We start from the raw sequence: 144,179 nt of genomic DNA, 5'->3' as shown, positions 1-144,179 counted from the left end.
AGGACCTTTTTGCTTTGCTCCAGAGACCGGCAGGACAGCTAATTTCACATTACCTGTCCGCCCTACACCTAGGAGGCACGGTGGCACCCCTTAGGGCATGCTAGATTCCCTATAAACCACCTCAAGCCACCAGTCATACGGGTATGTCCTCTCATATAAGGGGGACAGAGAGAAAGACAGAACATCTACAACAGTTGTGAGGACCTTATGAGAAGCTTAGCAGTCAGGGACTACAACACCACGGCGCTAGAGGAAGGCTTTTTTTTCCACCTGGACAAAGGGACTTGCCTCCAAACTGGCCGGACTCTGTCTGCCCTGTGATCTGGTGCCCTGGATTGTGGATGCTGAAGTATTCGGTAAAGGTAAAGAGACTGCAACCTTGTGTCCTCGTTCTTCTCTGCACCATTCACCATATGACCATCTATACACCGGGAAGCCCTGGGGATATACTTCACCTGTGGGAAGGTATACCATCTAGCTGCCATAACATCACCCCAGTGGACCCCTTAAAGCAGCGTCGGTCATCCTGACTGAATACCACAGGTGGCGTCATGAACACAAACTTTATCCCTTTAAAGATCTTTTCCTTTTACATGGACGTCCCAGGGCCACGGACTGGATCAGCCACCATGACATTCCCCTGTGAACCGCAGGACCCGGTACCGAGTACCCCACAGCCCCATGGGGGCGAACAAACTTTGGCATCTCGAACTGGATCTACTAAACCCCATAAATCGGGTCATGTGCGCCTAAAAGACTGTGCCTAACTGATTTGTGCTAAAAGACTGTGACTAATGAACCGTGATTTTCCGCCAAAAATTGCTGCCAAAGCCGCCACCATTACAGCGCCACGAGGAGCGCTGGAGAAGAACGTCATGTCATCATGGGAGGAAACTACCCAAGTGGCGCCAAAAGTGATGAACGCCCCCTCCAACTGCTGCTATGTGAGGGGGATGTGCCCATCAGCCAGGGGGGGTCCGCCTCCTGATTTGCAATGGCGGGAACAAGGAGAAGAAGGAGCCCAGCCCCCAGAAAATGGAGGAGCAGCATGTGTGTGCGGCCGCAGATCCAGAAGCAGGGATGGCGACCAGTGGGTACCTGAACGAAGTGACCAAGGACCATCACCAGTGACCAGAGGAGGACCCGAACGCGCCACTGCTGGAACATCCGAACTTCTTGGAAACGCAGGTGGAGGAGCTGAGCCACCAACTCCTGGATGCAGAACTGACCGCGGTGAAGAAATGGAAGTCGGCCCTATGCAGGAAGATCGCACTGGAATAATCGCGGTCCAGGCAGCAGCGGACTCTAGCGTCCTCGTCAGCGGAGCAGACCGGCATCGGTGGAACCACATCAGATGCAGGTACAGAAAACGCCCCTGCCATGGTGACCGATCCCGCTCCAGCGACCGCTCTCTCCCCAGCCATTGATCCCGCTTCAGTGACCATCCCTCTCCCAGACTACGACCGGACCCCAGCCTTCGCTCTGGCTCCAGTGACTCCCCACACCACTGACGAGACACTACTCCCACTCCTAGCGTCCGTGGGCATACCGCTGGACTTGAGATCTGAGGGGGTGATCTTCCGATGGGATGCTCCGGGAGCTAAGTTGAATGGGTCCATAGGAGAGGCCCAAAAGGGAGAATCCAATATCGGAGCCCTCACCTGGGAGGAATATAGACAATGCTTGATCTTACAGTGGAAAGAAAGAAAGGAACAGGAAGCCCAAGGTAAAGCGCAGAACCATAAAGCCAAACGATGTAACAGGAGTCCAGCGAAGCGGGGAATAGTAGTAGCCTTTCACCCGAGAAGGGGTTGGGGCTTCATTCAGGAATCGGGACTGCTGGCAGATGTCTATGTCACCAGCTGTGACGTGGAATCCCTTCTCCGGGAAGGACATCCTGACCGAGATTTGTGTCGAGGGGATCATGTGACCTACACCCGCCACTGGAGCGAGAAAGGATGGTACGCCAGGAACATTAATTGATGTGCACCTGTCAGGGCGCCACCTGGTGCCAAAACTAAGACCTCCAGCGAGATCACTCCAGTCTCTCAAACAGCAACTCCTTAAACCAACACTACTACAACCGTGTGCATAATCACCACCACTGAAACTGCCGCTGTGGCAAATGGTATAGCTGACATCCGTACTAAGGCAGCTAATGACTTGACCATACATGAGAGGCAAACCGATGAAGTTGATATAGCATCAGATGAGGACTAGGATACAAACCTTCCCAGGCCAAGAAGTGTTTGTTACCGGCTGATGCCTTGCAAACTACTATAAGAGAACAACACAAATCTTGAAATAACTGTAAATAGTTACATGTTCATCTTTGCTGCTACCTTTCCAAGTTTATTGAACCCAGCCAGGGTTTTCACTTAAAGGGGTCACCTGTTTAAAGGGATCCATTGTTTACAAAGTTGGCTTTTCTTTTGCCTTAAAGAACATTAGAATCATGGACGGTGAATGATTCACAAACTTTAGCTGTAAATAGTTTGCACCTTCTTAAAGGTGCTTCCTACTGGTTTTACCAAAGAAGCTTTTACAGAGAATGCTTCTAAAAGAGACTGTTTCTAATCTTGTTGTGAGAACTGCTTTGTTTTACAGAGACCTGAAGAAAAACCGATGGTGTGGCAGAATTCCGGGTCAGGATACACGCCTTGTAGCCCGCCCAAGACCAACATTGAGGGTTAATAACGGGTCACTCGCTTCGTTTCTGCTGTTACAACATTATTAACTGACTTGAGTATTGATACTTTGTACTACCTCAAAAGGAAAAGGACTTGAATATAGTTTGCGCCATTAAAGGGGAAGTCTATTTGTTGCACTTTCTTAAAGTGGTAATGTTTTATATAGCCGTTAGTTAGATAATCTGATATGGTAATGCACCTTGAATAAAATGAAGAGAAAATATAGTGAGCCCCTGGGGGTTGATATGAAGTCCTGCACTTGAATAAAGAATGTAATTGTTTTAGAAAGTGTTGGGTGCAGATAGTGAATATAATGGAAGTTCTACACTCTGAAGTTCTAAGATAGTATACCCTTGCGGGTAATCGTATTTCACAGTTAGTAAATTGCTGCACTGTTCCATTAAATTCTTTTATGTCCAACAGTGAATTCACAATGAAAATATGTTTTGTTATGCAACGTTCAAGAGACCTCACCTCCAATAAAGGGAAGTATCAGTTATATTAATTTGTTTCATAGCACTTCAAAAATTTGTATGTCTTTTGCTAACCTGTAACTGTTGCTTTCTTTTCCCAGTCCCGGAGTACTGGACTTAACGGGGGGGGGGGGGAATGTTGTGAGTGCGGTGCCCCAGGGACCTGGTCGTCGCAGTGGTATTGCTTTCCTCTCAGGGAGGGTGATGCTGCGTTTGGAGGCAAAGAAGGATGACTGCATCCAGGTATCAGGGGGAGCTTCTGCTCCAATTTATTAGGTCACTCCCCACATAGGCAAAACTGGTCTCCTGTAGGGAAAGTTAGTGAGTTGCTCCCTGAGCTCAGCTCAGTTAGTTGGTCCCTGACATTGGTGGGATCCTGTCAGTGAACGAAGGAGAAAGGACACGGAGCTGTGCATGCTCTCAGAGCTGCAGCTCCCAGAAAGAGACATCGAAGGCAGAATTGTATTGCAGCGAGCGTGCAAGGAAGTCGTAGCAAAAGGAGAGGATACCAGAAGGGGACCAGCCCTACACAGGTGCCCTGGACTGTGAATGCTGAAATCTTCAGTAAAGGACCTTGTGTCCTCATTCTTCTCTGCGCCTCTCACCATATCACCATCTACACACCGGGAAGCTCTGGGGACATACTTCACCTGTGGGAAGGTATACCATCTAGCTGCCATAACATCACCCCAGCAGATCCCTTAAAGCAGCGTCGGTTATCCTGACAGAATACCACAGGTGGCGTCACGAACACAAACTTTATCCCTTTAAAGACCTTTCCCTTTTACACGGACGTCCCAGGGCCACGGACCGGGTCAGCCACCGTGACATCCCCCTGTGAACCGCAGGACCCAGTACCGAGTACCCCACGGCCCCATGGGGGCGAACCATTTACATATTTTTGGCAAATAGGTCCTCTTAAAAAGTACTATAACATGCTGAAAGAGTAAAGTCTGTCCCATAGAGCTGAGAGTCATGGTCTCCCTGCCCCATTCAGGAGGAAATACAACTATATGTACAGGAACTTAGGGGGAGTTATTATTATGTGTGGGGAACTCTGGACTATATTATGATACATGGCTATTCGTAATATCGGTTTTGGTCTTTTTTATGGTGATTTATTTTCAGTAACAGCGCGGTCATTTGCTTAGGTTCCCCTATGCCCACTATTAGGCCGGTTTCCCACTTCCTGATTTTTCTGTTACCGGAAAAAACGGTAGCGGAGAAGTTAGTGTTGGTGTGTGTAGTACTTGTGGCACAAGTGTGGCAACCATGTGTGCCGCATTAGTACCACAGGTACTGACGTCAGGGAAGCAGCGGTACAGTTAGAGCTGTTCCATGGCGTCGGATGCTGATGGCCGCTCTCATCATTCTCTCCTGCTCTGCCTGCTATCAGCGTGAACAGTGGAGAATACTGAGAGTTGTATTCAAGTGATAAAAATTACAGCAGGTGACGGCTGATGGGTCTATTACTCCCATCAACCTACACATGCTGCCGTTAATAACAGTGAGAGCGGGTGGCAGATGAAGGGAGTATTCATCAGCCGACACCTGCGCTATAAATGAATAAATGTGAGCGCAGTGTCAGTGACCGGCGGTGACATCATTGAGGTAACTGCCAGTACCTAAGGCTATGTTTCCATCCGGGCTGAACTGCGCTGACCTCAGCACCGTGGGAAAAAGTCAGTGATCACCGCAGTTCAAGCTCAGTTAGTTCACAACAGATTACTGTGAGAAATTCTCACGGTGATCTGCTGTGAAGTCACTGAGCTGAACTGCAATGATCTCAGTGACAGTTTGCCACAGTGCTGAGATCACGGCAGTTCAGCCCGGCTGGGAACTCAGCCTCATTGACTGGCGGTAACCTTGCTGATGTCACCGTCGGTTACTGATGCTGTGCTCACAGCAGCTCACTTACCAGTAGATCTCAGCCTGGAAGGTCACATCTTGGCACCATCCAGGTTGAAAACTATTTATCCCCCAGACATGGATTACGGTGTGGGACAGGAGATGAGGACATTTATGGTATATGCATAGACCGTGGGCCTTTTTTTGCCTTGCGCTGCTAACAGTAGTTTTTATTGGTAACATTTTGGGGCATGAGGGACTTTTTGATCACTTTTAATTTAGCATTGTTTTGGTTGGGGTGCGGAGATGAAGTGAACAAACAGCAATTCTGACATTATATTATGTTTCTTTTCAGCGTAATATTTTTTTAATACTTCTTTTTCCAAATACTTTATTGATATTTATTTTAGCCCTCTTTTACTCCCTGTATGGGACATCACTGAGAATTTGTTTGGTCACTTGATTTCTGTATTGCTGTGTATTTTGACTGTAAATTTAAAGGGAACCTGTCAAGTCCTCCCAAACAATTAGCTGTCATAAGGTTCATTTGGCCCATTACTAATTTACTACAAAGTTTATTGTTTCTTTATTGTAAAAAAAAAAACAACTTTAAAAGCGCAGCTAATAAGTTTTGCCTAGTACAGGAGGACTTTACTTCCGCTACTTCTTCCAGCATGACGCAACGTCTGCTCCGAACATCCCTTCCTGAGCATCCCTTCCGATTTTGTGTCTGAGCAGGAGGACATAGTGATGTTGTCCTGAAGTGGCCTACACGGCAGGGAAAGATGTCAATCATGCCCAGAGGGATGATATTACAGGAACGGAGGCCAGACGAATCTGGGGCAAATGATGATCCCCAAGACTGGTCCTAGCTAATTAGCATAAGACGAGCTATATGTTCAGAAACACTTGTGTGCGACATCAGAGACTTTGTTGTCTGACTTAATGTTGGCAGTTGGAGAAGCTAGGGAGATAGGTAAAGCGAACTGCCATGTCCTGATTCTGCTCTCCTCCGAGAAGACAGAAGTAGCTTACTACCGCTACTGTCTTCTCTATTGTAGGTACATAGCCCATAATGGGCTAGGAGAAAATAAAGGACGTACCGTAGGTCGGTTTCAATTATTTTAGTCACAGTCACTATAGTTAAAGGGGATCTCATCTTTATGAATGTCAGTAGGCTGCCTTGAAGATAGACAGGTCACAAAGTCTCCCCTTCTGGAAGCAGAGATCAGTTGCAGTCTATGGGGAAATATAGCAGTAATTGTTCGGTTTCCCTGCAGCGCCACCACAGGGGAAATTAAAATGACAACATGCCCACTCAAATCAATAGATGATGCAAATAAGGACAGGTCCTGCAGAGCCAGAGACGCTCTTTGTCCACTATGTTTCTCTTCTTTGTCCATGATACCAGGATTCAGAATAGAGGAATCCCACAATGGTCACATTCACACGTCAGCATTTAAACACATACACGAAAAAATGGTATCGGTGTCATAGGGTTTGCATCAGTGTGTCATCTGTGTTACCATTTTTACCATCATTGTGTCATCTGTATTTTTCACGGATAGATAAAAAGATAAATTACAAATTTGCTGTATTTCTTTTTAATAGACCTATTGACCCTTGTCATCTGTGCTGCCAGAAAAAAAAACGCACGTGTGTCCCTATTTTTTTTAACTGGACAATTCTCTTAAAGACGTGTTATTTGCTCCAAAAAATGCAGCTAAATGCCTTATAAAAATCCTAAAGCTCCCCTGATTTTGTCGCCCTTTTTTTCCCTTTGTTCTGCTTCACTCTATTACAGAGATATTCACATTTGTTAGAGATTTTTGGAGAACAATATGTGAAATCTCGGCTTGTTGTGTAACTGGGCATCTCTTATCAGTTTTCTCTGGGTACGTGTACTTTCACCTCTCCCTCCAAGATGCTGGAAATTACAACTCTGATTGGTAGCATCTGGGAGGGGTGAAAACACATGCCCCCAGAGAACACTGAGAAGAAATGCCCAGTTAGTCTGCAAGCAAAGATTTCTCATACTGTGCTCCAGAAGCTACAAATGTGAATATCTTTGCAATGGAATGACACAGCACAAAATGGAAAAGAGAGGCAGAATCTGGAGAGCACGGGAATTTTTACAAGCTGTTTAACTCAATTTTTTTGAGCAAGTAACAGCTACTCTTTAAGCCTTGGTGGAAGAATATACCTACTTTTGTACCACTTTCTGGTGAAAGACATGCTGATGACATGTAAGACCCTGAAGTATACGGCATAAGTCAGTTCCATCTGAAAAGGAGCTAGTATTTGCTAATGCTTTTGGTTAATGAAAAGGCAATTGATTATGGAAGCAATCCAATTGGTGTCTCTATGGCACATGGGGTATGACAAAGAATAGCTAAAAGGGTTATTAAGTTATTTACATGTCACCAATTATCTAAGCAAATATATTTCTAAAGGTGCTAATGACACAAAATTGTCACCCATCCAAAATTGGCTGTGTGTTTGGAATCATTGTCTCTCATTTCATCTTCATCATCCTGATAGATGGCAGCAGATTTTTACCAAGAATGTCTCGGTACATTTGTCCATTCATCCTTCCTTCAATCATATGAAATTTGTGCTGTATGCTGAAAAACAGCCCGACGCCATAGTGTTCCCACCTCCAAACTTAACTGTTAGTATGGTGTTTTTGGGTGATATGCAGTGCCTTTTTGCCTCCGTATATGACATTCAAAGAGTTCAAATTTGGTCTCATCTGACTACACTATATTCTCCCAGTATTTCACAGGCTTGTCTAAATGTTGTTGAGCAAACTTTAAACGCGCTGGAACATGCTTTTTGTTCAGCAAAGGAGCCTTCCGTCATGAGAACAATTGCACCTGCTGATTCCAGGAGAATCAAGGACGAGCTGACCAATCGTGATATCCCTACATCACTGGACAACCTTGTGTCCGTGGCTCCTCAGATCGACATCAGATTTCAGGAGCGCTCCAAGGAGGTGACACGTGAGCTAAGATCTATGCACTTGACCCCTATTTTCCAAAGGCTAATCATGCCACAGGCCCTAGCTTCAACCCCCTCCACTGAATCAATGCAAATCGAGAGGAACAAGCATTGTCATCATTGTGCTGAGGGAATTTCTTAATTTGCTGCAGTCCTGAACATCTAATTGGTTCCTCTCCTGAAAAACTGGGAAACTTCAGTGTCTAGGGTCTGATGGAGAGGCTACCCTGGGCGAGGACTACTCCTCTCCATTGATTCTGTCGGTAGACGTATCCTGTTGTAACATCCATTTATTTTTTCAACAAGGTGTTGTGGGGCGGTATCAGATCCCGATCCAACCTCTAAAGGACCCGTTCGTGGTGTCGTCTGTGGATGGGATACCTCTATCTGAGGCCGTTGTTTTAGTTTCTGAACCAGTGGAACTTCGGGTATGAATGTTGCACTCTGAGGGGATCTCTCTTTACGTACTTTCTAGTGTGTTGAATCCCCTGCTTCTGGGCCTGCCATGGCTACGTAAATAAGAGCCTGCTTTGGACTGGATATCTGGAAAAGTACTGTAGGGCCGGCATCCCTGCAGCCTGACCCTCTTCCCCGGCAGGGACGTTAGCTCACTCCCAGCCGCCGCCTCCGTCCAGCACTTCCTCCTCCTTTCTTGTAAATGGCTGCCTGCCTTACATGCACGGCACACAGATCCCTGGCCACTGTGCATAGGTCATGCACGCGCCCCTCCCTCTTAAAGGTACCATGCGTGCTGTTCCTGCGAATAGCTGGGAGACACTTACCATTTAAGGCACCCTCCTGCATTTAGGTGCCTGAGCAATGTGGTTAGTAAGTCATATGCACGCTTGCTAGATTTCAGGCCCCCAGTACCACCAGTCAGTTACCTGTTCTGTACCTATCAGTCCGTACTTGTCTTTTGTCTGTATTGCAACCGTTCCAGCTGGCAAATTCCTGTGCCCTTCTGTATACCAGCCGTATCAGCCGGCATCTGACTGTGCCCTCCTGTATTAAAGCCATACCAGCCTGCCCCTTCCTGTGCCTTCTGTATACCAATTCTACCTGCCGGTACCAGCTGTGCTCTCTTACTGGGCCGTTCACGCTACATGTCCCTTGGGGGTCAGCTGCCATGCGTCTGAGGTCTGCCCTGGTGTAGCACCTTGTGTCCATCAGGAGCCAAGTTTAACCCCACCATCAGGGGATCTAGTGAAGAGCTAGGTGTTCAAATAGTTATACCCCTCCATGACCTCCTCGGACCACAGCACAGTAGTTCCACCACTCCTGTTAGAAGTACTCGATTGGGGCCAGGTCTGTCATGAGATATATCTTGTCCCCATTCGACCTGCCTGACCTCCAGCTACTCCGTCAAATCTACCTGGCTTGCCTCCCACTTATTAGACTTACGTGGATGTCTTCCATGAAAAGGAGGTGGAGACATTGCCACCAGACAGGCCACACGATTGCCCTATTGATCTTCTTCCTGGCTTTACTCCTCCTTGAGGCTGAATCAACTCTTGGTCCCATGCTGGGACCTGAGCCATGTCAGAATATATCAAATAGAATCTGGATAGAGGATTTAGCCAGAAGTCATCCTCCTTGGCTGTAGCAGGGTTCTTCTTTGTAAAGAAAAAGGACAGCTCCCTCCATCCCTGTATAGACTACGGAGGTCTCAATCAGATTACTGTCAAAAATAAGTATCCAATGCCTCTTATATCTGAGCTGTTCAAATGGCTCAAAGGTTCCAGAGTTTTCAGTAAACGCGGAGTGTATAACTTGAAACCAAATACGCCAGGGGGAAGAATGGAAGACTGCCTTTAACACCCAAGTTGGTCATTATGAGTATTGAGTAATGCCCTTTCAACTCTGTAATGCCCCAGCAGTCTTCCAAGAACTGGCATGCAATATTTTCATGGACCTTCTCTACTCATGTGTGGTTGTTTACCTAGACGATATATTAGTTTTCTCACTCAATCCACCCACACACAGGAGAGATGTTCTCCAGGTTCTGCAGAGACTGAGGAAGAGGACCGTTTATGTGCCAAGTTTGAAAAATGTGGCTACGAGCAAATCACTCTTCTGTTCCTCGGTTACATAATTTCTGAGACGGGACTAAGGATCGATCCTGAGAAGGTATCCGCTGTCCTAAAGTGGCCTCGTCCTCACTTTCGGAAGGAGATCCAGCGGTTCCTCTGAGTCACTAACTACTACCGCCAGTTCATTTCACACTTATCCTCTCATACCACTCCAATTTCTGCCTTGACCTGCAAATGAGGTAACCCCAGGGTTTGGAATCCTGAGGCGGAAAATGCCTTTGTCTCCTTAAAACAGGCCTTCGCCTTTGCTCCCGTACTGCACTGATCAGACAACAATAAGCAATTCTTCTTGGAGTTGGATTTCTCTTTCTCCGGTGCCAGAGCGGTCCTCACTCACAAGCCTCTTACTGGTTATATTGCAACCTGCAGATTCTTCTCCATAGCCTTCTCTGCTCCAGAAGGCAACTACTCAATAGGTGATTGGGAACTGTTGATGATAAAACTGGCTCTGGAGGAGTGGTGCTCTTTGCTAGATGGAGCAATGCATTGATTAATTATCTACACTGATCACAAGAACCAAGCCTATATGCAATCTGCACAGTGACTAAATCCGCGTCAAGCCAGGTGGTCACTGTTCTTTGCCCGTTTTGATTTTAATCTTCATTTGCGGCCAATGGTCAAGAATATCAAGGCGGATGCACTCTCTAGGTCTTTTCTGTCTTCTGACCAGGAGGAAGAGCCTCAGCAGATCATTGAGTCCTCGAAAATGGTTACTGTCTACTACTAACGTCTACTGGACATCTCTTCAGCCTATCACCTGCAATCAAATGGCATTTGCGGCATTTTGTCAATGCTCACCATAATAATTGGGCCAAACTCCTGCCTTAGATTGAATTCTCGTATAACAATCATATGAGTGAATACTCAGCCAAGTCCCATTTTTTATGTGTACGGTTAACGGCAGCTGAAACTCTTCTCAAAGGCTTCTCAAAGATCTGGGAAGACACTAAGATCTCTTTAGCGATATCTTCGGAATGGATAAATAGAGACGCGGACAATAGATGTCAGGACCTGCCTCTTTTTCATCCTAGTGATAAAGTTTGGCTTTCTTCAAAGTATGTCCATCTCAAGATCCCATCGTATAAATTAGTTGCTCTCTTCATCGGCTGTTGGGGATCAGCTACCGTGTATCCGAGGTCAATCATGGTGTAGCACCTAGTTAGGGCCTTCCAGGAACTAGTCAGATCGAGTCACGGTGGTTCCACCACTCCCGTTCCAGTGGTAAGATTGCTTTCTAATTACTGATAGATTTCATCTGGTATCATGACTCTCCATGGCTTTTTGCACCACTCTTCCTTCATGTGTTCCATACTACTCCTGTGGCATTTCTCAAAATTACACATAACTTTATTTATGGACATCTATGATTTGATTTCTTTGCCTGTGTGAAATGGATGGGTTGTTATAGACATCTGGTTAGAATTTCATATCCATAGCACCTTTAGACCTCTGACCTCCGATAGTCCACGAGGTCTCTCCTTTTTCCCCGGAGCTTCCCCGACATTCCGAGAGAGTTGGCAACTATGATTTATAACCAAAGGAGCTATATCAAGAAGGAAAGGCTTGTAAAGAACCCAGTCTTTCAAAGAATGATTGTGTCATGGCTGTTCAACAACTTGATCCATCCAAGAGGTTGTGAAGAACCACTTGGGTATCTTGAAGGGAGTCACTGGCTCAGCTTTCTCCATCCACTTGGGTGAATTTCATGTCCATAGCACCTTTAGAGACATATTTACTTGGAAAACTGGTGACGTGTTCAATATTTATTTCACCCGGTATATATATATAGATATCAATATCTATATACATATATTTTTAATATTATATTAAATTAATATTTGCTCCAGCGAGTAGTGCTGATCCACGTGCATTGTTTTTATACATTTATCCCAATAAGCGCCATTTTTGCAGTAGTGTTATTCAAGCATACCACAGCCATACTTGTAAACCTTCCCTCTTGCAGCAAGTGATTTTGCATTTTTAACGCTGCCTATATATAAGCAATTCCTTCCAATGTAGAGTTGATCAATATTGAAAAAAAATGGGACTTTGCTTTGAACAACAACTAACAGAAACCGAGCTTTAAATCTTGAGGTTTACGGGTGAAATACAGAGATTTGTACTCATGGTGGTAAAATATGGCGCTGGTTTAATTTCTGCTTGTGATTTTGTTTTTAATTCCTCCGATCTGCTTTAATTTATGAATAAATTCCTCCCGTCCCTTCTCTCACATACGCCTCAGCTTCCCCCCAAATTAGTCGCTCGCTGCCCAGTTAGTTGGACAGTTCAGGCTGTTTAAATTGGAAATTATTTGTATTGCTGGCTGTAAATAATAGATGAGGAAGTGAAGCCGAGTTTCTGTCCCTTTCCATAAACTCCTCCTCACTTTAATTAGTAGAGAAACAGCCTGGTGAGAGAGGGAGACTGCCTTGATGCTGGTAATTAAAACTGCATCCATTGCAAGGCTTCTCTATTTTTATCAAAGCGGCTGGTAGGAGCGGAGAGTCTACGGAAGACCACTCTGCAGTAAAGAGCGATAATGAACGTGTGAATGCCCCGGGGCGAGGGCTAGTGGTGGCACAGACGGATCTCACAACCAAGCGAAACGCAAGACCAATTAGAAATGGCTGTAGAGAAGCTGGGCACAAATTGGTCACTGGCACCTTTGTAAGGTGGACTGGTGACATTTATTTTCCGGGTTAAATAGGCAAGACTATGAGAAGTATTCATTCAATATTCCATCTTCTTATGCCACAAAAAGAAGTCACTCGTGTCCATACAGGTGGGCACATGCCAGGACCTCTACTCTACTTTGGGATCTGCCTCACCCTCCCTGCCCGGCCATCCATACATCCATTTATCCACCCATCCATTCATCTCCTTTTACACGAATTTGGATGAATCCATTTATAAAATACTTGGAAATTTTTATTATCATAAACACGACCCATTTTTTTTCGACCATGCCCTTCAACACCCCTTTTCTGCCTCTTAAAAGTGCGTCTGGACGAGTGGCTGAATCTCATGAACCAGTATTTGGCATCCCAGCAAAGGAAACGTTGGGACAGCATCACTTTGACACAAGGGTGTGCACCACCCTAGTGGTAGGATTGCTTTCTAATTACTGATAGATTTCATCTGGTATCATGACTCTCCATGGCTTTTTGCGCCACTCTTCCTTCATGTGTTCCATACTTTTTTCCTGTGGCATTTCTCAAAATTACACATAACTTTATTTATGGACATCTATGGTTTGATTTATTTGCCGGTGTGAAATGGATGGGTTGTTACAGACATCTGGTGAGAATTTCATATCCATAGCACCTTTAGACCTCTGACCTCCGATAGTCCACGAGGTCTCTCCTTTTTCTAGGAGCTTCCCCAACATTCCGAGTGAGTTGGCAACTATGATTTATGACCAAAGGAGCTATATCAAGAAGGAAAGGCTTGTAAAGAACCCATTCTTTCAAAGAATGATTGTGTCAACAACTTGATCCATCCAAGAGGTTGTGAAGAAACACTTGTGTATCATGAAGGCAGTCACTGGCTCAGCTTTCTCCATCCACTTGGGTGACCACCTTTCCTATATGTGGCTGTTGTTGATCCTGTTCAAATAGGATCTGGGCTAGAGATAAAGTTAGGGTGGTATACAAGGAGGCAGGAAAAGGAGCTGTTGAAAGAGACCTGATCTAAAAGCATGCTGCATGGACAACAGTCTAGTTGAAGACCACCCGATTTGAAGGTTACTTTGTAGCACTAGGTTCCATTGACCACTAGAGCTTCTTTTAGGATGGTTTGCCACCAACCAATTTGCCTTGTATCCATCTGCAGCATTGACTATCAGCTCTATATTTGGAGACTTGCTTGTTGGGCCAATATTTGCAGGTGACGAAATCGTGAATTTCACAAAACGTGCCTGACTTTTGCAAGGCACTGTTCTCCTGCCTGGCAGGTAACCCACTGCACAGCTATAATTGGCATTATGGCTTGATATGCTCTAATAAATAAGGCTTTTCAATTATTAAAATGAAAATTTCAACATTATTAAAAATTAACCAACGTAAATGATCACACAGCAAATAGTTTGGAGGCCACAGAAGACATCTGGGGAGAAGTGTAGGTATTAGAATCAACTCCTGTTTTTGCATCGTCTGGGGATACAATGTCTAGCACTGAAGAGGTTAATAGACAAAATGGCTCCCCGGATAGTTGTGCTATATTTGCTGGCGATGGTGTAAGTTGTTGAGCCAGCGGATAAAGGGGTTATGAATGGTTTACACTCTCCAAGCAGGGAGCTTTCAGTGAATTGATTTTGTTTATAGGCAAAAATGCTACAACTGGGCTGGTGTCCCGTAATGCGCCATTTTCCACATTCATAATAGATAAGGATGGAGGGTGATTCATCAAGCTATATTAGTGCTTCGGTTATGCTAGCGGTTAGAGAAATTACTAAGCGGAACAATCTTTCTGTGGTTAGAAAATATTCAGAGACAGTGTTTTTTGAACTTTTTTTTCAATCACACTCTGTGCCATCTTGCGTTTCCAAAGTTCATATTTTATAGATTGTCAGACTTTAATAAATATCTGCCTGTATGTATCCGAGGATCACTGACTTAAAATTATCTTTGTATCTAGATAAACTAGGTGACTTCCAACCAGTAGCAGCTGGGTCCTAGAGTTACACACCTGGACCGGGGTGCTCATAACTCCCAGCTTGCTGCTGGAAGTTGCGGGTGATATTTCCATTTCCAGTTCCCTGTTGAGGCTTGTAGCTGTAGCAGTCGGCTATCTTCCTCTTTGGTGTTTGGAGGACGTCTGTGTTTTTCTCTGAGTCTTCTCAAGCTAAATGTTTCCCTTGTTTGTGTATCCCATCTGTATTTCATGGTAGTGGGGATTGACTAGTGTGCATCCTGTCCTTCCCTATGCAGGGCTTATCGCCAGGGTCAGGCAGAGGTTAGGTATCCTGCTTGGCGATAGGTGTGGAACCTATATAGGGATGCTTATAGACGGCAATAGATAAATATATACATTTAGGATACGTGATCCATTTCTTTTTCTACAAATATTCCTATTAATTGGTCTGTCCCCCTCTCTTTATTTTTTTGGTCTGAGAGCTTCTTCCATTTGGCTCAGGTGTTTTTAAATTAGCAAGAGATGTTTTGCCTATTTTGCGCTCAGCTTTCTGTCTGAGACCAAGTAGAAGGTGAGTTTTTAGCACTATGGCACCTATTATATTTGATTAAATAATAGTTTAATTATAATAATTGCATTTAATCTATTTCATAAACATTATTACGTTATTTTTAAAAATTTTGCAAAACTTTATTTCATTGTTGTTGATTTTCTTGCAATCTTATGGGTCATGAAAAAGGCATCTGAAATCTCTTAGGTTGTGCCTAGAAACCGTCACCTCCAGCAATTACTATTAGTAGGACTGACTATGGTTGGACAACTGAAAATCTCCTCCCTTGCAGTGATGCGATCATTATTGATTCCTACATTTTAATGGTTAATCGTAAGGGATCGGTATTTTCTTTAATACTGGGCAATGTTCACTGTAGAGGGGCGGTTGTCAATGATACTGGGTGATCATATGAACAAACAGCAACCAATTTAATCACAGTGTAATGCTTCACTTGATTAGGAGGATCCTTGATGCCCTTGGTCTGGATGAATAGTTGTGATGCGGCATGGACACATGACTTTGGTGCCGCAGGAAGATCTGGATGAACTATGGAAGTTGTGGGGGCAGAATGGCAACAGGAGGAGCAAATGCGAATACTTGGATCTGATGAAACAGGGAAGCTTCAAGAATGAGGACCATAATAAGCAGAGCCAAGTTGCGCAACACTATGGTAGAGATGAAATAGCAGAGTTGAGTTTGTCACAGAGTCCCAAACAAACCAGGAAGCAGCTATCGTGATTCAGAGGAGAAAACCCGAGAAGTGGACCCACTGGGTCACAGCTTCAGAGCCTCCGAGGATGAGCAGACCAGATGGAGCCACCCCCCGTACAGTGAGTGTTGGAATAGGTCCAAGAAGGATGAAACCGCAACTGCCGGAGTCAAAGGGGTGACTAAGGGCTAGGCCAAAGGAGAAGAGATGACAGGGTGAAGACAGGACCACTGAGGTGACAGAAACAGCAGAGACTCAGGGCTGGCAGGAATGACAGAGACACAGAGCTAGCAGGAACGGCAGAGAACACAGGGCAGGCTGGAACGGCAGAGACACAGGACTGGCAGGGACGGCAGAGAACACAGGGCAGGCTGGAACGGCAAGGACACAGGACTGACCGGAATGGCAAAGACACAGGACTAGCAGGAACGACAGTGACACAGGGCAGGCAGGAACGGCAGTGACACAGGGCAGGCAGGAACGGCAGAGCCACAGGGCAGACAGGGATGGCAGTGAACATGGAGCTGAAAAGAATGGCAAAGACAAATAAGAATGGAGCAAGGCAGAGTCACAGCGAAGGAAACAGAGACAGGGAGCCAGAGGAACCTAAAGAAACACCAGCAAGAAAGCCAGCGACAACAATAGACACTAAGGGGTCTTACCTGAGTAGACGCAGGGAAGAAATACTCTGTAGGCGCCACCATATTGGGGCGGAGCCACTGGGTCACAAACTCCCAGAATCCCCAGCGGTGAAAGGAGTGCATCTACGCATGCGCGGACCGCTGAAGTGACGAGCGCCAGTGAACCCGAACGGAGGAGAGTGAAGAGGAGAGTCGGGAGCACGCCGGCCGGAGAGGTAGTTATTAAGGCGGCATAACAGCAGCACAGCAGCATTGACCCAGAGATATTGTAGAGCATTTTTACTTACAGTGACTAATTCAGAGAAGGCAGTGGTATGGCAGGGTAGACTCAGTGATATAGCAGAGCTGAGTTCGTCACATAGTCTCAATCATAGCTGACAGCAATATGGCAGAGTTGACTCAGCGATAAAAAAGAGCTGAGTTTGCCACAGAGTCCAACACAAAGCTGGCAGCAATATAGTAGAGCAGCACTGGCAGGAGAATGGGCTCAATAATATAGCAGAGCTTAGTTTGTCACAAAGTCTCAAGTAGACCTGGCAGCAGTATAGCAGAGTTGAGTCAGCAGTATAGCAGTACTGACTTTGTTACATGTCAAGTAGTATCAAGAGCACTAACTATCTGAATATTCAAGTGGTGACCTGCTACCTAAGCCAGCCTACAAGGCCAGGAATGAATTATCATTTTTGCAATTCAATCCCATCAAAAAATGTGCGCAGTCTTGCTTTGAAAGGCTTTTTGTTTCAACTTTGATGTCGTCTGTGGACATAAATCAGCTGAGGAGCTCCAATAAAGACAGAAAAGAGACGCAAACTCTCTCATTGGACCTCAGAACATGTTCACTGATGGATTCTAAGTTAACTCATTCTGCAGACAGTGCAGTACAGAGGCTATAGAAGGGAAACAGTGCCATATTTTTAATGAAAAATTATAAAAATGCTTCTGGGTAAGTTCGCAATGCATCTCTGGGAACGGAAGATGGCGGCCGGCGCGAGCGGCTCGGCGGAGTACGGAGGGTGAGTATAGCAGGTTTTTTGTTTTTTTATTATTTTTAACATTACATCTTTTTACTATTGATGCTGCATAGGCAGCATCAATAGTAAAAACTTGGTCACACAGGGTTAATAGCAGCAGATATGGAGTGCGTTACCCGCGGCATAACGCGGTCCGTTACTGCTGGCATTAACCCTGTGTGAGCGGTGACTGGAGAGGATTATGGAGTGAGCACTGACTGCGGGGAGTATGGAGCGGGCGCCGGGGACACTGACTGCAGGGGGAAAGGAGCGGAGTGCCGGGGACACTGACTGCGGGGAGTATGGAGTGGGCGTCGGGGACACTGACTGCGGGGAGCGGGGAGTATGGAGCGGAGCGCCGGGGACACTGACTGCGGGGAGTATGGAGCGGAGCGCCGGGGACACTGACTGCGGGGAGTATGGAGCGGAGCGCCGGGGACACTGACTGCGGTGAGCGGGGAGTATGGAGCGGTGCGCCGGGGACACTGACTGCGGTGAGCGGGGAGTATGGAGCGGAGCGCCGGGGACACTGACTGCGAGGAGCGGGGAGTATGGAGCGGGGCGCACGGGAATCTGACTGCGGGGAGTATGGAGCGGAGCAAGGGGGACACTGACTGCGGGGAGTATGGAGCGGAGCGCTGGGGACACTGACTGCGGGGAGTATGGAGCGGAGCATCGGGGACACTGACTGCGCGGAGTATGGAGCGGAGCACCGGGGACACTGACTGCATGGAGTATGGAGCGGAGCGCCGGGGACACTGACTGCGGGGAGTATGGAGTGGGCGTCGGGGACACTGACTGCGGGGAGCGGGGAGTATGGAGCGGAGCGCCGGGGACACTGACTGCGGGGAGTATGGAGCGGAGCGCCGGGGACACTGACTGCGGGGAGTATGGAGCGGAGCGCCGGGGACACTGAATGCGGTGAGCGGGGAGTATGGAGCGGTGCGCCAGGGACACTGACTGCGGTGAGCGGGGAGTATGGAGCGGAGCGCCGGGGACACTGACTGCAAGGAGCGGGGAGTACGGAGCGGAGCGCCAGGGACTCTGACTGCGGGGAGTATGGAGCGGAGCACCGGGGACACTGACTGCGGGGAGTATGGAGCGGAGCGCCGGGGACACTGACTGCGGGGAGTATGGAGCGGAGCGCAGGGGACACTGACTGCGGGGAGTATGGAGCGGAGCATCGGGGACACTGACTGCGCGGAGTATGGAGCGGAGCGCCGGGGACACTGACTGCATGGAGTATGGAGCGGAGCACCGGGGACACTGACTGCGGGGAGTATGGAGCGGAGCGCCGGGGACACTGACTGCGGGGAGTATGGAGCAGAGCACCGGGGACACTGACTGCGGGGAGTACGGAGCGGAGCACCGGGGACACTGACTGCGGGGAGTATGGAGCGGAGCGCCGGGGACACTGACTGCGGGGAGTATGGAGCGGAGCGCCGGGGACACTGACTGCGGGGAGTATGGAGCGGAGCACCGGGGACACTGACTGCGGGGAGTATGGAGCGGAGCGCCGGGGACACTGACTGCGGGGAGTATGGAGCGGAGCGCCGGGGACACTGACTGCGGGGAGTATGGAGCGGAGCGCCGGGGACACTGACTGCGGGGAGTATGGAGCGGAGCGTCGGGGACACTGCGGGAAGTATGGAGCGGAGCGCCGGGGACACTGACTGTGGGGAATATGGAGCAGAGCGCCGGGGACACTGACTGCGGGGAGTATGGAGCGGAGCACCGGGGACACTGACTGCGGGGAGTATGGAGCGGAGCGCCGGGGACACTGACTGCGGGGAGTATGGAGCGGAGCGCCGGGGACACTGACTGCGGGGAGTATGGAGCGGAGCGCCGGGGACACTGACTGCGGGGAGTATGGAGCGGAGCACCGAGGACACTGACTGCGGGGAGTATGGAGCGGAGCGCCGGGGACACTGCGGGAAGTATGGAGCGGAGCGCCGGGGACACTGACTGCGGGGAGTATGGAACGGGTGGACTGTGCCCGTCGCTGATTGGTCGCGGCAGCCATGTCAAGCAGCTGCCGAGACCAATCAGCGATGCGGGATTTCCATTACGGAAGTTGAGGACAGAAAGACAGAAGTACCCCTTAGACAATTATATATATAGATCATGGAAGACAAAAAGTAAACAATGAATTAATTAGAAAAATATTATTATTATTTTCTAAGGAGAAAAGTTAAAAATAATGTAAAACCTGTTTCGATTCATGTTCTCTCGTTTTTTTTTCCCAGTGACTGGCTTAATTAAATTACACATTCTAATGAACACAATACATAGACAGAAATATATTCAAAGATCTGACAGCAAAAAATGAAAGTATTTACTCTCTCATCCAGTTTCCTTAGTGACACGTTGTCTCTTTTTTGGAGTGTGTGGTTCGAGGTGTGGATCATAAATTCTCCAATAATCTCTGCTGTGCCGCGTATCACGCTGTGTATATTATTAATGCGCAAGTAAAGATATTCATAGGACGGCTTTAAAGGATGGAGAATCTGTCACAACTTCAGGATATGGACCGGCTCTCATTCATACAGAGTTAATTAAAAAGTGACAGCCTTAAATTAGCATCTCGCTATATTATTTCAAATAAGCTCACTTTTTCACCCAAATGAAAGCTTTCATTTCTCTAGCTGCCATTCTTCCCTGTTGAATAAAACTTTATCTTTAACCTTCTGGTGAAACCTCTTTTCTCTATCTATGTTGTAAAAAAAAAAAAAAAAAACGAAACCTGAATGCAATATGTCCAAAATATGTCAAGAAATGTATTCGAGTTCATTGGAAATAGGTGAGAAATTTCTAGTCATAAAATTTAACATAATGGTATAACTGAAGAATAGAGAAACACTTAAAAGGGAATGTACCAAGTTTGGAAGTTATTCCTCATCCTTATGTCAATGATTATTGGGGGCGCGGGTACACCCTACATCCTCTATAAACCCGTCCCCCGTGATCGGAAACCGAACACTGCCGGCGGGAATAAAGTTCATATACTCCCCCTTAGTGTGGGTGCTGGGCAGGTTAATAACACTATTAAGGTTAATAATGTTTTTTTCTGGTGACAGGTTCCCTTTAAATAGCAAACCCAGATTCCCTTTAGGAATCTATAGTCTTCAGTCATTTTGACTATTAGCACCCCACCCCCCCTCATACATCATTCATACCATAAAGTTTAACTTAAAGAGTAATTGTCATTTACAAATTTTTTTTATATATAATCCTGGTGATGCTTTGTGCTGCCAATTGGTGAAATCAGGGTCCCGAGACCCCCAGTCAAAAGACCGCTCTGAGGTGCACAGCTTGTTTATGAACAATGAGCAGTGTACAGACACATGCAGTTACTATTAAGTTTGTATAGGAGCTGTGCACTTCATGGTGGTGTTGTAACCAATTCGTAAGGGGCACAGAACCCGGACCCCACCAATAGGCAGCACATCACAGCTCCAATAATATATGTATTGCCATGCTCCTGAGTTCGATCTTGTGAATATGGTCAGCTTCTCTTTCCGTTGAGCCACAACAAACACACCTTTTCTCCGGGTATTTAGGTTATTATTATTATTATTATTATTATTATTTATTATTATAGCGCCATTTATTCCATGGTGCTTTACATGTGAGGAGGGGTATACATAATAAAAACAAGTACAATAATCTTGAACAGTGCAAGTCACAACTGGTACGGAGGAGAGAGGACCCTGCCCGTGAGGTCTCACAATCTACAAGGGATGGGTGAGGATAGAGCTGGTTGTGCAGTGGTTTGGTCGATCGGTGGTTGCTGCAGATTGTAGGCTTGCCGTAAGAGGTAGGTCTTCAGGTTCTTTTTGAAGATTTCGATGGTAGGTGAGAGTCTGATATATTGGGGTAGAGAGTTCCAGAGTAGGGGTGATGCGCAAGAGAAATCTTTCCTGCGATTGTGGGAAGAGGAGATAAGAGGGGAGTAGAGAAGGAGATCTTGTGAGGATCGGAGGTTGCGGGCAGGAAAGTACCGGGAGACGAGGTCACAGATGTATGGAGGAGACAGGTTGTGGATGACTTTGTATGTCATGGTTAGGCTTTTGTACTGGAGTCTTTGGGTAATGGGGAGCCAGTGAAGCGATTAACAGAGGGGAGAGGCCTGGGAATTGCAGAGGGGAAAGGTGGATTAGTCGGGCAGCTGAGTTTAGAATAGATTGGAGAGGTGCGAGAGTGTTAGAGGGGAGGCCACAGAGCAGGAGGTTACAGTAGTTGAGGAGGGAGATGATGAGGGCATGAACTAGGGTTTTAGCAGATTCTTGGTTTAGGAATGTATGGATTCGTGAAATATTTTTGAGTTGAAGGCGGCAGGAAGTGGAAAGGGCTTGGATATGCAGTTTGAAGGAGAGATCAGTGTCAAGGATTACCCCGAGACAGCGAGCTTTTGGGACTGGGGAGAGGGGGCAGCCATTTACTGTAATAGATAGGTTCATTGGGGGGTTGTGTGAGATGGGGGAAAGACGATGAATTCTGTTTTGTCCATGTTAAGATTTAGAAATCTAGCGGAGAAGAAGGATGAAATAGCGGATAGACATTGAGGGATTCTGGTTAGTAGGGTGGTGATATCTGGTCCAGATAAGTAGATCTGTGTGTCGTCAGCATGGAGATGATACTGAAAACCGTGAGATTCTATGAGCTGTCCCAGGCCAAAAGTGTAAATGGAGAAGAGCAGGGGCCCAGTAACTGAGCCTTGCAGGACTTTGATAGGTGGCAATGTGAGGAGGTAGTGTGTGAGTGGGAGATGCTGAATGTCCGGTCAGTTAGGTATGATGAGATCCAGGATAGGGCCAAGTCTGTGATGCCAAGGGATGAGAGGGTCCGCAGCAACAGGCAATGGTTCACTGTGTCAAAGGCAGAGGACAGGCCCAGGAGGAGGAGGATGGAGTAGTGTCACTGGCTCTTGGCAGTTAATAGGTCATTGGTGACCTTAGTTAGTTTGAGTGGAGTGGTGTGACCAGAAGCCTGAGTGTAAGTGGTCGAAGAGGGAGCAGGAAGATAGATGGGAGGACAGTTCAAGATGGACCAGTTGTTCCAGTAGTTTTGAGGCATAGGGGAGAAGTGATATAGGGCGATAGCTAGATACAGATGATGGGTCAAGAGAGGGCTTTTTGAGGATCAGTGTGATTGAGGCATGTTTAAAGCTTGAGGGGAAAACCAGTTGTTAGTGATAGGTTGAAGAGATGGGTTAGGGTTGGGATGAAGACTGTGGTGAGGTTTGGGATAAAGTGGGAACGGATCGGGTCAAGTGTACAGGTGGTGAGATGCGATCTTGAGAGTAGAGTGGAGAGTCGATCTTCTGTAATGGTGGAGAAGTTGATTTTGGAGGTGGAGGGCTAGGTAGTTGGGAGGAAGGGCTCTGGGGGTTGTCGACTAAAACTGTCTCTGATGTTCTCAATCTTCTGCTTGAAGAATGAGGCAAAGTCTTCAGCTGAGATGAGTGGGGAAGGGAGGAGGTGCTGGGGGACGGAGGAGAGAGTTGAAGGTGTTGAATAACTGTTTAGGGTTGTGAGACAGGGAGGATATGAGAGATGAGAAGTAGGTTTGTTTTGCTGTGGCGAGTGTGGTCTTGAAAGTAGTGAGGGACTGTTTGAATGCGATGAAGTGCTCGTTGGAGTGGGATCTTCTCCGCTCAGCAGCCCTGGAAGCTCACCTCAGTTCTTTGGTCAGGCTGGTGTGCCAGGGCTGTCTGTTGATTTTGCAAGCTTTGGTATATGTGAGAGGGGCAAGAGATTACAAAGCTGCAGCTATTGTGGTGTTATATAGAGCTGCAGTGTCATCCGTATTGTGTAGGGAACTTATGTCTGTGAGAGGGAGGAGGGATTCAGAAAGTGAGTGTAGATCGAGGTGTTTAAGATTTCTGCATGGGTGTGCAAGTTTGTGGGGTGGGGATTGTAGACAAGGAGTGGAGAGGGAAGAGAATGTGAGTAGATTGTGGTCATAAAGAGGAAGAGGTGAGTTAGAGAGATTAGATAGGGAGCAGAGGCGGGTGAAGATGAGGTCCAGTGTGTGACCGTCTTTGTGAGTGGCTGCAGAAGACCATTGAGTGAGGCTGAAGGAGGAGGTGAGAGATAGAAGTTTAGTGGCAGCTGAGAGGGAAGTGTCAATGGGTATGTTTAAGTCGCCCATGATGATAGTGGGGATGTCCGCAGAAAGGAAATGAAGTAGCCAGGTGGTGAAGTGGTCAAAGAAGGTGGTGGCTGGCCCTGGGGGGCGGTAAAATGACAGCCGGTTGGAGGGGGAGTAGATGCACACAGAGTGCACCTCAAAGGAGGGGAGGGTAACAGAGGGTGGCAGTAGGATTGGGGTGAAGGAGCAGTAATCTGACAGGAGAAAACCAACACCTCCGCCATGCTTGCTGCTGGGGCGGGGTGTGTGAGATAGGTGGAAGCCACCATACGAAAGTGCAGCAGAAGAGGCTGTCTGTCAGAAGGGGTGAGCCAGGTTTCGGTGATGGCGAGGAAGGAAAGTTTGTGAGTAATAAAAAGATCATAGATGTAGGAAAGCTTGTTGCAAACAGAGCGAGCGTTCCACAGAGCTCCTGTTAGTGGGACAGGGGAAGTGGGGGCTGGCTGAATGGGTATAAGGTTAGAGAGGTTATGGAAATTTGTGATAGAGCGTGGATGGGAGGTAGAAATGACTGTGGGGATGTGGTGAGGAGGACCAGGATTTGAAGAGATATCACCAGCAGGGAGAAGGAGCAGAGAAAGTGTTAGCAGGTGGGAGCAGGAGAGGGCATGAGGTGGCTGTCTGTGCTTGGAGACAGAGGATTGTATGTTGAGGAACAGTTCTGAGGAGGTGGTGAGATGGATAGGGAGGATTGAAGAAGAGATGAACAGTTCCTTACTAGGTGTAGGGATTACGGGAGTTAGCATAAAGTGAAGAATTATAGGGGTGAAAGTGAAAACAAACATAAACATTGTTTACAGTGACTGTGTCCAGTTACCTTCAGTTCCCTTCTGGTTCAATTCTGGTTTTAATTCTACATAATCTTCACACTTCTAGGACACACTTATAGGAATCACACTGCAGACTAAAGTCATTGCAGACTTGTGCTATGCAATATATGTACAACTAAGTGCATTCAGTTGTGAATCAGAGAGGAGTGGTCTCTGTTCATCTTGGTCAGAGAATTAAGAGTGGACCAGATGCATACAATCAAGCCAAAGTAAACAAGGTCATAAATAACACTGGGGTAAGCTGGGGTTAGCTGAAAGGCATACCATGTGAATGCTAGGAGCAGAGGAAAGTCTGTGTGGAAAGTTGGGTGATGAGCTATATACACTTCATAGACAGACAAGGCAGGAGAGCAGGCTGGAGAGCTGGGCGCATGAATATACCTGTAGGAAGAATAGACATGCTGGTTAGAGTGTGATGGTGGCAGATAGCAGGGCACAGTCTGTATACATCCTTCTGGTTTTAATTCTACATAATCTTCACACTTCTAGGACACACTTATAGGAATCACACTGCAGACTACTATTCTGGCTGCAGTCTGTTTAGCATAACACAGATGTTTTCATTTGTCTGCTCTATCACCTTTTGGGTGCGGCTTTATATGCTGCTGATTAGGGTTGAGCGACCTTTACTTTTATAGGATCGGGTCGGGTTTCACGAAACCCGACTTTTTCAATAGTCGGGTCGAGTGAAATCGGCCGATCCTATAAAAAAGTCGGGGTCGGGGTCGGCCGAAACTCGAAACCCAATGCACTGCATTGGGTTTCCATGGTTCCCAGGGTCTGAAGGAGCGGAAACTCTCCTTCAGGCCCTGCGATCCATATTTTAGTGTAAAATAAAGAATTAAAATAAAAAATATCGCAATACTTACCCTCTTCCTATTAGGTATATACTCACCCTCGGACGCGCCCTGCTTCTTTCCGGCAGCCTTCCTTCCTAAGAATCAGCCCTTCCAGGACCTTCGGTGACGTCGCGGTGACGTCGCGGCTTGTGATTGGTCGCGCGAGCGGTCACATGGGCGGCCGCGCGGCCAATCACAAGCCGCGACGTCACAGCGACGTCACCGCAAGGTCCTGGAAGGCTGATTCTAAGGAAGGAAGGTTCCCGGTTAGTACCAGGGCGCGTCAGAGGGTAAGTATTGCGATATTTTTTATTTTAATTCTTTATTTTACACTCAAATCTGAATTCCAATACCAATTCCCAATATAAACATATCGGGAATCGGCATCGGAATTCCGATTCTAGATTCAAAAGATCGCCGACTTCATGGCCGACCCCACACAGGGGTCGGGTCGGGTTTCATGAAACCCGACCTTGCCAAAAGTCGTCGACTTTTGAAAATTTTCGACCCGTTTCGCTCAACCCTACTGCTGATAACTTCATTTGGATATTTAGACATTCTGTGGTCGTTTAAAACCAGTCAGTGAAATTCCAGCTAAGGTTTTTCTTTTTGCTGTTTCTGTACTTTATTCTCCACCTATCTTCTGTTACTGTTTAGAAAGTAGGCAGCATATAATCTAACAGCACATGCTTAATACTTTATTTTGTATTTCCAGGTTTATTTTACTCACTCTGGGATCTTTCCTTTTCTCAGCACTTTTTCCCTTTTGTAGGTAATTCACACTCTGCTCTGCCCTCCGGTTCTTTAGGAGGAATGTGAAGCAACTCAACGGCCTTTCCGACAGTATGGGTCCAAGTTAACATATTCTAGTCTCTGGCTAGGGCTATCTCTGCTCACGCAAGAACCACTAGGGACTGCGGGAACAGGATGTTTAGTCTATACAGGAACCGGAAGGGTCAGTTTCAGTTTTTAGCTTTGCCTATTATTCCGAGTGAGTTGCTACACTACGATAACATTTATATAAATAATTGTAGTTACCTTTAAATATAGGTTCCTTTAGAAATAACAATTCTGTTCTTAGCCCTGTTTCTCTTTTATACCTCTTGCAAATATATGAGTAAATTGACAAGTGGGTGTTGTCCTTATTCTTTTCTGTTAGGTGTATAATTACACACTGTGAGCATCAAATGGACAGTGTCAGGCTATGTAGATAGACACCTCATTGATAAGAGCTGGGGGACACCCAATAGTCATTTTATACATACATTTAAAGGAAGAATAACAGAGTAAAGACCAAGCACAGTGCTCTGTGAAAAGAATTGTTATTTTATATGGAATGCAAGTAATCAGAAAAAAACAACATATCTATTATGGATGGTGCTCAAATAACTGTGCCTAAGGTTGACCAAATAATATTCCATAAAGGTACCTAAATAGTAACGTCAGACAATGATGCGTCACACAATGTAAAAATAGCAGCGCGATATACTGGCTGAATAAATAACACCATACAGTACTCAAATAACCGCTTCATATCCCATATCCAAATAATAGTGCTCAACAATTAATATTTAAGGACCACTCCTCCTTCCATCAAAACTTATACCCTCTTAATATATTGCAGTCATCATATTATACAGCACTGTGTATTTACAATTGCTCATTTTGCCCTTTTACCCAGCTAATTCTTCTCTTTTCCATTAGGTCTATAACATCTCGGTATTAATAACTGACCAGCTGAATCCTTTCAAGCTCCATGTAGAAACATTCTCTGTATGACTCATCAGTCACTGCAAAAGACCCCGGCAGGGGGGACGATTTATTTATTTTCTTTAATAAGCATATTTTGTTAAGCATCAGTAAATGTCCACTATATCAAAATATAAAATTAATTAATCTATATGGTAAATGCTAAAAATAAACATTTAAGCCCTTCAAGACGCAACCCTTTTTAGTTTTTGCGTTTTCGTTTTACGCTCCCCTCCTTCCCAGAGCCATACATTTTTTATTTTTCCGTCAATATGGCCATGTGAGGGCCTATTTTTTGTGGGATGAATTGTACTTTTGAACTACACCATTGGTTTTAGCATGTCTTGTACTAGAAAATGGGAAAAAAAATTCCAAGTGTGGTGAAATTGCAAAAAAAGTGCAATCCCACACTGGTTTTTTGTTTGACTTTTCTGCTAGGTTCACTAAATGCTAAAACTGACCTGCCATTATGATTTTCCAGGTCATTACGAGTTCATAGACACCAAACATGTCTAGGTTATTTGTTATCTAAGTGGTGAAAAAAAATTCAAAACTTTGCTAAAGAAAACAACTAATTGCGCCATTTTCCGATACCCGTAGGGTCTCCATTTTTCGTGGTCTGGGGTCGGGTACGGGCTTATTTTTTGCGTGCCTAGCTGACATTTTTATTGATACCACTTTTGTGCAGATACGTTCTTTTGATCGGCCGTTATTGCATTTTATTGTAATGTCGCGGCGACCTAAAAAACATAATTCTGGCGTTTCAAATTTTTTTCTCACTACGCTGTTTAGCGATCAGGTTATTGCTTTTTTTATTGATAGATTGGGCGATTCTGAACTTGGCGATACCAAATATGTGTAGGATTGATTTTTTTATCGTTTTATTTTGGATGGGTCAAAAGGGGGGTGATTTAAACTTTTATATATTTTTATTTTTATCATATTTTTTAAAACTTTTTTAAACTTTTGCCATGCTTCAATAGCCTCCATGGGAGGCTAGAAGCTGGCATAGCCTGATCGGCTCTGCTACATAGCAGCGATCATCAGATCGCTCCTATGTAGCTGAATCTCAGGCTTGCTATGAGCGCCGACCAGAGGGTGGCGCTCACAGCAAGCTAGCATCAGTAACAATAGAGGTCTCAAGGAGACCTCTGGTTACTGTTCTGAAGCATCCCTGACCCCCGATCATGTGACGGGGGTCGGCGATGCGCACAATTCCGGCCGCGCGACCAAAAGCGCCAGATAAATGCCGCTGTCAGCGTTTGACAGCGGCATTTAACTAGTTAATAGTGGAGGTGGATCGCGATTCCACCTGCCGCTATTGCGCGCACATGTCAGCTGTACAAAACAGCTGACATGTCGTGACTTTGATGTGGGCTCACCACCGGAGCCCACATCAAAGGGGGAGACACGACATGCGCCGTACTAGTATGGGGCATGTCGTGAAGGGGTTAATAGAAAAATGCTAAATTGCTAATTTTTTGGTTACTGCAACTCCCCAACCCCACAACATTTAAATAAAACGCAATCAAAATATGTTATGATATACCTACTCTAAAATGATACCAATAAAGACTACAGCCTGCCCACAAAAGACAAACCCTCACACAGCTCAATGGACAGAAAAATAAAAAAGATACAGGTCTAACATCACAAACAAATTTTTGATTATTAAGTTTTAAATTTTTTATTTTAATTTTTAATTTATATTATGCACAGGAAAGGCAGCAGCTGTTAGTAGTTGCAGTAGGTAAAAAGATGTTTCTGAGCCAGAGATCTATAGAGATAAACTTTAGATGAATATGACTGACAAACACTGACCCAGGAGGAAGAAGGAAAAAGGGAGGGGTAACTTACTACAGAGCTGGACTAAAGGGAGAGAGACATGACAAACTTCAAAATGAGGCAAACCTTATTATATAGAAGAATAACACATACAATGATAATATTATACTGTACGGTTATGTTGTTATTTAAAACTACAAATCGTCGTGCAAAAAAAAAATCCTCATATGGGTACCTCAATAGAAAAATAAAACAGTTATGGCTGTTAGAAGAAGCAACAGCACATGTGAAAAAGACTTGGGTATACTAATAGATCACAGACTACACATGAGTCAACAGTGTGATGCAGCAAAAAAGACAAACCCAGTTTTAGGATGTATTCAGAGAAGCATAGAGTCCAGATCACATGAAGTAATTATCCCCCTCTACTCCTCCTTCGTCAGGCCTCATCTGGAGTACTGTGTCCAACTCAGGGCGCCACATCTAAAACAGACATTGAAAAACTGGAGCAAGTTCAGAGAAGAGCTACCAGGATAGTAAGCAGACTGCAAAGTACGTCCTACGAGATACCTTTAAAGGATCTGGGAATGTTTAGCTTGCAAAAAAGCTTGCAAAAAAAGAAGGCTTTGATAAGACTTAATAGATGTCTACAAATATCTGAAGGACTGTCACAGTGTAGCAGGATCATCATTATTCTCTTTTGCACTTGGAAACACGAAAAGCAATGGAATGAAACTGAAAGGGAGAAGATACAGATTAGATAATAGAAAAAACTTTTTGAACATGCTGCCACGAGAGGTGGTGAGTTCTCCTTCAATGGAAGTCTTCAAACAGAAGATGGACAGACATCTGTCTAAGATGGGTTAGTGAATCCTGCATTGAGCAGGGGGTTGGACACGATGACCCTGCATGTCCCTTTCAACTCTAACATTATAGGGTTCTATGATTCTAAGGAAAAAACAAAAGCACACAAAATTAAAATTGGCTCACATGGTAATGCATCTTTTGTCCTGTGGGGGAGTTGCAGGAGACTTTACTGTTTACTGACAGATTCTGGGAAAGTTTGATCAGTGATTGTCCCTGCATATGGTCATCCTGTGATCAGCTTATTTTCTGGGGACCAAAGATGACAACCCCTTAAATACTTGCACCTCTCAACAAAACATTAGAGATTTTTTTGCATTTGACAATGACCTTTTTTTTTTATCTGGTGCTTGCATGCAACTCGTCCACGGAAATGAAACTGTGACATTGGATTTTCAGCTGTAATTAAATAACAAACCATACTCGGCTCTTTGTTTCATGTAGTGTTGAGCTCAAAATCCGAATACAGGAACTACACAAATTAATATTGTCAATAGAATGGATTGCAGACAATTGCCAGAAACCAGAGTGTGCCGAGTCAGTGCTTTAGCACAGTTTGCGGCTCTCATGTTATTCCCAGAGACAAAACAGTACAACGGTTAGCTGTCAGCCCGCTAATGTCATCATTCCAAGGACCCTGTCACTCTTCTGTATAAAAAATGAAATTGGAGATGTCTTTTAACAATGGAACGGAGGCAGCGGCTGCTCCAGTGGAGAGATTTAGTAATCCATAAGGAAATAAAGTAGAATAGATGACATGCTGCTTTCAATAAAATAATGAAAACTCCGTTATCTGAAACAGTTGATCTCACCTAAAGCAATTATTTTTGTTTAGCCCTAGGTATGGATCTGACTAGGAAAAAAAGCCATAGTCCAATAACAGATTTGTATAAATTCCCACCGATACAATACGTCAGGATTTCTGTAAACACACCAAGCACGCGTTCAGACGTTTGATGAAATCACTGATAAAAATACACTAGACCTGTACCTTTTGGTCTAAAAAAGCCCTTAATTAGGCAAAATGAAAAAAAAATTGCCTTATAATAGGTTAGTAGAAAAGTCGACTAGCTAGGTACAGTATGATATGGGGACCCGGATGTCCTAGATGTTTGGTATTAGCTGGAAAAGGATCATAAGTAGTGTTGAGCATTCCGATACCGCAAGTATCGGGTATCGGCCGATACTTGCGATATCGGAATTCCGATACCGACATCCGATACTTTTGTGGTATCGGGTATCGGGTATCGGCATCGGATCAATAGGGATGTGTAAAATAAAGAATTAAAATAAAAAATATTGATATGCTCACCTCTCCGGCGGCCCCTGGACATCACGCTGGTAACCGGCCGGCTTCTTTGTTTAAAATGAGCGCCTTTAGGACCTGCGAATGACGTCGCGGCTTCTGATTGGTCGCGTGCTGCCCATGTGACCGGCACGCGACCAATCAGAAGCCGCGACATCATTCTCATTCACAAAACTCCTAATTCTAGGAATTAAGGACCTGCGAATGACGTCGCGGCTTCTGATTAGTCGCGTGCCGGTCACATGGGCGGCACGCGACCAATCAGAAGCCGCGACGTCATTCGCAGGTCCTAAAGGCGCTCATTTTAAACAAAGAAGCCGGCCGGTTACCAGCGTGATGTCCAGGGGCCGCCGGAGAGGTGATCATATCAATATTTTTTATTTTAATTCTTTATTTTACACCTCACTATGGATCCCAGGGCCTGAAGGAGAGTTTCCTCTCCTTCAGACCCTGGGAACCATCAGGATACATTCCGATACTTGATGTCCCATTGACTTGTATTGGTATCGGATATCGGTATCGGCGATATCCGATATTTTTCGGGTATCGGCCGATACTATCCGATACCGATACTTTCAAGTATCGGACGGTATCGCTCAACACTAATCATAAGACGATGGTGTAAGATGTGTGGATTGGACTATTGTGTTCCCACCCCTGAAGACACCAATCACGTCATGTGTATTGTATAATGTAAATAGTGTCTTGCGTCTTTTTGTATATATTGTGTGATGTTTGCCTATGTAATATGTAGTATTGTATAATGTAGAATGTAATGTTGGTTGTGTACAGTATAGGATAGCATAGGGTAAGACATAGGTTAGGATTTAGGACAGAATGTAGGTAATATACAGTTGGGCTCAATAGGTTACATACCCTGGAAGAATTTTTGCTTTCTTGTCCTTTTTTCAGAGAATATGAATGTTAACACCAAAACTTTTCCTCCACTCATGGTTAGCGGTTGGGTGAAGCCATTTATTGTCAAACTACTGTGGTTTCTCTTTTTAAATCATAATGACAACCCAAAGCATCCAAATAACCCTGATCAAAATTTTACATACCCTGGTGATTTTGGCCTGATAACATGCACATAAGTTGACACAAATGGGTTTGAATGACTACTAAAGGTATCATCCTCACCTATGACCTGTTTGCTTGTAATCAGTGTGTGTGCATAAAAACTGAGTGAGTTTCAGGGATCCAGACAGACTCTTGCATCTTTCATCTAGCCACTGACGTTTCTGGATTGTGAATCATGGGGAAAGCAAAAGAATTGTCAACGGATCTACGGGAAAAGGTAGTTGAACTGTATTAAACAGGAAAGGGATACAAAAAGATATCCAAGGAATTGATAACGCCAGTCAGCAGCATTCAAACTGTGATTAACATATGGAAAATTAGGGGCTCTGTAAAAACAAAACCATGGTCAGGTAGACCAACAAAAATGTCGTTCTTCAAACACTAACCATGAGTAGGGAAAAAGTTTTGGTGTTACCATTCATATTCTCTGAAAAAAAGGACAGGAAAGCAAAAATTCTGCTGGGGTATGTAAACTTTTGAGTTCAGGTAGGAAGTGTGTGTGAGCAGTGCTAACTTTGGGGGAATTACAGCAAAAGAGACTAAGGGACAATGGAGTAGCATGACTTTGATGTGACTGAAAAGACAGAGTGGCCTTCTACCTTAAAGGAGTCCTTGGAAAGCATGGTGTGTCACGAGAATCAATGAGCTCGCAGAAGGTGACGGCTCTAAACGGGACTGAATTTTTGGGTCTAGTGGGGATCCAGAGCAGTAGATACGGGATGCCAGTAGTGGAAGAAATAGGATGGAAAACTGCTGAGCAGGTAGAGAGTCTTGCTAAATAGGACTGTGGCGACAGCTAAGCTGTGAAAAAGTAGGACAAAACTGTGCTTCACCGGCCCTGGAGTAGACTACAATGGAAGGATATTGTGTGTGAAATGCTTTACTAGGAGACAAGCTGCAAACTGCGGTATAGTCATGGAAAGGAACAACAGACCAGATAAATCTATGGTTGTAGCCAATGAACATCCAACCAGACATGGTCGTGCTGGATAATGGGCATAACATGATGGCGGCTGTGAACCTAGGCAAACTCACATACGTACCATGATTGGCCCAATTTGGTAGTTCAGTGGTTTCTGAAAACCTACCCAGATTTTCCAGAGCTTCTGGTCAAGGTAGCTCCCATTTTTGCAAGTATGTTGCAGTTGCTGCTGCTCTGGCAGTGCTGCAGCAGCGCATGCAATTGCCAGCTCACCAACTGATGTGCGACGTGATCATGCTCTGTGTTGTGAGTTCTGTTTTTGGGCTCCCTCTGGTGGTTACTGATGGTACTGGGTGATTTGTGTTCTGCTGTCTCTGGTGTCCACCTGTTCTATTAGGATTTGGGAGTTTCCTATTTAACCAGGCTTTCTTGTCATTTCCCCGCCGGCTATCAAGGTTATCAGAGTGTTTTGTTACCTCAGCTTCTGGCTTCAGTAATCTTCAGGACAAGCTAAGTTTTGATTTTCTTGTTCCACGTTTTGCTTTATTTTTGTCTTGTCCAGCTTGCATATAATTGTCTCTTTGCTGCTGGTTGCTTTAGTGGGCTGTAATTGCTCCTCATGTTCCATGAGTTGGAACATGAGTTCAAGTAATTACAGGATGGTTTTTTGAAGGGTTTTTTGCTGACCGCGCAGTTTACTTTTGTATCCTCTGCTATCTAGTTTTAGCGGGCCTCATTTTGCTGAATCTGTTTTCATACTGTGTATGTGCCTTCCTCTCATTTCACCGTCATTATATGTGGGGGGCTGCTATTTCTGTGGGGTATTTCTCTGGAGGCAAGAGAGGTCTGTGTTTCTTCTAATAGGGGAAGTTAGATCTTCGGCTGGTGCGAGACGTCTAGGATCAACGTAGGCACGTTCCCCGGCTATTGTTATTTGTGTGTTCAGGTTTAGGGTCGCGGTCAGCTCAGGTTCCATCACCCTAGAGCTCGTTGGTGCTTGTCCTTTTGTGATTCCCTGCCATTGGAATCATGACAGTATAGCCGGCCAAAATGTTTGGGCTGAAGTAGGAGGAAAAGTAGTCTGAGGAAGTTTTTTTTTTTTCTCTCCTCTGAGGTTGCTGCCTAGCCTTAATTGCAGCCAGGCTGATTTTTTTTTTTTTTCCTCCTCTTAATCCTTGAATGGCTCTGACCTTAGCTGTTTATCATGGACGTCCAGAGTTTAGCTTCCAGCTTGAATAATCTTGCTGCTAAGGTTCAAAATATACAAGATCTTGTTGTACATGCTCCTATGTCTGAACCTAGAATTCCTATTCCAGAGTTCTTTGCTGGAGATAGATCTAGTTTTCTGAATTTTAGGAACAATTGCAAGCTGTTCCTTTCTTTGAAATCTCGCTCTTCTGGAGACCCTGCTCAGCAGGTTAAGATTATTATATCTTTCCTGCGGGGTGACCCTCAAAATTGGGCATTTGCATTGGCACCAGGGGATCCTGCGTTGCTTAATGTGGATGCGTTTTTTCTGGCATTGGGTTTGCTCTATGAGGAACCAAACCAGGAGATTCAGGCTGAAAAAGCTTTATTAGCTCTCTCTCAGGGGCAAGATGAAGCAGAAATATATTGTCAAAAATTTCGGAAATGGTCAGTGCTTACTCAGTGGAATGAGTGCGCCCTGGCTGCAAAGTTCAGAAATGGCCTTTCTGAGGCCATTAAAGATGTTATGGTGGGGTTCCCTGCGCCTACGGGTCTGAATGAGTCTATGACTATGGCTATTCAGATTGATCGGCGTTTACGGGAGCGCAAACCTGTGCACCATTTGGCGGTGTCTTCTGAACAGGCACTTGAGACAATGCAATGTGATAGAGTTCAGTCTAGAAGTGAACGGCAAAACTATAGGTGGAAAAATGGGTTGTGCTTTTATTGTGGTGATTCAGCTCATGTTATATCAGCATGCTCTAAACGCACAAAAAAGGTTGATAAGTCTGTTGCCATTAGTACGTTACAGTCTAAGTTCATTCTGTCTGTGACTCTGATTTGCTTATTATCATCCATTTCCGTCGATGCCTATGTAGATTCAGGCGCTGCCCTGAGTCTTATGGATTGGTCATTTGCCAAGCGATGTGGGTTTAGTCTTGAGCCTCTGGAAGTCCCTATTCCTTTGAAGGGAATTGACTCTACACCTTTAGCTATGAATAAACCTCAGTACTGGACACAAGTGACCATGCGTATGACTCCCGTTCATCAGGAGGTGATTCGATTCCTGGTATTGTATAATTTACATGATGTTCTAGTACTTGGTCTGCCATGGTTACAAACTCATAATCCAGTCCTTGACTGGAAAACAATGTCTGTGTTAAGCTGGGGATGTCAGGGGGTTCATGATGATGCACCTCCGATTTCTATCGTTTCATCTACTCCTTCTGAGGTTCCTGTATTTTTGTCTGATTATCGGGATGTTTTTGAGGAGCCTAAGCTCAGTTCGCTTCCTCCTCACAGGGATTGCGATTGTGCTATAGATTTAATTCCTGGTAGTAAATTTCCTAAAGGTCGTTTGTTCAATCTGTCAGTGCCAGAGCATACTGCTATGCGGGATTATGTTAAGGAGTCCTTGGAAAAGGGACATATCCGTCCATCTTCGTCCCCTTTGGGAGCAGGTTTTTTTTTCGTGGCCAAAAAAGATGGGTCCTTGAGGCCTTGTATAGATTATCGTCTTTTGAATAAGATTACCGTAAAATATCAGTATCCTTTGCCTTTGTTGACTGATTTGTTTGCTCGCATTAAGGGGGCTAAATAGTTCACTAAGATTGATCTTCGGGGTGCGTATAATCTTATACGAATAAAGCAAGGTGATGAGTGGAAAACCGCATTTAATACGCCTGAGGGCCATTTTGAGTATTTGGTAATGCCTTTCGGACTTTCTAATGCTCCTTCAGTCTTCCAGTCCTTTATGCACGATATTTTCCGTGAATATCTGGATAAATTTATGATTGTGTATTTGGATGATATTTTGGTTTTTTCTGATGACTGGGAGTCTCATGTTCAGCAGGTCAGGAAGGTGTTTCAGGTCCTGCGGGCTAATTCCTTGTTTGTAAAGGGCTCAAAGTGTCTCTTTGGAGTCCAGAAGATTTCTTTCTTGGGGTATATTTTTTCCCCTTCTACTATTGAGATGGATCCCGTCAAGGTTCGGGCTATTTGTGACTGGACGCAGCCTGCATCTCTTAAGAGTCTGCAGAAGTTCTTAGGCTTTGCTAATTTCTATCGTCGTTTTATAACTAATTTTTCTAGTGTTGTTAAGCCTTTGACGGATTTGACTAAGAAGGGTGCTGATGTTGCTGATTGGTCTCCTGCGGCTGTGGAGGCCTTTCGGGAACTTAAACGCCGGTTTTCTTCTGCTCCTGTGTTGCGTCAGCCTGATGTTTCGCTTCCTTTCCAAGTTGAGGTTGATGCTTCCGAGATTGGAGCGCGGGCGGTTTTGTCACAGAGAAGCTCCGATTGCTCGGTGATGAAACCATGTGCGTTCTTTTCTAGAAAATTTTCGCCCGCTGAGCGGAATTATGATGTGGGTAATTGGGAACATTTGGCCATGAAGTGGGCATTTGAGGAGTGGCGTCATTGGCTGGAGGGTGCTAGACATCGTGTGGTGGTCTTGACTGATCACAAAAATCTGATTTACCTTGAGTCTTCCAAGCGTCTGAATCCTAGACAGGCTCATTGGTCACTGTTTTTCTCTCGTTTCAATTTTGTGGTTTCATACCTGCCAGGTTCAAAGAATGTGAAGGCGGATGCTCTTTCTAGGAGTTTTGTGCCTGACTCCCCTGGAAATTCTGAGCCCACTGGTATCCTTAGGGATGGGGTGATTTTGTCGGCCGTCTTCCCAGACTTGCGACGTGCTTTGCAGGAGTTTCAGGCGGGTAAACCTGATCGTTGTCCGCCTGAGAGACTGTTTGTTCCGGATAGTTGGACCAGTAGAGTCATCTCCGAGGTCCATTCTTCTGCGTTGGCAGGTCATCCTGGAATATTTGGTACTAGAGACTTGGTGGCCAGGTCTTTTTGGTGGCCTTCCTTGTCGAGGGATGTGCGTTCTTTTGTGCAGTCTTGTGAGGTTTGTGCTCGGGCTAAGCCTTGCTGTTCTCGAGCCAGTGGATTGTTGTCACCTTTGCCTATCCCGAAGAGGCCTTGGACGCACATTTCCATGGACTTTATTTCGGATCTCCCTGTCTCTCAAAAAATGTCTGTCATCTGGGTTGTGTGTGACCGCTTTTCTAAAATGGTTCATCTTGTACCCTTGCCTAAGTTGCCTTCCTCCTCTGAGTTGGTCCCTCTGTTTTTCCAGAACGTGGTTCGTTTGCATGGGATTCCGGAGAACATCGTTTCTGACAGGGGATCCCAGTTTGTGTCTAGATTTTGGCAGACGTTCTGTGCTAAGATGGGCATTGATTTGTCCTTTTCATCTGCATTCCATCCTCAGACGAATGGCCAGACGGAACGAACTAATCAGACCTTGGAAACTTATTTGAGGTGTTTTGTTTCTGCTAATCAGGATGACTGGGTTACCTTTTTGCCGCTGGCCGAGTTTGCCCTTAATAATCGGGCTAGTTCTGCTACCTTGGTTTCTCCTTTCTTTTGTAATTCGGGGTTTCATCCTCGTTTTTCCTCTGGTCAGGTGGAGCCTTCTGATTATCCTGGAGTGGACATGGTGGTGGATGGGTTGCATCGGATTTGGAGTCATGTGGTGGACAATTTGAAGTTGTCCCAGGAGAAGGCTCAGCAGTTTGCTAATCGCCGTCGCCGCGTGGGTCCTCGACTTCGTGTTGGGGACTTGGTGTGGTTGTCTTCTCGTTTTGTTCCTATGAAGGTCTCTTCTCCTAAGTTCAAGCCTCGGTTCATCGGTCCTTATAGGATCTTGGAAATTCTTAACCCTGTGTCGTTTCGTTTGGATCTCCCGGCATCATTTGCTATTCATAATGTGTTCCATCGGTCGTTGTTGCGGAGGTATGAGGTACCTGTTGTTCCTTCGCTTGAGCCTCCTGCTCCGGTGCTGGTGGAGGGAGAATTGGAGTATGTTGTGGAGAAGATCTTGGATTCTCGTGTTTCCAGACGGAAACTCCAATATTTGGTCAAGTGGAAGGGTTATGGTCAGGAGGATAATTCCTGGGTGGTTGCCTCTGATGTTCATGCTGATGATTTGGTCCGCGCTTTTCATAGGTCTCATCCTGGTCGCCCTGGTGGTTCTCGTGAGGGTTCGGTGACCCCTCCTCAAGGGGGGGTACTGTTGTGAGTTCTGTTTTTGGGCTCCCTCTGGTGGTTACTGATGGTACTGGGTGATTTGTGTTCTGCTGTCTCTGGTGTCCACCTGTTCTATTAGGATTTGGGAGTTTCCTATTTAACCGGGCTTTCTTGTCATTTCCCCGCCGGCTATCAAGGTTATCAGAGTGTTTTGTTACCTCAGCTTCTGGCTTCAGTAATCTTCAGGACAAGCTAAGTTTTGATTTTCTTGTTCCACGTTTTGCTTTATTTTTGTCTTGTCCAGCTTGCATATAATTGTCTCTTTGCTGCTGGTTGCTTTAGTGGGCTGTAATTGCTCATCATGTTCCATGAGTTGGAACATGAGTTCAAGTAATTACAGGATGGTTTTTTTGAAGGGTTTTTTGCTGACCGCGCAGTTTACTTTTGTATCCTCTGCTATCTAGTTTTAGCGGGCCTCATTTTGCTGAATCTGTTTTCATACTGTGTATGTGCCTTCCTCTCATTTCACCGTCATTATATGTGGGGGGCTACTATTTCTGTGGGGTATTTCTCTGGAGGCAAGAGAGGTCTGTGTTTCTTCTAATAGGGGAAGTTAGATCTTCGGCTGGTGCGAGACGTCTAGGATCAACGTAGGCACGTTCCCCGGCTATTGTTATTTGTGTGTTCAGGTTTAGGGTCGTGGTCAGCTCAGGTTCCATCACCCTAGAGCTCGTTGGTGCTTGTCCTTTTGTGATTCCCTGCCATTGGAATCATGACAGCTCTGGAACTCTACACTGCACATCCTGGCAAGGTTTTGTGAGTAGCAGAGACCGCTTGTCGAATACCAGATTCAACACGCCTGTCTGTATTCTGGGCAGCCTCTGAACATAACAACTGAAGAGTCGGCATGGATGTCTGACATTTGTGTGGTTCTCCAAGACTTTGAGGACTCCACAAACATGGTCAAGCAATACCTGTCCGACAAAACCAGCGTACTCCATAATTCCTCTGCGACCTTCAACTATTGGGTCTCAGAGCTGGGCACCTGGCATGAGCTGTCACTCTATGCCTTGGAGGCGATGTGCTGCCCTGCTGCTAGTGTCTTGTCTTTAGTGCCGCCAATGAGGTCATAACACGCGATTTTGCATGTCAATGGAAAATGCTGACAGGCTCACTCTAATAACAATGATCAAAGCCTGGATTAGCCACAACTTTTCCACACCATCAGATGACAGCAGCACATAAAGTGTTTTTAAACTTCAATATTTGAATGAGGCCCACCAGTTGTTTTCTTCAAGGGACTGTGGATGACTGGATGACCCTCCTTATAATTTTTTCCTGATTTTGAACTTTGTGCAAAGCTTTTATGAATGTAGGAGTACATCAGCTACATTTTGTTAATTTTTTTATGAAGCACTTCACTTTATGCCTTCAAGGGTGTATGGATGACTCTGCTTGTAATTTTTAGCAGGCTTTGCACTGTATAAAATGCATTGCCTTTTTGAATCTAGGAGTACCTTTACATGACAATTTGAACATAATGTGTATGAAGCCCTCTTTTATGTCTAATACAGTGTGCATCTAAGTCCCTCTTTCATCTAATTTTTGGCAGTTCTTGCTTCCTTCATAAATTATACTGAAATTTCCAAATTTTTAATTAAAAAAAATATAAAAATTTAAAAAATTACATTTTGGTTAACTTAAATTATTATTTTTTATATCCTTTTTAAAATTTACCAATGTTTCTAAACATTGTTTTTCTTGTAAACTTGTAGATCTTGAATGTTTTGATGTCAGTCCTTAGAGTGTAGTGAAAGTGTGAGAACAGCGAGTTCTGGGAGTTAGAGATGCTTCCAGAAGTGTTCCTTGTTCTGTTCTCCTTCCATACAGCATTTTTTCTATCCATTTCAAGATTTTTACTGCCCCCAGACCTCCTTGTAGGGTCTGCCAGAAAAATGCTCGGATTTCTTATTGACTCCCATCGTAGTTGTTACTCAAAATGATCGTCAAGCATTAGGAATTGTTTGGTTTGAGTAACGAGCATACAAGTATTTTTCTACTCGCTGATCCCTAGTACTTGCCCTGTGAACAGACCTTGACCGGAGGCAGCTAACTTATGAGTCAATGCCCTCTCTCTTAATGGACTTTGACTAGAGATAGCTACCCTATGAGTCAATGTCTTCCCCCTGAAAAGACCGGGAGGTAGTTAATCTATGAGTAATATTGCTGGAGTAGTACTGGAAGTAGTTAATCTATCCTCTCTCGTATTGGACATTGAATGGAGGTAGTTACCCTATGAATCAATGTGTTTTCCCCAAACAGGCCTTGACTAAACGTAGCTAACCATTGAGTCAATGTACTCTCTCTCAGTGGATATTAATTGGAGGTAGTGCCCCATGAATCAATGTCTTCCCTCCTAATGAACTTTAACTGGGGATAGCTACCCTATGTGTTAATCTACACTCTTCTAATGGACCTTGATTGTAGGTAGCTACCCTATGTGTCAATGTTTTCCACCTAACAGACCTTTGACTAGAGGTAGCCACCTTATGAGTTAGAGGTAGCCACCTTATGAGTCACTGTCCTCACCCCTAATGGACCATGGCAAATGACTTAGGATGTTAAGCCACACCAGAGTTTTCTCCAAAAGGAAAAGAAATCCATCTGCACAAAGTTGTATTGGGGGCTTTTACACCTTGTTAGAGCATAGTAGTGTACAGGTCATCAGGGTGGGGTAAAATAGTACAACCAGTTGAAGGCATATCACCTAAACAAACAGTATCTCGACGAGGCAACTGAACGGCTGTCAAGATGTCTAAATTCCATTTTTTCTATTCTTTCAATGGTGCCTAATGGACCTGATTCACTATAATCACATTTTTAATTTTGCTATTTTTTTTATTAATTATTTTTTATTTTGCAGAATTTGCAAAAAAGAAAAAATTCTTAGTCAAAACAATAGTCTTATCTGCATTGCACATGGGTGAGTTTCAACTGTCCCAGATTCAAAATGTGCACAAATCCTGGTCATTGGAGTCTTTCATGGATTAGGTTTCCATGGCTGAGCAGCTGATCACATGTAATCACCATATAGAATACTTAGTGTTGGCTGCAGTATAGTGAAGCATTTCACCACTGGACCATGAAGCAGTAGAAATACATTTCCTGAAGTCGCCATCTGGCAGTCTTATGGACTAATTGGCAGATGCCAGGTCAGCTCTTTCTTGGTAGAACATGTATAACCACCTAAAAAGCTTGATAGAGAAGTAATGTTATTTTTTTTAAGGCATCAGATTTGTCTCTTCAGGTCTGGTAAATGGAGGTCTTATTACCATGGCATAATTGTTCCTCGAATTTTGTGACAAAATTTCATTGTAATTGTCCTTTCTCGTTTCAGTAGCATAGTGCTTCAATTTGGAAAGTAGGGTCCATAAAAATCGTAACTTTGGCGACCAAAAAACTGATTCGTCCTGTAAAGAGCTTTGACCTCACTCCCATCAAACATCTTTGGAAAAACTTGGAACATAGTAATTATAGAACACAATCCAGCTCATTCAGTTGCTTGCATCGAAACCAGAGAGCCGGGACATTCATCTATGCAAGATGATGAGCAGTATCAAGGAATAGAAAAACAGTGTTGTCCAGCTTCATCCAAAAATTAAAAATATTTTATTGAATTTTAAATAAACTCCATAGTAAATAAAAAATGAAAACCAAAGCGACCTGCTGTTAGGGCTAGCGGAACGCACCAAATAATAAGACAGATAGTGTATGGTGCGTTCGCAGCCCGGGGTCCACCGTGCAGAGATGGAACCTGCTGCTAAGTAATGACGGACTATATGGCGGTACTCATAAGTATACACACGTGGGTTAAACTTCACCCAGCGTGAAGGAAGCGATCCTGTTGCGTCACAGGATCGCGGTACCGCACATAGAAGGCGAGCAAGTAGTCAGCGAACTCAACCCCAACTAGGATTGAAGTCCGATTAGACCCTTGCTGGCACAACACCGCAACTGGGTGTGTAAGGAAGCAGAATAACAATATTAGGGCACAAGAGTGCATGTGGTGCCGCACTGACGAACGCCACTAACCACCCAGGCTTGGGTAAGGAAAGCACAGAGGAAGTGCACGGCGCCGTACTGGCGGTCACAGCAACTGGACGCTGTAACGTGTGATTAGTGCTGTAGGATAAGTCGGGCGCTAGATAGCAACCATACACCTTCCGCGAACAGACATTCAATAGGGAAGGGGTATCCAAGGACGACTTGCACTCACAACAAACACACGTAAGCAAATGTACACTAGCGCATGGCCGTGCGGTCATGCGCAGTTTATATAGTTGGAGCACAGGAAGTGGCCACAGAAACTTTGCCCTTCCAAGACCTGCCAAGAGGACCAATGGAATGTGCTGCAGAGCCTGAGCACATGACCCTCGATCTCCAACGGGAGATCTTGCCCTGGGCATGCTCAGTGTGTGCAGACAAGGACTTAGTCCCAGAGAAGTCTGCTCACTGCTGACCAGCACTGGCTTTAATGGCAGAAGCTGAAGAAGCAGTAGTAACTCTCTGTACAGAGTGAGACTGAGCAAGACGCTGGGACCGACGTCCCTGCTGAGCAGACTCCACTGCGGCTGGATAGGAATGGGAGACCGCAGCGGAGATGGCCCGAGATTCCCCCTGTGCAGAAGCGGGAACTCGAGACCTAACATTACCCCCCCTCCTTGGGCCTCGCTACGCTCGAAGGCAGCAATGAGCTGTGGGGCCCGAATGTTTTCAGCAGGCTCCCATGACCTGTCCTCTGGGCCATAACCCTTCCAATCCACCAGATAGAACTTTTTGCCGCGTACCACCTTGCACCCCAAAATAGCGTTCACCTCGTAATCGTCCGTAGACGAACCCGATGTCCCGGCAGTTGACTCGAAAAACCGGGACATGTATACGGGTTTCAAGAGGGACACATGAAAGGTGTCGGTGATACCCAAGCGTGGAGGAAGAGCCAAACGGTAGACCACAGGATTAACCTGTTCGAGAACCTTGAAGGGACCCAAGTAGCGAGGAGCAAACTTAGTGGACTCAACTCGCAGCCTGATGTTACGGGCGGAGAGCCACACCAAGTCGCCAGGAGCAAAGGTCGGAGCGGGGCGCCGATGAACATCGGCGGAGGACCTCATTCTCTCCTTGGAGGCCCGAATGGCATCCTGCGTGCGGTCCCAAATGTCCCGTGCCTCCACAGCCCAGTCTGCCACCCTGGAGTCAGCAGAAGACACAGGCATGGGTACAGGAACACGCGGATGCTGGCCGTAATTTAGGAGGAATGGAGTCTGACCGGTGGAGTCGGCTACGGCATTGTTAAGTGCAAACTCTGCCCACGGTAGCAAGGATGCCCAGTCATCCTGCCTGGCAGAAACAAAATGTCGTAAATATGTGACCAAGGTCTGGTTGGCCCTCTCTACCAACCCATTCGTCTCGGGATGATATGCCGAAGAGAGATTCAACTCAATACTGAGTAGACGACAAAGCTCTCTCCAGAATCAAGACGCAAACTGGGGACCCCGGTCACTAACAATTTTGTCTGGCATACCGTGTAGGCGAAAGATATGCTTGACGAACAAGACAGCCAACGCCCGTGCAGAAGGTAGCCGTGGAAGAGGCACCAAGTGCACCATTTTGGAAAAATGGTCGGTGATCACCCAGATAATGGTGCAGTTACGAGACTTGGGTAAGCCCACCACAAAGTCCATCCCGACCATCTCCCAGGGCCTGTCCGCCACTGGCAGAGGAAAAAGCAAACCAGCTGGCCGTTGCCGAGGAGTCTTGTTCTTGGCGCAAGAGACACACACCCGAACATACTCTGCGACATCACGAGCCATATGCGGCCACCAGTACGTCCTCGCCAGTAACTCAGATGTCCTTTTGGTACCAAAATGTCCACCCACCCTGGACGAGTGTGCCCAAGAGAGAACCTCCGGTCGCAAATTGGATGGAACAAAAGTCTTGCCCGGGGGCACAGACTCTAGCGAAACCGGGGCCACAGTTCTCAAGCTCTCGGTGGGAACAATAAGCCGAGGCTCCTCCTCCGCAGATGACACAACGGAGCGAGAGAGAGCGTCGGCCCGAATGTTCTTCTCCCCAGAAAGAAAATGGAGGGTGAAATGAAACCGGGAGAAGAATAAGGACCATCTGGCCTGGCGAGAATTCAACCGCTGGGCTGTCTGCAGGTACACCAAATTTTTATGGTCTGTGAAGACTTGGAAGGGTGCTCCCTCCAAGAGATGTCTCCACTCCGAGAAAGCCAACTTCATGGCTAGCAACTCCCTGTCCCCGATGGAATAATTCCTCTCTGCTGGTGAGAAGGTCTTGGAGAAAAAGAAGCAAGGATGCTTCCGACCTTGAGCATCCTTTTGGAAGAGGACTGCTCCAGCACCAACAGAAGAGGCATCCACCTCCATGATAAATGGCTTATCAACATCGGGGCGATGTAGGATGGGAGCGCTAGCGAAGTGTGACTTTATAGAGTTAAAGGCCTTGGAGACCTCCTCAGACCACAATTTGGGATTCGCCCCCTTCTTGGTGAGGGCAACCAAGGGAGCTACCAAAGTTGAGAAGTGCGCAATGAACTGGCGATAATAATTAATGAACCCCATAAAGCGCTGCACCGCTTTAAGAGAATGGGGTTCCTGACAGTCCATCACAGCCTGTAGTTTGGCAGGATCCATAGCCAATCCCTGGGCAGAGATGATGTAGCCTAGGAAAGGTAGGGACTCCTGCTCAAACATACACTTCTCCAACTTGGCATAGAGGGAGTTTGCCCGTAGGAGGTCGAAGACTTTGCAAACATCTCTCCGGTGGGAGTCAATATCTGGAGAGTAGATGAGAATATCATCCAGATAGACTACGACCGAGGTGGAAAGCATATCCCGGAAGATATCGTTCACAAAGTCTTGGAAAACGGCTGGGGCATTACAAAGCCCGAAGGGCATCACCAGATATTCATAGTGCCCATCCCTGGTGTTAAAAGCCGTCTTCCATTCGTCTCCCTCACGGATGAGAATCAGGTTGTAAGCACCCCGCAGATCTAGTTTAGTAAATACCCTTGCTCCCCGAAGCCTATCAAAGAGCTCAGATATCAAGGGCAAAGGATACTTATTTTTAACGGTGATAGCGTTAAGACCCCTGTAGTCTATGCATGGACGCAATTCCCCATTCTTCTTCTGCACGAAGAAGAACCCTGCCCCAGCAGGTGACACTGACTTCCTAATGAATCCTCTTGCCAGATTTTCCTGGATGTACTGTGACATTGCCTCCGTCTCCGGGAGAGATAGCGGATAGACTCGACCCCGGGGAGGCTCAGCACCAGGCAAGAGATCAATAGGACAGTCATAGGGGCGATGGGGCGGAAGGATCTCCGCCGCCTTTTTGGAGAACACGTCTGCATAAGACCAATACTGCTTGGGGAGAGAGGAAAGATCTGCTGGTACCTCTGTAGTAGCAACCTGAACGCACTCCCTCTGCCACCTGCCCCCACAAGATTCACCCCATCCCAGGATTCTGCCAGAGGACCACTCGATATGAGGAGAGTGGTACCGTAGCCAAGTTATTCCCAACAGGACCTCATCAATTCCCTCTGGAATGACAAGCAGAGATATAATCTCCTGATGAGATGGCGACATGGACAGAGTAAAAGGGATGGTCTGGTGTGTTATCTGTGAGGGCAGTGTCGACCCATTCACCACTCGTACCGTTACTGGTTGAGCTAGCATAACCAGGGGTATTGCGTGACGTTGGGCGAAGGCAGAAGACATAAAATTGCCCTCCGCCTCAGAATCCACGCAGAGCTCTACCGAGTGGGAGAATGAGCCTATAGTAATTGTCCCCTTAAAGGACAATTTAGAGGCAAACGTCGCCGTGTCTAGTGTACCTCCACCTACTACCACTAGACGCTGACGTTTCCTCGACCGCTGAGAACATCTGGTGGCTAGATGTCCTGACTGCTGGCAAACATGACAGACCTTGAGTGCACAAGCGGTCCGAGACTTAGATCCCGCTTGTGACACTTCCCTGGCCTCATGTGACTCAGGAACCAGGACCGGAGATTCCAGAGGTTTGGCGAAGGTAGGAGCCAGCCGAAACCTCTGCCTTCACTGGGCTCGCTCTAACCTCCGCTCGTTAAAACGTAGGTCAATTCGAGTGGAGACAGTTATTAACTCCTCCAGTGTGGCAGGAATCTTCCTAGTGGCCAGAGCGTCCTTAACGTGGTCAGCCAGGCCCCTCCAAAATATGGGGATAAGAGCTTTATCCGACCAATCCAGCTCAGAAGCTAAAGTGCGGAATTGGACGGCAAAATGACTGACCAAGGACTCACCCTGAGTTAATGCCAGCAGTTGGAGCGCAGTATCATGGGTGACTTGAGGTCCTAAAAAGACCTGTTTCAGAGTGCTCAGAAACAGCGGAGCACTCTGCACCACATGATCACCACGCTCCCACAGCGGCGTAGCCCATTCCAACGCCCTGTCCGACAAGAGAGACACTATAAATCCCACCTTAGCCCGCTCTGTGTGAAAACGTGCAGCCAGGAGCTCGAGGTGAATAGAGCACTGACTCACAAATCCCCTACAAAACTTGCTATCACCAGAAAATTTTTCTGGCAGCGGGAGGCGAGAAAATGTCGGAGCAGGGGTGGCAATGGACAGGGTTGGGCAGATAGCCCAAGAGGAGTGGTGGAACTCCCCAGTCTTGTAGACACAAGAGAACAATTATAGAAACAGCAACACATGGGCTACTTGCACAGTGAACAAGTCTGTATGATCATGTTCACACACCACCAAGAAACCTGAAGACACAAAAGAGAATAGTAAAACCAAAGTGGATGCTTTCCTGAAACGGAAAGTACTTGCAAGCAGCATAATACAAAGAATAGCAGGTTTACCCAGAATCCTTTGCAGTAGGCAGAGCTATGCAAATCATCTCTTTCCACCCCTGTCTAATCCACAGCGCTTGGAATCGCCAAGCGTGCAATGCTGCGGATTAGTTTCTAAATTTACACAGCCAACCAATTCCTGCTTACACAGCCAGGAATTGGTTGGCTGTGTAAATTTAGAAACTAATCCGCAGCATTGCACGCTTGGCGATTCCAAGCGCTGTGGATTAGACAGGGGTGGAAAGAGATGATTTGCATAGCTCTGCCTACTGCAAAGGATTCTGGGTAAACCTGCTATTCTTTGTATTATGCTGCTTGCAAGTACTTTCCGTTTCAGGAAAGCATCCACTATGTATTTCCTTTAAGTAGAGGGCTTTTCGGTCTCTTTCGTCCCGCTACATTTAGCCCAACTTGGGTCTCTCCCTAAGGTGGCTAGCATGTATGTAGTAAAACCAAAAACACTCAGTTTGAAAAAATGTTGCAGTAATCCGCAAGTGCTAGTAAAAGATGTAAAAAACAGGGTATTTGGTTGATACGTTTTTTGCAAAAAATGTATACTAAGCTGCTCTACCAATCTTCACGGTATACCCTTATCAGAGCAGTCCTAACTAATGTATGCAATCCCTATCTGATGTATTTAAAAACCTGATCATCTGTATATAACCTGTGTGAACAGGGTTCAGAGAGGAAAAATCCATGTGTGCATACAGGGTAGAACAGCTTATGTGCAGATAGCCCAAGAGGAGTGGTGGAACTCCCCAGTCTTGTAGACACAAGAGAACAATTATGGAAACAGGAACACATGGGCTACTTGCACAGTGAACAAGTCTGTATGATCATGTTCACACACCACCAAGAAACCTGAAGACACAAAAGAGAATAGTAAAACCAAAAACACTCAGTTTGAAAAAATGTTGCAGTAATCCGCAAGTGCTAGTAAAAGATGTAAAAAACAGGGTATTTGGTTGATACGTTTCTGGATCTCCGCCGCCTTTTTGGAGAACACGTCTGCATAAGACCAATACTGCTTGGGGAGAGAGGAAAGATCTGCTGGTACCTCTGTAGTAGCAACCTGAACGCACTCCCTCTGCCACCTGCCCCCACAAGATTCACCCCATCCCAGGATTCTGCCAGAGGACCACTCGATATGAGGAGAGTGGTACCGTAGCCAAGTTATTCCCAACAGGACCTCATCAATTCCCTCTGGAATGACAAGCAGAGATATAATCTCCTGATGAGATGGCGACATGGACAGAGTAAAAGGGATGGTCTGGTGTGTTATCTGTGAGGGCAGTGTCGACCCATTCACCACTCGTACCGTTACTGGTTGAGCTAGCATAACCAGGGGTATTGCGTGACGTTGGGCGAAGGCAGAAGACATAAAATTGCCCTCCGCCTCAGAATCCACGCAGAGCTCTACCGAGTGGGAGAATGAGCCTATAGTAATTGTCCCCTTAAAGGACAATTTAGAGGCAAACGTCGCCGTGTCTAGTGTACCTCCACCTACTACCACTAGACGCTGACGTTTCCTCGACCGCTGAGAACATCTGGTGGCTAGATGTCCTGACTGCTGGCAAACATGACAGACCTTGAGTGCACAAGCGGTCCGAGACTTAGATCCCGCTTGTGACACTTCCCTGGCCTCATGTGACTCAGGAACCAGGACCGGAGATTCCAGAGGTTTGGCGAAGGTAGGAGCCAGCCGAAACCTCTGCCTACACTGGGCTCGCTCTAACCTCCGCTCGTTAAAACGGAGGTCAATTCGAGTGGAGACAGTTATTAACTCCTCCAGTGTGGCAGGAATCTTCCTAGTGGCCAGAGCGTCCTTAACGTGGTCAGCCAGGCCCCTCCAAAATATGGGGATAAGAGCTTTATCCGACCAATCCAGCTCAGAAGCTAAAGTGCGGAATTGGACGGCAAAATGACTGACCAAGGACTCACCCTGAGTTAATGCCAGCAGTTGGAGCGCAGTATCATGGGTGACTTGAGGTCCTAAAAAGACCTGTTTCAGAGTGCTCAGAAACAGCGGAGCACTCTGCACCACATGATCACCACGCTCCCACAGCGGCATAGCCCATTCCAACGCCCTTTCCGACAAGAGAGACACTATAAATCCCACCTTAGCCCGCTCTGTGGGAAAACGTGCAGCCAGGAGCTCGAGGTGAATAGAGCACTGACTCACAAATCCCCTACAAAACTTGCTATCACCAGAAAATTTTTCTGGCAGCGGGAGGTGAGAAAATGTCGGAGCAGGGGTGGCAATGGACAGGGTTGCTGCAGCCACGCTAGCAGCCTGTACAGCAACTGCGGCAACATCCACAGCTGAGGTTGCGCTCTCAAGAGCCGCCAACCTACCCTCCAGCTGCTGGATATACCGCAAGGATTGCTGTTTGTCCGTCATTACTAGCCAGACCCTGGCGCTAGTGTAATGTTAGGGCTAGCGGAACGCACCAAATAATAAGACAGATAGTGTATGGTGCGTTCGCAGCCCGGGGTCCACCGTGCAGAGATGGAACCTGCTGCTAAGTAATGACAGACTATATGGCGGTACTCATAAGTATACACACGTGGGTTAAACTTCACCCAGCGTGAAGGAAGCGATCCTGTTGCATCACAGGATCGCGGTACCGCACATAGAAGGCGAGCAAGTAGTCAGCGAACTCAACCCCAACTAGGATTGAAGTCCGATTAGACCCTTGCTGGCACAACACCGCAACTGGGTGTGTAAGGAAGCAGAATAACAATATTAGGGCACAAGAGTGCATGCGGTGCCGCACTGACGAACGCCACTAACCACCCAGGCTTGGGTAAGGAAAGCACAGAGGAAGTGCACGGCGCCGTACTGGCAGACACAGCAACTAGACGCTGTAACGTGTGATTAGTGCTGTAGGATAAGTCGGGCGCTAGATAGCAACCATACACCTTCCGCGAACAGACATTCAATAGGGAAGGGGTATCCAAGGACGACTTGCACTCACAACAAACACACGTAAGCAAATGTACACTAGCGCATGGCCGTGCGGTCATGCGCAGTTTATATAGTTGGAGCACAGGAAGTGGCCACAGAAACTTTGCCCTTCCAAGACCTGCCAAGAGGACCAATGGAATGTGCTGCAGAGCCTGAGCACATGACCCTCGATCTCCAACGGGAGATCTTGCCCTGGGCATGCTCAGTGTGTGCAGACAAGGACTTAGTCCCAGAGAAGTCTGCTCACTGCTGACCAGCACTGGCTTTAATGGCAGAAGCTGAGGAAGCAGCAGTAACTCTCTGTACAGAGTGAGACTGAGCAAGACGCTGGGACCGACGTCCCTGCTGAGCAGACTCCACTGCGGCTGGATAGGAATGGGAGACCGCAGCGGAGATGGCCCGAGATTCCCCCTGTGCAGAAGTGGGAACTCGAGACCTAACACCTGCCTTCTCAATTCTGGTGCAATACCAGGACTAAGAACATGGGTCACATTCAAAATGCGTAAGTTTTCATCAAAGGCTTGAAATGGCTATTACGAACAATATTTATCCCACCACATCAGTTCCCAACTTCACTATTGTCTTTGAGGCTGAATGGATGCAAATCACTGCAGTCGTGTTTCAAAATCTAATAAAAGGGTTTTACTGAAAGCCTGAACTATATATCAATACCGTTGCTCAACGGGGTGTGATCTGAGGTTGTTGAATTCTGACAATGATTTGTATGAATATTTCTGTGTTTTCAAAGATATCTGATATAAGCTCTTACTCAAAGAAGTTGACTTCCTGGGTTGCAATGGACTTGGTTTGAGCTACGTTGACAAGTGGGGAACCTTGAGACCTTCTGTGGTTTTCACACCTTAACCTTCGTCAGGCTGCATAATTTTACAACGTTAACAGGCTGCAGAGGTACAATTGTACCTTCATATATATTTTATTGAAATTTGGCCAATATATTCTGGACCAAAACTGCAGAGATGTCACGAAATTTCAGCCCTCTACGGCTTTTCGAAAAAAAAAGTTTTTGCAATTTTAAAACGGAATAGTTACAATTGTACCTACTCAGCCGGACGAAGGTTAAATAACACCTTAACCCATGTATAGGGTGCTCGAATTTACTGTAGGCTTTCCAAGTACACAATCTCAGAGTTGTCACCATTAGCAAAAGCTGATGGTGGAGAACTTGTTACTTAAGGCACCTCCACCTGTTGGGAGGTACCTGAGCAACATTCTCTTTCAGTGTGTGTGCTACTGCTGAGTTGCCAGGTCATGTCCTGTTTCTGATCTTGCCTGAAACTGTTTCCCTGGGTCTGCATGCCCAGGCCTATACCTTTACTAGAATATGTATCTGTATCTGATCTTTCCTGTTTCTGCTACCCTGGGGGGCTGAATATGCAAGCCTGAACCCTGAACCTGTACCTGTATCTGTCCTTGTCTGAATTAGGACCTACCCCTGAACCTGTTTGTATCTAAGTCTGGATTTGTCCCTAGCCCTTCTGTGTCTGTATCAGTACCTATCTCTAAAACCTGCAGTGTCTGAACCTATACCTATAAGTCTGGTCCGTGGCACAGTGGGTCCATGAACCATGTGTGCCACCTGCTTGTGTAACAGAGGTCAAACAGAAAATCAGGAAAGGCAGCAGACAAGGCCAGGGTTGAAATTGGATCAGAAACTGGAAAAACACACTGAAGAAAATCCTAACAAGGACATGGACCTTATTACACAGGCATGAAGCTTTACATAACAAAGGTCCAGTGACTTGGTCAAGGAAGAAGGGTCAGGAGACAGCACCTGAGGCCCTAGAGGTAGCACCAGATATGCTTGCCAGAAAAGGATGGTAGCAGCCACAAGACTTGAGCAAGATTTCCAGAAGAGAGTGGTGGAGCAAGTGACCACCCAAAATTGGGTGATCTCCAGTAACATGAAAACGTTGATATTTTGATCATTTCTTTGTAATGTCCAAGCAGTCTTCTATGGTGTTTTGTGCCAAAGTCAGTTTATATCCTGAATATTTTAGCATACAGAAAAGTGATGAAGTGAGGAAGTAAAAAACTGTGGTGGAGAAATGCGCACACATGGAGCAATATCTCCTTGTAGAGATAGTGAAAGGCTGGACTATACCCTCCCCAGGCAGTGTTGTTTGAAGACATAATACCTGTAGATTTGCATAATGGCTGCTGTGGCCCTGTGGCTGGAGGAGAAAAGCTTCTTCCAGATGTATAATAGTAGAGGAGGAAGATATAGTGCGGGCTGCGTTGTGATAAATGGGAAGCCTTTTTTGTTCCAAAATGGTCTTTTATTGGACCAACGCGTTTCGGCACCATCATCAACGTAAAAAAATCAAGAAAATAAAAAATACAGAGTATGTGTACAGGATAGCTTTATAAAGGTAATATGGTGCCAAAGACACTATGATACACATCTGGGAGGGAAAATGGAGTGAGTAGGCGCCTTAGCTCATTACTGTCGTCAATAGGCACCAGAATGGGATATGGACGTTATAGTGAGGATATCCCACATTGTGGACCTTCCAGGTCTACGAAATGCTGAAGATCAGCTACTCTCCATATGTCGGATCCATACTTGTATTACATGGACAATCAGTTACTTTAATTATCACTGCTACAAAATCATGGGGTTGGCTATATTTCTAAATAAGGGTTATCATGGTAAGACAAAGCATTTTAAAAGGCGTTGCCCCACTTGGACTACTGCATTTGGCTAAGGTGGAATTTTCCCTTTTATTGACCCCACACAATAAGGACAGGGCTGTACTGAACTTTCGGTATAGGTATAGGAATCTGTACAACGCATAATCCTGCCAGATACACACTGCGGTCACACTCTATACAGAAATAGACAGACATGTATTTTCTAGTTGACAAAACACATGGAGAAATCTGTCATAATGAGTATTTGCACTTTCCTCTTTTTAATTGTTGACAGTATAACTGCTGCTGTTTCTATCTATAGAAGCCATTTTCTTGGCTTTTACATTGGTATATGATTGGAAATAAAAATCCCTTTAAAACTTATAATCTGCTGTTCTGTGTTGACTTAACATTTGATTTAACCATACATAGTATTAGCAATTCTCTGGGGGGTGAGGTAGGAGGAAAAGTGTCCTTAAAGGGAATATGCCACTTTCTTTTTTTGCTATGCAACCTCAGAGTAGCACGATGTAGAGGCAGAGATCCCGGTACCAGCGATGTGTCACTTACTAGGCTGCTTGTTGTAGTTTTAATAAAAGCACTATTTTCTCTGCTGCATATCTAGCAGTGCTTAGAATGCTGAGCTCTGCATAACCCCGCCCACACCACCGATTGGCAGGATTTCTGTTTATACTGTGCATAGGCAGAAAGCTGCCAATCAATAGTGGGGGCTGGGTTACACAGAGCAGGGGGACTAGGAAGCATGAGACAACTAGCCCTCTTACGATAATCTCCTGCTGATAAAACTAATTTTATTGAAACCACAACGAGGAATCCAGTAAGTGACACATCACTAGAATCAGGCTCTCTGCCCCTATATCATGCTGCTCTCGGATTACATAGTACAAATCTGCTGACAGATTCCCTTTAATAACAAAAAGACAAGGGAGAGGACCTCATAGTAGGACAAGGAGATCTATCAGAAGACAACCTCAGAACTTGAACTCCCCTGTAGGAGGCATGTATGAAGATTCCAGAAGAAGGATTATTTTACAGCTGAACTCTTGAAGATACGCACACACATACAGCGGGTAAAAAGACTTTTCGGAAACAGGGCTACAAACACACGAGCTTCTAAGATGGCTGAAACACAGTCGATGAGGAAGAAGGGAGGGGTTACTGACAACAGAGCCACAGCAGAGAGAGGCAGGGAGAGAGGAAGGACAAATTTGTAAGAGAGCAAACTTTATTAAATAACAACGAAACATCACAATATAACAACACAATCATAATACAATACCGTCACTACGATTCCCAAATTAGAGGGCATGACAGTCTTTATTTTGTTAGGAAGCTAGAAGTTAAAAATGTAGCACCAATTTTAATTTTTTTTAAAAACGTGTTTTAGAGACCTATTCAATTTTGAAGTTTTTGAAGTGACTATTGGGGGACGACCAATTTATAGGACCCTTAAATACATACCATTTTAAAAACAACACCCCTCAAACTATTCAAAACTGCTGTTAGGTAGTTTGTTAACCGTTCAGGTGCTTCACTGGACAAAGTGGAATGAATGGAATAGAAAGGTAGACCCATAGTAAAGAATAAAATTGGATCCTTCCCTCCTGGAACAGGAGGCTTGGGAAATGGGCGGGGAATAGAGCTGGAGTGACAGAGACTTCCGATCTACCATAGCCTTTAAGCCTCATTTACATATCAATTCAAACACCAATTTCTCAGTATCAGAGGAACAGACCGTCCATAGAAGGGTATTGCTGGACTTGTCTTTGAATGTGCTACAAGGCCACATAAATAGTTTGGGGTGTGAAATATTGCTGACGGATTCCTTTTAAGTGTTTTTTTTAACTTCTAAAATAAACGACCTTCTTCCCATCTTTCAAGTGTAACTTATCCAAACCGTTCGATGTAACAATTACAGATCGAATCAGGTAAGTAACGTTGTCCCATCAAGAATGAAAAATACAATTTCAGCACTTGACCTTGAAGATACCGAATGACCTCTATCGCTAGTCGTCCCCTATTAACTTTGGAATTCTAGGAATCCATGTTTCTTTTTTCCCTCCTCTCCGCCACATAATAATTTAGAAATGCCTACATGAATTTCGAGATTACACCCCTGAGGTGTCTGAACAAGTGCCTGTGAAGTGTAATTGTAATGAATTATGGAAAGTAAAGTCATTACGCACATTCTGTTTAGTCGTCGTCCCGACTTTAATGATTAAAAGCTTCTTATCAAATACGGACTGATAACGTAGGGTAAAGGACATTTTTCAAAAAAAAAAAAAAAAAAAATCACTATGTAAATCTTATAGGTCCAAAACACAAAACGGGGATTAATATCCTGACATTGTTTTGCCTATAAAATTACACTGTGTATCATGCTATATTTCATAATGAAATAAAATAAAAGGTCAGATGGAATCTCGGTGATATTTATTCATAACGCATAATGAGTGGAAACACCAGTCTCCTTTTGGCAAGGTACTGCGCCGCAATAAAAAAAGAGGACCCTGCGAGCGCTCATTCTCCGCGCATCTTACACAGTATAATTATCCATCATCATTTAGGACATGTTTAATGGCTTTTGAATTTTAAACCTGTACATTACACAGTGACAAAAATAGCATGTTGCTGGAAAAAAAAAAGGACTATCTATAAAGCTGGTGTCAGGAGCCGCGACGTATCAAAGGAAGCCGTAATGATTCCTGTAATATACAGATTAAGGTCGGATAATGAAGCCTTCGGCGGCACAGGGAAGGAAATAAAATACAGCCGAGTTAATGTTAAGTGTCACCGAGTATTTTATTCCACTGACCAATGAGAATCTCTTTGATATTTTTATTTTTGGATTTACTGTACAAGTTTACGCCTAAGGCTAGGTTCACACTAGGAGGTTTTTTTTATGCTTCCTTTATGCTATTTTACAGTACCAACAAAGCCTATGAGATCTCAGAAGTCTCATGCACCCACATTGGTGTTTTTTGTCATTAGTATTTTGTGGACATAGAGCACGTCACTTCTTTCAGCGTTTTTTCACCATTTTTCTCCCGTTGACTTGAACGGGTGGTTAAAAATCGGCATAAGAAAGAGAACTTCTCTTCTACAAGAGCAGCTATAGCTTTGGTGGACTCCACGCTCTAGGTTATACATTAATCATATCCATTGGCTTCCAGTCACTTGATGACTGTCCAAAGTTCGGTTCGCGGAACCTGAACCCAAACCACATTGAAAACAATGGGGACGTGAACTTTGGAGCTGGTAAATTCTCTCTCTTTGTCTCTCTCTTACATTAATCATATCCATTGGCTTCCAGTCACCTGATGACTGTCCAAAGTTCGGTTCGCGGAACCTGAACCCAAACCACATTGAAAACAATGGGGACGTGAACTTTGGAGCTGGTAAATTCTCTCTCTTTGTCTCTCTCTTACATTAATCATATCCATTGGCTTCCAGTCACTTGATGACTGTCCAAAGTTCGGTTCGCGGAACCTGAACCCAAACCACATTGAAAACAATGGGGACGTGAACTTTGGAGCTGGTAAATTCTCTCTCTTTGTCTCTCTCTTACAGACTTCCACCGGAACTCCTAACATTAAAACAGACTTCTGGGGGAAGTTCAGAGTTTAGCACCCGGTACGAACCCCAAACGTTTATGTTCCAATTCACTCATCTCTAGTTATTTTCCACAAAACTGTGAACAAACTGTTGGAGAATACAACAGCTGCAGACTTATGCTGTAAAGGAGCTGTGTTGAGTAGACCACAGATGGCGCTGTGTTCAATGTTGGCGTTTGTTAATACCGTAATGCATGATCTCTTTGTTTTTTTTTATTGTAATCCTCCATGATGATGATAATGAAAATATTGGTGTTATAATATCAAATGAATCAGCTAATTCATCCAAAGTCTGAATGTTTAAAGCGTTTCCTCAATTTCTAGAGCACAGACAACCCCTTTAAGCTGTCCATACACATAGAAAAAATATTGGCAAAGTCAGATTTTTATGAGATCAGCCAACAAAATTATGTATAAGGAGTCTTGGAGTTATCGTGGGAAAGAGGGATCAGGCATGTTTAAATCCAGCATGACCTATCCTTTGTCCCACCGGCGAGGTCAGGCACTAATTTACTCCTGTCTCCTAGACTTCAACAACAAGATTTGCCAGTAGATTTGCACACCATCCCCTACTTAGTGGAATTCCCGACCCCTTTTTTAATTAGTAGGTCCAGCTCAACTTTATGCATGCATCATGGCACAATGATGACGTAGCCCCGTTTCTACTAATTAGGAGGGATGCCAAGAAGAAAGAGAAGGCCGCAGGTTTCCCGACTGCCAATGTGTTGACTTCAGTAGGGAGATAGTAGAGTTGAGCGAAGAGATTTGCAGAACCCTTGTGCAGTTCAAGGGTTCTACAAATCTCTTCGCTCAACTCTACCATCTTCCCACTGAAGTCAACATCTACATTTATCCGAGCCGAGGCTGCACTTTTATGGAGGAAGTTGGAGAGGAGGTGAATGACAGTTATCTGGTTTATAGCTAAAAATTAATTTTGTAGGGAAAAAATACTCAAACAATAAATTAAAACTTGCTCTTTCACAACAAAATGTCCAGATGGAAAGTCGCCAGTGTACCCAAACATAAGATGGATGGGATTTCTACCGTAACCAACGATCCTACACATTTTCAGACAAGAACAGTAGCAGATAGTATGAGGCTTGCGAGCTGTCCAGTCCATAAGTGTAATGTGAACACAAGGACCAGATTGAACATTAAAGCCTCAGTCGATACATCCGAGTCTTGAGTGACACACTAATGTTAGGAATAAAGAGCGGTGCAATGACGCTCCACCCGTCCATTCTCAGCAAGATCTATTATAGTTACATGAACCATTACGATTTGAACTTGAGCTTTTTTCTGCAAACCCTTTTTCAAATAAAAATATGCTTCTTGTTTGGGGTCTGACAGCTGCTCACCACTGCACGTAGGGCTGACAGAGTTTTATGGTTCAGTGGTGCTAAAACTATGTTATTTTACCACCTTCTTGTCTCCAGAGATTTATGGTCCACATGTAAATCCACTTAATGCAACAGGACTGCAGTAAAAAGTAAACACCTGTTCATTGCGTCAATCAATTTAAAGTCCACTTTTTCAATCGCTGATGTATGACAGGCTTTTATGAGTTAAGTCTCCTTTTTCAGAGTTGTCTATGTGGTTTACAATAAAAAAAAGTTTTAAACCATAGCCTATGTCCTGGGCCACTGAGTAACTTTCAACTTGTGGAACCATACCATGAATATAAGGTTATGGATTTTTTTAGAAGTTGTTGGAGCAGAAACTCTCCCAAAAGTTCTCAAAATATGAGTTTCTGCTTCTTTTCTGCTTTGGAAACTCAGAAAAGAGACTGTGCGTATTCATAGGATACCATTAAAGGAATTCTGACACCTACTTTTTCATATATAAGCTGCGGCCACCGCCATCAGGGGCTTATCTACAGCATTCTGCAATGCTGTAGATAAGCCCCCCCCGATGTAACCTGAAAGATAAGAAAAACAAGTTAGATTATACTCACCCACGGGCTGTCCCGGTGCCGTCCGGTATGATGGGCGTCGCAGTCCTGGTCCGGCGCCTCCCATCTTCATGCGATGACGTCCTCTTCCTTGCTTCCTGTCATGGCTCCTGTGCAGGCGTACTTTATCTGCCCTGTTAAGGGCAGAGCAAAGTACTGCAGTGCGCAGGCACTGGGAAAGGTCAGAGAAGCCCAGCGACTGTGCACTGCAGTACTTTACGCTGCCCTCAACAGTATGTAGCTTCTCCAACTAATAAGTTGTTAGGTTCCCTGGTCCTAGCATGGCCAGTGTCCTGATCCTGCACCCCTGGTCCTTGCGTGGCCAGTCTGAACTTCATTCTCCAGTCCGTGTGCGGCCAGTGACAGTACCAATATCTGAGAACATTTGTGTGTCTGAACTTGTGCCTATCTAAGTATTCCATGTATCCGGACTGCTAAAACCAGTCTCCAAATCAGCTCAATCTGAACGTAGCCCTAGTCCGTGTCCCAACCTGACTCCTGTGGTTAGCAGCTGCAGTCCCAGGGACTGCCTGGGAGTGGTATCTGGTGGCTACCTGCAGTCCAGCCTGGGTTCACCATCAGGAGCGCCAGTAAACACCAGGTTGACGCTTAGCTACACCTCTTCCTAGGCAGTCCTGGTCCTGTGTCACAGTGTGTATACAAACCACGTGCGCTACCCTTCAGGCATCACACACTAAGTTTCTTTGGCCGACTGTTAGATTTACGGAACCAGGCCCATTTCTTGGTGTCCTCAATGCTGAAAAATACAGGCAGATACTTACATATCAGGTTATACTTTCAGAGAAGCATCTAGTTGGCTCCAAATTTATTCTGCAGCAGGACAACGACCCCAAACATACAGCCAATGTCATTGGGAACGATATTCAGCATAAAGAAGGAGAAGTGATGATGTGGCCCCACAGAGCCCTGATTTCAACATCAGTGAGTCTGTCTGGGATTACATGAAACAATAGAAGAATTTCTACAAGCCTACACCCATAGAGGATCTGTCGTTAGTTCTCCAAGATATTTGGAGCAACCTACCTGCCGAGTATCATCAAAAACTATGTGCAAGTGACCGAGAAGAATAGATGCTCTTTGGAAGGCAAGGATTGGTCACACCAAATATTGATATGTAAATTGCCTCTTCAGAGAAAAAGAGGACTTGAACCAATTATTGATGTAATTTAGATTTTTCTTTTGTTCATTCACTTTGAATTTTATTAATTGATAAAAATAAACAATGTTTCTATTTTTGAAAGCATTTATTCCACACCGGCCCAAAGCTTTTGCACATACATATACAATTTTCAACTTCAACCAATGCTTGCTTGGTAGTGGTAGCTGATTATACATGGATGGAAAATCGATAATTATGGAGACATTCTAATTTGACTTCTATGTAAGAAGATCACACACTTCACACAATGCTGTATTGAGACTTAGACTGGGGGCATGGTTGTGGGAAACCCTGGGCAGATTACAATACAAGGTGTTGATAATCAGGTTGTTTGTCTGAAGCTTGTGAGGTGAAAACGGGCTGATGAGAGGGAAAGGCCAGTTGATTGATTTTAAAAAGCTGTTACACTTTCAGTAGAGTGGAAAACCTGAAGGTTGAGGAGAGTACTAGCCCATGAAATATCTCCCCTTCCTCTTCCTGCTTGTGGAAAAGCAAGGCGTCCAGATCAAAGTAGATTGTCACTGCCCTGACCACAGCCAGGCGATTTACGAGCATCAAGGGCATGAACCCATTAACAGTCACGGTAATTCATTCCTTGGGCAGCAAGAGATGTTGAGTCTCATTTTCTCAAACATCCTCATTTACCTAAACATCCCCAAATCAACAGAAGTTAATAACCAGCCCACCTGAGGAAATGTGAGAAAGGATGTGATTAGCAATGGTGCCTAAGCAAAGGAAAGGTGAAAAATGGAAGAGAATTAACCAAGCAAGCATATCACACAATGTTCTACCTGCTCTCCTATCTGCCTTTGTGGTCAACATTAATACATGTAATGGAAGAAATACATTAATTCAGGTTTGTTGGGATTAGTAATTGACATTTAAAATTTTTACTTTGGGAGACTAGTCATCGATATACCATCGAAAAGAGTTACACTTACCTTAGTGTCTTTTACTGGCAAGGTTCCTCTCCTCTCCAGATGATTCCAACTCAAGTTGCCTCCACGTGATGTCCTACATGTTTCTACAAAAAGCACAAATTAGATCTGCTAGATTTCCATCCAATGCCCATGACATCTTCATGTTCTCAGGCCCTACCTTTCCTTGGAGCTTAGCGGCATACAGTAATTGCAAGGAAATGTTTCAACATATTGAAAAGATCTTCTTGTGCATTGATGATATCTTCTGATGGACAGTATTTCATAGCTCCTTATACAGTGGGGCAAAAAAGTATTTAGTCAGTCAGCAATAGTGCAAGTTCCACCACTTAAAAAGATGAGAGGCGTCTGTAATTTACATCATAGGTAGACCTCAACTATGGGAGACAAACTGAGAGAAAAAAAATCCAGAAAATCACATTGTCTGTTTTTTTAACAATTTATTTGCATATTATGGTGGAAAATAAGTATTTGGTCAGAAACAAAATTTCATCTCAATACTTTGTAATATATCCTTTGTTGGCAATGACAGAGGTCAAATGTTTTCTGTAAGTCTTCACAAGGTTGCCACACACTGTTGTTGGTATGTTGGCCCATTCCTCCATGCAGATCTCCTCTAGAGCAGTGATGTTTTTGGCTTTTCGCTTGGCAACACAGACTTTCAACTCCCTCCAAAGGTTTTCTATAGGGTTGAGATCTGGAGACTGGCTAGGCCACTCCAGGACCTTGAAATGCTTCTTACGAAACCACTCCTTCGTTGCCCTGGCGGTGTGCTTTGGATCATTGTCATGTTGAAAGACCCAGCCACGTTTCATCTTCAATGCCCTTCCTGATGGAAGGAGGTTTGCATTCAAAATCTCATGATACATGGCCCCATTCATTCTTTCATGTACCCGGATCAGTCGTCTTGGCCCCTTTGCAGAGAAACAGCCCCAAAGCATGATGTTTCCACCAACATGCTTTACAGTAGGTATGGTGTTTGATGGATGCAACTCAGTATTATTTTTCCTCCAAACACGACAAGTTGTGTTTCTACCAAACAGTTCCAGTTTGGTTTCATCAGACCATAGGACATTCTCCCAAAACTCCTCTGGATCATCCAAATGCTCTCTAGCAAACTTCAGACGGGCCCGGACATGTACTGGCTTAAGCAGTGGGACACGTCTGGCACTGCAGGATCTGAGTCCATGGTGGCGTAGTGTGTTACTTATGGTAGGCCTTGTTACATTGGTCCCAGCTCTCTGCAGTTCATTCACTAGGTCCCCCCGCGTGGTTCTGGGATTTCGTTCTTGTGATCATTCTGACCCCACAGGGTGGGATTTTGCGTGGAGCCCCAGATCGAGGGAGATTATCAGTGGTCTTGTATGTCTTCCATTTTCTAATTATTGCTCCCACTGTTGATTTCTTCACTCCAAGCTGGTTGGCTATTGCAGATTCAGTCTTCCCAGCCTGGTGCAGGGCTACAATTTTTTTCTGGTGTCCTTTGATAGCTCTTTGGTCTTCACCATAGTGGAGTTTGGAGTCAGACTGTTTGAGGGTGTGCACAGGTGTCTTTTTATACTGATAACAAGTTTAAACAGGTGCCATTACTACAGGTAATGAGTGGAGGAAAGAGGAGACTCTTAAAGAAGAAGTTACAGGTCTGTGAGAGCCAGAAATCTTGATTGTTTGTTTCTGACCAAATACTTATTTTCCACCATAATATGCAAATAAATTGTTAAAAAAACAGACAATGTGATTTTCTGGATTTTTTTTTCTCAGTTTGTCTCCCATAGCTGAGGTCTACCTATGATGTAAATTACAGACGCCTCTCATCTTTTTAAGTGGTGGAACTTGCACTATTGCTGACTGACTAAATACTTTTTTGCCCCACTGTACATGGTAAATAGATAGAAGGTACTTCAGTTAGAAAAATACAAAAAAGAGCAAAGCTGATAATGGGCATGGATCTTCTTCTTAGTTATGAGAAAAAAATGGAATGATTGGATTTATTTAGTCTAAGATTTACACTGACCAAAAATGACTGCTAAACAACTGCCGATCAGAGGTCACCAAAAAGCTTGTTTAGATCGGTCGACTAGACCTCCAGGCACACAGCATAATCATTAATATGACCAATCTGTACATATAGAATATCATTGCTCTTGGCATTACCGTGTTCTACCAAAAATGATGATTTTTTTTTTTAAAGACTACCTGATAAAAGTCAAAAGCGGAAAGTTTTTTATCCTATTTTATTCTCTCCACTCCCATAAATAGTACTGTAGGAGGCGCTCGCTATGAAGCCGACCTTAGTTACCAGCTTTATCAGAAAACGTTAATGGCTTCTAGGAAGTTTTAAAGGATTTTATTTTGTCTTCTGTTGGATCAATTATGGGAAACAAAATTCTAAAATTTACTCTTACCTCTTCCTTTCATCCCTCAATTAACTTGATGGACATGTGTCTTTTTCAGTCATAACACAGCCATCTATAGTATGTCCAAAAATTCTTGGCTCTAGGTCTACAGGCTTGAAAACTTCTAAAAGGATTGTCAGACTTTTTTTTTAAAGGCATGGAATGTTATATATCAATGAAAGACACACACTGAGTTTTTCATCCAGAAATTCTCCAAAATCTTTCTAAAAAAAACTGAAGTTTCTGCTCAGTTTCCATTCGCAAAACTCGGCACAAAGACTCAGCACGAACACACCCTTACCAATTCGGCTACAAAAACTGCCTGAAAAAGCACTAACTAAATGTTGTAGAAAATGAACATATTCATTTCTATGTAAAAATTACTTGTTCTTCATTTGTTCAGCCTTTTGAGCTTCTTTTAACCACTTCAGGTTTCCGAAAACGCCAAGCCGTTAAAAGAAGTGATCTGACTATTCTTCAGGTGGCTTTAGGTCTGAAGATGCTTTATATTTTAAAATACAAGTTAATTGGAGGGGTCAAAAGATGCCCGGACATGCTTTTGAGTATTTTGCCAGCATCATCATTGTTAAAAAGAGTTAAAAAAAACAGCCTAGTAAAAACACCTGTAAAATGTTGGAAAAACTCTAAAAAAAAAACCATGCCAATGGTCAAAAATGTTGAAAAAGCTCCGAGGAAACGTCCAAAAAAGCGTTAAAAAAATACTTCAGGAAATAAATGCATCTTTCTCTTGAAAAACTAGTCATGTTTGCGCATGTTAAAAAAACGTGTGCACATACCGCATCTGCCGGTATGGGAAGTAACGATGCTCTGTTATTCAGTCAATTGACTACCAGGACCTGTAATTGGCTGCAGCAGCCAAGTGAATGTCATAATCTGTGCATTAGATAAGTCTCTGATCCAGACACCTGAACGCTGCAGCCAATCACTAGTTCGGGTTAATCAAAGAATGGGTCATCATTAATTCCTATCTTTACGGGAACTGGTGAGTTTGTCTTGTTTTATTATTATTATTATTATTATTATTATTTTTTACATTCCATGTATTTACTTAAAAAAACTGTCTGATGGCTTTTTTGAGGCTCATCAAGTTTCATGCGTAGCTTTGTGCGAGTTCTATTCAACTCTCTCTAATTCAATCCCATATCTGCAAAAAAAAATACCGATAGACCATGCATCTCAGAACATCGATAATTCTCATAGACAAAAGTGCGGGTTAAAAAAATGTCAAAAAGAAAACATCTGGTGAGATTATACTGGTTAATGAGAATCCTATTAATCTTTTAAAGTTACGTCAATTTGCAAATTGTCTGAATCCATTTTTTACGAATTCTGTCAACCCGAGTTTAACTATACCCTTTCAGTTTACAAATCTCTGATAGCTAGTTACAATAATTAGCCATTTAGAAACCCCTCTCCATGATTCCCTCTCATCAAACCAGGTTATTCTGTAACTGCCTCTATGAGGAATCTGGTAATGAGGTGAGGCGTTTGGTATCACTCTACTGCTTTTTTCAATCACCCTCTGAATTCATCTGTCTGGAACCTAGACGACTGGTTAACCTTTACCGGGCGAGGAGCCGGGCTTCTCGGGGTAGGCTTAAGACGAGGCTCTTAGTGCATTCTGACACAGGCATCAGTGCAGATCAGTGAAGTACGAGAGGTCATTTATCCTGACATTACCAAATGTTCTTCGGGATCCTGCTTTTCATCCTGCTAATCGGAAAAATCAAAATCCAAGCTGATTGAAATCACAAGCGTACTGCCAAATGATTAGCTGTGTGATTAGCAAGTATCTCAGGTGTGTAATACATTTGCATTTCATGGGGTCAGCCATCCGAATGACATTGTTCTCATTAGAAACATTTGAAAAACTTCTAATATTTGCCTTTCTTTCAGCTTCTGATGGTTCTTAGACGTGTACAATGGATATTTCCTAGAATTTGAGTATTTTTTGGTTTGAGGATTGCTGAGGACCAAACAGTAGAGGATTCCACTTTTCAACATATTAAGGCCTCGTTCTCACAATGAGCTTTTGGAGCATTTTTAGCGCTGCATATTTTTACATCTTACCGTTCCAGCAAAGTGGCATTAATTACGCATGTAATCCACACCTAACGATTTCAATAAAGTTTTGTCAAAGATAAATACCAGGAAGTATCCAAAACAAAGCAGCTTTATTTAAAGCATGAGGTACCAAAAAGACAAGAAACGCAGCGTCAAAGACGCAATAAAAAGGCTCGTTAAAAAATCACGCACAAAAATGCAATAAAAAAACGCAAGTAACCTAATTTAACTAATAGGTGCAGAAATTCTGCAGCATCAAAAACTCAACAAAAGCTTATCATGGGAACATAGCCTAAATAAAATATCCCTAGAAGTTGAGAAATAAGGTATAATTTTGGAAGGTGTAAGCTCAGCCTATAGCCCTAATTTTTTTGAAGGTGTGTTTTGGGGCTCGCTCACACTAGTGTATAAGAACGGCCGCGTTCACACAGTCAATATTTTGCATCAGTATTTGTAAACCAAAACCAGTAATGGGTAAAAAATACAGAAGTGATGACGTGTTTCTATTATACTTTTCTTCTGATTGTTCCACTCCTGATTTTGGCTTGCAAATACTGATGTAAAATACTGACTAAATACTCAACGTGTGAACATGGCCTAAAAATTGGACAATTGCTATCCAATGTTTTATCAGATACCTCTCGGACTAATGTTATACTATGGGGCAATGCAGATCTGCTATTTTTTCTGTGGGTGAGTGTGAAACATCAGACTGTACCTTGATGACATCGGAGTGCAGTCCAACATCTACGGACACATACAATGGAAAAGCTGGAGAAATTAAGTTATTCGTCTTCTTCGCACCTGTGGTACGATTCTTTCATGCAAGAGAATCTGATCACACTAAGATGACAGTCTGAACAAACTCTAACAAAGCATGAGAAGAGTGCCATTAGCATAATCAAGCCGGTTTTCCTTCATGAGAGAATCGTTACTCGCGTGACTCTGGCCTTAGAGTAAGAGTAGCATATGGTAACACATGGTTCTCCACTCATGAACACTTTAACTAGCTATACACATTAGGGTTATGTCGGCCCAACCTGTCAACATCAATGGTTTTGGCCAAAGGTCTAATGTTTATGGTGGCACTGGCCAAATGATGGTCAGGAGAAATGTCCAGGCATGTCCGATTTCAGACTGCCAATCGCATTGCCCTCCATGAAACAAGCCGCCAACCAACATGTCAGTCAGTGGTTTTCCCCTAGGGAACATAGGAGCGCTGAGCCAAACAAGCCCTCCTGTGTATGGGAGAGTCAGCTGAGATGGCTGTCAGCCGATCAACCAGCCAACACCCATCTAATGTGTACTAGGCTACGTTCACTCAACCGTATATTTGGTCTGAGTGCTGCTGAAAAAACTGACGGCATTTGGACCAATGTTATTCAACTGAGTTGTTCAGATAATCTTTTTTTTTTCACAGACCAAATGTTGGCAAATTTTTTTAACAAAATCTACTTTTGGTGGAAAATTCAGCAAAGTCAGTGAATTCAAATATCAAAAGGTCTGCTCATCTCTAGTATTAACACTAACGGGGGAATAAAAGCAGACCATTTTTTTACTTGAATGGTGTTGGAGCTGCTGCCTCTTTTTCCGTGGACTTATGGATATTTGGATGATTGTCTTGGGGCTTCCACCTCCATTTTTTTTCCCACAGTGCTGCTTTAATTCAATGTTAGAAAGATACAAAGGATAGGTAGATAGATGGATAGAGAACAGATAGATAGATAATAAATAGATAGATAGATAGATAGATAAAAAATAGTCTTATATTTTCCTTTTGCTTCTTTTTTTGTTATTAAGCCCTTCCTCGTGATAATTGCTACTGTATATATAAAACCTACAAGAGAAAAATGAGCAAAAACCCTGCTGTAAATAAGTAAAAAGCAAAAAGTAAAGCTCCGCCAGGCTGGTGTTCTACTGGTTGGGCCCAGTCCTGTTATATGCCCTTATTCACACTGAGGTCAACATTGACACATGGTAAGGTTTTAATATTAGACAGTGTAGGACTGTCCGGATCAGAGTTACCTTGACGTGGTGGGATGGCTTTTATGCTATTTGTGATCAAAAACAGTATTATTAAAAACACTGTGTTATTAAGATGCCCTTTTTACTTATTTACAGCAGGGTTTTTGCTCATTTTTTCTCTTGTAAGATTAAAATATATATTTTGTGGCCAATGTGAACATGCATTTATGTGCTGCATGTTTACCAACTTAAGTCAAGCTCAATTTTTGTGTTTTTTCTTTGTATTATTGCATTCTGTGCAAGCGGGGTGTGGCCACCCTTTTCTGAGCTGGAGATTGTATATAAGCTCCCCCAGGCTGGTGTTCTACTGGTTGAGCCCAGTCCTGTTGTCTGCCCTTTTTCACACTGTCAACACATGGTAATGGAACGCCCGCAAGGGCCGTGGGGTACTTGGTACTGAGTCCGGTACTTAAAGGGATGTGTCACAGCGGCGGTGACCCAGTCCATGGCCCTGTGTGCCCATGTTAGAGGAAAAGTATTTAAAGGGGTTTATGAAATAAGAAATGTTCGTGATGCCACCTGTGGTATTCGGTCAGGGATGACCGACGCTGCTTGAATGGGTCCACTGGGGTGATGTTATGGCAGCTGGGATGGTATAGCTTTCCACTGGTGAAGCCCCCAGGGCTCCCGATGTAGTAGTAGATGAAGATGGTGTAGTAAGAAACAGAGGACACAAGGTTGCAGTCTCTTTACCTTTTTACTGTAGAATTCAGGCAGCCACAGCCCAAGGCACCGGATCACGGGTGCTGGTGTGGTCTAGCCGGCTTGGAAGCGACTCAAGAACTTCCTTAGCCAGGTGGAGTTGGAAGCCTTCCACTATGTGCTGTGTTGTAGTCTCTTGCTGCCTTAGGCCTCACACAAGGTCCTCATGTTCTCTCTGTCCCCCTTGTTGATAGGACACTACCCACATGACAGGCAACTCGAGCCTTTTTACAGGGTCTCTCAGATGACTCCAGGCTCTACTGTGTCCTTGGGTTTTAATGGTGGACAGGTGACTTGAAATCTAGCTGTCTGCCGGTTTCTGCCATGGGGCATGAAGTTACCCCCCCACAACCCCCCACAACCTCGGTCTTCCGGCTACAGGTATCTGCACCTCAGCGTGTAGGAAGCTCAGTCGCAGCTTCTCTCCCCAGCTCTTCACTTTGCCTTTGCTTCTCTTCATCCTTCACTGTCTCTACAACTGTTCCATTCCTTTCTCTCTTTTCCAGGAGCTGCAGCGCCTCGTAGCTGCACGGCCCCAACTTTACTTACTCCTCTCCTCTCACATACTCTCTCTGTCTGCTTCCTCTCACTGACTCTCCTCCTCTCACCAACTGACTAACTCCTCCTCCAGACCAGAATATATATTACCTAGGGAAGCTCCCCTGAAACTGGGTTCAGAGCTCCCCCTTCTGGGCTAGGGTCAGAACATGTTGCATGTGTGTGAGTACCTGTCAAAGGAATCCTTCCTCACTTCTAAGCATGACATCACTCTCCCCGTGAGGAAAGCAATGCCACTGTAACAACCGGTTACCTGGGGTGTTACAGTAAGGTTTTTAATATTAGACAGTGTAGGACTATCCCGATCAGAGTTACCTTGATGTGGTGGGATGGCTTTTATGCTATTTTTTTTTATCAAAAACAGTATTACTAAAAACTGTATTATTTAGATGCACTTTTTGCTTTTTACTTTTTTACTTATTTACAGCAGGTGTTTTACTCATTTTATCTCTTGTAGGTTTTATATGTTTTGTGGCCAATGTGAACATGCATTAATGTGCTGCATGTGTACCAACTTAAGTCAAGCTCAATTTTTGTGTTTTTTTTAATTGCTATATGTGTAAGTATGACTTAGGTTGGTGTAGATGCTTCCCTATAGTTCAGAACACCATACTGTATATTCTATAGATAATTTCTTTAGTATACATAAGCAATGAGAATCATCTGTATAAAAATCTAAATTACACACTTAAACCATATTGAAAAATAGATTTTTTTTTCATGTAATGAAATCTGCAGAGGTCATAGGAGAAGATTATTGACATTTGCTTCTATCATATCACATTAACTGCAAACCTTATTTCCACCATCAAATACAGTGAATCTCATATTCCTAAGCACACAATATTGAAATGATGGCAGTGTGGTTTTTAATAAAAATCCAGAGTACTATTCACTGCAGTTTTATGGTTGTTTAATCAGTCATGCAGAGCCCAGAACATTCATTTTTTTCCAAATATCGCAGTCAATGTAAATGATTGTGACAAGCATCAAAGTGGACGTCAAACAGCAATGAAGAGCTGCTCTACAGAAACATACATTTTCATGGGAAGTCCACTTCTGCACACCATATTGATGGCAGTCTAGATAAAACTCGTATAAAAAAAAACCGTAATGGCAGAATCATTTATTTTTGTTCACTTTGACTTAAAAAATTGTGATAAAACGAAATGAGAAAGTTGTGTGGACCCCAAAATGCACAAATTACAAAAAACTAAAGTCTGTATATAGGCTAAGACCGGTCAGCAATAGTGATAGGGAGAAAAAGCCCCAACACATTGGACAGATATTCCAGACAGTAATGTGTTCTACAACTGCTGTAGTGAAGAAGATGAGAGTAGTATTCGCGAGCAACACAGTTAGTCAATTGATAGTGGGGAGAGAGATAGGAAAATTTGTAGCAGTGGTGCCAGTGCGAATTAGCAGTGCTATAAAGTAGCTTAGCTCTCATCTTGTCCTGCTGCATTTAGCCTTAAATTTTCATGCACTAGAAAGTAGCAAGCCAGCACAATATTTTTCAAGGAATGATAAAATCTGCACTCACTATCAGTCAGAGAAAGAGTGTTTGTCACAAGAAAGTGACTGTACTGAGTCTTTTTACTTACTTGTTTATGTTTTAAAGATGCAAAAGAAAATGAACCAAACACCAGACGTTTTACTGTGACCGGCCGCCTACCGCGCAAAGTGGTGTCCGTGTCACAAACAATTTTCTTTTGTACGCTAGTTTCAGCTTGTTGTAGTTGCTTTTTGGACATGTAACCCCTTATCTTGCATGTCTTGTTATGTCCTTTTTGGAAAGGAGGGGTTATGATTTGCTTACCAAAAAAAAATCGCTAAAAAGTGTCGAAAAAAATGCAACCCGTTAACTTTCCATGCACAAATTTTTTTTAATGATCGAATTTGACACCCATACACCCCACATCATCTCAGCGGTGTGTGGCCACATTTGGTTTTCTGGGTCTGTACCTATTTATCCACCAAGCATTTCTTGTTATGTCCTTTTCTTCCTTAGGCCGGTTTCACGCTAGCGTTTCTGTACACAGCGTATGCCTGCGTACAGAAACGCACGTGTCTTGCGTACCTATGTTTAACATTGTGTACGCAGGGACATGCGTTGTATGCGTATGCGCCCTCGTGCATCATCTTGACGCGCTCGTCAAAACGGCGGGCACGTCAAAACGACTCAAGGGAACACATCTGCATGCAACGCATGTCCCTGCGTACACTTGCGTACACAATGTTAAACATAGGTATGCAAGACACATGCGGATCTATTCAAACAATCTATAGATTACCAGGGAGGCACAACACAGGAATAGATTATAAAATGCCTTTACTTAATTTTAATGGCAAAAAAAAAACAGCAAATGTCTGTGCGCATAACAGGACTAAGAATAACACATATAGTTGTTTCACAGCTTAAATAGTACTGGCTGACCCAATTTATATATGAATAAATCCCTCAAAAGTGAAAATTGTGCAAAAATAACAAAGCAACAGTAAAAAAACATATATATATATATATATATATATATATATATATATATATATATCCAAAAAGTGCAATGTGCAAAGCAGCAATTCACACCCAAAACTGGTGTAAACATATAACTATATACTCAGATTATATTATCCAAAGTGTAATGTGCAGAGCAGCAATTCATATGTCAAAACCTAGTCACACAGCAAGTGTACCAATAAACTGAAAATGCTATGTACAGGCAGAGGGATAACAAGTACTCAATATCTACCTTGAGAAGTCGTCATGTCCTGTATTAGCGCACCCCGACGCGCGTTTCGGAAGTTATCCTGACGAAACAACTATATGTGTTGTTCCTAGTCCTGCTATGCACACAGAGATTTACTGTTTTATTTTGCCATCAAAATTAAATAACGGCATTTTATAATCTATTCCAGTGTGGTGCCTCCCTGGTAATCTATAGATTGGTTGTTTGAGCTGTTCTTTCTGGTTTGGTGGTTTCCACCTTTTTTTCATAGAGAACTGGATTATTGTATCTGTATTCTTACACATTTTTTATATTGTTTGATATATTTTATTGTAAAAAGGTTAAATCATTTATTAACCTTACATAAGCTAGTAATATATGTGGTGTGGCAAGATGGCATCTAGATCCTGGAACTACACCCTGGAATCCTTGGAATGTGAGGTGAATACACTGAAGACCATATATGGAACAGACCTAACATGGACCTATCACAGACTGACACGATGGCTGCTGAGAAGCTGTGCAATACCTCTTCCTGCCTGCTACATGATGTTTTGCTTGTGCTAATAAAGTGAAGTTCTGAACCAGCTCTTGCCAAGAGAAGAGCGCACATCTGACCCTGTGTCCGATGTCTTTCTTCTATGCATGTACTTGGCTCATATTTATTTGGTCAGGGAATCACTAAGATCTCACCTTAAGAGACCACCCCAACACCTAACACACATGGAAAAACTGTTGGCACCCTTCTGTTAAAGTAAGAAAAAACCACAATGGTCACTAAAATAACTTGAAACTGACAACAGTAATTTTCAGTCCTTCTCATTAACAATTTTTTCCACAATGAAGAAAATTTGAAGCAAAAGTAGGCACATACCCCATCCAATCTCCAAAGTTAGATCTACTTAATTTGAGGCAATCCACTGCCTTCCAAGATGATCACATATCCAGAGGGCACTGTTTCCATCAAAACAAAGGACGCCTTGGAGGAACTCAATGGACTCCATTATAAGTCAATGAGATCCATTGGTGCCACCTGGCTTCAGTTATACCCAAAAGCCAAAACGCTGATTTGGACAGAGCTTTAGGCCATGTTCGCATGATGCGATCCTGCTGCGTTTGTTCCACAGTGCTATAAAGAAGAGTTGATTTTTTTAAATTTTTTTAACATTTTGGCAAAAAATACAAAAAACATATTGTGCGGTTCATGAAATATCTACTTGGTTCTTCACTATTAATTGACGATCTTGCTTTATTTTGACACATTTTCCGTAATCCTGTGTAATCACATGATGGCCTACATAATGATGGATGGGACTCTTGTAGCCAATATACCACCGCAGATAGACTATTTATTTAAAGTGTTGTTACCGCATATTAGTATGATGAGGGTAATTGTGCCAACGGAGTCATTAATTGCAGCTACATGCCCAGCGAATGATTTATGTATCACATTTATCAGGACTAATCGTTTGACAGCAACTCTGATCCAACGATCCACTCTATTGATTATTTTGCGAGATGTGAGGTATTTCATCTAAGTATCAGGATAAATTATGAAATCAGCCAACATTTTGGGAAAAAAATAGTCTATATTTATCCTTATGTAATGTCATACGTTTTTATTATCAGGCCTTCAGTAGTTTCTATTTTTTTCGCGTACAAGTAGTTTTCTCAAGCTTTTCCTATCAAACAAATGCCATGCCCTGTCCACATCATCCGTGTCTTGTCTGATTTTTTTCACGGACCCATAGATTTGCATTTGATCCATGACTTCTTTCAAAATCGGAAACGTTCCGTGTTGTGGTGGGAACCACTCCATCCGCAAAAAAATGCACATGTGAACAATCCCAAGGACTATAATGGCTACGTGCTCTATACATTAAAAACAAATAAAACTCGTAAGGGAAAACTGATGTCTGAATGAGCCCATGGAAGAGGAAAAAAAATAACTTAATATTTAAATTCTACTTTTACAGTGACCACTTTACTGTGTAGACTGTGACATTATACAAACAAAGTAGACATTTGCATTTGTATTGTATATTTCCCAAATCGAAAAGCCGGCAACAGAGCGCACTGTTAGTGCGAATTGAAAAGCAGAGAGCAGGTGTGTGCAGAGAGCAGAAGCCAGCCCAGCCCCTGAAATGTATGTCACCATCCTGAAACAGGGCATCGGCAGTGACATCGGTTTCAGGAGCTTGGCTGATCTCTGTTCTCCCTACTTGGCGTATTCTTTCCTTTCCAATGCAAACTGACAATGCGCTCTTTTGCCAGCTCATCATTTTTCTTTACTCACGGTGAGGGAGTGCAAATTTAAAGGAATATAACACAGTGAGCAGGGATGCATACTGAGCATGTGTCATTACTGTTAATCGGCACATGCTCAGTAGAAGAGGAACTAGCCCAGCCCCTGAAACAGAAGAGTGGTGACAGATGTTGGAGCAGTGACTGCAGCGCCAGACCCCTGATGACTTATTTGAGAATCACCAGTGCATGCTGGGATACTTAAATAAAACTTCATTGGAAATTTAAAAAAAAAACCCAGCACACATGGACAAGAAGTTACAGTAGAGAGGGAACAGTAGGGAATTATTAATCGATGTACATTAGATTATTTAATCAAATAGTTAGACATTTAGTATGAAATTAACTGTTGGCTTCAGACAACCACTTTAAGTTGCCCTTTAACTTCCATTTATTGTAGCTTCCATAAAGGTAAATCAGAAGTTATAGAACCCGACAAAGTTTGGCAATCATGCTTCTTTTACTTAAGACTATATTGGTATTCTACTAGTCAGCGGCCATTTTTGAAGGAACAGGAAGTACAGAAAAATCGGTTGCCATGTCATTATTTGCTCCAAAAATCAGATATTACAAAAAAACAAAACAGATAGTAAAACCATTACTTTGTTATTGATAGAATAAGCTGAAAGAATAAAATGCTATCAGTTTTCAAGATGCTAAGTCACAGATCGTAACCGATACGGCTGCATTTCCTGTTGTCACTTTGATCAAATGACCGAGACCACAAAGCAGAAAAAATCCAATGTCTCTATAAGTAAAAAAAAAAGCAAACATATAAAGTTATGGTTTACTATTTTTTTAACAATTTTTGTTTAGGATAAAAATCACCTGTAATTATTTTATTATGAAGACTTTTTACGTATTCACCTTTCTATAGCTTACATTATACATGATAAAAAAAAACAAGGTAAACACCGCCTAGCATTCATCAAAACTGACGGAATTAGAGCCTATCAATAATATACACGCAAAACAAAACTCTCCAGTAATATACTATTTAGATAATTAATACCCTGTTGCCGCATTTTTCGATTGTGTTGTTAAATAAAGCCTCTGTCTATGGAGCCATAACAATAACTCAGGATATAATAATGTTCGGAGAGTTAGGGAAGCAGGAGGGACGACATAACGGAATACAAATATGCATTTTATTCAAATTATTGGGAATGATAAAATAATACGCAGGATATGGAGTGAGAGGTTTACCGAATCAAAATGAATCTGCGAATTTAATATGGCATCACTTACATGGAGAGCTCATTGCTGATGTTATTGAGGTTTTCTCGCATCTCTGGTGATCAAGGGAAATGTACGGGGCTTGAAACGAATTATAACTCTAATTATAAGTTGCATTTATTTTCCCTCTAAGAGGTCATTAAAACATACGGTAACTATTTATATATCGCCTCGAAGAGGCAATGTATATTGCGGTCTGTGCCATATAATAGTAGGGGGCTGCCATTTTATTCTCCGGTTCTTATTAACAAAATAATTCAATTAGCAAGTCAAATATATAGATATACACAATGGCTTCTTAAAGGGATCCAGTTGGGCGGCTCCTGCTGCCCAACCCGTAGGCAGCATATGAATCGGAGCCTGCCCCCATGATTGTTGCTAGGTATATTATTCTCCTAAATGTTTTGGTATTTCAGAAAAAATATTCTTACAATAACAGTCCAGGCACCATAGTCGGAGACAAGACTAGTCTGGTGCAGACTCCCTATGTACATGTCATCAACCAGTTGAGGTACTGGTAGAAGCTGGCCAGGGGTGGCGCCGCACTAGTCTGATCTCCGGCTATAATAACTGGCTGAAACTTCAAAGTATATAACCTCTGGAATACTGGAGCATTTCAGAGAATAATATACAAAGCTGTACGTCAAACTGCCCGTGGTTTTAGGCAACATGAGTCATGAGACAGGTTCCTTTTAATGGGTTTATATAGGAATTTTTTTACTAGGGTCCTAAAAACTAGGAGGCAGTTACTTGCTAACTGTTGTACCCTGCACCATCACAGAGCATTAACTAATTTAACAGAACAGCTCTTCCTCTTCAGGGCTACTCTGTCAATGGAGTGTGACTGGTGGCGTCATGCTGATTGACATTCAGCTTCCTGCACTTAGGAAGCGGACAGTTGGCTTTCAATCAGCATGACATCGGCAGTCATGCTCCATCAACAGAGCAGAGGAGAAGATGTTGCCCTGTCGATGTGACACCAGCAGGAGCGATCTGTGACTGTTCTGTGGCTGCAGAGATTAATACCAAGCACAACAGGCAGGTAGTCCCAGACAACCCATTTAAATTGAGCTCCAAAGGTGGTGCTATATTTTTCCACCCAAGACAAGTGGTACTGGTATTATATGGGCAGAGAAAAGAAAAAAAAAAGTTGAATTCCAGCTCCTTAAAACATGACGTTTATTGTATCCAAATAAAAAATCCAAATGTCCATGGCTTTGATAAAGATCACTCCGATCGAAACGCGTAGCCGTTTATCTCTGTCATCCCAGGCACTTACCGGTGGGAGGTTGCACACCATGGACATTTGGATTTTTTATTTGGATACAATAAACGTCATGTTTTAAGGAGCTGGAATTCAACTTTTTTTTTTCTTTTCTCTGATGATTGGATCGTCTTCCTGCAGCGGAGTTCCGTGCACCTGCGGTGATTTACCGGTGAGCTGGCTACAAACTCTTTTTCTCTTTGTTACTAATTATATGGGCAGCCCTTTTCATGGCCAATTGTTGTGAATTCTGTGGCAGAGCTCCCTCCTGTGGTCACAAGTGGTACTTCGGCTGATTCTCTCTGGGAGCTTCCGTTTGTGGAGGAAACTGGTACTGCTGCTTCTGAGTTTCCTCCCTCAGGTGATCTGGTGAGGTTGTTAGGTGCTTCTCTACTTAACCCCACCTAATGCTTTGATTCATGCTTCCTGTCAATGTTCCAGTGTTGGACTTGTGTTTCTCTGGATCATTCCTGTGGCCTGCAGCTCTGCATAGCTAGGTGCTTCTTTGCTATTTGTTGCTATTTTCTCTGTCCAGCTTGTCTATTTGTTTTGCTGGAAGCTCTGGGACGCAAAGGGTGTACCTTCGTGCCGTTAGTTCGGTACGGAGGGTCTTTTTGCCCCTTTGCGTGGTTTTCTTTAAGGTTTTGTGTAGACCGCAAAGTTATCTTTCCTATCCTCGTTCTGTCTAGAATATCGGGCCTCACTTTGCTGAATCTATTTCATCCCTACGTTTGTCTTTTCATCTTACTCACAGTCATTATATGTGGGGGGCTGCCTTTTCCTTTGGGGTATTTCTCTGAGGCAAGGTAGGCTTATTTTTTCTATCTTCAGGCTAGTTAGTTTCTCAGGCTGTGCCGAGTTGCATAGGGAGCGTTAGGCGCAATCCACGGCTGCCTCTAGTTGTGTTTGGAGAGGATCAGGGATTGCGGTCTGCAGAGTTCCCACGTCTCAGAGCTCGTTCTATTATTTTGGGTTATTGTCAGATCACTGTATGTGCTCTGACCTCCATGTCCATTGTGATACTGAATTGCCTTTCATAACAGCCAATGTACCAACTCTCATAATGTGGTTCCTTTGGAGAGGAAAACATATGGGAAGGATTTTTATAGCTCATTGCTTAGGTTACTGGCCACTTTTGCAGTCTATCAGCAGTGGCCAGTCTCCTAGACAAGGAACGCAAGCACTTTGCCATAAAACTTGAAACAGATCCTCGCAATCTGAATTCTTCTTAGGCAAACTTTCGGCAACCGTTTTCATAAGGTCCTAATGAAATTAATGTCCCAACACAGTCGTAAATTTACCTTCTACCGGGAAGTCAGTGTACAGTATTCATTTTTAATAATATATTGGCAAATAGAAAAACAATATCAACTTGTAAAATCGTTAGTGTATAATTCTCACCTCGGAAAATACAGAAAAAACATTAAACAAATAATAATTTAATATTTCATCCTATGCATAACTTTAATAGAAGAGAAATGACCTTATTATTGTTTTATTTGGTTTATCGATTAATATTTAAAAATGTGCCTTCTGTGATGCTAAATTATTTCCTCTCTCTGTTTCTTTTATTTTTGCCCCTGCTGATGCATGTGTCTCCCATTGGCATATATTTGTCATTGTCTTGATTAATAAATAATTAACAGGAATATATACTTGTATGTGTGTGTTTTGTTTTTTGCCAGGCGGATGAAGTATTGGAAATCAATTTAGAACTCACAATTTGTTTTCACTTTTTGTTCCAATTTTTTACCATTATTTTTACATTTAGACTTAATATTTTATCATTAGCCCATAACCAACTAGAGCTTTAGCTTTAGTTTCAGTTGACGGTTAAAACAGTGAAAAATATGCGCGTAAAAAATGAATAAAAAATTCTGTAAAATGCATTTTGTTCAAATGCATAGTAATTTGTGTATTTTTTAAATGCTTTTGGTAACAATAATATACAATCTAATATAGCACTGTAAAATAATACTTGAATTACAGGGCTAGAATGATGTCGCTACATACAATTGTGCCAATATTTTTGCTGAATAAAATATTTTGTACAACATTGTTGTTTTCTTGTTGTTTCCAGTGCAAAAAAAAAAAACGACAAAGGAAATCATAGAACAATGCAGAATTGCAATAATTGTGCTTAGGCGGCATAAATAGAAGAAGGTATTGAGATCTTGAAGAGTTGTAGGCTCGGAGTTTTGTGTGGGCCAACAATGCGGGACCATAAATCAATGTGAGCAATTTCACTTATATATAATGAATAATATGATGTATAATATATAAGACAATTACTCTGGTCTCAGCATAATGGGACTCATGCTTCCCTAAATGTAGCCACCGCCAGGCTGTAAAATGCAATCGAAACAATAGCTATGGAGATGGATGAGATATCGGAAATGAACGTAGGTTGCAATAATATGTGAAGAGTAATTCACCTTTTGTGGACTTTTTGAGGGTAAACTCATGGTAAGAAGGCTCAGAGGGCCTAATTTTAACTAACATATAAGGACTTCTCGATGGTAAATCTAACTATTGGCTAGATAAAGCAAGATAGTATCACTGTTGAGCTTCAGTTGGCCAAGAACCTTCATAAATGGATAGGGTGGTCGTTGAAGACGAGCGAATCTATTCAAGTGGAATTGAATCGAAGAGAGTATTACAGAAATACTCATCAAAATGCAGATTGTTTTTTTCTGTAATTCACTTCCATGTGGATTCAGGAAAATCAGCCGTTAACCCCTTTACCCCCAAGGGTGGTTTGCACGTTAATGACCAGGCCAATTTTTACAATTCTGACCACTGTCCCTTTATGAGGTTATAACTCTGGAACGCTTCAACGGATCATAATGATTCTGACATTGTTTTCTCGTGACATATTGTACTTCATGATAGTGGTAAAATTTCCTTGATATTACTTGCGTTTATTTGTGAAAAAAAGGGAAATTTGGCGAAAATTTCACAATTTTCCAACTTTGAATTTTTATGCCCTTAAATCACAGAGATATGTCACACAAAATACTAAATAAGTAACATTTCCCACATGTCTACTTTACATCGAATAAAGTTTTGGAACCAAAATTATGTTGTTGTTAGGGAGTTATAAGGGTTAAAAGTTGACCAGCAATTTCTCATTTTTACAGCACCATTTTTTTTAAGGGACCACATCACATTTGAAGTCACTTTGAGGGGTCTATATGATAGAAAATGCCCAAGTGTGACACCATTCTAAAAACTGCACATCTCAAGGTACTCAATATTAGGGCTAGCGGAATGCACCGAGTAATAGGTAGGTAGCTACAAGGTGCGTTCGCAGCCCGGGGTCCACCGTGCAGAGATATCTGCTGCTAAGTAATGGAGGATGGACTCTGAGCTCACACGTGGGTTAAGCTTCACCCCGTGTGAACTGGTAGCGAACTCTGTTGCCTCACAGAGTCGCGCTGTACACAAAACTAATACCCTAACTAGGGTTGTGCTTGCTCTGGAACTCTTCTGTGCTAACCGCACACATGAAGGAACCAGATGCTAAGCCAAGGCTAATTGCCCCCACTGTCGCTAGCTTCCTGCCTGAGTGTACAGTCCCAATGCTAACAGCTTCACACCACATAAGAACAGAGTGGTATCGCATCCACTGGCATAAGCCAAAACACATTTGATACTAGCGCATGGCCGTGCGGCCATGTGAGCCTTATATAACTGCAGCAAGTAAAAGACCTTCCTAGAAGGACCAATGAGAGACTGCCATATCTGAGCATGTGACCCTAAATCTTCACTGAGAGATCTTGCCCTGGGCATGTTCAGTGTGTGCAAAGCAGGACTTAGTCCTAGCACCTACAGGACCTTCCTGAAAGGACCAATGGACTTAGGTGCCATATCTGACCATGTGACTCTCGATCTCCACTGAGAGATCTTACTCAGGGCATGCTCAGAACGAGAAAAGCAGGACTTAGTCCCAGAAGCTTCTGCTTGCCGCTGCCCAGCACTAACTTCAATGGCAGAAGCAGGAAAAGCAGTAACTCTTTGTACAGAGTGGGACAGAGCAAGACGCTGGGACTGACGTCTCCGCTGAGCAGGCTCCACTGCTGCAGGAGAAGAATGGGAGACCGCAGCGGAGATGGCCCGAGATTCCCCCTGTGCAGAGGTGGGAACTCGACCTCTAACACTCAAAACCACATTCAAGAAGTTTATTAACCCTTCAGGTGTTTCACAGGAATTTTTGGAATATTTTTAAAAAAAATGAACATTTAACTTTTTTTCTCAAAAAATTTAATTCAGCTCCAATTTGTTTTATTTTAGCAAGGGTAACAGGAGAAATTGGACCCCAAAAGTTGTTGTGCAATTTGTTCTGAGTACGCTGATACCCTGTATGTGGGGGTAAACAACTGTTTGGGCGCATGGCAGAGCTCAGAAGGGAAGGAGCACCATTTGACTTTTCAATGCAAAATTGACTGGAATTGAGATGGGACGCCATGTTGCGTTTGGAGAGCCCCTGATGTGCCTAAACATTGAAACCCCCCACAAGTGACACCATTTTGGTAAGTAGACCCCCTAAGGATCTAGATGTGTTGTGAAAGCTTTGAACCTCCAAGTGTATCACTACAGTTTATAACGCGGAGCCGTGAAAATAACAATTCTTTTTTTATCCACAAAAATTATTTTTAGCCCCCAGTTTTGTATTTTCCCAAGAGTAACTGGAGAAATTGGACCCCAAAAGTTGTCCAATTTGTCCTGAGTACGCTGATACCCCATATGTGGGGGGATCACTGTTTGGGCGCATGGCAGAGCTCGGAAGGGAAGGAGCGCCATTTGGAATGCAGACTTAGATGGATTGGTCTGCAGGCGTTACGTTGCATTTGCAGAGCCCTTGATTTAATTAAACAGTAGAAACCCCCCACCAGTGACCCCCATATTGGAAACTAGACCCCCCAAGGAACTTATCTAGATGTGTTGTGAGAACTTTGAACCCCCAAGTGTTTCACTACAGTTTATAACACAGAGCTGTGAAAATAAAAAATCTTTTTTTTTCCCACAAAAATTATTTTTTAGTCCCCGGTTTTGTATTTTCCCAAGGGTAACAGGAGAAATTAGACCCCAAAAGTTGTTGTTCAATTCGTCCTGAGCACGCTGATACCCCATATGTTGGGGTAAAGCCCTGCTTGGGCGCACGGGAGAGCTCGGAAGGGAAGGAGCACTGTTTACTTTTTCAACGCAGAATTGGCTAGAATTGAGATCGGACGCCATGTCGCGTTTGGAGAGCCCCTGATGTGCCTAAACAGTGGAAACCCCCCAATTCTAACTGAAACCCTAACCCAAACACACCCCTATTCCTAATTCCAACCATAACCCTAACCACACCCCTAACCCTAATCCCAACCCTAATCCCAACCGTAAATGTAATCCAAACCCTAACTTTAGCCCCAACCCTAACCCGAACTTTAGCCCCAACCCTAACCCTAACCCTAACTTTAGCCCCAACCCTAACCCTACTTTAGCCCCAACCCTGACCCCAACCCTAACCCCAACCCTAACTTTAGACCCAACCCTAACCCTAACTTTGTCCCTAACCCTAACTTTAGCCCCAACCCTAACCCTAACTTTAGCCCCAACCCTAACCCTAATGGGAAAATGGAAATAAATACATTTTTTAAAATTTCATTATTTTTCACTAACTGAAAGGGGGGTTTGATTTACTTTTATAGCAGCTTTTTTAGTGGGTTTTTATGATTGACAGCTGTCACACACTAAAAGACGCTTTTTAGTGCAAAAAATTGTTTTTGCGTCTCCACATTTTGAGAGCTATAACTTTTCCATATTTTGGTCTACAGAGTCATGTTAGTTTGTTTTTTGCAGGACGAGTTGCCGTTTTTATTGGTGCCATTTTCGGGCACGTGACATTTTTTGATTGCTTTTTTTTCTGATTTTTGTGAGGTAGAATGAACAAAAAACAGCTATTCATGAATTTCTTTTGGGGGGGGGGCGCTTATACCGTTCCATGTTTGGTAAAATTGATAAAGTAGTTTTATTCTTCGGGTCAGAACAATTACATCGATACCTCATTTATATTTTTTTTATGCTTTGCGCTTTTATACGATAAAAACTATTTTATATAAAAAATTATTATTTTTGCATCACTTTATTCTGAGGACTATAACTTTTTTATTTTTTCGTTGATGACGCTGTATGGAAGCTCGTTTTTTTGCAGGATAAGATGACGTTTTCAGCGGTACCATGCTTATTTATATCCGTCTTTTTGATTGTGTGTTATTCCACTTTTTGTTTGGCAGTATGATAATAAAGCGTCGTTTTTTGCCTCGTTTTTTTATTTACGGTGTTCACTGAAGGAGTTAACTAGTGTGACAGTTTTATAGGTCGGGTCGTTACGGACGCAGCGATAATAAATATGTGTACTTTTATTGTTTTTTTATTTAGATAAAGAAATGTATTTATTGGAACAATATATTTTTTTTTCTTTATTTAGGAATTTTTTATTTTTTTTTACATATGTAAATATTTTGTTTAAACTTTATAACATTGTCCCGGGGGGACTTCACTATATATTTGTCAGATCGCTGATCTGACACTTTGCAGAGCACTATACAGTGCTCTGAGCAGGCATTTGAAAGCCACCTCCCTCCTGGACTTAGAAGGCCCCCCGCGGCCATTTTGGATCCGGGTCTGTAGGGAGGAGGAGGTAGGAGACCCTCGGAGCAACGCGATTTCCCTGTGCCGCCGGAACGCTGCGATCATCTTTGATCACAATGTGCCGGGGTTTAATGTGCCAGGAGCGCTCCATGACCGCTCCTGGCACATAGTGCAGGATGTCAGCTGCGATAGTCAGCTGACACCCGGACCCGATCGGCCGTGCTCCCCCCGTGAGCACAGCTGATCAGTGATGACGTACTATCTGTTGTGAGTTCTGTTTTTGGGCTCCCTCTGGTGGTTACTGATGGTACTGGGTGATTTGTGTTCTGCTGTCTCTGGTGTCCACCTGTTCTATTAGGATTTGGGAGTTTCCTATTTAACCGGGCCTTCTTGTCATTTCCTGGCCGGCTATCAAGGTTATCAGAGTGTTTTGTTACCTCAGCTTCTGGCCTCAGTAATCTTCAGGACAAGCTAAGTTTTTGATTTTCTTGTTCCACGTTTGCTTTATTTTTGTCTTGTCCAGCTTGCATTGACGTGTTTCTTTGCTGCTGGTTGCTCTAGCGGGCTGTAATTGCTCCTCATGTTCCATGAGTTGGAACATGAGTTCAAGTAATTACAGGATGGTTTTTTGAAGGGTTTTTTGCTGACCGCACAGTTTACTTTTGTATCCTCTGCTATCTAGTTTTAGCGGGCCTCATTTTGCTGAATCTGTTTTCATACTGTGTATGTGCCTTCCTCTCATTTCACCGTCATTATATGTGGGGGGCTGCTATTTCTGTGGGGAGTTTCTCTGGAGGCAAGAGAGGTCTGTGTTTCTTCTAATAGGGGAAGTTGGATCTTCGGCTGGTGCGAGACGTCTAGGATCAACGTAGGCACGTTCCCCGGCTATTGTTATTTGTGTGTTCAGGTTTAGAGTCGCGGTCAGCTCAGGTTCCATCACCCTAGAGCTCGTTGGTGCTTGTCCTTTTGTGATTCCCTGCCATTGGAATCATGACTGTATAGCCGGCCACAAAGTTTGGGCTGAAGTAGGAGGAAAAGTAGTCTGAGGAAGTTTTTTTTTTTTTTTTTTTTCTCCTCTGAGGTTGCTGCCTAGCCTTAATTGCAGCCTGGCTGATTTTTTTTTTCCTCCTCTTAATCCTTGAATGGCTCTGACCTTAGCTGTTTGTCATGGACGTCCAGAGTTTAGCTTCCAGCCTGAATAATCTTGCTGCTAAGGTTCAAAATATACAAGATTTTGTTGTACATGCTCCTATGTCTGAACCTAGAATTCCTATTCCAGAGTTCATTGCTGGAGATAGATCTAGTTTTCTGAATTTTAGGAATAATTGCAAGTTGTTCCTTTCTTTGAAATCTCGCTCTTCTGGAGACCCTGCTCAGCAGGTTAAGATTATTATATCTTTCCTGCGGGGTGACCCTCAAAATTGGGCATTTGCATTGGCACCAGGGGATCCTGCGTTGCTTAATGTGGATGCGTTTTTTCTGGCATTGGGTTTGCTCTATGAGGAACCTAACCAAGAGATTCAGGCTGAAAAAGCTTTATTAGCTCTCTCTCAGGGGCAAGATGAAGCAGAAATATATTGTCAAAAATTTCGGAAATGGTCAGTGCTTACTCAGTGGAATGAGTGCACCCTGGCTGCAAAGTTTAGAGATGGCCTTTCTGAGGCCATTAAAGATGTTATGGTGGGGTTCCCTGCGCCTACAGGTCTGAATGAGTCTATGACTATGGCTATTCAGATTGATCGGCGTTTACGGGAGCGCAAACCTGTGCACCATTTGGCGGTGTCTTCTGAACAGGCACTTGAGACAATGCAATGTGATAGAGTTCAGTCTAGAAGTGAACGGCAAAACTATAGGCGGAAAAATGGGTTGTGCTTTTATTGTGGTGATTCAGCTCATGTTATATCAGCATGCTCTAAACGCACAAAAAAGGTTGATAAGTCTGTTGCCATTAGTACGTTACAGTCTAAGTTCATTCTGTCTGTGACTCTGATTTGTTCATTATCATCCATTTCCGTCGATGCCTATGTAGATTCAGGCGCTGCCCTGAGTCTTATGGATTGGTCATTTGCCAAGCGATGTGGGTTTAGTCTTGAGCCTCTGGAAGTCCCTATTCCTTTGAAGGGAATTGACTCTACACCTTTAGCTATGAATAAACCTCAGTACTGGACACAAGTGACCATGCGTATGACTCCCGTTCATCAGGAGGTGATTCGCTTCCTGGTATTGTATAATTTACATGATGTTCTAGTACTTGGTCTGCCATGGTTACAAACTCATAATCCAGTCCTTGCCTGGAAAACAATGTCTGTGTTAAGCTGGGGATGTCAGGGGGTTCATGATGATGCACCTCCGATTTCTATCGCTTCATCTACTCCTTCTGAGGTTCCTGTATTTTTGTCTGATTATCAGGATGTTTTTGAGGAGCCTAAGCTCAGTTCGCTTCCTCCTCACAGGGATTGCGATTGTGCTATAGATTTAATTCCTGGTAGTAAATTTCCTAAAGGTCGTTTGTTCAATCTGTCAGTGCCAGAGCATACTGCTATGCGGGATTATGTTAAGGAGTCCTTGGAAAAGGGACATATCCGTCCATCTTCGTCCCCTTTGGGAGCAGGTTTTTTTTTCGTGGCCAAAAAAGATGGGTCCTTGAGGCCTTGTATAGATTATCGTCTTTTGAATAAGATTACCGTAAAATATCAGTATCCTTTGCCTTTGTTGACTGATTTGTTTGCTCGCATTAAGGGGGCTAAATGGTTCACTAAGATTGATCTTCGGGGTGCGTATAATCTTATACGAATAAAGCAAGGTGATGAGTGGAAAACCGCATTTAATACGCCTGAGGGCCATTTTGAGTATTTGGTAATGCCTTTCGGACTTTCTAATGCTCCTTCAGTCTTCCAGTCCTTTATGCACGATATTTTCCGTGAATATCTTGATAAATTTATGATTGTGTATTTGGATGATATTTTGGTTTTTTCTGATGACTGGGAGTCTCATGTTCAGCAGGTCAGGAAGGTGTTTCAGGTCCTGCGGGCTAATTCCTTGCTTGTAAAGGGCTCAAAGTGTCTCTTTGGAGTCCAGAAGATTTCTTTCTTGGGGTATATTTTTTCCCCTTCTACTATTGAGATGGATCCCGTCAAGGTTCAGGCTATTTGTGACTGGACGCAGCCTACATCTCTTAAGAGTCTACAGAAGTTCTTGGGCTTTGCTAATTTCTATCGTCGTTTTATAACTAATTTTTCTAGTGTTGTTAAGCCTTTGACGGATTTGACTAAGAAGGGTGCTGATGTTGCTGATTGGTCTCCTGCGGCTGTGGAGGGCCGCCTTTCAGGAACTTAAATGCCGGTTTTCTTCTGCTCCTGTATTGCGTCAGCCTGATGTTTCGCTTCCTTTCCAAGTTGAGGTTGATGCTTCCGAGATTGGAGCGGGGGCGGTTTTGTCACAGAGAAGCTCCGATTGCTCGGTGATGAAGCCATGTGCGTTCTTCTCTAGAAAATTTTCGCCCGCTGAGCGGAATTATGATGTGGGTAATCGGGAACTTTTGGCCATGAAGTGGGCATTTGAGGAGTGGCGTCATTGGCTGGAGGGTGCTAGACATCGTGTGGTGGTCTTGACTGATCACAAAAATCTGATTTACCTTGAGTCTGCCAGGCGTCTGAATCCTAGACAGGCTCGTTGGTCACTGTTTTTCTCTCGTTTCAATTTTGTGGTTTCATACCTGCCAGGTTCAAAGAATGTGAAGGCGGATGCTCTTTCTAGGAGTTTTGTGCCTGACTCCCCTGGAAATTCTGAGCCCACTGGTATCCTTAGGGATGGGGTGATTTTGTCGGCTGTCTTCCCAGACTTGCGACGTGCTTTGCAGAAGTTTCAGGCGGGTAAACCTGATCGTTGTCCGCCTGAGAGACTGTTTGTTCCGGATAGTTGGACCAGTAGAGTCATCTCCGAGGTCCATTCTTCTGCGTTGGCAGGTCATCCTGGAATATTTGGTACTAGAGACTTGGTGGCCAGGTCTTTTTGGTGGCCTTCCTTGTCGAGGGATGTGCGTTCTTTTGTGCAGTCTTGTGAGGTTTGTGCTCGGGCTAAGCCTTGCTGTTCTCGAGCCAGTGGATTGTTGTCACCTTTGCCTATCCCGAAGAGGCCTTGGACGCACATTTCCATGGACTTTATTTCGGATCTCCCTGTCTCTCAAAAAATGTCCGTCATCTGGGTTGTGTGTGACCGCTTTTCTAAAATGGTTCATCTTGTACCCTTGCCTAAGTTGCCTTCCTCCTCTGAGTTGGTCCCTCTGTTTTTTCAGAACGTGGTTCGTTTGCATGGGATTCCGGAGAACATCGTTTCTGACAGGGGATCCCAGTTTGTGTCTAGATTTTGGCGGACGTTCTGTGGTAAGATGGGCATTGATTTGTCCTTTTCGTCTGCATTCCACCCTCAGACGAATGGCCAGACGGAGCGAACTAATCAGACCTTGGAAACTTATTTGAGGTGTTTTGTTTCTGCTGATCAGGATGACTGGGTTACCTTTTTGCCGCTGGCCGAGTTTGCCCTTAATAATCGGGCTAGTTCTGCTACCTTGGTTTCTCCTTTCTTTTGTAATTCGGGGTTTCATCCTCGTTTTTCCTCTGGTCAGGTGGAGCCTTCTGATTGTCCTGGAGTGGACATGGTGGTGGATAGGTTGCATCAGATTTGGAGTCATGTGGTGGACAATTTGAAGTTGTCCCAGGAGAAGGCTCAGCAGTTTACTAATCGCCGTCGCCGCGTGGGTTCTCGACTTCGTGTTGGGGACTTGGTGTGGTTGTCTTCTCGTTTTGTTCCTATGAAGGTCTCTTCTCCTAAGTTCAAGCCTCGGTTCATCGGTCCTTATAGGATCTTGGAAATTCTTAACCCTGTGTCGTTTCGTTTGGATCTCCCGGCATCGTTTGCTATTCATAATGTGTTCCATCGGTCGTTGTTGCGGAGGTATGATGTACCTGTTGTTCCTTCGCTTGAGCCTCCTGCTCCGGTGCTGGTGGAGGGAGAATTGGAGTATGTTGTGGAGAAGATCTTGGATTCTCGTGTTTCCAGACGGAAACTCCAATATTTGGTCAAGTGGAAGGGTTATGGTCAGGAGGATAATTCTTGGGTGGTTGCCTCTGATGTTCATGCTGATGATTTGGTCCGCGCTTTTCATAGGGCTCATCCTGGTCGCCCTGGTGGTTCTCGTGAGGGTTCGGTGACCCCTCCTCAAGGGGGGGGGGTACTGTTGTGAGTTCTGTTTTTGGGCTCCCTCTGGTGGTTACTGATGGTACTGGGTGATTTGTGTTCTGCTGTCTCTGGTGTCCACCTGTTCTATTAGGATTTGGGAGTTTCCTATTTAACCGGGCCTTCTTGTCATTTCCTGGCCGGCTATCAAGGTTATCAGAGTGTTTTGTTACCTCAGCTTCTGGCCTCAGTAATCTTCAGGACAAGCTAAGTTTTTGATTTTCTTGTTCCACGTTTGCTTTATTTTTGTCTTGTCCAGCTTGCATTGACGTGTTTCTTTGCTGCTGGTTGCTCTAGCAGGCTGTAATTGCTCCTCATGTTCCATGAGTTGGAACATGAGTTCAAGTAATTACAGGATGGTTTTTTGAAGGGTTTTTTGCTGACCGCACAGTTTACTTTTGTATCCTCTGCTATCTAGTTTTAGCGGGCCTCATTTTGCTGAATCTGTTTTCATACTGTGTATGTGCCTTCCTCTCATTTCACCGTCATTATATGTGGGGGGCTGCTATTTCTGTGGGGAGTTTCTCTGGAGGCAAGAGAGGTCTGTGTTTCTTCTAATAGGGGAAGTTAGATCTTCGGCTGGTGCGAGACGTCTAGGATCAACGTAGGCACGTTCCCCGGCTATTGTTATTTGTGTGTTCAGGTTTAGGGTCGCGGTCAGCTCAGGTTCCATCACCCTAGAGCTCGTTGGTGCTTGTCCTTTTGTGATTCCCTGCCATTGGAATCATGACAACTATCCTGTCGGTGGTCATACGGGCCCATACCACCTTGACTGGATAGTACGTCAGATGTCAGAAAGGGATTAAAAAGGTTAGAAAATAAAAATATTTATACTTACCTTACCGCTTTCCAGATCCCTGAGCATAATAAATGGAAGATGTAGAAAATAAAATAAAAAAAATACTATTCGCCTTATTGATCATCTCTCTGGCCTCCCCGCTCTTGCCATGAGAGGTGGGGAGTTCTCCTTCAATGGAAGTCTTCCATCAGAGGTTGGACAGACTGTTTCAAATGGTTTAGTGAATCCTGCATTGAGCAGGGGGTTGGACACGATGACCCTTGAGGACCCTTCCGACTTTAAAATTCAATGATTCTATGATTCGTCACCTTTCCCCTTTCAGTCCTCCACACATTCTCTTAACACCACAAATCCATGAGCCTCTTCATGCTAGATATTAACTTCCAGCTACTGCATTTCCACTCAAGTTATCATGTCATGACCTCATGGGTGTTTTCGCAGAAGCATTGCAGGCTTCATCAGAGCCAAAAGTCCCAGCCTAGCGTGAAGAAACCTAAAGTTCTTAGTACTCATCAGGAGTGACAAGAAGATGCATTGAGAACTGGACCGATGATGGCAAGAAGTGGAGGGACCAGAGAGATAAGTACAAGTATTTTTCTTATCTTTTACATTTTACGTTTATTACACTCTTGGGTTTGGGGACACTCCTGAACACAATAAAGGACATTTAATTCGAAGATAAAAACTTAATTATGAACCAAATTTTCTGGGAAAATCTAATCCGCTCATCTCTAGTAAGGGTACATTTGGATGGGGCTAATCTTGACCCATAAACAAGTCCATCAGAGCTCATTCCCTGGAATGATTGCACAGGCTGTTGAAAACAAATGGAAATATTTGTTAATACAATCATTCTTTCCCCATAAAGCATTAAGCGTTGGAAACACATTGACTATTTTTACAAGGTCTTGTGCTTAGGATAATGTTGATTTTTTTTTTACATCATAAATTATCTGATCACTCAACGGGTGACTGTTCGTCAACCGAACTTGGCCCATCTTGATGCACCTTTAAGTTTTATTCTTAGACTCAATCCTCAGGAGCGCAGTACTCCCCCAACTTCAGGCTTCTTGTTTGCCAGGGATGGTGTGCGGCTAAAGATTGACAGATGGGTCCATTGGCTGAACTGTACAAACTTTACACTCTCCCATGTTGCAGAAGCATTGGAGGAGCACAGGGACCTTAAAATTTTAAAAAAACCTGCGAGTAATGCACATGCTTAGCCGCACTGCTAGACTAGTGGTGGTCGGTAACAAATTATTTGTATTAAGCAATTAAATTAAAAATTCCTCTGTCCTTGAGAACAGAGAGCTTTTTTAATAAGATTAAAACATCAAAATTGCATATTGTTACAAGCACTTTGCAATTTTAACCCCATTATTATTGTTGAGACAACCCTTTTAAGTTGGCGGACAAGAGCTTGGAGGAATAATTTAGGACTTCAATTGAGAAATACATGTCTTCAATTGTGAAATACATCTTTTATTTTCATTGTGTAGATTACATTAAGTGTCCAAAAAAAAAGTTTGGTGCGAAAATATTTGATGGCACAAAGTAGAGAGAAAGCACCGGATGATATTCGAGAGAAGTCTTGGAGGCGGTTGGGTGAGGAGCGAATAAGTGTGGAGGAGAGAAGGAGGTCTTGGGAGGACCGGAGATTACGTGAGGGAAGATATTGGGAGATTAGTTCAGAGATATATGAAGGAGGCAGGTTATGGATGGCTTTATAGGTCTGTATTAGTTATTTGAACTGGATACGCTGAGGGAATAGGAGCCAGTGAAGAGATTTGCAGAGGGGAGAAGCGGAGGAGTAGCGAGGAGAGAGATGAATTAGTCGGGCAGCAGAGTTAAGGATGGACTGGAAAGGTGCAAGGGTGTTAGCAGGGAGGCCACAGAAAAGGATGTTGCAGTAGTCGAGGCGGGAAATGATGAGGGCATGCACATGCATTTTAGTAGGAAGGGTGGATTCTGGAGATATTTTTGAGCTGGAGGCGACAGGAGGTGGCAAGAGCTTGGATGAGTGGTTGATCAGAGCTTTGTGCTACTTCATCTCCTTTTGGCTCAGCTTGCCTATCTTCGATTCACTTACGACCTTATTTTTTTAATGGAGGTATCATTTTATTATGTATTCCAAACTATTCAATGTTTTTTGGATCTTTCTTTATTTTCTATAATATTTTTTCTCATTTCTTTGCGTTTTTTTTGTTTATAGTATCACTTTCGCTTTCCTCATAATGTCTTTGCTAAATTATTATTTTTTTCTATAGCATAAAAAGCCTAATAAAAATACAATATTGTTCTCTGTTTTTCACTTTTTTTCATAATATTTTGGTTCATTTTTTATATATCAAAATAAGTTGTGGAAGCCACATCAGTCGTGATAAATGTCGTAAATAACTTTTTTCTGGAATGACGAATCCTCGATAATCTATTGCTGTAAAACAATTAGCTTGGAAGGAGTGCCAGGCACTCATGCACATCAACAGAGGATATAGAGATCTCCTGTCTTATTCACGACAGTTAAGTTTGTGAAACAAGGCCATGAACTTGTTGACTTCTTCACCTCGTGGTGACTTGGAAGACTGGGTCAACATCAATATCCGGCACAGATGGCTCGGGATAGTGATGGAGTAAAGGGAGAGTCTACAACAGGTATGTAAACATCCTTGACCACCCAGCTGTAAGGAAATTATCTCTGTTCCACAGAGTGTGAAATCTTGCTGCATTAATAGGGTTTTAATTAATGAGATGAAGGTGAATGCATCCTGACTTGTGCCATTTTGGAATGTAGACTTAGGTCAACTAAAGTCAATACCGTACTTAGTATGTATTGTAAAGAGCAGGGATATATTCATAGATGGCACAGAGGTAGAGTCGTACCCAGCCATGGTGCCTGATGGGGCTACATAACCACTATGGCGCATAAAAAAACAGTAGTATTATGTTTCTCTGGTGGCATGTCCAGTGTTTGCGCTGGGACCTAAGTGAAACCCTTCTTAAGAGCCACTTTGAACCTCGTAGAGAAGAAAGTTATAAGCATTGTAGTTTCTGGCTCTTCTTACCCTAAGTCATGTGGCAAGACTCATTATTGTTACATCCAATAAGTGACACTAGATTTCATCTCCTTTTCCTCTGTGAAGTGGCTATGGGCATATTTACATTCCCAGAGGAGAATAGCATGGCCATTGAGTCTCCTTACACCAGGCTTGGCAGTCTCCACAAGGAGAAACATTCCAACTTGAATCTCTAATTAGAGACCTCTCATACAGCCAAACCAGATCACATACTTTGCACTGAGGAGGGGTAAAAACTCTGAAACATGTGTCTAGATATGAAGATTCTGGTTTGGCTTCTTACCATAAGTCATGCAGCAAGGCTTGTTAAAAGGTTGATATTTACTTTTAGGATCGCATGGCCATTGAGTCTCCTTACACCAGGCTTGGCAGTCTCCACAAGGAGAAACATTCCAACTTGAATCTCTAATTAGAGACCTCTCATACAGCCAAACCAGATCACATACTTTGCACTGAGGAGGGGTAAAAACTCTGAAACATGTGTCTAGATATGAAGATTCTGGTTTGGCTTCTTACCATAAGTCATGCAGCAAGGCTTGTTAAAAGGTTGATATTTACTTTTAGGATCGCTGAGTTCAAGTCCTCTTATTCTCAGAAGAGGCTATTTGCATATTTATATTCTCCTTATGATGGCTTGGCACGTTTCACAAATACAACGACTCATCCTTAGACCCCCAAGCAATTCCCTAAAATTCATCCTGGTTTAATCAAGTGAATTATGACCAATAATCATGATGTCTAAAGCCAGTTTTGTCTTTCTTAGCAACAATCCTTACTTGATGACATCTTGTTTGGTATAATATGGGCCTTTTAAGTCTCGCCACTAGGACCTCTCTGAAATGGAGCACTTTTGGATGCTGTTTACATAAATCCTACTCCTTTTCGTGCCTGAATTTGCTGGAATAGTTTTGACAAAATAAAAAAAACATTATAACAATCCAAGAATGCACGTGTGGTTCACACTCTATATTCAGCAATTGTCCCACAATCTCCTCTAGGCTGCACCAGCTTTCCTGTAGAAGATGGAAGGTTCTGGTAAACCAGGTGTGGGCATACCATTGGTGCAACCTTTGAAGCCGCACAGGGCCCCAAGATGTAAGGGTGCCACAACTGCCTCTAAAGCCAGTAGAATTGTGCCTTATGATGAGGTATTGGACTGAAAAAAGGCCCATATATTGTTCTTGCCCTCTTTTGTCTATGCCCACTCATGTGGTGAACCAGGTTTATCTTCACCCCTCTGCTGTGGACTGGCATTTGTACACTGCTTATAACATGCATGCAGCTGCCTAGTGCAACAGTAGCCTTATTCTTGCATCCCGTAAGCTCTCAGCTGCATACTTTACACAATTTGAATTGATCTATACAGCTCATACTAAGCAACCCTTAGAAGATTTCCACTGGGTGAATCGGGAGTGTGGTTAAAAGTAAAAAAAAAACCTCTTTCGATAAGATAATCAATGAACATTGATTGACAGGATGGGCAGTAATGTAAACAGCCTCTTCTTACCTCAGCACCCCTGGAATCGCCAGTATTAGATCAAATAGACAAAGTGGACAGCAGTGTGTATGGTCTCTTGTTACTTCAGCACCCCTGGTATCTCCAGTAGTAGATCAGATACACAGGGTGGACAGCAGTGTGAGCAGCCTCTTTTTACCTCAGCTCTCCTGGTATCTCCAGTATTAGATCAGATAGACAGGTTGCACAGCAGTGTGAGCAGCCTCTTCTTACCTCATTGCTCCTTGTGTCTCCAGTATTAGATCAAATAGTCAGGATGGACAGCAGTGTGAACAGGAACCCATGGGCTACTTGCACAGTGAACAAGTCTGTAGGAACATGTTCACACACCACCAAGAAACCTGAAGACACAAAAGAGAATAGTAAAACCAAAAACACTCAGTTTAAAAAAAATTGCAGTAATCCGCAAGTGCTAGTAAAAGATGTAAAAAACAGGGTATTTGGTTGATACGTTTTTTGCAAAAAATGTATACTAAGCTGCTCTACCAAACTTCACGGTATACCCATATCAGAGCAGTCCTAACTAATGTATGCAATCCCTATCTGATGTATTTAAAAACCTGATCATCTGTATATTACCTGTGTGAACAGGGTTCAGAGAGGAAAAATCCATGTGTGCATACAGAGTAGAACAGCTTTTGTGCAGATAGCCCAAGAGGAGTGGTAGATAACCTGGTATCTCCAGTAGTAGATCAGATATACATGGTGGACAGCAGTGTGAGCAGCCTCTTCTTACCTCAGCTCCCCTGGTATCTCCAGTATTAGATCAGATATACATGGTGGACAGCAGTGTGAGCAGCCTCGTCTTACCTCAGCTCCCCTGGTACCTCCAGTATTAGATCAGATAGACATGGTGGACAGCAGTGTGAGCAGCCTCGTCTTACCTCAGCTCCCCTGGTACCTCCAGTATTAGATCAGATAGACATGGTGGACAGCAGTGTGAGCAGCTTCTTCTTACCTCATCACTCCTTGTGTCTCCAGTATTACATCAGATAGACAAGGAGTACAGCAGTGTGAGCAGCCATTTTAATTCTGTAGTAATTACCTCCTTAGACAACACAAACGTGATTTGCTAATTAATGGTATTTACAAATGGATATATAATTAAGTTACCTTTTGTTATTTATTTTTATATATTTCAAGAGAATCTCTTTAAAATAGTGAGGTACCATACAGTAATACTGAATATCACACGTACGTAGACACGAAATGTGTGTAATTGTAAGAATGTTATCGTTTTAGCAGTCATTTGGGGTTCAGATTTTGGTACATACATGTTGGTTCTTGGTCACAGCCTCCTAATTCTTTATTGGAAAATATTTCTAGTATGAAGCAGTGAATGTGACTTCACCAGGAGAAATCCATGTTATGTAATTAAATTTCAAACACCTTAGTAAATCATTTGAAGTTTCCATAGTAACCTTGAATGTCTTACAAATTGGCTTTCACGCAGCTAAGTGTCATGAGCCCTCAGCTAAACATATCACATGTATTGAAACAATGTTACCCTGTCACCAGTGTTATATATTGCACATTTCCTTTGGAGGCTTACAAATGATCAGTGGAGACATCGTTGCTTGCAAAATTTTCTAAGTGCCCAAATTTATGAAGCCAACATGCATGGATGACTGTATGTTTCACTTAGGACTTGTTTCTGTACATAAGTGTAGCCATTGTTTTTTCTCTTTGGCACAGTATAGAAAATGGGTTGTCCACTTTTTGGAACAATTTTCTATTTTTTTTTACTTAAATGCATGCACTTGGGGCTAAAAATTACTTTTGCAATTGGGGTTCTTTATAAATTTCGCACCGTTTGGCTTTTACGGGCTCTCTGCTTTCCTGCACATTCAACTTGGATGTGGTCTGTGGTCATAAATCAGCTGTGAGGAGATCAAAAAAAGACAGATAAAATCATTATAAATCCATCATAGGGCGCTGACTGATGGATTCTCAGTTAAGTCATTCTGCATCCAGCAACATAGAGGCTATAGAAGGAAAACGGTCCAAAATTGTTAAGAAATCCAATTACAAAAAATAATTTTTAGCCCCAATTATATGCATTTAAAAAATAATTTTAAAAAATGTCCCCGAAATCGTACAATCATTTACTAATATTTATGGAATTGTTCTCAGTTAGCCAACCTAACAACTAAGGTACCAGGTGACTAGGAACAGTCCCAAAATAATTGGTCCTAGAGCTGGATCAATGCAATGCACAATTTTGGCATAAAACAACTGAACGGACACAACGGACATATGGAAAGGTGGTCTTTGACGTAATTCTCACACTATATTACAGATCTGTGTTGTAGAAATCAAGACCTGTACTCCACCTGTCTGATATAAAAGGAGTTGTCCGGCCCTGGAGTACAAGTCTGCAGTCACTCTGTGTGACTGCAGACTTGTAAATCCTCACAGCACAGATGGGGAGTCTACGGTGTTGGTTCTGGGAGCGGGTGGTCATGTGACCGCAAGTATAGGACTTGCATACTTATGGCCACATTCCGACTAGACGTGCCCAGCCTCACTCAATATGCTTGCTTTGAGCATCTCTAGTCGGCATGTGACCGCATGTATACAAATCGCATACTTGCAGTCACATGCTCAGGTGTTGGTACCGGACTATTCTCGCTGCATTGGATCTGTGATGATTCACAAATCTGAATGGTTGCATGGCTGCTGTGCATTCTGTAATGACGCATTTCCTCCAGGCTATGTGCACACGTTCAGGTTTTTTCACCTTTTTTCTGCGTTTTTTTCGCGATAAAAACACTATAAAAACTCATTAAAAATGCATACATTATGCATGCTATCATTTAGAATGCATTCTGCATGTTTTGTGCACATCGCGGTAAAAAAAGCAGCATGTTCATTAATTTTGCGGATTTTCTGTGTTTTCCCCGCTATTCTATGCATTTGGGAAAAAACGCACAAAAAACGCACCAAAAACACGTCAAAAAAGTGAAAAAAAACGCATGCGGATTTCTGGCAGAAATGTCCGGTTTTTGTCAGGAAAATTTCTGCAAGAAATCCTGACGTGTGCACATACCCCCAGAGTTCTATGTAATGAAGCTAATATAAGTAATGTCTTTCATTAAAGGGATAGTCTCATAAACGCAGCCTTGGTATTATGTGGCTATACAAATCAATGACTTATAATGTAAGGTATTGACGGCTGGATTCATCAGAGCCAAAGCTTGATTTTTGGGATCAATTCTCTGCTTTGACTCGCAGAAGGAGACATCTTGCAAGATGTCGATGTTTCCGGGCATGAGACCCTTTTAACCTTTTCATTAAGACTATGCTATATATAAGAGAGAGTATTCTAGATGACAATACTACATTTTTTGGGAAGTGGAGATTATAACGATGTGCAGGCTACGCTCACGGAAAGGATGAGATCCAGAGAATATAAGGAAGCTTTTTTCCTTCAACCAACGCGTTTTGGTGCCAGACCGGTGCTTTTCTCAACATGAAAAAACAAGAGTCCCACTTGACTTTTTTACCTTGAGAAAGGTGCCAAAACGCGTTGGTTGAATAAAAAACCTTGTTTAAACTGTTCGGATCTCATCGTTTCCATTGTGATATTCTCCACTTTGCCAAACTGCTGTCTGGCCGATACTATCCTCCAGCCATAGGGCTGCAGCTACGGCACATCAGGCTTCTAAAAGTGTTGTGTCCTCCCCCTGACGAAGGAATTTATACCGAAACGCGCAGACAAGTGGTGGATGCTGCGTCGGAGAGCACTGCAGCTCCAGGAATCTTCCTATTTGCTCATTGCAGGTTTACCTACAACAACCACGCTGAACTAATTTTGATATATGATCGTGCAGCGATTATAATTCCCGTTACCGGCTTTTATTTAATAACCTCCTGTAACTGATGAAGGTCACAATTGACCGAAACGTTTTCCTGTATTTACTACAATAAATTTTTCCTGCTGCATCTTACCTAAAGTTGAGTGCTAGGTCTCTTACTTTGTACATGGAGTCAGACATATGTACAGCATGTTATAGAAAAGGAGAAGCTAAGCAGAATGATATGTAAGTTTGTTGGAAAAGATTCAGTCTACCTTGTAGTTTATTCATTAAAATCCCTGGTATTTGTATAAGTCCAGTGGGTGGTCCGACTGGTAATTAACGTCTCTGCATGCGCAGTCACAGTCATACAGGAGAGACTGTCAATCACTGACTTGGTCCGCCTACTGGACTCATATATTGCTTCATCTCAGTCAAAGCAATTTAGCTTCTGGTTCTGTTCTACAAACATGAAGTCATTTGTGAAGTTGGTTGGCTGTTTATCTAAATAGCCAAGCCAGTGGAGCGCCCCCAAGGGCGGCGGGGTACTCAGAGCTGGGCCCTTCGGTTCTCAATGGGGATGTCATGGTGGCTGACCCGGTCCTTGGCCCTAGGGGCGTCCGTTGTAAAATGGGGGAAATGTATTTAAAGGGATAATGTTCGTGACGCCACCTGTGGTATTTGGTCAGGGTGACCGACACTGCTTAGGGGTCTGCTGGGGTGATGTTATGGCAGCTAGATGGTATACCTTCCCACGGGTGAAGTATATCCCCAGGGCTTCCCGAAGTGTAGATGATGGATGGTGTCAGTTGCAGTGAAGAACAAGGACACAAGGGTGCAGTCTCTTTACCTTTTTACTGAAGGTTTAGCATCCACAGTTCAGAGCACCAGATCACAGGGTAGGCAGAGTCCGGTAGGTCTGAAGGCAAATCCAGAGTCCCCTTATCCAGGTGGAAATCAGTAGCCTTCCTCTAGCACCTGAGTGTTGTAGTACCTCCCTGCTGTGCTTCTCGGTAAGGTCCTCACAATTGTTGTAGATGTTCTAGATGTTATGTCGCTTTCTCTCTCTGTCCCCCTGATGGTAACGATAGGACAAACCCGTATGACTGATGGCCTGAGACTTTTTACAGGGACACTATCACGCCCCGGCCCCCACAGTTGCCACCGTGCCCCCTGGGTATAAGGTCGGGCAACTAATATGGAACTAGCTGTCCGGCCGGTCTTTGGAGCCAGGCTTGGAGACGATGACTCCCTCGGTGTTCCGGCTACTGGATTCTGCACCTCAGAATGGAGGCAGCCTTTTACAGGGAAGAACTCCTTCTGGTCTCCTCTCCTTTTGCTATGACTTCGTTTCTCAGTCTCAGCAACGCAATTCCTTTCAATGTCTCTTTCTTTGGATGCTGCCGCATTGGTAAGCAGGCGCAACTCTGTGTCCTTCTGTCTAGGCCTCTGACAGGATCCCACCCCTGTCAGGGACCCACTACCTGAGTGGAGCTCAGATAGCAGCTCACTGGGTGAAGCCCAGCTCACTTCTCCCTAACTTCCTGTCCAAACCACCAGTTTTACCTAATTGTGAGGAGTGCCCTAATAAATAGGAGCATGGCTCCCCCTGGCAGCCTGGAGTGTGAAGTGTGTTGTGTGGTTTGTGATACCTGGTAAGGTGATCTCCTTTATTGACTTCAGACGTAACATCACTCCCCCTGGTGGAAGAACGACATTACTGCAACGACCAGGACCCTGGGGCGCTGCACCAGCTCTATTCTTTGTCTGTGCAACAACTGTGACCGAGCAGGGGGCTGGCTTAGCCATTCAAATAAGCAGTCTACCAGCCACTTTCACATATGGCTCCGGTTATGGGCGGACACAGGAAGACCTGTCCTGTATCGAGCACAGGATCAGAAGAAGGGGTGTAACTATATGAGGTGCAGGGGGTGAAATCACATGCTGGCCCTAGAGACTAGAGACACCTCAAAGGTCCCTTTACCCCAAACGAAAAGACCATTTCTATTAAAGATCTGTTTTAGTTGTAGGCCCAATTGGAGATTTTGAATTGGGACCCAATGAGCTTTAATTTACGCCACCAATCAGAAGCGAACATTCTTGTTTGGAAACCCTTTTTAAACAGCATGTAATATACTTACAAGATTCTATTTGCATAAGAAACGAAAAAATATTGACTTTACAATTTCCTACCGAAACGGTGATTTTCATCTCCAGGACTCTCGCTTTTACTGGGTCTGTCCAGAGACCGCTATCCTGACAGATTGACAGAGCAGGTTAATAAGTGCTTTCCACTTTTCCTACAGGCTAATTAAATATTAATCCACTCGGTGAGGTCAGCAAAAATAACAAACAATTGGCAGAGTGAAATTTGTTTAATTAATTCTCCTGTGAAGGTTTCAAACACATCGCTTTCCCCTGACGTGGCAATGGCTGGGCTGCAGCAGGCGAGTCTGAATGTGGGCTTGATGATGCAGGGTAGAATATATTGCCCTACTTAAAGGAGAGATCGGATATGATGCATATAACTAATAACAGCTTAATGGTAGAGAAGAACGAATCTCCCAAAATTTATTTCCAGCAGATTCATTCTATTTGGCTGGCAAATTCCAAATACGGTAAATTTGGTCTGAATCAAAACTGTTCCAAAAAGATGTATATTATGTTCCGAGGTCTCTACAGATCTCAAAATTTTATAAACCAAAAATGAAAAAATTATTGCCACGTATCTTGTCGCTGGAGCTCCTCTTCCAGGTCCTCTGCTCACTGACTAGGGTCTGACCTAGGACAAGTGAGTCTTTTATTAATTTAAACCCCTTCTCAGTAGTGATAAAATGCCAAAAATGCCAAAAAATGGCAGCTGGCTGGCCACCAATTTGCTGGATGTTTGCAAACTGAATTCCAAAATTTCCAAATTGGCCAACATCCAACATTTGGGGGGAAATTTGTAACAAATTCAACTAGTTCATCTCCGTTTAATACATATATGGGTTAGCAGGGTTGTAATTTTTTTCTAAAACATGGCTGCAACCAAGACAACGACACACTTGTCCACTGGTGGTAAGTGGTTTTGCATCTGTATTTACTTGATGGAAATTGAGGAAAGAAGCCAAGTTTTTCCAGTCTTCTAGAATCTCTTAAAAATTAATTGCCAAAAACCATAGAGTGGATCATCTGATATGAGAGACTGACAATCTTCGCTAAAGGGAATGATGGAAGATGTGGAGACACAAGAGCATTCCCCTAAAGCGATTTTCCCTGTTCTCAAGAACCCAACCACCAGTGGTACAATTGAAGCTCATGGACATTGATGCAAAATCTCTAACAGGCCCTGAATTATCACAAGTATTTAATAGGATGTCTTCTCGTATAGGTCAAGTGGACCTTTTTGGCTTCCTTAGTCCTCACGGCTCTGATGCAATTGCATCCCCTTTACCAGTTGTACGATTGTCAACCACATACTTCAAGAACAGCCAATTGACATGAATATTTTTAGTAAAAAAATGTTAAAAAAAAGGCTGGTGTGTTCTTATTGACTGATCAATAAAATATTTAGCAGGAAGTCTGTCCTACAAAACTTTTAGATCTGCAAGTGTCATGTGGGGTCATCGCAGGACGTGTACTATTGTGCCAATGTATGTACTGTCTTGGATGTTTAGCCAGTTAAAAGGACTAATTGTGAGATTTTTGATTTTCGTGCATAGCTCTTCATTACCGCTAATCAGTACCCCAGAGTACAAGGTTTGATTAATTATCTTTATTAATGGTCTGTTTAACAAATCTTCTTGATGTGCAGAGATAATATGTATTAGCGACTTCACTGAAATAATTGAATACATGAATTTCTGTACTAGGGAAGGTAGTAAAAGTTAAGGCAGTTTCTAGGGGAACTTTTATGACAGAGGAGATATTAAAAAACATCAAAAACAAATCTTGACTATCACTACCCTTATACATTGACAATACTCACCTACTTTTAACCTGTGACTTATCCCTGTGCCAGTTGCCCCTTGAAGCTTTTCTTTTTGCCAATCTTAAACAAGCACAAACTAAAATGGGTCTCGATGATGGGGTAGAAGGTTGGGGTGATGTTCTGTAACCAGGTAAACTCCAAACTCACCTGAAAAGTTGTTAAAAAATAATCCACTTGGCTAAAGTAGGACCCTATCCAGATCGACAACCATAATAATCTTGTATTTTAGATACCCTTGCAACCCCATATCTTCTGAGGTTTGCTGCACTGATGAAGAAGAAAGGAAGCAACAAAATTCAATACGGCCCACCATTATGGAGCCAGGCATTGTCATCCACAAAAGAAGCCTCTTGCATTAAATTTGGCCGCCATGCTCTTTTCATGGCTATCCTGCCGAGAGCTATCTTCTCCGACTCCCCCATACATACGAGTGCTCAGGTCAGTTGTAGGCTCCTGCGATCTCAATGAGAAAAGGAGGCGGCTGTGAGACATTTGTGGAGGCAGCTTATCTCCCAGAGAACAAAAGCATCGGCCATTGGAAATCCAATTGGTCAGATCTTTCTCTCACAATATCATCGGTTGAGAGAGAGTCGGCAAGCATCAGACTGCTGAACTGTCCTGCCAATATTGCTGGCTGACTTTAGTTTAATGACCCTATATAGAGCTGCCGGGCAACCATGAATGAACATAGCTACTTTGTAAGAACTGGGCTTTAACCTTGTCTTTTGAAAGTCTTCTTCGTACTCAATTGCTTGTCTACTCATATCACAATGGCATCCCAATCATAGAGTGCTTTGACTTTACCCAGTTTTTGCCTGATGTTGACGCTAGCCCTAACATATCATGAATATTCTAAAACATTTTTACACTAGGGCGTAAATATACTGTCTTTAGTACAGAGACTGTGGTTATAAACACATCTTGGAGACTGAGGATGTTTTGACCAAAATAACCAAGCAAATACGATAAATTATAGTTTTTCATTGGGCCCCAAAGGCTTCACGTTACGACCCACTATTGTCAGTTGCCTATTTTCACAATTTACACCTGGCACTTTTTACAAGTCAGAAAGAAAATATTGATCTGGCAGATTTAAATAAATATCTTAAATATCTTTAAAATATCAATGAAAATTAAGGAGGCGTCAAGAATATCGGAGACTGTTATGAGATTTGCCATTTTCAGAGAAGGATTCTAAATTACCTTTCAACATGGAAGAAGCATAATGACTCAATTAGCAGCAAAGCAAATTTACAATTTTTTTTTCATTTTTTTTAATTCTCAGGGACAATTAGCAGAGAGCATTTGATACAACTCACCCTTGAGCACTGCTTAATTCATGGACAACATATACAGCCCATGGCGGGTGTGTTTTGGGATTAAATCTACACTTTTAATGAATGTACATTTTTTTTTTCCAGAACAGTTGGAGAATATTGGTTTAGATGGAAGGAACCTTGGGGAGGGTTCGCGGAGTCTTCCTGTGGGTTCCAGCGAGAAGTGTGCGATCATTTCTTATTTATCCGAGAGTGGCACTGGAAGGGTTTTCAAAGTGAGTCTAAAGTAATTAGGAACTCTAACTGATGGATTGCACTAGAGGGACCTGTGGATTATTTATCACAAAGTCACTTGCTGGAAAGGTTAGAGGCTGAAAAGTAATTATTTTTTTCTCTGCTTTTTTCCCTTTCTTTAAAGTCAAGAAATCAGCTGGGGAAAACTCCTAAGCTGCCCCATGACTTGCTCTCTTTAACTTTTCTCCTGGTTTAGTTAAATCAATATGTCCAACAAAACGCCATAGAAGATAGTTGTCGTACAACATTCTCATCGCTCCGGTAACAATTGTGTTTTGTGTCGTATTCCACTTTTGCATGTGCTGCACTTTTGTACCATTAGCATAACCTATAAACTAAATGACCATGCTCACACGTTGCAGTATTGGTTCAATAACGGATGTAAAAAAACAATTGGGTCCAAAAAAATGAAAACTGTAAACCCCTTTGTTCTGATCCGCTATCTTCCTGGTATTTTGACCTAGGACCTTTACCTGACTATGCCTTTGTCTCTTCAACTGACTATGCCTTTGTTTATGATGTACTCTTCTGTCATTTGACCTTGGACTCATTGACTACCCCATCTCATGGCTTGTCCGTGAGAAGTAACTCAGCGTCACAGCTATACGACCCTTTTAAATATGGCTTGAGATAGCCTTCATGTGGCATGTGTATAGTTTTCACTTGTTGCAAAATTCCCTAAAGACACCTAGAAACATCTTAGGAGGGACCACTTATCAAGCATCAAAATATGACCATTTTACAGGCAGAATTCTGAAAATAAAAAGTGTCAAGATTGTGAGATCCCATGACATAAATTTCCAGAATTTCTTTAATTATTTAGAAAGTCAATTAAAAAAACAGCAAGTGGTGAAGTTAAGAAGAATGAAACACAATAGTGTGGATTTCAATTCCTATGTGTAGAGTATGTAGGGTAATACAGTATAGATTTCAGTTAGCCATTATTAGATCTGACCTTGGAGTCAGGAAGTGTTAGAGGACCTTGGGCGTGATTTTGTGCCCCTGTCTCATAAAGGGAATGTTATCTATAATAACCTTCAAATTTTGGTCATTTATAAAGAGCTGGAATTAAACTGTATCCCGATATTACACCATTGCTTAATAGGTTCCTGTGGGATATTTTCAGTGCACATAGAAGAGCTACGTGAAAAATATTGTGTGGGGAAAAAGTACATTTTATAAATGTGTATCCATTGGAATATATTTGGATATAAATATAGTTTGTTTAGGAGAAATTGGGGGTTCATGTTAGAGCAGGGAGTTCGGTTTTTTCGTATTTTGCTGTCCCTGTTTAGCATCTAAATAACTTGGCCAAAGTAGAGCAGTTAGTCGGTGCCAAGTCTATCACCCAGGACCTGGGACATAAACCCCAACATTGTCCTCCTGACTAATTTTGCCTAATCAGTGTTTGGAGTTTATCACAATTTCTGAGTTTGTTTGTCCTCTCGCTTTTTGAGAATTGACCACAGGTTCTCAATGGGATTGAGTTCTGTGGAGCTTCCTGGCCCTGGACCCAAAATTTAAATGTTTTGTTACCTGAGCCACTTAGTTATCACTTTTGTCTTGTGACAAGGTCTCCATCATGCTGGAAAAAGCATTGTTCATTGCCAAATGTCTCCTGGATTGGTAGGAGAAGTTACTCTTGGAGAATGATTAGATGCCTTTATTTATGGCAGTGTTCTTGGGTAAAGTTGTGAGTGAGACCCCTCCAGAGTTGAAAACAGTAGCATAACTGAAGTCTGATGGGCCCAGGGGCAACACTTGGACCTGGACCCCATCTGCATGTTGCTCAGATGTATGGGCCTTTGTAGGCTTCTAGATCCTATAAAGACATGATTGTTCATCCCCCCATGCAATAATGTCCCCTGTCTTGTCTTTATCCTGTAATAATCTGCTCCATCGTGACCTCCATCCTGTAATAATCTTTCTCATCCTCTGCCAATTCCTTGTATAATGCCCCCCATCTTGGTCCCTTTCCTTGTATAATGTTCCTCATACGTGGCCCCTTACTTGTATAATGCTCCTGATCCCTGGGCCCCTTCCGTTTGTAAGGCTCCCCATCCTGTGCTCCTTCCTTGTATAATGATCCCCTTCCTGGACCCCTTCCTTGCATTATGCCCCCATCTTGGGTCCCTTTTTTATATAATGCCCTTCACCTGTGCTCCTTCTCTGTATAATATTACCCATCCTGGGCCCCTTTCTTGTATAATGATCCCCATCCAAGGCCCCTTCCTTGCATAATACCCCCCATCCTGGGCCTCTTTCTTATATAATGCCCCCCATATTGAGCCACTTCTCTGTATAATATTCCCCATCCTGTCCCCTTTCTTTGTATAATGTCCCTCATCCTTGGCCCCTTGCTTGTATAATGCTCCAAACCTTGACTCCTTCCTTGTATAATGCCCCCATCCTTGACCCATTCCCTGTATAATATTCCCCATCCTATCCCCCTTCCTTGTATAATGCCCCCATCCTGAGCCACTTCCCTGTATTATATTTCCCATCCTGGCCCACTTCCTTGTATAATACCCCCATCCAGGGCCCCTTCCTGATATAATGTCCCCGATCCTATGTCCTGGAACAATGTTCTGCTGCTCTTTTCCAATACAAAAAATGAAAAAATAATTGTTGCACCCTCTGAGACCACGATCATTATGCCCTTGGTTGAGAAGCAACCCACACATGAATGGTCTCAGAATGCACTACTGTTGCCATCACACATGACTCATGGTAGCCCTCACCGCATCTTCTCCGGACAATCATTTTTCCAGATGTCCTAAACAGTCTGAAGGGGGCTTCATCAGAGAAAATTAGGTTACCCCAGACCTCTGAAGTCCAACCCAGGTATTTCCTGCAAAATTATTTTCTCTGATGAAGGAATCATGAATGAAAAAAAACTTAAATTTTCACCAAAAATTTGTACACTGGGGGGCAATGTTTTATTAATATCTAAAAAGTATATATATATATACCGTATATACATATTTTATCCTTGCTGAGAAAGCAAAATAATACTTCCAATTCATATTAATACATGGAAATATGCAAAGCTATAAGGATATCTGCACATAATGGGGGGAGGGGGACCTATTGAATTCTTATAATAAGGAAATAGATAGTGATCTGTATATCCATCTGTAGCGCTGCTTTTTTAGTATAAATTTTGTCTTTTTTTTTTTTTGTTTAAGTGACAATTTCTTTACAATCATGTACCCATTAATAGTAGCATGCAGCATTTTCAGCAATCTGTTAAATATGCCTAGAATGTGGGGGAGTATTTCATCCTTAATGAGCAATGCAAATATTATTTTCCTTATAAATCGGTAATTACTGCAAGATTGTACAAGTAAACACTGCATGGCATATGGTTTATCTATGTGTATAATTTTATTTACATCACAACAACCATATACGCAGCTTCATGTAAATTGTACCAAAAGGCTCGTAATACACAGCCATATTATGTCACAGTAAGTCAGTAAATATCATTAATAATGAGAAAACATCCTGATGATAATATGTCAAACGTGCGCCTTGAAAATTAGTAATAAAAAAGAAGGAACAATAAATATATATATTTGTATATATATATATATATATATATATACATATGTACTGTATATATATATATATATATATATATATATACATATATATGTACATATATATGTATATATATATATATACAGTATGCACTATATATATATATATATATATATATATATATATATATATATACAGCAGGGAAAGTAATTATTTGATACACGGACGATTTTTTACGTTTTCCCACCTACAAAGAATGGAGAGGTCTGTAATTTTAATCGTAGAGTCACGTCAAATATGAGAGACAGAATCTAAAAATAAAAAACAGAGAATCACATTGCATGATTTTCCAATAATTAAATTGCATTTTATTGCATGAAATCAGTATTTGATCACTGACCAACCAGCAAGAATTCTGACTCTCAAAGACCTGTTAGTTTTTATTTAAGAAGCCTCCTACATGGAGGGGGTAACATCACACTTTAGGGGAGCTTTTCTGCAAAAGGGTCAGAACAACTCCACCGTATTGAAGGGAGGATGGACAGGGTCATGTATCGCAAACTTTGGGCCAACCACCTCCTTCCCTTAGTTAGAGCATTGAAGATGGGTCATGTCTGGGTCTTCCAGCATAACAATGATCTGAAACACACAAACAAGGCAACTAAGGAGTGGCTTCATAAGAAGCATTTCAAGGTCCTGGAGCGGCCTAGCCAGTCTCCAGATCTGATCCCAATAGAAAATATTTGAAGGGAGGTGAAACTCAATGTTGCCCATTGACAGCCCCAAGACCTGAAAGATCTGGAGAAGATCTGCATGGAGGAGGGGGCCAAAATCCCTGCTGCAATGTGCGCAAACTTGGTCAAGATCTACAGGAAACGTCTGAACTCTGTAATTGCAAGCAAAGGTTTCTGTACAAAATATTAAGTTCTGATTTTCTATTGTATCATTATATCATGCAATAAAATGCAAAATAATTATGGATTTTTAAAAAATATTCTGTCTCTCACAGTTGAAGCGTACCTACGATAAAAATTACAGACCTCTCCCACTGTAGGTGGGAAAACTTGCAAAATCTGCAGTGTATCAAATATTTATTTTCCCCACTGTACCTATATATATATATATATATATATATATATATAATTGACATCTTATGCATTATTTTACTATAAGTTCAATTTCAACTTACACTACAAAATAGTCACTAGTTACTCTTGTGGGCCTTTCATTACTTCTTCTTCCATAGGAAGAGTTGAAGCCTACACCATGGAAATCCCACATTCCTGCTCCTGACCTCAAGGGTTAAAGCCTCCCATACACATTAAACTAATGTTGGCCGAACCCACTGGCATCAATGGGTTAATCCCACAGAGTAATTTTGTATGGGGGTGCCAGCCAACTGATCAACATCTCTTAAGCCGATCATATTGTTCTCACAGAGATAAGCTGTTGACTGACATGCCAACCGATGGCTTTCTCCTAGAGAACACAGGAACGATCAGCCAAACGAGTGCTTTTATGCATGGGAGAGTTTTCGGAGATGGCCGTCCACAGAATGATGCTTTGGTCAATCATCTGGCCAACAGCCGTCTCAGCAGATGGGCCAAGGCAATGATCTACCAACAGCCATCTAATGTGTGTGGAGACCTTAAGGCCTCGCTACATTCTTCTTTGGCCCCTATGTGAATTATTGCCTGTTACCACAACAGTTGAGGTCTTAATACAATTATATACCTATCAAAAAGCTCTAGCTCTCGACTCATCTATGAACAGGAACACTCCTGGGTTCTCTACAAGAGAGCCACTGCCAGACTCTTCTGGCATTGGCTTATCTGCAAGGAGAACAAAAGTATAGACTATTGAAATTTCAATGGCCTGATCACTAAGAATAATAGGATTGGTCATGTTGAAATCCAGTAGCCCAATCCATATATTTACTAACATATTCTGTCAAGAAAAAAAAATGCAAGCCGCTGATACCAATTAGACAGGATTTCTATACTTCTGGGCCATCAGTATCAGTTTTTCTTTAGCAGTGCTTGATGATGCTATTTTCAAAACAGCATTTGTTTCTACTGTAAATCGGTGAGTTGGATAAAAGAGGCAACGCTTTGTTCTTTGAAGGGTAAATGTGGGGATGGATAAATGTGAAGGATCCTATAGCACACAATGGGATCAGTTTCACTGCCATGCAGTAGGGAGATATAAAGATTTATGACCAGATATACAGAAACCAGATGGTTGTCCGATTCCTTCTGTTAAAAAGTTCAACAGTTTCTTCAGTCTTTATACCTTTCTCTTCCTATCTCTATGGCTAAGCTGTGAGTTATGACGCCTTCTCACTATCCAGATTCACTACAAAATGCCTGCTGCATTCCCTTCCTCAGCTTTTATACAGGCGATGATAATAGTCCCTCCTGATTGGCTGTGCTATACCATGTGATGCCATAGCTGCAAGACATTATGTGGTAGACCAGCCCACAGTTGCTCTTGAGGTCATGATGTAATACTCTGTAATGTGTAAATGGCAAATGTAGACGAATCCCACATAGCATAACGCGCATTTTAAAGATTCTCTATTTAGTGAATTCACAAAAATTCGATGCAAATTTGCGCATCATTAATGTAAAAGCTTAGGGCATCAAAATGTTTCCAACAGCTCACAAATTCAAGCAATTTATAGCTGAAACCAAAATCTCTCATTCAACTTTTATTTAAAAATTATATATCTCCCATGTTTGCACGGATTCAATCACATTGGACCATCTAATAATCGTAATCAGAATCAACTCTATGCGCACTTGGCCTTTGCCTGCCATTTCCAAATGACCTTGATAATGTGACCCTGAAGTCTCAGTAGTCCAGGGGATAATTGCTCTTCTTCCCCTCCAGGCCATTACATTTTTTTTTTTTACATTCAGTGAGGCTATGTTAAGCATGGTCCGAAATAATGGGATTTCAAGACCATTTATAAATTAACATATATTAATAGCTAATGACAAATTTCCATGTAATTTTTTACATGTTACTCAGAAGATGAGTCAGATGCTCTGTGGCATCGCCAGGTAATAGTGGAGTTGTGGCCACATTAACGACAGTCTCCTAAGCTGTCCGGTGCAGTGGGAAGTACAGGATATTAGCTTAAAGGCAATCTGTCACCAAGTTTTTGACATCTAATCTGAGAGCACCAACCTGTAGAGACAGAGACCCTGATTCCGGTGATGTGTCACTTACTAGGCTGCTTGCTATAGTTTTGATAAAATCTATGGTTTACCAGCAGGAGATTATCGTTAGAGGACTAGTAAACCTGCTGCCATGTAATCCTCCATATTCATGAGCTCAGTATAGCCCCGCCCCCAACACTGATTGGCTGTTTTCTGTGTATCTTTTACATAGGCAGGAAACTGCCAATCAGTGGTGTGGGCGTGCTTATGCAGGGGTCAGCATTCTGCAGCACAAAAAATGGTGATTTATTTTTCAAAACTGCAGCAAGCAGCACAGTAAGTAACACATCACTGGAATCAGAGGATCACTGTCCCTCCATCTTGCTGCTATTACATTGGGAAGATATCCTTTAAGCCCAAGTTATAATGGTGTTGGCTGTGAGGTGTAATCGAGGACTCTGATGGTTTGCACCACCACACTGTGAGGAGGAGATGCTGGGAGGAGCAGTCAGGAGTAGCTAAGGTAAGGCGTCGGTGCCAACAGAACAGGGGAGGAACGGTCCTCTTGCCTTGCCCATTGGATCTTCAGTTGGCTTGTGAGATAGGTAAACACGAGGACCAATCCACTTTGAAGGGCTGCTGTTGACTCGAAAACAGTATGAGTGATATAGCTTTAAAAATATCACTCCATCCATATGTCCTGAAAAAGAACCTTCACTTAAGACTAACATGTAATTTTGTTATTTGGTGTAAATCCCACTGTTCTCCTGAGTCCGTCATTGTCTTTCTCTTGTTCCTGCGCCTCTCCATTCCGGAGATATGGCCTTCTCTTTCCTTCATATAAAACTAGTCTTTTTTCATCAAGTGGGCGTAGTCCACAAAAAACTCCCACAGGGAAGATTTGTAGACCACTCCTATGTGGCTAAAATGACTAAACTTACCTATAGAGAATAGAGAGCTATATTTCAGGAATGGATATATGATGTGAATCCTCTAATCCCCAGGTCCAAGTGGGCACATGAACCCCGGGGCGTTCTTGTAGCAAGCAGGATGGCAAATGGTCAGCACACTCCGAAATCTCAGGAGCAGCTGGATGGATGATGTGGAATCTAGCAGCAAAAACGCAAATGCAAAAAAAAACAGATGGTGGAATATTATTATTATTTATTTATATAGCACCATTGATTCCATGATGCTGTCATGAATCACAGGGGGGATATTTTTACCATCCCCACCGCTGACACCAATAATTCATGAACTAGGGTGGTCCCGGTTCTTTTCCTGAAGGGCATTTATTTATATCCCACTTCCCAGATCCGGTTTGGAACTCACAGCTCTCTGGCACGTACGTTTAAGTACGTTATAGAGCAAGGAGAAACGAATACACCAAACATAGACAGCAAAGACTCACTCTCAATATACAAGTGTTTTTGTCTAAAAAGGCTTTAAATAAGTCTGAGAGACGATGTCATTGATCCATTCCGAGCAACCTGCGAAATCCGATGTGGAGTACAGCAGAGGGCAGCGGACCCAGAGGAAGGAAGCGGAGCCCAGGATAACTGGCACAGGTGTATAACAGGATAGGTGCAAGAACAAAAGAAAAACAATGCCAGATTCCGAACAACTGCATTTACACCAGGTAAAAAAAAATTACACGCCGTATTTACAGCAAGTGACAGGTCCCCCTGTAAAGTTATTAGTTGAACTTTTCCTAACAAATGTAGAAAACTTAGAGTGATGGCAATCGTCATTAGACATTTAGCCTTTTTATATCGTTTTAGATAAAAGATCTTCTCCCTTGTATATCTAAACCTCGAAAATTAAATCCAACCTAAAATACTATCGGACCCCGAAGGACTCGATACAGCGAGGATGTTAAAATGTTTATCCATAATGTAAGGTATTTTTAATTCAGTGACTTCCAGACTAAACTGTGTGTGGTATGATCCCCACAGGAGGCGGAATTTCAATATGCACAGTTAAATCCTTTCTGCTTTCGAAAAACGCAAGAACTCCTCTCTAATTTGTTTCCCCCTTGGGGCTCACTTCAGACTGCGTGTTAGGGCAGGTTCCCGGTTAGAATTTGCTCCATCTCCAAGACCATAGAACTTTGAAAACGTCAAACAAAGAGCCACATATGGACTAATTTTGCAGATCCATTCAGGACGAGAGAACAGTATTTGTGTCCCTTTAGTGTTTTCTTTTTTTTTTTTTCCTTGGTGTCTGTGGGCAGTTTTCCCAATCTATTGAGGCAATATTCGTGTTGATTTTCTGCTAATGTAAAAAACAGTTTCCTAAGCGGCAGTCAGCTGTGTATTCACGGTGAGGAAAGCAGCTCCAGTCTTTAAACCAGATGGTGGATTCAGAGGATCCTTGAAGGAGCCGGCAGAGGGAGTAGATAGTAGATGTTTAGGACAAACTCTAAACTTTCGTAACTTTTGTCCACGTAATTTTTACGTATGGTCACAAGCAAGTTGACTGCACCCTCTTTTGGGGATAATGACACATGGAAGGGTTAAATTACATCTATAAGGATCAAAGAACTTTTTTCAGACAAGTTTTGACCCCAAACTGTCCACCTCTAATCCACCGGTAAATTTACTGACAGTCAATAAGAATCTAGTGAGATTTACACTCATCGATGTCATATGATATGGCAGACCAGTGGTATTTCTCAACGTTCCTAAGTTAAATACCCCCTACTCAAATAAATCAAAGCACCCCTAAGCCTAAAACCGTACACTGTGCTACACATATGAACAGTAGAGCTTGAAAATAGTATATCTCATGGTGAGTACATGTACCACAGGTTGAAATCCTCCACCCTGGAGGTAGCAACTTTGTAGGCTTCATCTATAAGCCAATATTCATATATTGAGGAAAGGAAAGAGTTAAAAGGGCTGTTCATTTTTGGAGACAATTTTTTTATCTTTTATGTAAAGGCATCATCCAGCCAGCAAAGTATATTTTAATTAAGAAATCTCGGAATAAAAAGAAGTTTCACAATTGGATGTGTAAAAAAAAAAATGTTCCTGTGCTGAGATAATCTTAGAAATCTGCCGCTGCTCTGTACTGTGTAATGGCTGTGTCTGACTGTGCAGGAGCATGGCAAAACCAATGTGTAAACTCTAAGAGCACGTTCACACTGTGGCTATTTCAGGCACAATTTAGAATTACGACTGTACTCTCCATGCCACTGTACTGGCCTTGCTGGATTTAAGAGGACAGGAATGGCAGGAACGGGGAGGAGAATTGTGGTTTGGGGGGGAAAGTAGAACGTTTTAAGGATGAGGTGAAGGGTTACTTTAAAGAGGGACCGTCATTTTAAATTTTATTTCATAAATCAATATTAAACATGAAAATAAGCAACTGTGTATTATATCTTATCAGATAAATCTGCTTCCTTCTGCTCCTGGATGGATCTTTGAATGTCAATTCATGGGTAGAATCTGTATTCAGTGAAGACAAATATTCCCATTACTGAGATAGGAAATGACAGTTGGTGCTTATGAAATTATATGGAGAGGGGAGGAGCTTCCATTACAGCTTTCCATTCCATAGAACTTTATGAGCACCAACTGTCAGCTCAAATTTCGGTAATGAAATGAAGACAGATTTTACCTGTGATCAAACCAGGAAGATAAAGAAGATTTATTTAATAAAACGTGTTACAAAGTTTATTAACTTTATGTGTACTAGTGATTTATGAAAAAAAAAATAACGAAGGTTACTCTTTAATGAGATAGAGCAACAATACTATTCACAGCACATGGATAAAAAAAAGCCAAGTTGTGTAATGTCATACAACCCTGTTATTTCAATACAACCTTGTGGATGAACTATCAAAAAAGTTTCCAAAAATGAAATTACTTTTCATCGAAAATACACTTTATAAAATGTTTCAGCTTGTATTAATTTTATTTATTGGATACGTCAAAATTTCCGACACTATCTCATTGCTGATGATAAAATAGAAAAAAAAAATAATGTGCAAAGTCTCTTGTATTTTCCGTGGTACGAGAAGTAAAATTTGCTGTGTCTCAGACAAATGAGGCCTTTTTGGAGAATTTCCTTTGGCTGACATTAATTCTGCACTGAGTGAGCTGACTGTAATGACTCTTGTTGTACCAAATGAGGCTTAAAGTGGAAAAGCGATACGATACAGAGGAGAAACGATGACCGAAAAATCATCTCATGACATCTGGATATTTAATAACATTTTTTTTAAAAAGCTGTATACAGTACAAACCCTCGGATGCTGGTTAAACATTCTTCACGAACAGTTTTTTAGGTCAAGGCGGATATTTGATGATTTCTAATTTTTCATTTCCACACTTAAAGGAGCAATAAACCTAAAGTCTGTAATCTGTTGTGTTGACCGCTATTCTTGTTTTCTGGGTTGGGCTGGGATTTCTTGGGTTCACCAGAAAAAAATATTGTAGGCATCAGTTCTACAACTGTACAGAACTGACGCCCAGAGGAGGAGGTCCAAAATTCATAAATGGGGCAGCAGAGAAGTATGCCTGCGTAGGAGCTCGATGCCGGGGAAACTGTGGATGACGTAAGGACCCGACCGCCCACTAGGTGAGTATAATAAAAGGTCTTTGCTTTCAGGTTGGGTTGGGGGCAGATATACGGGCTTTAGTATCCCACCATTTCAGATTAATCGCAAACTCCGACAGCTCTTACTTCATATGACTACTGCTAGATGTTTGATAGAGTGAAAGTGGAGTTTCCCAGCCTCTTTACACCGGCTGAGGAAGAATGACGGGCACAGAACGATCACTAGTAAATCAATCTGTCTCCATACAGTATCATTGTTAGGTGTCGAGTTCCTGCCGCTGCACAGGGGGAATCTCGAACCATGTCCGCTGCGGTCTCCCATTCTTCTCCAGCCGCAGTGGAGCCTGCTCAGCGGAGACGTCGGTCCCAGTGCCTGGCTCGGACAGATACTGCAAGTTTGGTTACTGCTGCCCTTCCAGGTTCAGCCATTATAACGAGTACTGTTCGGTGGCGAGCAGGCGCTCCTGGGACTAAGTCCTGCTTTTCTCCTCAGCATGCCCAAGGGAAGAACTTTCATTGGAGGTCGGGGATCACATGCTCAGGTCCTGTAGCAGCTCCTATTGGTCCTCTAGGAAGGTCCTGGAGAACTACAACTATAAAAGGTTTGCATGGTCGCACGGCCATGCACTAGTATCATTTGTGTTTGGCTGTTGCCAGTGGATACTCTACCACTCAGTTTATATGTGGTGTGAGTCTGTTTAGCTCTGGGGCTGTACACTCAGGCAGGCAGCTAGCGTCAGTGGGGGCAATTAGCCTTGGCTTAGCATCTGGTTCCTTCATGTGTGCGGTTAGCACAGAAGAGTTCCAGAGCAAGCACAACCCTAGTTAGGGTAATAATCTCTATGTACAGCGCGACTCTGTGAGGCAACAGAGCACGCTTTCATTTCACAAGGGGTGAAGTTTAACCCACGTGTAAGCTCAGTGTCCATGCGCCATTACTTTGCAGCAGGTATCTCTGCATGGTGGACCCCGGGCTGCAAACGCACCTCGTATCATTCTCTCTATTACTTGGTGCGTTCCACTAGCCCTAACAATCATGTTATTAGCACCATATCTGTAGCTTACACCAGGTGATGTGTTGTGAATTCTGTGGCAGAGCTCCCTCCTGTGGTCACAAGTGGTACTTCGGCTGATTCTCTCTGTGAGCTTCTGTTGGTGGAGGGAAGTGGTACTGCGGCTTCTGAGTTTCCTCCCTCAGGTGATCTGGTGAGGTCGTTAGGTGCTTCTCTACTTAACTCCACCTAATGCTTTGATCCTTGCTTCCTGTCAATGTTCCAGTGTTGGACTTGCTTTTCCCTGGATCATTCCTGTGGCCTGCTGCTCTGCATAGCTAAGTTCTTCTTTGCTATTTGTTTGCTTTTTTTTCTGTCCAGCTTGTCTAATTTGTTGCTGGAAGCTCTGGGACGCAAAGGGTGTACCTCCGTGCCGTTAGTTTGGTACGGAGGGTCTGTTTGCCCCCTTTGCGTGGTTTTCTTTAGGGTTTTGTGTAGACCGCAAAGTTACCTTTTCTATCCTCGATCTGTTAAGAAAGTCGGGCCTCACTTTGCTGAATCTATTTCATCTCTACGTTTGTCTTTTCATCTTAACTCACAGTCATTATATGTGGGGGGCTGCCTTTTCCTTTGGGGTATTTCTCTGAGGCAAGGTAGGCTTATTTTCTATCTTCAGGCTAGTTAGTTTCTCAGGCTGTGTCGAGTTGCATAGGCAGAGTTAGGCGCAATCCACGGCTGCCTCTAGTGTTGTTTGGAGAGGATTAGGGATTGCGGTCTGCAGAGTTACCACGTCTCAGAGCTCGTTCTATGATTTTGGGTTATTGTCAGATCACTGTATGTGCTCTGACCGCTATGTCCATTGTAGTACTGAATTGCCTTTCATAACAGTACAGGAAGCCAAAAGTACTAATGATTCTCAATAGAGGGAAAAAAAAAGTTCTGAGACCATTTTTTTTTCTTTGCACTGTGTTTTGCCTTTTTTTTCCCCTAGACATTTGGGTGGTTCAGTACACAGGTGTAGCGATGGACATTAGAAGTCTGTCTTCATTTGTGGATCAGCTCTCAGCAAGAGTACAAAAGATTCAAGACACTATTGATCAGAAAGCTATGTTGGAACCAAGAATTCCTATTCCTGATTTGTTTTTTGGAGATAGAACTAAGTTTCTGAGTTTCAAAAATAATTGTAAATTATTTCTGGCCTTGAAACCTCGCTCCTCTGGTGATCCAGTTCAACAGGTTTTGATTGTTATTTCTTTTTTGCGCGGCGACCCTCAGGACTGGGCATTTTCTCTTGCGCCAGGAGATCCTGCATTGAGTAATATCGATGCGTTTTTCCTGGCGCTCGGATTGCTGTACGATGAACCTAATTCAGTGGATCAGGCAGAAAAAAATTTGCTGGCTCTTTGTCAGGGTCAGGATGAGATAGAGGTATATTGTCAGAAATTTAGAAAGTGGTCCGTGCTCACTCAATGGAATGAATCTGCGCTGGCAGCTATGTTCAGAAAGGGTCTCTCTGAAGCCCTTAAGGATGTCATGGTGGGATTTCCTATGCCTGCTGGTTTGAATGAGTCTATGTCTTTGGCCATTCAGATCGGTCGACACTTGCGTGAGCGTAAATCTGTGCACCATTTGGCGGTATTACCTGAGCTTAAACCTGAGCCTATGCAGTGCGATAGGACTTTGACCAGAGTTAAACAGCAAGAACACAGACGTCAGAATGGGCTGTGTTTCTACTGTGGTGATTCCACTCATGCTATCTCTGATTGTCCTAAGCGCACTAAGCGGTTCGCTAGGTCTGCCACCATTGGTACGGTACAGTCTAAATTTCTTCTGTCCGTTACCTTGATCTGCTCTTTCTCATCGTATTCTGTCATGGCATTTGTGGATTCAGGCGCTGCCCTGAATTTGATGGACTTGGAGTATGCTAAGCGTTGTGGGTTTCTCTTAGAGCCCTTGCAGTGTCCTATTCCATTGAGAGGAATTGATGCCACGCCTTTGGCCAAGAATAAGCCTCAATACTGGACCCAGCTGACCATGTGCATGGCTCCTGCACATCAGGAGGTTATTCGCTTTCTGGTGTTGCATAATCTGCATGATGTGGTCGTGTTGGGGTTGCCATGGCTACAAGCCCAAAATCCAGTATTAGATTGGAAATCCATGTCGGTGTCCAGCTGGGGTTGTCAGGGGGTACATGGTGATGTTCCATTTCTGTCAATTTCGTCATCCACCCCTTCTGAGGTTCCAGAGTTCTTGTCTGATTACCGGGATGTATTTGATGAGCCCAAGTCCGATGCCCTACCTCCGCATAGGGATTGTGATTGTGCTATCAATTTGATTCCTGGTAGTAAATTCCCAAAAGGTCGACTGTTTAATTTTTCCGTGCCTGAGCACGCCACTATGCGCAGTTATGTGAAAGAATCCCTGGAGAAGGGGCATATTCGCCCGTCATCGTCACCATTAGGAGCAGGGTTCTTTTTTGTAGCCAAGAAGGATGGTTCGCTGAGACCTTGTATAGATTACCGCCTTCTAAATAAGATCACGGTTAAATTTCAGTACCCCTTGCCATTGTAATCTGATTTGTTTGCTCGGATTAAGGGGGCTAGTTGGTTCACCAAGATAGATCTTCGTGGTGCGTATAATCTGGTGCGAATCAGGCGAGGAGATGAATGGAAAACTGCATTTAATACGCCCGAGGGTCATTTTGAGTATCTAGTGATGCCATTCGGACTTGCCAATGCTCCATCAGTGTTTCAGTCCTTTATGCATGACATCTTCCGAGAGTACCTGGATAAATTCCTGATTGTGTACTTGGATGACATTTTGATCTTCTCGGAAGATTGTGAGTCTCATGTGAAGCAGGTCAGAACAGTTTTTCAGGTCCTGCGTGCTAATTCTTTGTTTGTGAAGGGATCAAAGTGTCTCTTTGGTGTGCAGAAGGTTTCATTTTTGGGGTTCATCTTTTCTCCTTCTACTATCGAGATGGATCCTGTTAAGGTCCAAGCCATCCATGATTGGACTCAGCCGACATCTCTGAAAAGTCTGCAAAAGTTCCTGGGCTTTGCTAATTTTTATCGTTGCTTCATCTGCAATTTTTCTAGTATTGCCAAACCATTGACCGATTTGACCAAGAAGGGTGCTGATTTGGTCAATTGGTCTTCTGCTGCTGTGGAAGCTTTTCAAGACTTGAAGCATCGTTTTTCTTCTGCCCCTGTGTTGTGTCAACCAGATGTTTCTCTTCCGTTCCAGGTCGAGGTTGATGCTTCTGAGATTGGAGCAGGGGCTGTTTTGTCGCAGAGAGGTTCTGATTGCTCAGTGATGAAACCATGCGCTTTTTTTTCCAGGAAGTTTTCGCCTGCTGAGCCAAATTATGATGTGGGCAACCGAGAGTTGCTGGCCATGAAGTGGGCATTCGAGGAGTGGCGTGATTGGCTTGAAGGAGCTAAGCATCGCGTGGTGGTATTGACTGATCATAAGAACTTGACTTATCTTGAGTCTGCTAAGCGGTTGAATCCTAGACAGGCTCGTTGGTCGCTGTTTTTTGCCCGTTTTGACTTTGTGATTTCGTACCTTCCGGGCTCTAAAAATGTGAAGGCGGATGCTCTGTCTAGGAGTTTTGTGCCCGACTCTCCGGGTTTGTCTGAGCCGGCAGGTATCCTCAAGGAAGGAGTAATTGTGTCTGCCATCTCCCCTGATTTGCGGCGGGTGCTGCAAAAATTTCAGGCTAATAAACCTGATCGTTGTCCAGCGGAGAGACTGTTTGTCCCTGATAGGTGGACCAATAAAGTTATCTCTGAGGTTCATTGTTCGGTGTTGGCTGGTCATCCTGGAATCTTTGGTACCAGAGAGTTGGTGGCTAGATCCTTTTGGTGGCCGTCTCTGTCGCGGGATGTGCGTGTTTTTCTGCAGTCCTGTGGGATTTGTGCTCGGGCTAAGCCCTGGTGTTCTCGTGCCGGTGGGTTGCTTTTGCCCTTGTCGGTCCCGAAGAGGCCTTGGACACATATCTCTATGGATTTTATTTCTGATCTTCCCGTTTCTCAAAAGATGTCAGTCATTTGGGTGGTCTGTGATCGCTTTTCTAAGATGGTCCATCTGGTACTCTTGTCTAAATTGCCTTCCTCCTCTGATTTGGTGCCATTGTTCTTCCAGCATATGGTTCGTTTACATGGCATTCCAGAGAATATCGTTTCTGACAGAGGTTCCCAGTATGTTTCAAGGTTTTGGCGAGCCTTTTGTGGTAGGATGGGCATTGACTTGTCTTTTTCCTCGGCTTTCCATCCTCAGACTAATGGCCAGACCGAACGAACCAATCAGACCTTGGAAACATATCTGAGATGCTTTGTTTCTGCCAATCAGGATGACTGGGTGTCCTTTTTGCCTTTGGCTGAGTTCGCCCTTAATAATCGGGCCAGCTCGGCTACCTTGGTTTCGCCATTTTTCTGCAATTCTGGGTTCCATCCTCGTTTCTCTTCAGGACAGGTTGAGTCTTCGGACTGTCCTGGTGTGGATACTGTGGTGGACAGGTTGCAGCAGATTTGGACTCATGTAGTGGACAATTTGACCTTGTCCCAGGAGAAGGCTCAACGTTTCGCTAATCGCAGACGCCGTGTGGGTCCCCGACTTCGTGTTGGGGATCTGGTTTGGTTATCTTCTCGTCATATTCCTATGAAGGTTTCCTCTCCTAAGTTTAAACCTCGTTTCATTGGTCCGTATAGGATTTCTGAGGTTCTTAATCCTGTGTCTTTTCGTCTGACCCTTCCAGATTCTTTTTCCATACATAACGTATTCCATAGGTCATTGTTGCGGAGATACAGTACGTGGCACCTATGGTTCCATCTGTTGATCCTCCTGCCCCGGTTTTGGTGGAGGGGGAATTGGAGTATATTGTGGAGAAGATTTTGGATTCTCGTGTTTCTAGACGGAAACTCCAGTATCTGGTTAAATGGAAGGGTTATGCTCAGGAAGATAATTCCTGGGTTTTTGCCTCTGATGTCCATGCTCCCGATCTTGTTCGTGCCTTTCATGTGGCTCATCCTGGTCGGCCTGGAGGCTCTGGGGAGGGTTCGGTGACCCCTCCTCAAGAGGGGGGTACTGTTGTGAATTCTGTGGCAGAGCTCCCTCCTGTGGTCACAAGTGGTACTTCGGCTGATTCTCTCTGTGAGCTTCTGTTGGTGGAGGGAAGTGGTACTGCGGCTTCTAAGTTTCCTCCCTCAGGTGATCTGGTGAGGTCGTTAGGTGCTTCTCTACTTAACTCCACCTAATACTTTGATCCTGGCTTCCTGTCAATGTTCCAGTGTTGGACTTGCTTTTCCCTGGATCATTCCTGTGGCCTGCTGCTCTGCATAGCTAAGTTCTTCTTTGCTATTTGTTTGCTTTTTTTTCTGTCCAGCTTGTCTAATTTGTTGCTGGAAGCTCTGGGACGCAAAGGGTGTGCCGTTAGTTCGGTACGGAGGGTCTTTTTACCCCCTTTGCGTGGTTTTCTTTAGTGTTTTGTGTAGACCGCAAAGTTACCTTTTCTATCCTCGATCTGTTAAGAAAGTCGGGCCTCACTTTGCTGAATCTATTTCATCTCTACGTTTGTCTTTTCATCTTAACTCACAGTCATTATATGTGGGGGGCTGCCTTTTCCTTTGGGGTATTTCTCTGAGGCAAGGTAGGCTTATTTTCTATCTTCAGGCTAGTTAGTTTCTCAGGCTGTGCCGAGTTGCATAGGCAGAGTTAGGCGCAATCCATGGCTGCTTCTAGTGTTGTTTGGAGAGGATTAGGGATTGCGGTCTGCAGAGTTACCACGTCTCAGAGCTCGTTCTATGATTTTGGGTTATTGTCAGATCACTGTATGTGCTCTGACCGCTATGTCAATTGTAGTACTGAATTGCCTTTCATAACAGTGATGTGCTGCTGAGAACAATAATTTTTGTTCTGGCATAAACAATCCAATCACTCGATGAAAAGGCAGCATTTTGTTTGTTTAGTATAATGCACCCGATAGTTCTCTATATAGTAAAATGCACCCAAAGTCCTCCATATCATATAATGCACACTCCATAGTCCTCCATGTAGTTTAATGTGTCCCATATCACTCCATATACTTTAATACACTCTCCATAGTCCTCCATATAGTACAATATGCTCCTCATATCCTCCCTATATTATAATACACTCCTCATAGTCCTCAATATAGTATAATGCATCCCATAATGCTCCATATTGTGTAATGCACCCCCATAGTCCTCCATGTAGTATAATGTACTCCTCATAGTGTAATGCATCCAACAGTCCTTCACATAGTATAATAAACTCCCCATAGTCATTGATACAATATAATGCAGGTCCAATATAGTACATATAGTATAATGCACTCCTCATAGTCCTTGATAAAGTATAATGAAGCCTCCACATAGAGTATAGTGCAGCACCCATCAGAGCATAATGCAGCCCCCTCATAGAGAATAATGCAGCCCCATCACAGAGAATAATACAGGTCCCCTTATAGAGTATAATTCAGCCCCCCACATAGAGTATAATGCAGATCCCTCATACAGTATAATGCAGCCACTCTATAGAGTATTATGCAGCCATCCCATAGAGTAAAATGCAGCCACACACACATAGAGTCCCCCACAAAAACATACAGTTCACACATACACAAAAACTATAATGCAGAACCACAGTCCTGCATTATTAAAAAAATAAATAAATACCATACTTACCTCTCCCCATTCCCTCACTGCTCTGGCTTCAGCAGCGTATCTCAGCAGCTCCACAGCTGGCAAAGCATGGCACATGATGAAGTGACATCATCACGAGCTTGCTGTGTCAGAGCAGACGGGAGGTGATAGGAGAGGGAGTGTTACCTGACGCTCTCTCCTCCATCATTGCTTTCAACTGTATCGGCATCTATGATGGTGCTAGACCCCCTGACTCATGGGCCCCATAGCGTGCCGCTGTTAGTAGCACACCACTAGATGGGGGCCCCTGGGGTAGTGGGGGCCCTGTGCAGATGCCTAGTATGCCTGCTCCTAAGCCAGCCCTGCCCATTCGGCATGGTTATGATGTTATGAAGCCTAGTGGGCACCAGTGGTGCGAAAACCTGACAGGTCATGGTGTTTGAAGGTCCATGAGTGAAAGCCTGGAAGAAAGAGAAAGAAAGAAAGAAAGAAAGAAAGAAAGAAAGAAAGAAAGAAAGAAAGAAAGAAAGAAAGAAGGAAAGAAAGAAAGAAAGAAAGAGTGGGTGGTAGAAAGAGAGGAAGGAAGGGTGGATTAGAGAAACAAATTAAGGAAGGGTGAGAGAAAGGAAGGAAAGAAAGAAAGAAGATGAAAGAAGGAAAAAAGAAGGAAATGCCACCAGTATTATTTAGCGTTCTTTAGAAAAGCAGAAAAATTAGTTTAAAGGGGTTTTCCCTGCAAACAAAAGTGCATCTTAATCAATAGATCTTGGATTAATAATAATTTCCAAAATTGAATGTGTTTAACCCCTAAGGGTGGTTTGCACGTTAATGACCGGGCCAATTTTTACAATTCTGACCACTGTCCCTTTATGAGATGATAACTCTGGAACGCTGCAACGGATCCCAGTGATTTTGACATTTTTTTCTCTTGACATATTGTACTTCATGATAGTGGTAAAATTTCTTTGACATTACCTGCGTTTATTTGTGAAAAAAACAGAAATTTGGAGAAAATTTTGAAAATTTCAGAATTTTCCAACTTTGAATTTTTATGTCCTTAAATCACAGAGATATGTCACACAAAATACTTAATAAGTAACATTTTCACATGTCTACTTTACATCAGCACAATTTTGTAACCACATTTTTTTTTTGTTACGGAGTTATAAGGGTTAAAAGTTGACTGACCAGCAATTTCTCATTATTGCCACACCATTTTTTTTAGAGACTACATCACATTTGAAGTCACTTTGAGAGGTCTATATGATAGAAAATACCAAAGTATGACACCACTTAAAAACTGCATCCCTCAAGGTGCTCATAACCATACTCAAGAACTTTATTAACCCTTCAGGTGTTTCACAGGAATTTTTGGAATGTTTAAAAAAAAAATGAACATTTAACTTTTTTTCACAAAAAATGTATTTTAGCTCAGATTTGTTTTATTTTACCAAGAGTAACAGGAGAAATTGGACCCCAAAAGTTGTTGTAGAATTTCTTCTGATTATGCTGATACTCCATATGTGGGGGTAAACCACTGTTTGGGCACATGGCAGAGCTCAGAATTTAAGGCGCGCCATTTGACTTTTCAATGCAAAATTGACCGGAATTGAGATGGGACGCCATGTCGCGTTTGGAGAGCCCCTAATGTACCTTAACATTGAAACCCCGACAAGTGACACCATTTTGGAAAGTAGACCCCCCTAAGGAACTTATCTAGATGTGTTGTGAGCACTTTGACCCACCAAGTGCTACACAGAAGTTTATAATGTAGAGCCGTAAAAATAAAAAATCATATTTTTTCACAAAAATGATATTTTCGCCCCCAATTTTGTATTTTCCCAAGGGTAACAGGAGAAAATGGACCCCAAAAGTTGTTGTGCAATTTGTCCTGAGTACACTGATACCCCATATGTGTGGGTAAACCACTGTTTGGGTGCATGGCAGAGGTCGGAAGGGAAGGAGCGCCATTTGGCTTTCCAATGCAAAATTGACTGGAATTTGCATGGGACGCCATGTTGCATTTGGAGAGCCCCTGATGTGCCTAAACATTGAAACCCCCCACAAGTGACACGATTTTGGAAAGTAGACCCCTAAGGAACTTATCTAGATGTGTGGTGAGCACTTTGAACCCCCAAGTGTTTCACTATAGTTTATAACTCAGAGCCGTGAAAATAAAAATTATTAAATTTTCCCACAAAAATTATTTTTTAGCCCCCAGTTTTGTATTTTCCCAAAGGTAACAGAAGAATTTGGACCCCAAAAGTTGTTGTCCAATTTGTCCTGAATACGCTGATACCTCATATGTGGGAGAAAACTACTGTTTGGGCGCATGGCAGAGCTTGGAAGGGAAGGAGTGCCGTTTGGAATGCAGACTTAGATGGAATGGTCTACAGGTGTCACATTGCGTTTACAGAGCCCCTGATGTACCTAAACAGTAGAAACCCCCCACAAGTGACCCCATATTGGAAACTAGACCCCCCTAAGGAATTTATCTAGATGTGTTGTGAGAACTTTGAATCTCCAAGGGTTTCACTACAGTTTATAACTCAGAGCCGTGAAAATAAAAAATATTTTTTTTACCACAAAAATGATTTTTTAGCCCCCCAAATTTTTATTTTCCCAAGGGTAACTGGAGAAATTGGACCACAAATATTGCTGCCCAATTTGTCCTGAGTACACTGATTCCCCATATGTTGGGGTAAACCCCTGTTTTGGCGCACGAGAGAGCTCGGAAGGTAAGGAGCACTGATTTACTTTTTCAACACAGAATTGGCTGGAATTGAGATCGGACGTCATGTCGTGTTTGGAGATCCCCTGATGTGCCTACAGTGGAAACCCCCAATTCTAACTGAAACCCTAACCCAAACAGACCCCTAACCTTAATCCCAACCTAACCATAACCCTAACCACACCCCTAACCCGAACATGCCCCTAACCCTAATCCCAACCATATCCCTAACCCCAACACACCCCAACCCTAATCCCAACCCTAACCACACCCCTAACTCCAACACACCCCTAACCCTAATCCCAACCATAACCCTAACCACACCCCTAACCCAGACACACCCCTAACCCTAATCTCAACCCTAATTCCAACCGTAAAAGTAATCCAAACCCTAACTTTAGCCCCAACCCTAACTTTAGCCCCAACCCTAACCTTAACTGTAGCCCCAACCCTAACCCTAACTGTAGCCCCAACTCTAACTGTAGCCCTAACCCTAACTTTAGCCCCAACCCTAATTTTAGCCCCAACCCTAACCCTTACTTTAGCCCCAATCCTAACTTTAGCCCCAACCATAACCCTAACTGTAGCCCCAACACTAATCCTAACTTTAGCCCCAACCCTAACTCTAGCCCCAACTCTAACCCTAACTGTAGCCCCAACCTTAACCCTAACTGTAGCCTCAATCCTAACCCTAGCTGTAGCCCCAACCCTAACTGTAGCCCTAACCCTAACTTTAGCCCCCCCCAACCCTAACCCTAACTTTAGCCCCGACCCAACTTTAGCCTTAACCCTAGCCCTAACCCTAACCCTAGCCTTAACCCTAATCTTAACCCTAATGGGAAAATGGAAATAAATAAAATTTTTAAATTTTATTATTTTTCCCTAACTAAGGGGGTGATGAAGGGGGTTTAGATTTACTTTTATAGCAGGTTTTTTTTAGCAAATTTTTATGACTGGCAGCTGTCACACACTAAAAGACGCTTTTTATTGCAAAAAATAGTTTTTGCGTCTCCACATTTTGAGAGCTATAATTTTTCCATATTTTGGTCCACAGAGTTATGTGAGGTCTTGTTTTTTGTGGGACGAGTTGTCGTTTTTATTGGTACCATTTTCGGGAACGTGACTTTTTTATCGCTTTTTATTCCGATTTTTGTGAGGCAGAATGAACAAAAACCAGCGATTCGTGAATTTCTTTTGGGGGGGCCTTTATACCGTTCCACTTTTGATAAAATTGATAACGCAGTTTTATTCTTTGGGTCAGTACGATTACAGCGATACCTCATTTATATATTTTTATGTTTTGGCACTTTTATACAATGAAATCTATTTTATATAAAAAATAATTTCTTTTGCATCGCTTTATTCTGAGGACTATAACTTTTTAATTTTTTTGTTGATGATGCTGTATGGTGGCTTGCTTTTTGCGGGACAAGATGACGTTTTCAGCGGTACCATGGTTATTTATATCCATCATTTTGATACCGTGTTACTCCACTTTTTGTTTGGCGGTATGATAATAAAGCGTGGCTTTTTGCCTCATTTTTTTTTTACGGGGATCACTGAAAGGGTTAATAGTGGGACAGTTTTATAGGTGAGGTCGTTACGGATGCGGCGATACTAAATATGTGTACTTTTATTGTTTTTTTTTATTTAGACAAAGAAATGTATTTATTGGAACAATATACCAATACATCTTTTTTTTCTTTATTTAGGATTTTTTTCTTTTTTTACCCTTGTAAATAAGTTTTTTTTACTTTGTAACATTGCCCTAAGGGGGAACATCATGATACAGTGACAGATCGCTGATCTGACACTTTGCAGTGCACTGTGTCAGATCAGCGATCTGACAGACACTGAAGGAGGCTTGCCGGCGCATGCTCTGAGCAGGCGCTTACAAGCCACCTCCCTGCAGGTCCCGGAAGGCCCCCCGTGGCCATTTTGGATCCGGGGCCTGCAGAGAGGAGGAGGTAGTAGACCCTCGGAGCAATGCGATCACATCGCATTGCTCCAAGGGTCTCAGGGAAGCACGCAGGGAGCCCACTCCCTGCGCGATGCTTCCCTATGCCGCTGGAACGCTGCGATCATCTTTGATTGCAGTGTGCCAGGGGTTAATGTGCCAGGAGCGGTCCGTGACTGCTCCTGGCACATAGTGCCGTATGTCAGCTGTAATAATCAGCTGACACCTGGCGGCGATCGGCCGCGCTCCCCCCGAGAACGGGGCCGATCGCCTATGACGCACTACTCCATCCATGGGAAGTAGGGCCCACCCCACATGGACGGAATAGTACGTCTAATGACAGAAAGGGGTTAATAAAAATGTTCCTGTGCTGAGATAATCTTATACATGTTCTCTGTAAAGGTTGTGTCTGACCCTGCAGGAACATGGTCTGATCATACCACAGATACTGAGCAGGGGAGGAAGCAAAAGAGTGTATACAGACATTACTGCAGGGGATCACAGCTGATTTTTTTTGTGAGTAAAACAGTTCACTCCTTGATTTTAAATAATTTTTTACCTCAAAGAAAGAAAGTGTCAGCTGTGATCCCGTGCTGTAATGTCTGTATACTCTCTTTTGCTTCCTCCCCTGCCCGGGAGCTGTGCTATGATCAGACCATGTTCTTGTACAGTCAGACACAGCCATTACACAGTGCACAGCAGGGTCACATTTACAAGATTATCTCAGCACAGGAACATTTTATTTAAACACATCCAATTGTGGAAATTATTATTATTCCAAGATCTATTGATTAAAATTGGCTTTTGTTTTGTGGGAGAAAAAAAATCTTTAAGGAATAACACATCGGGGTGAATTTACACTGATCTTTGCCTTCTGTTCTAACCACTTTTTCAGTGAGTCTATTCAAGTATAAAAAGTGACTAAAATGCATTATAAAGTTTGCCATTTTTTGCACAGTTTTGGCTACAATTCTGGTGTATTTTGCTTCCTAAATCTTCGTAGCATCGGATTAGTCATATGAAATCATCTCGCCCTCTTATTACCCTCATCCTTGGTAATTCCGGCCCAGATTCTGGTGACGAGGGACACACAGCTGTTGGGAGGTATTTGTTTGGAATCAAGCACACAGACTTCAGAACAATTTAGCCATACTAATGACTATTGGGCCTGATACTTTCCAGGCCTGTTCAGACTGATTACTTGGAGAGCAGAGTACGTCTACCAATTACTCAGGCAATTAGGCAACTAATTAAACACTAACCATCAACAACAAAAAGAGAGGAAATAATCGGGAGAGCGAGAATTATAGCTCTTATTGTACGGTCGGAAGGATTATTTGGTGTTTGTTGAACCTGGTTGTATGAAGGAAAACAGAAGAGAAAAAAAGGTAAATTAATTTCCCGTTTGTTGTGATTTCACCGTGAATTTATTAAAGTCAAATTTGTAAAAGACAAGAAAAATGCGATTAATTTTTGCAGTAGGACAGGACAACATTTCGGATTTTAAAATCATTTTTTTAAACTGGTGTTATAAAGTATTCTAATTTACTGAGATAATGACTTTTGGGTTTTCATTGGCTGCAAGCCATAATCATCAACATTAACAGAAATAAACACTTGAAATAGATCACTCTATCTGTAATGACTCTATATAATATATGAGTTCCACTTTTTGTATTGAAGAACTGAAATATATTACCTTTTTGATGATATTGTAATTTTGTGAGATCCACCTGTATAATTAACCCCTTACTGACATCGGACGGGATAGTACGTCCGATGTCAGCTCCCCTGCTTTGATGCAGGGCTCCGCGGTGAGCCCGCATCAAAGCCGGGACATGTCAGCTGTTTTGAACAGCTGACATGTGCCCGCAATAGCGGCGGGTGAAATCGCGATTCACCCGCCGCTATTAACTAGTTAAATGCCGCTGTCAAACGCAGACAGCGGCATTTAATTACCCGCATCCGGCCGGGCGGCCGGAAATGACGTCATCGCCGACCCCCGTCACATGATCGGGGGTCGGAGATGCGTCTCCATTGTAACCATAGAGGTCCTCGAGACCTCTATGGTTACTGATCACCGGTGGCTGTGAGCGCCACCCTGTGGTCGGCGCTCACAGCACACCTCCATTTCTGCTACATAGCAGCGATCAGCAGATTGCTGCTATGTAGCAGAGGCGATCGGGTTGTGCCTGCTTCTAGCCTCCCACGGAGGCTATTGAAGCATGGCAAAAGTAAAAAAAAAAAAGTTAAAAAAAATGTGAAAAAAATAAAAAACATATAAAAGTTTAAATCACCCCCCTTTCGCCCCAATCAAAATAAATCAATAAAAAAAAAATCAAATCTACACATATTTGGTATCGCCACGTTCAGAATCGCCCGATCTATCAATAAAAAAAAGCATTAACCTGATCGCTAAACGGCGTAATGAGAAAAAAAATCGAAATGCCAGAATTACGTTTTTTTGTTCGCCGCGACATTGCATTAAAATGCAATAACGGGCGATCAAAAGAACGTATCTGCACCGAATTGGAATCATTAAAAACGCCAGCTCGGCACGCAAAAAATAAGCCCTCAACCGACCCCAGATCATGAAAAATGGAGACGCTACGAGTATCGGAAAATGGCGCAATTTTTTTTTTTTTTAGCAAAGTTTGGAATTTTTTTTCACCACTTAGGTAAAAAATAACCTAGACATGTTTGGTGTCTATCAACTCGTACTGACCTGGAGAATCATAATGGCAGTTCAGTTTTAGCATTTAGTGAACCTAGCAAAAAAGCCAAGCAAAAAACAAGTGTGGGAACCCCCTGCCACGATCCTCCGCACGTTTTCCCAACCACGACAACCTCATATCCATTCATCCAGCCCCCACTCCCCAGCTCCCCCTACTTGGAGCACTATGGAACGCACGCTCCATCTGCAACAAACTGACATTTATCCACGACCTCTTCATCACCAACAAACTCTCCTTCCTCGGCCTCACTGAAACCTGGCTCACCCCCTCTGACTCGGCCTCTCCAGCTGCGCTCTCCTATGGCGGATTCCACCTCTCTCACACCCCTCGCCCCAGCAACAAACGCGGTGGAGGAGTTGGCTTGCTCCTGTCCGACACCTGCTCCTTCACTCCAATCCCGCTACCACCCTCCACTACTCTTCCCTCGTTTGAGGTGCACTCTGTCCGCATCTATTCCCCCTCCAACCTCCAGCTGGCTGTCATCTACCGCCCCCCAGAACTAGCCATCTCCACCTTTCTCGACCACTTCACCACCTGGCTACTTAATTTCCTCTCTGTTGACATCCCCACTATCATCATGGGTGATTTCAATGTCCCCATTGACACTTTCACCTCAGCTACCTCTAAACTTTTATCACTGACTGCCTCCTTTGGCCTCACTCAATGGTCCTCTGAGGCCACTCACAAAGATGGCCACACGCTGGACCTCATCTTCACCCGCCTCTGCTCCCTTACTAATCTCACTAACACACCCCTCCCCCTGTCTGACCACAACCTACTGACATTCTCGTCCCTCTCCTCTCCTAGTGTGCAACCCCCACTCCACAAACTCACTCACCCTCGCAGAAATCTCAAACATCTGAACTTACAATCACTCTCTGAGTCCCTTCTCCCTCTCACAGACATAGCTTCCCTTCATGACACAGATGCTGCTGCCACTTTTTATAACACCACAATAACAACAACACTCGATTCGGCCGCCCCACTCATGCATAGTAAAACTCGTACAATTAACAGGCAGCCCTGGCTGACCAGCCTGACCAAAGAATTGAGACGGGCTTCCAGGATTGCCGAGCGGAGATGGAAGCGATCCCACTCTGCCGACCACTTCACTGCATACAAGCAGTCCCTCGCCAGCTTCAAGTCTGCGCTCACTGCCGCAAAACAAACTTACTTCTCATCCCTCATATCCTCCCTGTCCCACAACCCTAAACAGCTTTTCAACACTTTCAATTCTCTACTCCGTCCCCCCGCACCTCCTCCCTCCCCCCTCATTTCTGCTGATGACTTCGCCTCTTTCTTTAAACAGAAGATCGATACGATCAGAGAAAGCTTTGGCCCACAGCGCCCACTGCCCCTCTTAGCTGCTCAACCCTGCTCCTCCAAAACCAGCTTCTCCACCATGACAGAAGATCAGCTCTCCACCCTCCTGTCAAGATCACACCTCACCACCTGCACGCTTGACCCGCTCCCATCCCACCTCATCCCTAACCTTTCCACGGTCTTCATCCCAACCCTAACGCACCTCTTCAACCTCTCACTCACAACAGGTGTCTTTCCCTCATCCTTCAAGCATGCCAAGATCACACCCATCCTCAAAAAGCCCTCCCTCGACCCATCCTCTGTGTCTAGCTATCGCCCAATATCTCTTCTCCCTTATGCCTCCAAATTGCTGGAGCAACACGTCCATCTTGAACTGTCCTCCCACTTCTCCTCCTGCTCCCTCTTTGATCGGTTACAATCAGGCTTCCGTTCCCATCACTCAACTGAAACTGCCCTAACTAAAGTCACCAATGACCTACTAACTGCCAGGAGCAAGCGACACTACTCTGTCCTCCTTCTCCTGGACTTGTCTTCTGCCTTTGACACTGTTGACCACTCCCTTTTGCTACAAATCCTCTCATCCCTTGGCATCACAGACTTGGCCCTTTCCTGGATCTCGTCATATCTGACAGACCGAACATTCAGTGTCTCCCTCCCCCACACCACCTCCTCACTCCGCCCCTTGTCAGTCGGTGTTCCTCCAGGCTCTGTTCTAGGACCCCTACTCTTCTCCATCTACACTTTCGGCCTGGGACAGCTCATAGAATCCCACGGTATGCAGTACCATCTCTACGCTGACGACACGCAGATCTACCTCTCCGGACCGGACCTCTCCTCCTTGCTTACCAAAATCCCGCACTGTCTGTCTGCCATTTCAGCCTTCTTTTCTGCTCGCTTTCTACAACTGAACATGGACAAAACAGAATTCATCATCTTTCCCCCATCTCACTCTACCCCTCCACCACATCTATCCATCAATGTCAATGGCTGCTCACTATCCCCAGTCCCACACGCCCGGTGTCTCGGGGTGATCCTCGACTCTGCCCTCTCTTTCAAGCCACATATCCAAGCCCTTGCCTCCTCCTGTCGTCTCAAACTCAAAAATATTTCCCGGATCCGTGCTTTCCTTGACCGCAACACTGCAAAAACGCTAGTGCATGCCCTTATCATCTCCCGCCTCGACTACTGCAACCTCCTACTCTCTGGACTCCCCTCTAGCACTCTGGCACCACTCCAATCCATCCTACACTCTGCTGCCCGACTAATCCACCTGTCCCCCCGCTATTCCCCAGCCTCTCCCCTGTGTCAAGCCCTTCACTGGCTTCCTATCGCCCAGAGACTCCAGTTCAAAACCCTCACACTGACATACAAAGCCATCCACAACCTGTCTCCTCCATACATCTGTGACATGGTCTCCCGGTACCTACCTACACGCGACCTCCGATCCTCCCAAGACCTCCTTCTCTACTCCCCTCTGATCTCTTCTTCCCATAACCGCATCCAAGACTTCTCCCGTGCTTCCCCCATACTCTGGAACTCTCTACCCCAACACATCAGACTTGCGCCTACCATAGAAACCTTCAAAAAGAACCTGAAGACTCATCTCTTCCGACAAGCCTACAGCCTGCAGTGATCCCCAACCTACTGAACAGCCGCACAGCCAGCTTTTCCCTCTCCTAGTGTATCCTCACCCACCCCCTGCAGACTGTGAGCCCTCGCGGGCAGGGTCCTCCCTCCTTATGTACTCGTGTGCCTTGTTATCTGCTCATGTTTAATGTATTTGTCTATATTTGCCCCGTATTCACATGTAAAGCGCCATGGAATAAATGGCGCTATAAAAATGTATAATAATAATAATAATAATAAATTGCACTTTTTTTGCAATTTCACCGCACTTGGAATTTTTTTCCCGTTTTCTAGTACACGACATGGTAAAACCAATGATGTCGTTCAAAAGTACAACTCGTCCCGCAAAAAATAAGCCCTCACATGGCCAAATTGACGGAAAAATAAAAAAGTTATGGCTCTGGGAAGGAGGGGAGTGAAAAACGAACACGGAAAAACGAAAAATCCCACGGTCATGAAGGGGTTAATACCCAAAATATACAGTATTTTTTCTTCATTTTCAGTTTATTTTCTATTTTTTTCTGCCAACCAGCAGCGGCAAATTTTGGGATAATTTCACTTTCTCAAATATTGTTTGATGGAATGAAAAAAAGTAAATTTTTAACTCAATTCTTAACCCCTTTCCCTCCTTAGACGTATCCATAAGTCCCTGTGACCTGGTACTTATTGACCTGGGACGCATGGATACGTCCAAGCAATTTTGCGTGCACAGACATTCGCCATCGCCGCCGGGTGTCAGCTCATTCTGACAGCTGAAACTCAACACTCAGTGACAGGAGCGGTCCAGCACCGTTCCCGGCACTTTAACTGCCTAAATGCTGTGATCGAACTCGATTACAGCAATTTGGGAGCAGGCAGAGGTAAAAAAAAACCCTCTGCCATTGGATCAGAGACCCTGCTACATAATTGTGGGGTCCCGATCGCTGCCATGGTGACCCAATGTCATCATGACAACATCTGTGTCACCAGGCACAAGGAAGATCATGCGCAGTCCATGATCTAACTAACTTGTCTCTGCAGGGCTGACAAGCTATAAGGTATAGCAGTGCTCCTGCTTTACTATACCTTATAACTGTGATCAGACTGTAGAAAGTCCTATAGTGTGAATAAGTAAAAAAGTGGAGAAAAAAAAGTGAAAAAAGCTGTTATGAAAATATTATGAAATATGAATGTTCTAAAAATATATTTTTTTTAAATCACAAAATAATAAAAACATATACAATATATACATATACAATATACCATATATATATATATATATATATATATATATATATATGCAGGTATGTGTACCATACTGTACATATATATATATATATATATATATATATATATATACACTGCTCAAAAAAATAAAGGGAACACTAAAATACCACATCCTAGATATCTCTGAATGAAATATTACAGTTGCAAACTTTTATTCATTGCATAGTGGAATGTGTTCAGAACAATAAAACATAACAATTATCAATGTAAATCAAAATGAATATCCCATGGAGGTCTGGATTTGGAATGATGCTCGAAATCAAAGTAGAAAATCAAATTACAGGCTGATCAAACTTCAGTGGAAATGCCTCATGACAAGGAAAAGATGCTCAGTATTGTGTGTGGCCTCCACCTGACTGTATGACCTCCCTACTGTACAACGCCTGGGCATGCTCCTGATGAGGCGGCGGATGGTTTCCTGAAGGATGTTCTCTCAGACCTGGACTAAAGCATGAGCCAACTCCTGGACAGTCTGTGGTGCAACGTGACGTTGGTGGATGGAGCGAGACATGATGTCCCAGATGTGCTCAATCAGATTTAGATCTGGGGAACGGGCGCGCCAGTACATAGCTTCAATGCCCTTCATCTTTCAGGAACTGCTGACACATTCCAGCCACATGAGGTCTGGCATTGTCCTGCATTAGGAGGAACCCAGGGCCAACCGCACCAGCATATGGTCTCACAAGGGGTCTGAGGATCTCATCTCGGTACCTAATGGCAGTCAGGCTACCTCTGGCGAGCACATGGAGGGCTGTGCGGCCCTCCAAAGAAATGCCACCCCACACCATTACTGACTCACTGCTAAACCGGTCATGCTGAAGGATGTTGTAGGCAGCAGATCACGCTCCACGGCTTCTCCAGACACTGCCACGTCTGTCACATGTGCTCAGTGGGAACCTGATTTCATCTGTGCACAGGGCGCTAGTGGTGAATTTGCCAATCCTGGTTTTCTGTGGCAAATGCCAAGCGTCCTGCACGGTGTTGGGCTGTGAGCACAACCCCCATCTGTGGACGTCGGGCACTCAGACCATCCTCATGGAGTCGGTTTCTAACCGTTTGTGCAGACACATGCACATTTGTGGCCTACTGGAGGTCATTTTGCAGGGCTCTGGCAGTGCTCCTCCTTGCACAAAGGCTGAGGTAGCGGTCCTGCTGCTGGGTTGTTGCCTTCCTAAGGCCCCGCCACATCTCCTGGTGTACTGGCCTGTCTCCTGGTAGCGACTCCAGCCTCTGGACACTACGCTGACAGACACAGCAAACTGTCTTGCCACAGCTCGCATTGATGTGCCATCCTGGATGAGCTGCACTACCTGAGCCACTTGTGTGGGTTGTAGAGTCCGTCTTATGCTACCACGAGTGTGAAAGCACAACCAACATTCAAAAGTGACCAAAACATTAGCCAGAAAGCATTGGTACTGAGATGTGGTCTGTGGTCCCCACCTGCAGAACCACTCCTTTATTGAGCGTGCCTTGATAATTGCCAATAATTTACATCTGTTGTCTATTCCATTTGCACAACAGAATAGAAGTACACATATTTGGTATCACCGCATCCGGAATGACCCGACCTATAAAATTATCTCACTAGTTAACCCCTTTATTGAACACCGTTCAATTATAGTGAATGGATCCCTCGGGGGTGTCATATGAATCACGCCACTTAAAGATTTAGATGGAAACCTCAATCTAAGTGCTCAGTGTAGAGTGCAGGATAAATGTGATCCCAAAAGTTATGTAAAATGTTCCCCAAAAAAGCTTCAACTAAATCCACAAAAAATGCAAGTCCCCACTCAGGTTTGTCATCTGTTAACAGAAATATAAAGGACTTCTATGTAACTGGTAGTACAAATACTCTGGAAATGCTAAATGTTTCCTCATCCTCCAAAAGAAATTCTGAAAATTCTGCCCTCCCAAATCCAAATGCCCCACTACCTTCTGAGCCCCAGTGTGCCTAAACCACATACAGCTTCCACATGTTTGGCATTTCTGTAGCGATAAGAACCCGCCTAATTTACGGGTGCATGTCTGCAGAAGCATGAGCTGGGGATAACGTACAGGTCACTATAACGTACTGGTCACTATAGCGTACTGGTCACTACAACAGCAGTTTGCTATTTTCACTCAGCAACATCCACTGCTGCTTGCTTGAGGAAAACACCCATGGAGTCAAAATCATCACTACACCTGTAGATAAATTTCCAAAGGTTTATAATTTCCAAAATGGGGTAACTTGAGGGGGGGATTCTGCTCTTCTCGCACTTAGGGGCTCTTTATATGGAATCTGCAAACTTTTCTAGGAAAATCTGCATTCCAGGAAGCAAATAGTGCTCCGTCCCTTTCTGATTCTCGCTGTGTGGCTAAGCTGTACTGTACAGCAACATATGGGGTATTGCAACATTCAGTAGAAATTGTGGGACAAATGGTGCTATTTTTATGCACATTTTGTGTGAAAATGTAAAATCTAGGGCTAAAACAAAATTTGGATGGAAAAAATGTAATTATTTTTTCTTAACTGCTCAATGGTACAAAATTCTGTGTAACACCAATGGTGTCAATGTAAGGGGGACGACAGCACCGCGGGTACCTGCATGCCAGGGCTGGAACTGTCGAGGCTGCATCTCCTGTTTCCGGGGGGAAGCTTTAGTGAGGCGGATCTTCCTCTGTTGCCTGGGAGGAGCCGGAGTGAGGGAGAACTTCCTCCTGACAGACGGGGGCGGAGATATAAAAGGGAAAAGCATGAGCAGCGGAGCAGTTTGGTGCCAACCCCGGGCAGCGCACACAGAGGTGAGCAGCGTGCTCCACTTCCCCTCCCCACCATAGAGTAGCGGCGCTGCGGCAGGGCCCTACTGTGTGAAGAGGACCGCCACGCTGAGGGGAGCAGTGTGCCCAACAGCAATCCAGAGGGAGGGACTGCTGCAGAGTCAGCAGTGCCAGGTATGATCAGCAGCAGCCAGGGAAAGAAGTGCTACATCCTTGGAGAACCAGCCACAAGCAGCTCAGCATCCATTGTCTCCCGCCGCCAGCCGTAGGGACCAGTGAGTGCTGCGGTCCCAGAGCATCGGTATAGCGCAGGCTCACGCCCAAGCACCGCCACCGCTAACAGACTGAGGAGACACGTGTTGGGTGCCCGTTGATCACCACGGAGCAAGGTGCTGAAAGTTCCAGGCTAGTGAGTACTGTGTGCGGGCTGCCAGAAAGAGATTGGGTGCAGTACCCCGCCAGCAAAGCAGGCGGGGTACTGCAAACAACAGTGGTTGTCAGCGCTTCAGTCTTGGCAGGAGCAGGCAGCATAAAGAGAAAACTGCAGCGTGCCTATTAGCTGACAGAGATCGAGGTGCCGTGTGCTTCATGACCGTAAGTACAGCGCACGTGCTGCAAAGAGAGAACCGAGTGCTGGATAGACTTGTGTAACCCACCTGACCAGCTCATACTTTCCCGCTCACGGGAGACCCTGACTACAGTAGTGTATATTTGAAGAGCCACGTTGGGCTCATATAGGACTGTGGCCCGTACCCTTGTCAACCATTGCAGTATATGGACTAGGCTCAGAGGAAGGTACCGGAGATCGACCACTGCCGCCAGAAGACGGGGCATTGATGCTCACAGGAACATTCTGGAAAAGACACAGTGCCAGCCATTGCCGGCACTATTGAGTTCCCAGTAGGAGTTACAGTTTAAGGAACTTCTGACACAAGTGCTTCACAGGAACTGCTGTTATTCTTTACCTCCCAATATCCTTTGCCATCTATACTGTTTAATTTACTGTTTAACCCTTTACCTCCCTGCGTAGAGTATTCCCCTGTTACTAAACCTGTTAACCCTTGCTCTGCCCCCTGTCCGTCACTGCATCCCGCAACCTGCTTGCATCAATATGATCACTGCATTCATAGGTGAATTTGTTGAGAGGTTTAGTTTGTAAAATGGGGGTCACTTATGGGGGTTCTGCTGTACTGGCACCTCAAGGGCTCTCCCAGTGGGTCATGAGACCCGCAAACCATAACAGTAAAATCTGCACTATAGTATGATGCCCCTTCCCTTCTGAGCTTTGCACTGTGCCTGAAAAGTATTTCCCAATTACACGTAGTGTATTGGCACACATTTTGGAAAAAATGGACCTCATTTTGTTGTGAAAAAAATTCTCCTATTAGCCCTTAGAAAAATTAAAAACTTGGGGCTAAAACAACATTTTAGTTGTAAAAATGTAATTTATTTTACCGCTCAATGGTATAAAATTCTGTGAGGCACATGTGGTGTCAATATGATCACTGCACCCCTAAATGAATTCATTTTGGGTGTAGTTTAGAAAATGAGTTCATATATGGGGGTTTCTGTTGTTCTGGCACATCAGGGACTCTGCTAATGTGACATGGCACCCTCAAATCATTCCAGCACAATCTGAACTCCAATATGGCGCTTCTTCCCTTCTGAGCTTTGCCCTCAAAAGTAGTTTTACCCCACATTTGGGGTATCGGTGTACTCAGGAGAAATTGCACAATAGATTGTTTGGTGTAATTTCTCCTTTTACCCTTATGAAAATGCAAAATTTAGGGCTAAATGCATTTTTGTGGGGAAAATGTGATCTTTTTATTTTCATGGTTCAACGTTATAAACTTCTGTGACGCACCTGGGGGTTGCATGTTCTTACCATAATGCTAGATAAGTTTCCTGAGGGGTCTATTTTCCCAAATGGTGTCACTTGTGGGGGATTTTCACTATTTAAGCACATCAGTGGCCCTGCAAGCACAACATGGTGTTCGCTAATTGTTCCAGCAATTTTTGCACTCATAAGGTCAAGTGCTTCCGAGCTCAGCCGTGCACCGAAACATTGGTTTTACCCAACATATGGAGTATCGGCATGCTCAAGAAAAATTGAACAACAAATTTTGGGGTCCATTATTTCTTGTTACCCTTGCAAAAATAAAACATTGTGTCTAAAGTAAAAAAAATTGTTAAAACAAGGTACATTTTCATTTTTTTCCACATTCCAAAAATTCCTGTAAAGCAGCTGAAGGATTAATAAGCTTCTTGAATATGGTTTTGAGCACCTTGAGGTGTAGTTTTTAGAATGGTGTCACTTTTGAGTATTTTCTGCCATATAGACCCCTCAAAGTCACTTCAAATGTGATGTTGTCTCTAACAAAATGCGGTTGTAAATTTTGTTTGAAAAATTAGAAATCGCTAGTCAGTGGTCAACTTTTAACCCTTATAACTTCCTAACGAAAAAAAAAAATGTTTTCAAATATTGTGGTGATGTAAAGTAGACATGTGGCAAATTTTTATTGTCTATTTTGCGTGACATATCTCTCTGATTTAAGGGCATAAAAATCCAAAGTTTGAAAATTGCTAAAATTTTGCCAAATGTTCATTTTTTTTCACAAATAAACACATCCCTGTGACATGTCTTAGTTCTGTTTATTTTTTTCTTGGACAACGCACTAACCTGTAGAGTCTCATTGATCCATACACATCACTGTCCATGAGCATGTACTATTCTTTTCCATTTGGTGGATCAGACTCTGGTCTTAAAGTCTATAGGGATCAATAAGACATGGATGAAGCTAGGAAGACAGACTTTGTCCATAAGTTTTCCATCTGAGTTCCATCCATTTTTAATTGATCCATTGTTAAGAGTCAATAGATAAAAAATTCAGACAATCTACCCACTTCAGGGATAAAATGGATGATAGAAAAGCAACTAGGATGACAACTGACAAAGAGATTTGGACAAGTTCCTCTCGAATGGTAACACATGGATGTATTAATGGGTCCTTAGAGTAATCATTGGATGTTTTTGAAAAAATTCCAATCTAAATTCTTATTGACCTACCGTACTTGCTTATAGATTAACATTTTAATGGTCAGAAGGTCACTATTTATAATAGGTATTATTCAAAATTATTCTATTCTCTAAAACAAAATACATTTGTAGCCTAAACACAGCTGAGAACATCCATCCCAAATATCTTGGTTTTCTTCCAGGATGGGAGGTGATTGGATTTGAGCCTGAATACATACTGTGGTGTGGCGACATGGTCCTGTTTTCATAGTTTCTCTTAATGTAGAACTGTGAACACTTTACAGTTTTCTGTGGAAATGATCCATATCTTGGAGCGGAAAGCAGTAGCCTGCAAGCGCCCCAGCCTTATGGATGTATCCGGAGTTTATAAAACGTGTCCATCGATCCATGTTACTTAATCGACACCCCTGCAGCTTTAGGTAGCTGGAGACCTGTTCCAGGTGACTACCATCCAGGACTGGAGACAGCAAACCCTCCAGAGATGTGTCTAAGGCACACGAGGATGGGCTGTGTACATTACTTGTAGACTAAAAACATGGGTTTATTAGAAAAACACTGCTACCTCCTACGGTGCTGATGACCTCATTTTTTAATAGATTTTGGAAACTCATACACAGACGATAAAATATCCAAAACATTTAGATTCCATAGACATATCCAATCCAAGACATTGACAGATATAACTTTATGGATATTTCTGAATTTCTGTTTCGAAAAGGAAAATGAAAACATTTAGTAAAACAAAATTGTTTTGAGCCCATGGAAAGTGGTGAAAGGACTGACCCCTTCTTTGGACGACATTGATGGATCTTCTTTTTTAGCCCAAATGCAAAGCCAACAATTTAATAATCTGGTCCAAGATGTCCCCAAAATTCCTATTCCAAAAATGCCCCTCCCTGACAAAGCAACAGCCACCTATTCACTTCATCAGGGAATGTGTCACTGGATTTTTGCTACCCCGTCTAAGAGTAGCATGACGTAGAAGCAAAGACCCTGATTTGGTCACAGAAGTACGGTACATGAGAAATATATAAAATTGTGATTGTTATATAGAAAAAAAGGCCATTTCCCGTATTTGCTGAGCAGTTCCCAAGGCTATGTCAGCATCAAAGAGGACCTGTCACTTGCCACAAACATGTTTGTTTGTTGTTGTTTTCTTACGTGGTCTGAATGCCACTGATCTCCTGAATCCGGTGGGCTTTTTTTCTTTTGTTCCTGCGCCTCTCCATTCTCGAGATATGACCTTCTCTTCCCTCAACATAAATCTGGTCATGTTAGCCAAGAGGGTGTGATCATCATAACAACGCCCACAAAGAAGAATTCCAGGACACCCCTCCTTGGCTAACAAGACTTGATTTATATGCAGGGAAGAAGGGACCATATCTCAGGAACTGAGAGGCACAGGAAAAAAGGAAAACAGTGCCAGATTCAGGAGAACAACAGCAATTTACACCACGTAAAAAATTACATATATGTCAAGTTCCAGGTTCCAATGAGAGACACTGGCTTAGGACAAATAGTTCTTATCATACTGCTGGCTGTATATAGATGTAGTCACCATCCCGCGATTGATCTCAGGCTGACACATATCGATATATAGAGCATTCATTAGATTCAACTACAGATTTAATTGTAGGGTGAGGGTCATTTATCAATACAAGGATTCCAGCGGCCGCTCCTTTTTCACCCTCCAGACAAACAATAAATTGTCAATGTACAGTATTATAAAATTCCGCCTGCTGCTCGTACAGGAAGACTAAGTGGCTTCTGGGTACATGGACGTTTTATCTTAAGATTGCTCTGATATTGGATTACTCATTTTATTATATCAATGGCTTTGTCTATGAGGGCGCTATACGGTACAGATGTTTTCAAATAGTTCCTATTGATTTTATATTCTACACATAAATCTTCACCAGGAATTGCTCCATTTAATCAATAACGTGTGGCCACGTTGGATGTTTTATTGGTGTATTGTTTACACATTTAATACATTATATTTCGTGTCCAGTGTATCCGAGCATGGAGGAATCTCGATAACAGCCGGTGTCTCATTTATTCTGTTTCAGAAAGAGATCAGCCAGTCCGTTCCTGTAGATTCCGATCCATCGCACCATAAAAGCCGCTGGTGGTTAACTTTGATATATTCTAAAACATTTTTGTAAGGATTATTTTGTGTTAAAGAGGTTGGTGGAACTTAGAAAGAAAAGTCTGTTTTTTTTCCAAAAACAGAGCCACCTGTTAAAAGGGATGACCAGTACTTTAACATTAATGGTGGCTCCTTACCATCAATGTCTGATCAGTGGGGATACAACCCCAGGCACGGTCACTGATCGGCTGTTCCCGGGGTCAATGGAGACTGGAACTGCTCATTTACAGAGCTGTACAACTTTGTCAACTATTTAATGGCCATGACCAGTTACGACACATTCATCCCTTATTGATTTGAAAAGGGGGCGGATGTGCAGTACCTGGCCGCGGCTACTACACAATCAACTGGGCCGAACCAGCCAACACTGGGAACAGCTGATCGACGGGAGTGCCATCTCCAATGATGAGACATTAACCCTCCGTCACATACAATATTCGGACTAACGAGTTCACATACAATGTGCCTGTCAGGCGCCTGCTGGAAAAATACCTATAATATCTAATGTTTGCAATTTCAGTGCTCTAAAAGTGATCAGTGACCTTCATAGGGATGTAATAAAAGAGACTACACATAATCAGTTGCAAAAAAAAACATTTACTTAACATAAAACTAATAACTATGAAATACAAACTTTTCAAAACTCCCGCCAAATAGTCCCCAGTTCGACTCTCTCAAAAAAATGTACAAAGAAAATTTTTGAACACAAACTTAATTTTAAGGTACCTTAAGTACTATTAAAAACATATTCAATCAGAAGTAGATGCTGAGGTTTCCCCAGAAAAGTCACACTTGCAGAGCAAATAGCAAGAATTACACACCATTTTTGCATGTGTCAGGCAAATTGCTTTATGACATTTGAGACATTCATAATTTGAAAGCCTTCTGGTTCCGCTTTCCGTTTGGCAGGTGGTGCATCTCCTTCTTTTGTGAGGTGGTGCAGATGGTGACTTTTCACCATCATCTTCTGGGCGGAACCTTTTGAGCTGAACTTGAAGGCGAGAGGGGATACCGATTGTTTTCACACTTCTCCTGCGTAGCTCTCCAAGTACTAGTTCATGGGCCAATTTTTTCAGATACAATCGTCTACGGAGTGGTTCAAGCTTGTTTTCAAGATAAATTACTTGTGAATTTATACCACCCAAATTCAACATAGCAAAAAATATGACCATTGGCCAGCGTTTGATGTTTCTGCTGACGTTGAAAGTGGAGCACATCTGATCTGCTGTATCCACACCCCCTTTGGTGGCATTGTAAAATGTAATTATCTCTGGTTTTTTTTCTGCCCCAGTCCCAGGATCGATGGCAGCATCATCATGAAGTGTTGATAGAAGAAGTACGATTTTTTTGGCATGTGGTACATAGGAAACTAAAGCTTTTCCATTATGGAATGCAAACATACTGCTGTACTGTTGTCTCTCTTTCACACTTACAAACTGTGGCGGCAATTCCCTTTTGTTTTTTCTTACAGTTCCCACATATGACAGCTTCTGAATTTTCAGATAATCAATCAGATCACAACTTGTAAACCAATTGTCAGCTGTAATATTGCGACCCGATCCAAATAAGGGTTCAGCCAGTCTTTTTACAACATCAATGGGTTTGTTGCTCACACAGTAAGGACCTTCTGGTTGTTTTCCTGCATAAACTTCCAGGTTGTAAGTGTAGGTCTTACTGGCATCAACAAGGGCATATATTTTTATTCCATATTTGTTTGGCTTTGATGGAATATATTGACGAAAGGCACATCTACCACGAAAACCAGGGAGCATTTCGTCAATAGTGAGATTCTCTCCAGGGTAATAACTTTGTTTACAGTTTACAACAAATCTTTGAAATATATCACGTATTGGAGCAAGTTGGTCATGTGTTTTGCGTTCGGTTCGGGTAGTTCTGTCGTCAAACCGAAGGCAACAAATTAGAATCTTGAATCTGTTTATGGACATAACAAGGCTAAATTTTTCAACTCCATCCCCATCTTTACCCCAAAGTTCCTCCAAACTTTGTCTATTTGCCCTATAAGCTCCTGCAAGGTACAGTAATCCAAAAAAAGCACGCAGTTCTATTTCATCTGTGGGCTTGATGGTTCTGTTGCAGATGTACTTGTCCTTTATAATGTCTATATATTGGTTGGTATATGTGACAATAGAGTCCAGAATGTCATCTGTAAATATACTGTTCCAGCATTCAACTGCAGTTTTTGCATTACGTGCAGTTCCTATTACTGCAGGAAGGTGAGTAATAATGTTTAAAGGTTCCCTACGTTTTTTCTGGAATGGCTTCTTGTTCCATTTAGTATTTTTATCTTTTCCAATATAATATGATCCAACTTCTTCATCCTCACCACTGTCACCATCTTGCTCTGTTTCAGAATCCAGGACACATTCTTCCACCTCATCATGAGAATCAATCTCACTTTCCTCTCCTAAATCCTCATTCAGTGTGAGGTCTCTATCATCTAACAGCATGTTTGTTACTTCCTCAATATCAAGTTGTTTGGATAAATTGTACATTTTACTCTCCATTTCAGCAGATAATCTGAAGCAAGAGAAGGAATATGTTAGGGAACTACTGTATATGCCTGAGCAGCACACTTTCTTTTATAAAATCTCCCTTATTTTTATGAAATATCCTCACATTTTGTGCTATACATTCATAAAACAAGCTAAATAAACTATTGTGATGAATAAAAACATAAAATACCAACCTTACTGAATGTGACGTATTCACATACAATGAGCCTGAGAGATCTGTGCAGCTATATCCTCTCCCCTGAAGCTCTGAAATCCAACTGTGATATCAGGTTTCACAGACCTTCAAGAGACAGGAGACTACCTGGAGGGAGGGGGTTTCCTCACAATCTGGTGAGGAAGGAGAAATGAAAGTAAAAGAGAAGCGCCTGTCAGATCAGTTGCATGTGACGGAGGGTTAATGACCTATCTTAAAGATAGGCGATCAATGTTAAAGTCCCGGACAACCCCTTTGGAGGAGTTGTACCATTTTCTATCTTATGGAGTGCTCCCCTGTTTTCCCGACTTCATGGTTGCCAGTAAGGTGGGCTGTTCTCCTAATTGATTAACAGCTTGGGCCAGTACATGACAATGCTCTTTCCGATGCTACAAGCAGGGGCAGC

This window comes from Ranitomeya imitator, chromosome 7 (assembly GCF_032444005.1).
Source record: "Ranitomeya imitator isolate aRanImi1 chromosome 7, aRanImi1.pri, whole genome shotgun sequence".
NCBI lineage: Eukaryota > Metazoa > Chordata > Amphibia > Anura > Dendrobatidae > Ranitomeya > Ranitomeya imitator.
This window is presented reverse-complemented; position numbering follows the sequence as displayed.